Source organism: Zingiber officinale, chromosome 2B (genome assembly GCF_018446385.1).
Source record: "Zingiber officinale cultivar Zhangliang chromosome 2B, Zo_v1.1, whole genome shotgun sequence".
Taxonomy (NCBI): domain Eukaryota; kingdom Viridiplantae; phylum Streptophyta; class Magnoliopsida; order Zingiberales; family Zingiberaceae; genus Zingiber; species Zingiber officinale.
Window position 1 is genome coordinate 123,638,328 of NC_055989.1, and position 142,037 is coordinate 123,780,364.

The window sequence follows — 142,037 nt, forward strand, 5'->3', positions numbered from 1 at the left end:
CGCTCCGGCTTCTCGTCCCTCGGAATCGCCGCGTGTTTCCTTCTCGTCCACCAGCATACTCATCCGCAATCTTCGTCCTTCGGTCGCACCCCGTGCTGACCTTCTCGCTAGCTGCGTCTCTTGCTCCCCGAGCAATCTTCCGCTCCGGCTTTCGTCCCTCGGAACCACCGCACGTTTCCTTCTTGTCCACCGAGGTACTCTTCCGCAGCACCTCGTCCCTCGGACGCACCGCGTGCCGTCTTTCTCGCTAGCTGCGTCTTCCGCTCTAGTACCTGTGCTCCTAAGCTCCTGCACACTTAGACTCAAGGTTAGAAACACCAGGACCTAACTTAACTTGTTGATCACACCAAAACAATCTTGGGGTTTCAACAATATAAGTCTAGGGGGAGGTAGATAGATTTAATTTTTTTTCTTTTCTATCTTTTTGGTGTGATCAACCCAAGTTAAGCTAGGGTTAAAATAGACATTAAATAAAATTAAGTAAATTACTTAATTTACAATTTAAGTGCAAAAAGATAGAAAAGATAAAAAAAATTAAATCTATCTACCTCCCCCTAGACTTATACTTTCCCTTCTCCCCATTTGATCACAAAAAAAATGGAGTTTCAAGAAAAACAATCTAAGGGTTAAAGACTTAGAAAAAAAAATATTTCTAAGTCAAGGAAAATTTCTAGGTAAAAAAAATTTCCAAGTCATTAAGACCTTTTTTAGTAAATTTTGAGAACTTTGAAAATTTTGCAATAATTTTCACAACAGCAATCTCAAAATATCAGAGAAAATTTCTAAGTTAAGAATAACTTTTGGAAAATTTCTAAGTTTTCACCCTAAAAAATTTTTTCTAAGCCGAAAACTTTATGCAAGAAAATTTAAGAAAATTGATAATATTTAAAAAAAAAAATCTATGCATTTATTTATTTATTTATTTTATTCTAATACTTTTATCAGAAAATTTTAAATTTCCATTTCAATATATCATAACTTCTTAAATCACACTTTTTCAGATTTAAAGTAAATAATATTAAACATGCAGAAAATTCTTTTGACGAAATATTTGGTAAAAGATCTTTCAAACATGTTTCAAGTTTGCAGGATTCGTTCCACAAAGTATTTTGTAACTTGCAAGACTCTTTTGACAATACTTTTATTTGGCAACATTCTTTCAGCAAAATAATAGGTAAAAAATCTCTCGGCAATTTTTCTGTTTTACAAGATTTGTTTGACAAAAGATTTTTTAATCCAAAAAATTTTTCCGACGATATAAAAAATTCTTTCGGCAATGTGCAAGATTCGTTCGAAAAAATATTTTGTAGTTTGCAGGAATTTTTTAACAAAAATTCTAATTTGCAGGAGTTTATTAATAATAGATTTCTTAATCTAAAAAACTTTTTCGAAGATTCAATTTCTGATTCAAAAAAATCTTCAGGCAATTTTTCGATTGATTGAACCAATTGATCAGAAGTTCGAGTCCATACCTGACTTACCTTTTCGATAGTTGATTCTCCCCTGTCGAGTTGCTTTCTTCTGAAGTCTCTCCCCCTTCATCGTTGCTCATCCGGGATGGGCTTTCTGTGGCTTCGGGATGGAATTCGACCATTGAGTTTGTTGGGGCTGTCTCGATAATTTCTTCCGTCTCGGATTCTTCTTATGACGGCTCGATGTCTATTGAGGAGACGACTTCAACCGGTTCTTCGTAGAGCTTTAAGAACTTTTCCCAAAGTTCTTTCGCGCTTTTGTACTCTCCGACTCTGTTGAAATCTTTAGTTGGTATTACGCTTAGAATGTGAAACTCTGCCCGAGCATTTGTCATGGACTCGTCACGTTGCTTCTCGTTTCAAAGGCGTATGTTGATTTTTTTCTCGGTTCGTGTTCTTCGGTGCTTCATAACCTATTTTCATTATTAGAAAAATATCAATATCTGAGTTTAGGTATACCTCCATTCTTTGCCTCCAAGAATCAAACTCCCCCTCGAACGCTGGTGGGTAGACGCTAGCTTCGGCCGTCGTTGCTTCGTTCGGCGGTTAGTCCTCCTGAAGCGTCTCGGCTCTGATACCACTTGTAGGACCGTTGTAGTCGGCTGGAAGGGGGTTGTTGGATATCCTGTAAAATCAAAACAAACACAACCTTCCTCGAACTTTTTAAGCTAACACTTGCATAAATAGATTAAGCAATAAATTAAAAAGCATAAAATAAGAGGCACGAGTGTTTACTTGGTTACAACCGATGTGGTTGTTAATCCAAGGAAGATTAAGCCCAATATCAATCTCCTTCAGGTGGAGAAGCCTCTTACAACGTTGACGTACAAAAAGAAAGAAGCTCAACTAAAACTCTAAAGCGCACAAGCGTTGGATTTACAGTTCTGAGTTCGTTGAAAAGCTTCTGGACCAAGGCTATATTTATAGTCTTGGTCAGGGCACCCCGAAGGGGTTTCGGGCGCCCTGAGGGGTTAAACTTTATCCCCCAACGATCAGATCGAGTCAAATCTCGATCCTGGTCAAAAGTCTGGTCCGGGCATCCGGAAGTGTTCCGGGCGCCCCGGAGGGCTCAGGGCGCCCCAGACTGCTCCGGGCGCCCCAGAGCCCAAAGTCAACAGATGTTGACTTTTTCATCCCGGACCTCTTCTCTGGTTCAGTCCCGCCTCAGTCCGGTTCTTCTCCTCCGGATCCGCTCGCTTGGGTGATCTCTGCCATCCGGAAAAGGGCTCACCCAAACGCAAGTTCCGGTCTTCTCGAGCAGCCTTCCGCTCCGGCTTCTCGTCCTTCAGAATCGCCGCGTGTTTCCTTCTCGTCCACCAGCGTACTCATCCGCAGTCTTCGTCCCTCGGTCGCACCCCATGCCGACCTTCTCGCTAGCTGCGTCTCTTGTTCCCCGAGCAATCTTCCGCTCCGGCTTTCGTCCCTCGAAACCACCGCACGCTTCCTTCTCATCCACCAGGGTACTCTTCCGCAGCACCTCGTCCCTCGGACGCACTGCGTGCCGTCCTTCTCGCTAGCTGCCTCTTCCGCTCGAGTACCTGTGCTCCTAAGCTCCTGCACACTTAGACACAAGGTTAGAAACACCAGAACTTAACTTAACTTGTTGATCACACCAAAACAACCTTAGGGTTCCAACAGATTTGATATAACTCGAACATTTTGACAAACAATAATAAAAACTTGACCATGATTGAGAATTATATTTTGATAAATAAAGAAATATAATTGCTTGAAAACAACTCAATGAGGTAAACCTTATGAACCCAGCAAAATCTACTGTCATATCAGTTACATCAAGATCGTCTATGATCCATTATCCAAAAGCTTAATGAGGACAATGGATTATGGACATGGCCATCCATCTAGAATAGAAATTACTTCATACACAAATGACAATCCCTTACTACAGACTATAGGGAAAAAATGCCTCTAGATATTTCATATTTTGGAAAGAATTATGTACTTTTAAATATAGTTGAATGTGATGACTCACAAATATATGATACTTAGTTAGAGCAATGGATATTCTTTGTTAAAAGGGATTATCAAGCCCAACAATAACTTGTCATAGAACTAGCGAAGTCATGATACACATAGGAGAAAATTACTTAGGAGATGTAACTAGAGCTGCTTGGGAAGCTTATAAAATCAAAATCCAGGTGAAATAGTCTCTATAGCATCCCAAGGACATCCTTAATTTCTATTATACGATACATAGACTTCTGATAGCTAGAGATGCTAATACTGGACTATATTTAAGGCAAAGAGAAGTTATGAGAGACTTAGAGCAACTCTAATTTTTTAGTTGGAACTAGATTAAACCTTTCTAAAATGATTCTTAGAACTTACAGTTGTCTTAGAGAATTATTGTAACCTTGAATTAGGTGAAAGATTATTTAGTAAATTGCCAGAAGACTTAAGCAAAGAAATTCATAAGGCCTCGACAGACAAAGGTAGTACCTCAATATCATAATATAAGGGTTAGAATTCAACATATCATCTCAATAATTAAGGAAAAATAAACTTATATCTAAATACAAAAATAATTTTAAAATTAATAATACAATTTCTATAGCTAAATATATACTACTCAGTAATATGGATTAAACTAACATAGGTATAAACAATGAAGAAGGTTGACTGGACCGGCAATACAGCCTAAACCCAAAACTAGGCCCAAAAAGGGTTACTACTTAAGAAAAAGTAAAGAGAAGAAGCATTATTTAAACAAAAACAAACATGTTAGGAAATTTATATTAAAGAAAATATTTGTCAATACGATAACTTGTTTTGCGTATAATGAACTAGGACATTTATTTACCGCATGTTCCAATAGAAAAAACTTATACACCAGAGAAGTTAAATACTCTCTTGTACTAATTTGGACTTAATAGAAATACAAAATGATGTATCTGACACTTCTTTTATATACTCTATAATTTCTATAGAAGACACAGAAGAAATAATTGACTCCTCTAATTATAGACTAATCAATTCATTCCTAGATACCCCTTGCAAAAAAATACGACGCCACTAGTAACATGTTCCAACCAAACCTTGACGACTTAGCCGAACAATGGGATGACCTGAATGATATGAATCTTATATTCATACAATTTATACCACAAAATACGTCAATAAAATCTGACATACCATACCGTTCCCATGATTGGACATTAAATACAAGAACAGATAATGTTTCTTATTTTCTATGAGGTTTTTACTCATCCATAGATAAAAGAGGAACTTGCAAGCTCTATAGAAGATAGGTATGCAATGTATGCTTACAACAAACTTTTAACATTCTTATACCTACTACTCAACAAGTACAAGATTGTACAAGCAATGTGCTCCTCAAAACCCAAGTTTCTATTTTAGAAAATAGACTCAATTTACTAGAAGCTGAACTTGCTAACCTCAAGCAAGATTGTTCCCCATCTCAGATGATAGAGGCAAAATATTGGCTATAAATGAACCAAACTCAAACACTAACTTGGTTTTTATAAAAACCTCTAGTATCTATAATACTAGACAAACTACTAATATCAGAGTTCAATGTTTAGTCAACATATATAGTTATGAATTTACACTTTACGCTTTTCTTGACAGTGGAGCTAACAATTCCACAATTGATGAAACTTACTTACTATTTTATCAATAGTACTCTAGAACTCATCAAGATTGCTACCCAACCATTGGTTAGTACTCAGTTTGATGGTCAACAATTATCTTGTAACAAGTTGGTCACAAATACACATTTATGGTTTTATACAAACTTGATACGTTTGGTACTTCTCTCTGTCTACTTAAGCTCTGGAGTAAACCCCTTCCTCACTCAAAACTTAACTGAATCTTAGGACTTAGTTTCCTTATTTCTCAAGACCGAATATTATTACTTACCAAAGATTATGCTATCTTTTGCTTCACATCCGTCGTCTCCCTAATTATTTCCCACTACCCTTCTACCGTGAGTAAGCATTGTGATACCTATAAAACCACTCCTACCACATCTATAATTACTAATAAGGATTACCTTCTACATCTACTGATAATAATAAATACCAATGCATAGGTAAAACCCCATACAAAGGTTCTTGTCTAATAGATCATGAACTCTTCAGTTCATTAGCATGTCAGGAACTATAGGAAAACTAGAAATATTTGGTTGTACAAGTCTTTACCTAAGAGACTCTTTTCTAGAAGATGTAAATAGCCCAGACTTAGACATTCTAGAAGATTTACTGTCTCTCACATATCTACTTCACTTAATTAAACACACAACTAGACCTGAATTCTCTAATCTCCCAATTAGAAAATTTAGAAATCATAGGTGAAAATCCTACAAAATATTGGGAATAAGATAAGATTTACTGCAAATTATCAATAATAAATCTAGATTTTACAATAAATGGCCAAGACTTAAGATATACTAATTGGAAAATAGAAGAATACACAATGCATATCAAACAATTACTAGCCCTCAGAGTAATTCAAAGATCAACCTCTAGGCATAAAAGTCTAATCTTTATTGTAGCGCGGCGCATGCCGACGAGTCGTGTCTCTCTTCCTTCTAGCATCGACAGTTGCCTGCCGATAGCCTTCTCTCATCCTCCCGCAGCTGGCCATCTCCAGCATGGTGTTATCGTAGTAGACTCCTCCATCTAGCAGTCCTCACCATCGACCATCCGTTTGCCTATCGACCGCACAGTCTGGTGCCTATCCCTCCTCGGCGATATCCTCCTGTCCCTCACCGTCCCTCACGCGACAACATAGTGTTTTTCGTCGATGTCGCTCCATAGCCCTTGGCGAGCAGCCCCTGGCCATCAGCATCATTTCCCCAGCTCCCGATGTTGGATCCTACCTTTCTGTGCCCCCGCCTTTCGATCCGACCAGCCAGCATTCACCATCTCCTATCTGCACTGCCATATGCTTCCCATGTGAATCCGACTTTCGATCGATGTTGTTGTACAATCTCAGTGTCGATCCTACCTCCAGAGCACCGTGACCTTACACTCTTGATATATTTCAACATTGTAGTCTAGCCTTTGAGCCATCATTGTGTCCCGGCCTACGTGCCGCTATCATATCCTGGCCTACGTGCCATTGTCACAGCCCAACCTTTGTGCCGCTATCATCTCCCAGTTTACGTGCTGATATCATATCTCAGTCTACGTGTCGATGTCATATCTAGTCTACGTGTTGCTGCTAGGTCCCTGCCTGCGTGTCGTATTCAAGATCTAGGTTGCATTCGGCTCCATGTCGCCAGACCCAGCTCCACATTCGGCTTTTGTTCATCTACTATTCTGGGTCACGACAACTCGAGCAGCATCCCGACCAGCTCACCGATCCACCCGAGGGCACCCCTTGGGCCAGGGTACGTTCTCTACTCTCACTCTCCATTCATTCTAGTATTAGTCTATTACTTACATATTCGTTGGATCTGTCTCAAGCATCGGGGTACTAGGGACCGGGGTGACTCGATCACTGGCTGCAGGGAACGTTGACCAGAGGACTTCTGACGACTTGGTCAACATAGAAATCATCTCATCATACCCCCTTACGAGACATCATGATTCAATCAACATTCCATTCACCTCATCCGGTGGTCCGTCTGACTCAGCTTCCAGACAGGTTCAGTTGTCTTGCAAATCATGAAGCTAGTAAGAGCATATAGAGTGTATGATGAATTAGCTTAGACTAGAAAGAAGATTGAGAACAAATAAAATGATTGAGGCATGTGTACAGAGACGGATTTACGTTTGGGCAGCCTTGGGTTGTAGCATAACCCAAGTATATGATTAATTCAAATGGTGTAGTTCTCCTAGGAGTTCATGCATATGAAATGACCCATGATGCGTTTCTGTATGAGTAGCTGGTCGATTAAATAATGTCAAATCAAAACAAGTCAATCTCAGGGCAAATTATGCAAGAAACTCATAAAATGACTTTGTTTTTTCTCTTCACCGAATCAAATAAAAAAATATTTTAATCATTTTTCCTTTAAAATCATTCCTTAAAAAAATCTATCCACCATATAAACAATAAAATCATAATTTTATTACATTAATAAAAAAAATACAAATTGAATGTATGGATTTATTTCATAGATCAACACAATGAACTTCAGAATTAATTAACTATATCCACCATGCTCCACCTGTCCTCCTTAATATTGTCTCCTTCCTTTGCCTCGCTTACTCGTCCTCATGTCCTTTTTTTGTTATCATTCGCAACCATGTCCACTCCCTTCTTGTCCAAGCCCTCATCCCAGAGGTGCAGCCGTTGTCATGGCTACCCTTGACTGTCACGACTGGATAGAGGTATCGTCCATATCGACGTACTCTTACATCGACGCCAGAAGCGAGCAACTATGAATTGAGGTCTTGCACGAGACACTCAAGTAAGGCCTTGTGCCACGCTCATGGACCGACTACCTCTACCTCACAGTCCATGGCACACTCTCTAATGCCGGTGTCAATGGCCAGGCCTTCCACCATGGCTCCTAAATTTTTAATGTCTACGAATTAGATATCATTATCGGTAAAATAACTTAACAATTTCATAAATAATGAAAAAAAAGATTTAATTAAAATTAAAAATTCAGTAAACTATAGGAAAAGACAAGATGGTAATATGCTAGCGCGAAGTGAACTCGAACCTCCTCTATGACATTCTTGGCTAACTCAACCAACTCGGGATCAACCCAGCCCGCTTCTAGTTCCTAGATCCGTCCCTAGGCGTGCAAGTTCAAATTAATAAAGAAAGAGACCATTGAAAACAAGTGTTACATAGGATCATCAGAATTACTTGAAAAGGTTAGACGAGAAAAATATTTTTTAATCATATTAAATTATACTCCTAATATCAATCATAAAGAGCAAATGTCCATTGTCATATTTAGATGATTCAAAAAGTTCCACAAAAGTAAAAAAAAAAAAAATATTAGGTGAAATTTTTAGAAGTTGATGATACTTCAGGACTTGAGCTTTTATACATATTAAAAATGTATTAGTCTATCTTGAGCTTGATATTGATTGGTAGCAGGGAGTGAAATCGTCATCTCGGCGGCCTCTCCAGGGTGACCCCCTCCCCCCATCTAGAAGGGAGTTAAATCACGGGGGATTTCGCCTTGCAACAACACTTGAGCTAGATATTGATGATATTAAAAGTCAAGGATATGATAATGTCTCGAATATGAAAGAGAGACCAACGTGTACAAAAAGGGTCACTTGAAATGAATCTTAGAACTCTTTATACTCCTTATAATTGTCATGGTCTTAATTTAGCTTTGTGTGATATGATGAATTGTTGTCCTAAGACTATGTCATTATTTAGAGTGATACAATGAATCTATACATTATTCTCCTCTTCTAATAAGTGATGAAATATTTTCAATGATCATGTGAAGGGTTTGATTGTTAAGTCATTATCACAAATACACTGAGAAAGTCATGTTGAGAGTGTTAAACCTATAAAAGAGCAACTTGCATGAATAAGAGATGCTTGAAAAATGATAGTGAAGATCCCAAAACAAAGAGTAAGCCGAGTCCTTAGCGTTATATGAACCTGAGAACTTTGAATTTTGCTTGTTGTGATAATTTGGTATAAGTTGTTGCATGCTATCAACACTATGGGCAAATTTCTTCAGTAGGAAGATATGGATATTGATAATGTTATCAGACTTTTACAATTAATTATTTTTATTTCTAGAAAAATTTAGAGAAGTTGGTTACATAAAACCATGGTTGAAAGAAATAGCATGTGAGATGAGCATTGAAGTAGTATTACAAGAGAAATATGTTGTTCAAAGAAAGAAGTAATTTGATGAAAATAACAGTTTAGAAGTGACAAGTCAGCCGTAGAATTTATTAAAATCAACTATTTTCTCTTATAATCGATCAAGCTCATGCTTCTACAAAAACTCGATTTAAACGGTTTCAAAAATACAAAGAAACATCTAATTTTTTGTTCAATCGGGAGAAGTTACAATGTGTAGATGATGAAGTCTTGTTAAGGTTTTGCAAGAATCTTGAAAATTCTCAAGAAAAGCAAAATCGACAATTGATGTAGTGAATTACATGAAGAAAATGGATGGATGTTTCCAAATGCCCAAATTGCTTATAAAATCTTGATGACTATCCCAATTACAGTAGCAAGTGTATAACGAAGTTTCTCAAAGTTAAAGTTTATTAAAACTTTTCTTCGATCAACTATGACAACAGAAAGATTGAAACAGTACCTATATTATCAATTGAAAAAGGCATTCTTGAACAACTTAATTATATAGACTTGATTATTCTTTTAGTTATAAAATTATAAGACAAATTATTATTTGGCTATGATTTTGGACATGTTTATCTTATTATTTAATTCTAATAGAAATATTTTGATTATTGCATAGTGTTTAATTTTTTTTATATTGTCTTTAATGTATTAATTTAATTTTAAAAAATTGTTAACTAAAAGAATATGAATGTACATTATGATTTAGGACTCTATTTTTTAAGTTAGACTTAAGCCAAAAAAATATAATCAAGATAGGTTCTGTATGACATCGTAACCTCCTCGCCAATGGAAGCAAAGAAATCTCAAGTTATCCAACTCTATGGGAGGACTCCCCATATATAATAATAGACCCAATTTTATTTTCAGCACATCATTAATGATGTGAATTAACATGTTCTACCCAAAGAAACTCATATCTAATAATACAAACTCGCAATTAATATTAATTATATCCTTTAATAGATGTGTCTCTAATAACAAATCCATTTGTTACAAAATAACATACCCCCCTAGTCGATGGATAAACTTTCTCTGTCTGAATCTATAACTAACAGTCGATCATGTGTAAACACAGTCAATTGATGTTAGTAGTAAAATACACTAATCGATCTAGAAACTTTCTATACATAATCTAAGACACATTAGTCAATTGCTATTGTATAATAATTGATTGATTAAATCAGTCAAGTGCCTCAATCGACTAAAAAAAATTATACATAATTTTATACACAATAGTCAACTATTACTATATGGCAATTCGACTAATAATAAGAGCCAAGTGTCACAATTGAATCAAAATATTTATGTTTGTTATTTTAGGTACAACGATTGATTACTTCATTACAACGGTCAATCAATAAAGATGCATTTTAATTTTTCAATCAAACGTGATGATTATCCTATAAAACGACAAAAGATAAAAATCGTCATTGTTATGTTGTTTGTGTTCTTTGCCAAAAAACAAATACAAGAAACTCAAAAATAGTGCTTGATACTAGGTTTTCTTCTTCTATCTTCAATGATAAAAAGATTGTTTTACACCAATAGATCTAAATCTAGCATAAAATTAAAAAATATAAAAAAATCCTAATTTTATGCTATAGAGTCATGAAAATAACTTGTAACTTGGATTGTTCTCTAATTAGGAATTCTAATCCTTACATATATCCAATTAATTAGAGGGTGATAATTATTTTATTACAATGGGATAAGAGATTAATTTCCGATAGATAGACGCAAGCGGAAAAAAATACCTCCCATGCTTAATCATTTGGAAGTCGGCTATAATTTAATTCTCTTCATATAATCTAAAAATGAACGGTAGAGAGCACCGGTAAACATAATCAACTTTTCCTATCATCTAATTATAAATTCTAAAACATGTTTTAACAAAGCATATGAATTCGGTGCAGGACTTAGTTACATTAAAAATTGCACAGGACTTGAATGCATTGGATTTCACCATTGTTTCAAAAACCAAACAATTTTAATTAAATAAATAAATAAATTCTATTTGGGTGGAACCAAGCAGGTTATTCCAGGATTAATGAACGTAAGCTCGGTACCAACTATCAAAAATATAAAAAAAAAAAAAAAAAACTAATTCTATTTTTTTTTTGTAACATAAACTTTATCTCTTCTCTTCCGTTCCGTTTCCCTTCCCTCTCCGAAGCAAATTGTAACCCTTAACTCCATCAGCAAGAAAAATCGGGAGAGGCAGCGAGCGGCCGGAGAGGCAGTGACAGGCGGCCGCTCGCGAGGCAGCGAAGGGTTGCACGCTAAACAGTCGCTGACTCGCGAGAATGGTGAGTTCGGGGAACGAAGCGAGTCGGCGGAATCAGAGAAAATGAGCTCCGGCAATAGCTCTGTGAGCTTCCGCATGTGGAACATGAACCGACAAGCCTAAGCGGAGCAGATCGCCACAGGATGGCCTGCGTGGCTGAGCAATGTGGCCGGAGAAGCCATTCATGGATGGGTGTCCCTTAAAGCTGACTCTTTTTTGAAATTAGAGAAGGTAATATCGTGTACTTTCGATTTTCAATTCAATTGTGCTGTTCCTTTTTTTTTTTTCTCGAAAAGGTCAATCAAATTTATCTAAAATTCAGTAGAAAAAAATTGACGAGTAAATTATTGTAAATTCTCCTCTCTTTTTTCCCTTTTCATTTCTAATTCTTTTGTAGAACCAAATTTGTATTCAGGAAATATTATCATTTGTGATTGTATTCTTCGTATGAGATGCTAACACATTGGTTTTATCAAATGATAGCAAGAAAGGATTCGTGTAATGGATAATGTGGTCTCTACAATCATATAATTTTCTTATATCTACCTACATTATCTTCAGCTATGTCCTTTTCTGGTTCTCTTTCTTCATCTTTGTCGTCATATTATTTTCTTTGCTGCTGAAAGATGGCATCAATTGCTCTTTTATGCAAACACATCCTTTTCTTATTCCTTATTCAGCTATCATCTTATATTGCTAATTTTCCAATGTTTCTAAGATTGGACAAGGTACATATAACAGCGTTTTTAGAGCTGGTGAGGTTGATACAGGAATAATAGTTGCCCTAAAGGAGGCGCACTTCAACAATTTTGAGCCTGAGAGTGTTAGGTTTATGTCAAGGGAGATATAGATCCTTCCCAAGCTTGATCATCCAAATATCATCAAGCTGGAAGGCTTAATTACTTCCTGATTATCATGCAGTATGTACCTTGTTTTTGAATATATGGAGCATTATCTTGCAGGGTTATCATCTTGTCTAGACCTCAAACTCACTAATCCACAGGTCATGCACATTCTTTGAAACTATTTCAAATATAAAATAAACAAAAAATATATCGCAGAAGAAACTTGACCAAGGACATATTTTGTAGATCAAATGTTATATGCACCAGTTACTCTCTGAGCTCGAACATTGTCATTCACACAATATCATTCATGGTGATATCGAATGTGCAAACCTCTTAGTTAACAATGAAGGGATTCTAGAGGTCTCTGATTTCGGTTTAGCTAACACTTGGAATCCTGGTACAGACCAATCACTAACTACTTGAGTTATGACACTATGTATCGTGCACCTGAGCTACTCCTAGGATCAACAAACTAAGAGCCATTTGTAGATTTGTGGAGCGTTGGATGTGTACTTGCAGAACTTTTTCTTGGCAAGCATCTTTTACAAGGAAGAACTAAGGTAATTATCCTAGTATTATTTGTTAATATCTGCATGCTTATTCTCACTATAATGTTGTTATTGACCGTCAGACAAGAATCAAGCCTTATTTTAATATCAATTATTACTCAATGATAATTCTAAGAGACAATACTTTAATTCATTGTGTCAATTCAGGGACATGTAAATATCAGAATTTTCACATCCTTACTGGATTCAAAAAAAATAATAGATACAGACAATAACTTGCTATCCTGTTTCTGAAGCATGATTGATAACTATCTGAATATTTCATCATGCTTAGGTCCATATGCCACTATCATAACATTGAAGGGAGGTCATAAATGGTGTTAATCTTTTTTTCGGTTTTGTTAAAAGCTCACTTTTTTTTTTTGCTACGAATTCTTATAATACACGTATTATATTCAGGTTGAGCAACTACATAAAATATTTAAGCTTTGTGGTTCTCCACCTGATGAATTTTGGAGGAATTCTGACCTACCTCATGCAACAGTTTTCAAGCCTCAACGATTTTATGTAAATTGCATCAAAGAAACGTTTGAGTGTTTACCAGATGGTGCATTAAGGTTGTTGGAAACGTTTTTATCTCTTGTGCCCAATAACTGTGGCTCAGCTTCCTCTGCCCTTAGTTCTGAGGTAACACTACTGTAGGATTTAGTCTCTAGTGATTTGCATTATAATAGTATTTGTTATTATTCTACATATGAGATTTAAGATAGATACTCCACATTGCTACTATTTGCCATCCGGAAGCAACTGAAATAGATATATATATATATATATATATATATATATATATAGATATATATAGTACATCTCCTATATGACAGTGTCACATCCACTTCATACCATTTTCCTATACTTAAATCGGGAAGAGGATGCCCATCTTGTTTATAAATTCTGATAAAATATGTGAATGTACTTTTAGTTAACGAAAGGTTTGTGGGTTATGGGAGAAAAAGAAATTATATCGTACCATTTGAAGTTACATGAACCTAAAGGCATCTATGGGTGGTTCCATAGGGTAGAAAGATTTGTTAGAAAATTATCTAAACTCATCATGCAAAAAGATTTAATTGCAGACTCAATAATTATCTCCTTACCATGTGTTTCATACTGTCGCTATATTGAAGATTCTTTATTAATTTTTCTTTTAAAGAAATTATGTTCTTGTGGTTCTGATTTAGATGAGTTGAAAGAAGAAAAAAAAAATAGTGTATTGTTATTCTTTGGATTGAACTGTTGCCCTATATATAAGACAAACATAATACCGTAAAACTAAATAACGAAGGTGGTAATAAACCTATACTACACATAATTTTAACTCTACTATCCCTTAATAAGATGCATTCTGAAATGAGACATACAACCAAATTCCTAATCAATTCTATCAAGCATTGATCTTCCAACTTGCATCATATTGTTTCACTTGTCTTCTGGTGTTACATGCACTATGAATGTTCTCTATACAATGTCAGTATTCAGGCTAATTGTTTTCTCAAACTTGTTCAGTATTTCAGGACTCGGTCGTATGCATGTGAACCATCCAGCTTACCAAAATATCAGCCCAACAAAGAAATTGATTCAAAGGATGATGCTGCTGTAGGTGAAGGTGTCTCAGAGAGCCTGGCTCCATGTCAAGGACTACAAATACTAATCATGTTTGTTAATTTCAAAATTGAATTTTATGTTAGGGCATGTGAGTTTGAGATTCTCACTGACCTAGAGGGATCTTTTCATTTTACTCGTTGTGCTTCTGAAATAAGTAGGGATGCATTGTGTCACTCTTTCTGCTACTCATTTGTACTCCTTACATGACTGGTTTTGCTTAAGTTATAAAAGTTCTGTTTGGTATAGAGATGTCTATTTTCTCCTTTTCACTTCAACGATGAAGGATACTGAAATGTATTTTCCTTTCACTGGTTGGAATGAAAATCCTTATCTCAGTAAGGAACCACATTGAGATGTGGCCTCCTAATTTAGCAACAACAGATTTTGATTTAAAACTCTCTTGATAAAAAAAGATTAAGGTCTCTCTTGTCTCACCAGATAGCATTCACATGCATGATTCCCGCAACAAAATATGCAGTTAAATACATTTAAATTATCCGAATTCATCTAATTCTATCAGGTAATTTTGTTAATGAGCACATGTATAAGAATTATTTCATTATGGCCTATCCTTAAGAAGTTCTCTGTGCGCTATGCAATGTAACTCAACATATCAATAATTACCAATCAAAGTTATTTCATCATTCCATTGTGTTTCCATAGTTTTCCGCGAAGAGGCACTTACCTGCCACATACGCAAGGATCGTCCTCCCTAATGCTTTTGCATTATCCACATAAGGTCTCAAAGGAGCACTCGATGTTGAGGTAGATATTGTCCCAGTAACCTTTAGGTTTCAAAGGGGTACCTGATTATTACTCATTTTTACATGAGTTCCTCAACTCGAGTGTTTCTCCAGTAACCAAAATGCAGTGGGAGTCCCCAAGAAAACTAAGGTTAGTACAATGGAATGAATAATAACTTTTCTTGGATATTTCATTTATCATTTCAAAAGTTTACAAATGTATCAAAGTAATACAATTGCAACCTAATCTAGAGTAGCAAATAGAGAGCTATGATCTGAGAGTGCTCGCGAGTATGCTCCTGACATCGGCATGACTCGCATAGTGATGCACCAAGTGATAGTCGTCATGAACTCTCTGTAGCACCTGTTCAATGAAAATAAATTTTAGAAATATTGAAGCATTTAAAATGTAAATTAATCCCTGTTAATTAGTACGAGAGTAGGTTAGAAAATAATTTATTTCTTACCGATAAGACGGATGCTAAAGCATCATCATCGTCCACGCCCGTATGAAGTGGCGAATCTCCCGCCGCCATGTATTTATGGCAAGTGTAAGGAAAATAGACGTATCTGTACAAATTAAATTGTCAACAATTTCAATAATGAATAAAAAATATTATTCAAATAATTAAAGAAATATTACTTTATTTATTTATTTATACGTACCTCTGAATGAGAATGAGATTCCATTGATTATGCGGCCAAACTCTCACAGTATCATCCAAAATCAGCACGCTGGATTCAAAAGCAGTCACTTGATCTAAATTTTTAATCAATAGACCGTGATCATCTATGCTGGCATCCTCTCTGGAGATGATCCTGCCGAAGAATAAGGTGCCAGTGGGATCAAGTAACTCGGCCATCGCAGCCGCATATCGCTGAGTCCCCATAGTGACGACGTGCAGATCAAACAATTCTCTCGCCTGCAATTAAAAACAAAAGAAATAATTAATCCATAATATGTGTAACGTGTAATAGATGAATGCGAGCCACATTAAAAAAATCAGTAGTTCTCTATTTAAATTATAGAAAAGACAGAAGTAATTATAACTATAATATTATTAAAAATTAATTGGTTCAGTAATGTTAGTGAGTAAAACATCATCCATATATAGGGCATGAATAATGATCACAGGAGAGTAAACTGAATAAGTTGTTACTGGTTTGACAAAAAAAAATAGTATCAAATATTATTAGTTGTATTAACCAAGCTCATTTAAATTTCTGTCCGAATGGAATCGTGTGGCCTGATCGAACTCCCCACCCTCCCATGCATGGTAGATAGTAATTATATTAATATTCATCCCCTTAATGTGGATGAATTAATGTTGATTTTATTACCATCTTACTTTCCTTTAATCTTCATTTTTTTAAAAAAAAAACATCCTGTTATTATGGTTATTTTCAGAAGTTAAGTATCTTTATCAGCCAATAACAATATCCTTATATTAATATTTTTATAAAACAAACGGTAGAAGTTACCTTATGGAGGAATTCTCTGATTCCGGGTCTGAGTTTCGTCCAACATCGAAGACTATCGACGCAGAAAAGATCACAATCATCCTTCTCTTGCTGCATCGTCAGTTTTCTCCTCAGAAGTCGTTTATCGGCCGAAACCACTCGATCAAACTGAACCATCAAATGAATTTGTTAGCATTTAATATAATTATTTTGACGAAATCAATAAATTAACAAATAAATACAGTGCAATTAGTGTAGATAGATTACCTCGATCGAGTTTAAGAGAGTGAGATCTAAATCCAAAACCAAGGACAGTTTAGGCGTAGAGATCGGCAATTCTACTCTCTGCCTTTTGGCAGCGTCGTCGTCTCCGGCGGACTCATCGTCGATGCGCTTGCGTCTGTTTCCTCTGGTCTCATGCGACCCACCCAGGACTCCATGGTCGAGCCCATGAACAGAGGGTGGTTTTGCATCCGACGCAAGCATCATCACAATTAATCAGGTAACGAGGGGGGAGGAGAAATTGGAAGTGGAGGGAAAGTGGAAGAGGAGAACAAACAAGGGTTTGAAAATGAAGTGGCGCAAAACAACGGCGCCTGATTTAATTAATATAAGAACTAACAAGGGTTTGATTGCTTGCTGAAGGCGGTAGCAGAGTGATCTTGAAGGCCGGCTGGATGGACCAACTCAGCCCAGCCCAGCCCAGTCCAGCAGAGAACGGGGCAGTTGAATGGCTTTATATTTATTTGTTGTCTCTTTGACATACATATTATAATCTATGCTCTTAATTGATCTGCCTAGATTATTTGAGAGGGCTTAGTGTATCCCGCAACTTACCTTACACTTGTCACCAGAGTCTCCAATAATCGAACTATTGGGTCATCTAAAGGTAAAAGATTTCTTACGACTTAACTCTCAAAAAATGAAAATACTTGATATGTCTGTACAAGAAAAATGATTTAATTGTTTTGTTACATATCTCTTGTGAGTTTTATCCACTTCAGTATATAAGGAGGGAGGAAATTACTTCTCCTCTATTCTTTCATGACCAATGACTACTTATGGATGACTCTCGGATGTAATATCTCAGGCACTCAACCTTATCATATACAATCTCATTGGAAACATAATTGAATTGGACCTACAAACATCGTGGATTGTCAAATTTAGCAAATGCTTTTATACGTGGTTGGTTATAATGGCTTGAAATCTTCTTGTGACGACTAAACCACCACTCTTCCACAAATCGAGTATTCTACGTCAAGGTGGTACTTAGATTTTGATCTTTTTGTGGTCCTTTGCTCATTAATTTGCTTGCACCCACATTAATACAATGGTCAACATTCTTACATAATTAAAAGGAGTATGGCAAGGGACATTGAAAATTTCTATATAAGTGTTTTATCTTGTGACATATCACTAAATATAATTTATTTTTTAGGGACTTATAAATAGGGGCATGAAGGGGAGGCTAATTAGTGTAATGATAAAATTATTATCATGTGATTTAGATATTACGAATTTGAATTTCGAAAATAATCTTTTGTAAAGTAGGATACGATTATGTACAATAGATCTTTTTTCAGAATCCCTGCATTAACAAGACTTCGCGCACGAGCCATAGGAATATCTTATATGTCAAATTGAGAAGTTTCTAGGGATTATGGAGGGCACATAGACCTTTCCAAACCATTTTCCTAAAGGAATAATAACATGTCATGCTATGTTTTAGGAGTCTTAGATTTATAGTGTCAAAGGGAAACATTAGGTTGGTATGAGATATACTTTCTACTATAAATTTATTTATTGCACATCATGAATTTATGATTAATTTATTTTATCTTTGCTTCAATTATTTGGTGTTTTTAAAGTGCTTAATATATTTCAAAATGTTAAATGAATAGAATTTAAATTCTTTACCTACTCAGTTTGTATAGTTTAATCTCACGTATTATTATACTTCGCCATATGGACCCACATCTGACACATCGATAAAATTATTATTATGAAGATTAAATTTATCGCATCCATAAGATATCAATTTGTGTCTTCACACTTGTTGAAAATGTGTCCCATCAAAGAAGAGATTCTACGTGCACGCTCAAGGCGAGCATATTTTCCAAAATTTTCCTTGAAAAGATTTATCAGTAAAATATCTCCGACACAGTACCTTAATAGGGCGAGTATATTTTTGAAATAACAGTAGAAGTCTCCGTCGAACAATGTTCTGGTTGTTCATATTCGGTGCCGACGACACTAACTCCCAAAAGGATGTCGATCGATAACAGAGTATATTGCTAGGTCGAGCGGACTAACCTCTCGACCAAGAATCCGTTGTTCCTGTGTACCGTTCGCTCAGTCGAAATTCTACTATGCTTGTGTTACGTCCGTTCGGCCGGAACATTCCTATGCTTGCGTCGTGTCCGTTTGGGCCTCCGAGCTCCACTGTGCCAACGTCGGCTCAGCTTCTGCATATCTTTTCCTCTGGCGTCCAACTCTTGAAAACCATGCTATCAACACTATGAGCAAATTTCTTCATTATGAAGATATGGATATTGATAATGTTATCAGACTTTTACAATTAATTATTTTTATTTCTAGAAAAAATTAGAGAAGCTGTTTACATAAAACCATGGTTAAAAGAAATAGCATGTGAGATGAGCATTGAAGTAGTATTACAAGAGAAATATGTAGTTCAAAGAAATAAGTAATTTGATGAAAGTAACAATTCAGAAGTGACATAGTCAGCCGTAGAATTTATTCAAATCAATTATTTTATGTTTATAATTGATCACACTCATGCTTCTACAAAAACTCGATTTAAACAGTTTCAAAAATACAAAGAAATATCTAATTTTTTGTTTAATCGGGAGAAGTTATAATGTGTAGATGATGAAGTCTTGTTAAGGTTTTGCAAGAAACTTGAAAATTCTCAAGAAAAGCAAAATTGACAATTGATGTAGTGAATTACATGGAGAAAATGGATGGATGTTTTCCAAATTCCCAAGTTGCTTATAAAATCTTGTTGAATATCCCAATTATAGTAGCAAGTGCATAACGAAGTTTCTCAAAGTTAAAGCTTATTAAAACTTTTCTTCGATCAACTATAACACTTGAAAGATTGAAACGATTAGGTATATTATCAATTGAAAAAGGCATTCTTGAACAACTTAATTATATAGACTTGATTATTCTTTTTAGTTCTAAAATAATAAGACAAATTATTATTTAGTGATGATTTTAGACATGTTTATCTCATTATTTAATTATAATAGAAATATTTTGACTATTGCATATTGTTTACTTTTTTTATATTGTCTTTAATGTATTGATTTAATTTTAAAAAATTGTTAACTAAAAGAATATATATAAATGTCCATTATGATTTAGGAGTCTGGTTTTTAAGTTAGACTTGAGCCAAAAAATAATCGAGATAGGTTCTGTGATGGCATCATACTCTCCTCACTAATGGAAGCAAATAAATCTCAAGTTATCCAACTCTATGGGATGACTCCCCTTATATATTAATAGACCCGATTTTATTATCATCACAAAGAAACTCATATCTAATAATACAAACTCGCAATTAACATTAATTATATCCCTTAATAGATGTGTCTCTAATAACAAATCCATTTGTTACAAAATAACATACTCCCCTAGTCGATGGATAAATTATCTGTGTCTGAATCTATGACTAATAGTCGATTATTTATAAACACTTGTCAATTGATGTTAGTAGTCAAATACACCAATCGATCTAGAAACTTTTTATACACAATCTCGGACACATTAATTGATTGGTATTGTATAATAATTTATTGACTAAGTCAGTCAAGTGCCTCAATCGACTCAAAACAAAAATTATGTATAATTTTGTACACAATAGTCAACTATTACTATATGACAATCGAATAATAATAATAGTCAAGTGTTACAATTGAATCAAAATATTTATGTTTATTATTTTAGGCACAACAATCAATTACTTCATTACAACGGTCAATTGATAATGATGAATTTTAATTTTTTAATCAAATGTGGCGATTATCCTACAAAACGACAAAAGTTATAGAAAATCGTCATTGTTCTGTTCTTTGTGTTCTTTGCCAAAAAAAAAAAAAAAATACAAGAAACTCAAAAATACTGCTTGATACTAGGTTTTCTTCTTCTATCTTCAATGATAAAAAGATTATTTTACACCAATAGATCTAAACCAGCATAAAACTAAAAATTATTGAAAATCCTAATTTTATGCTATAGAGTCATGAAAATAACTTGTAACTTGGATTGTTCTCTAATTATGAATTCTAATTCTTACAAATGTCCAATTAATTAGAGTATGATAATTTTATTATAATAGAATAAGAGATTAATTTCTAATAAACGCATGTGGACAAAAATACCTCCCACGCTCTAGTCATTTGATAGTCTACTATATTCTAATTCCCTTCATATAACCTAAAAATGAACAATAAGGAACACCAGTAAGCATAATCAACTTTTCCTGCAATCTAATTATAAATTCTAAAACAAGTTTTAACAAAGCATATGAATTCGGAGCAGGACTTAGTTACATTAAAAATTACACAGGACTTGAATGCATTGGATTTCACCATTGTTTCAAAAACCAAACAATTTTAATAAATGCCATCAGGTTTAGATTAATTAATTAAATAAATAAATAAATTCTATTTGTGTGGAACTAAGCAAGTTATTCCAAGATTAATGAACGTAAGCCCGGTACCAACTATCAAAAATAAAAAAACTAATTCTATATTTTTTTTTGTAACATAAACTTTCTCTCTTCTCTTCCGTTTCATTCCCGGTTTAGTCCCAAATCATTTGGTTGTTTCCCGGTTCAGTCCCTAATCTTATTTGTGACCTGATTTAGTCCCATTTCTTTTTTATTTTTTATCCATTTGATCTTTCCGTCAACTAATAATTAAAATTAACGGAACAATCAAATCAATCCAAAGAAAAGCCCAGACTAAAAACCCTAACGCCTCTTTAGAGAAATTGATCCTCCTCCTCAAATCGTCGTCTTCAGCGCTGCCTCTCACCGTCCAAGATCTGCTCACGCATCCATTCAATTCGTCACCTCAATCCATCAATCCTCCTCCACACTCCTCCACAAGCTCAAGGTAAGACTTTTATTCTCTAATCGTTTGTTTTCAATTTGATTTTTCAATCTTTAGGATTTATATTCATGAGAAACTTGAAATTTTCACGAGAATGAGAATTGGAAAAATTGAAAGCAGCAAATGAGTGACTTTTATGTTTATGTTAGTTTTTTTGTTTATTTATTTATTTATTTATTTATGAATGACTTTTCAATATCTCATTCTTCAATATCTCAATCCAGCAAATGAGTTATTTATTTATTTTTATGCTAGAAATGATATAGAATCTATGAAAGGAAAAATGGTTGTCCGTGAGGATGACAGTGAAGCAGATATTTGTGCAGACAGTGATGGTTTAAACAGTCTTCATGATTCTGATGAGGATGAAGTTAAAAATTATCCATTGTTTGATCCAAAGAAGGATTTTGAAAACCTAGAGTTGAAGCTTGGTTTAGTTTTTAACTCAAAAAAAGAAGCAAAATTCACAATTGAAAGTCATTGCATTAGACAAGAAAGACCCGTGAAGTTTGTAAAGAATGATAATATCCGGCTTTGGGCTAAGTGCAATGATGATAATTGTTGCTGGATGATCCATGTTGCGAAGATGACTAATGATAACTGTTGGCAAGTAAAAAATTTTGACGGATGTCACAGTCATTGTGTTCGGGATTTTAAAAACAAGTGTGTCAACTCAACATGGTTGGGAAAAACTTTTGCTAAAAAATTCAGCACAAATCCTAAATTGGGACACTTGGAGTTTAGGGAAGAGATTTCTACCATCCTGCAATCAGATTTTTCGAGGAAGACTGCTGAAATTGGTGCAAGGTTCTGTCGAGGAGCAATTTCAGCAAATAACGAAGTATTGTGCTGAATTGAAAAGATCTGACGTTGGGGCTACTATAGTTTTGAAGTTGACGGAGGATGATGAAGTTCCAAGGTTTCAGAGATTATATGTTTGTTTTTCAGCGTGTAAGCAAGGATTTAAGAATGCTTGTCGGCGTATCATTGGTGTTGATGGATGCTTCTTAAAGGTAGAACATGGTGGGCAATTGTTATCGGCCGTGGGGCTAGATCCAAATAATAATATATTTCCAATATGTTACGCAATGGTTGAGCGTGAAACAAAAGATAGTTGGACATGGTTTCTTCGCCTCTTAGATGAAGACATTGGTATTGGCAATGATCCACATACCTGGGCATTTATGTCAGATAAGCAAAAAGGTTTGATTCCTGCACTTGAATCATTGTTTCCTGATGTTGAACATAGATTTTGTGTGAGACATTTAGAGAGCAATATGAAACGTGATGGATTCAAGAGTGTAGCGGTTAAGATCGCCTTTTGGGCTATGGCAAAGGCAACAAGAATTGAAGAGTTTCAAGTGCACATGGCTGAGTTAAAAGACATTGATGCAAAAGCATATGGATGGTTGGTGAACAAACTTGAAAGCCAGTGGTGTAAGGCATATTTCAGCACCACTTCTAAATCAGACATCTTGTTGAACAACATGTGCGAAAATTTAACAGCTTTATATTAGATGCTAGGGAGAAGCCAATAATTGAGATGTTTGAGATAATACGAAATCTTTTGATGGGCGGATTTCAAAAAAATAGAGAGAGGGCTGAGAAATGGAAAGGTCGAATTTGTTCAAAGATCAGAGATGTGCTAGAAAAGATCTATGTGGAGGCTATTAGGTATTCCCCCATGAAATCAGATGAAATGCACTACCAAATAACGAGGTCAGATGATAGACGTGATCAACATTCGGTTGATCTGTTGAGCAGGTCTTGTAGTTGTAGGAAATATGATTTGACAGGCATTCCTTGCAAGCACGCTGTATGCGCCATTTGGTGCAAAAAAGATGATCCAGAGGCATATGTCCATCCTTATTACTTGGTAGAGACATATAAAAGATGTTATGCAGCACGAATAATGCCTATCAATGGACCAGACTTGTGGCCTCAATGTGATTTGACGCCCCCACTACCTCCAGTATACAAAGAAAATGTTGGAAGACCTGCAAAATTGCGAAGAAGGGAACTAGATGAGCCACCCCCTTCTGAAAATAAGTTGAGAGGTGTAAAAAAATTTACAAAATGCAAATTATGTGGTGGATCAAGACACAACAAAAGGACTTGTAATCGAACTGAAAATGTCCAACACCAAGAAGCGGTACAACAAGAGCCCATGACACAAAAAAGTGCTATTTTACCAAATAATAATTTGGATCTAACTAGAAAAGAAAAACTACAGGTACCAAAAATGAAAACTTATTTTATTGTATTTTTATTTTGCCTTCTTTAATAAATCTTTGGTTTTATGTACTTATATGTAGGTGAAAAGAGCACGACAAGTTGGAGTTAATATTGAAGGGAATTCAGGTTCAATATCTTTGATAAATGTAAGTTTTTAAAAAAATTTAATTTAATATTATTCATACTAGTCCAATGTATTCTCAAATGATATGGTTGATGTAATATAATTGTTTTGTTTATATTGTTATAGGTTAACCAATCATTGAATATTCATACACCTATTTTTTTTTAAAGACGGTGTCAGCTTTACAACAGTCTCATGATTGCAAGCTTCTGCTAGTGTTTGAGGTAGAGTTGGACAGTCATCGTCTTTGCCAGCAAATCCCATGGTCAAGTCTAATTCTTCTCAGAAATCTTTTAAGAAGAAGTGATTTTGTTGGAAGTGATATTCCATCAAGAAGATGTGATTTTCTTTATGTATCCAGTTTCAATTTTCATATTGGTTTATGTTAGTTTTTTTGGAGGTTTCAGTGGCATTGTGCCTACTTGGAAAAACAAGTGTGAGAACTAAGCTTGATGTGTTTTGTGGGAGGATTGAAATGCGATACTTCATGTATTTTCTTCATCAGTATATTTATTTTCTTCATCAACAAAATTTGATGAATTTGTGTGAATGTTGATACTTCTACTGTACCTGTATGCATTCTACATTGCTTTCACCATATTTTCCCTTTCTTCGACATCCACATTTCACATTTGCATTCCACATACACTTGAATAATTCCGAAAGACAAATTAAAAAACATCAAGTTTCCGAAATATATAAAAAAAAAATCACATTTGCACACCAATACACTAAAAGCATACAAATCCAAGACAAAGATACACAATGATATCTAATCCTCTCCACCAATTTCTAGAGAGTTATTATTTGTTTAATACCTTCCATTATCCGTGCAACTTTCAATACATATTTGCGGTTCTCATTTTCTAAATCTAAAAGTAATCTTTCAATTCAACTATTTTTTCAACTTGAGTAATTCTATTTGAAGTTGTGTTAGAAGTTGCACACTTTCTTTATCAGATGTAAATGAAGCAGATGTAAGTAGTTTCTCTATAAATGCGCGAAAAGCTTTGATGCTTCATCCCTGCTCCAGAATGATTTATGAGAAGTCCTCGAAATCCTACTTTACTGTAACAAAAAAAAAAAATGTTAGTAATAATCAATCAATGTGACCAATATATGCCATTAGCCTAAAAAATTTGGATGTTCAAGATAAATTTTCACATCATTTTGACACCAAAATATGTTCTAATAGGAAGTAAATGTGCAGGCTCCTTTATTCTGATTTGAAGTATGCACAAATCAAGCACTCATGTAATTTAATTTGGTTCACAAAGGGCTATATCTTTTGCTCTCACAAATGAAACATTAATCTAATCACGGAATATGCTCTTGGAATTAAAGCAGTTTCACACTTTCACTCGTACACCTAGCTAACTCATTGACTTTTGCATCTTAATGACACTATAATTGGACTAAAAAAAGGATCTTTCACCATCAAATCAAATGCAACCAAACTTGTAATTGCAACCAAAATCGTATCCTAACTTTTTAGCCATCTCATGTCATAAAAGTTCTGATATTTTCGTTGCTCTGCCTATTCAATGGAAACACCCAAATAATTGTAACAAATGAGTCCATAACTCAAGAAGAAAGAAACATGTAACAATTGATGGAAACAACATTAATTTCCATTGCTCTACCTACAATAATTTCTTATTCAACAAAGTTTAATTTTTTTTTAGTTCGTAGCTCAAGAAAAAAGAAACATGTGACAAAAATGAGAAGAATAAGATTCCTGAAAAGAGTTAAGATTGAAAAATCGAATTGAAAACAAATTAGAACTGAATAAAAGTCTGACCTTGAGTTGTGGAGGAGTGTGGAGGAGGATTGCTGGATTGAGGTGACGAATTGAATGGTGGCGTGACCAGATTCTTGGACGGTGAGAGGCAGCTCCGAAGATGAAGATTTGAAGAGGAGAATCAATTTATCTGAAGAGGTATTAAGGCTTTTATTCTGGACTTTTATTTGGATTGATTCGATTGTTTCATTAATTTTAACTATTAGTTGACGGAAAGATCAAATGGGTAAAAAAATAAAAAAGAAATGGGACTAAATCAGGTCACAAATAAGATCAGGGACGGAACCGGGAAACAACCAAATGATTTGGGATTAAACCGGGAATTTTCCCCTTCGGTTCCGTTTACCTTCCCTCGCCGAAGCAAATTGTAACCCTTAACTCCATCAGCAACAAAAATCGGGAGAGGCAGCGAGCGGCCGGAGAGGCAGTGACAGGCGGCCGCTCGCGAGGCAGTGAAGGGTTGCACGCTAAACAGTCGCTGACTCGCGAGAATGGTGAGTTTGGGGAACGAAGCGAGTCGGCGGAATAAGAGAAAATGAGCTCCGGCAATAGCTCTGTGAGCTTCCGCATGTGGAACATGAACCGACAAGCCTAAGCGGAGCAGATCGCCACAGGATGGCCTGCGTGGCTGAGCAATGTGGCCGGAGAAGCCATTCATGGATGGGTGTCCCTCAAAGCTGACTCTTTTTTGAAATTAGAGAAGGTAATATCGTGTACTTTCGATTTTCAATTCAATTGTGCTGTTCCTTTTTTTTTTCTCGAAAAGGTCAATCAAATTTATCTAAAATTCAGCAGAAAAAAATTGCCGAGTAAATTATTGTAAATTCTCCTCTTTTTTTTCCCTTTTCATTTCTAATTCTTTTGTAGAACCAAATTTGTATTCAGGAAATATTATCATTTGTGATTGTATTCTTCGTATGAGATGCTAACACATTGGTTTTATCAAATGATAGCAAGAAAGGATTCGTGTAATGGATAATGTGGTCTCTACAATCATATAATTTTCTTATATCTACCTACATTATCTTCAGCTATGTCCTTTTCTGGTTCTCTTTCTTCATCTTTGTCATTATATTATTTTCTTTGCTGCTGAAAGATGGCATCAATTGCTCTTTTATGCAAACACATCCTTTTCTTATTCCTTATTCAGCTATCATCTTATATTGCTAATTTTCCAATGTTTCTAAGATTGGACAAGGTACATATAACAGCGTTTTTAGAGCTGGTGAGGTTGATACAGGAATAATAGTTGCCCTAAAGGAGGCGCACTTCAACAATTTTGAGCCTGAGAGTGTTAGGTTTATGTCAAGGGAGATATAGATCCTTCACAAGCTTGATCATCCAAATATCATCAAGCTGGAAGGCTTAATTACTTCCTGATTATCATGCAGTATGTACCTTGTTTTTGAATATATGGAGCATTATCTTGCAGGGTTATCATCTTGTCTAGACCTCAAACTCACTAATCCACAGGTCATGCACATTCTCTGAATATAAAATATAAAATATAAAATAAACAAAAAATATATCGCAGAAGAAACTTGACCAAGGACATATTTTGTAGATCAAATGTTATATGCACCGGTTACTCTCTGAGCTCGAACATTGTCATTCACACAGTATCATTCATGGTGATATCGAATGTGCAAACCTCTTAGTTAACAATGAAGGGATTCTGGAGGTCTCTGATTTCGGTTTAGCTAACACTTGGAATCCTGGTACAAACCAATCACTAACTACTTGAGTTATGACACTACGTATCGTGCACCTGAGCTACTCCTAGGATCAACAAACTAAGAGCCATTTGTAGATTTGTGGAGCGTTGGATGTGTACTTGCAGAACTTTTTCTTGGCAAGCATCTTTTACAAGGAAGAACTAAGGTAATTATCCTAGTATTATTTGTTAATATCTGCATGCTTATTCTCACTATAATGTTGTTATTGACCGTCAGACAAGAATCAAGCCTTATTTTAATATCAATTATTACACAATGATAATTCTAAGAGACAATACTTTAATTCATTGTGTCAATTCAGGGACATGTAAATATCAGAATTTTCACATCCTTACTGGATTCAAAAAAAATAATAGATACAGACAATAACTTGCTATCCTGTTTCTGAAGCATGATTGATAACTATCTGAATATTTCATCATGCTTAGGTCCATATGCCACTATCATAACATTGAAGGGAGGTCATAAATGGTGTTAATCTTTTTTTCGGTTTTGTTAAAAGCTCACTTTTTTTTTTTGCTACAAATTCTTATAATACACGTATTATATTCAGGTTGAGCAACTACATAAAATATTTAAGCTTTGTGGTTCTCCACCTGATGAATTTTGGAGGAATTCTGACCTACCTCATGCAACAGTTTTCAAGCCTCAACGATTTTATGTAAATTGCATCAAAGAAACGTTTGAGTGTTTACCAGATGGTGCATTAAGGTTGTTGGAAACGTTTTTATCTCTTGTGCCCAATAACTGTGGCTCAGCTTCCTCTGCCCTTAGTTCTGAGGTAACACTACTGTAGGATTTAGTCTCTAGTGATTTGCATTATTATAGTATTTGTTATTATTCTACATATGAGATTTAAGATAGATACTCCACATTGCTACTATTTGCCATCCGGAAGCAACTGAAATAGAGATATATATATAGTACATCTCCTATATGACAGTGTCACATCCACTTCATACCATTTTCCTATACTTAAATCTGGAAGAGGATGCCCATCTTGTTTATAAATTCTGATAAAATATGTGAATGTACTTTTAGTTAACGAAAGGTTTGTGGGTTATGGGAGAAAAAGAAATTATATCGTACCATTTGAAGTTACATGAACCTAGAGGCATCTATGGGTGGTTCCATAGGGTAGAAAGATTTGTTAGAAAATTATCTAAACTCATCATGCAAAAAGATTTAATTGCAGACTCAATAATTATCTCCTTACCATGTGTTTCATACTGTCGCTATATTGAAGATTCTTTATTAATTTTTCTTTTAAAGAAATTATGTTCTTGTGGTTCTGATTTAGATGAGTTGAAAGAAGAAAAAAAAAATACTGTATTGTTATTCTTTGGATTGAACTGTTGCCCTATATATAAGACAAACATAATACCGTAAAACTAAATAACGAAGGTGGTAATAAACCTATACTACACATAATTTTAACTCTACTATCCCTTAATAAGATGCATTCTGAAATGAGACATACAACCAAATTCCTAATCAATTCTATCAAGCATTGATCTTCCAACTTGCATCATATTGTTTCACTTGTCTTCTGGTGTTACATGCACTATGAATGTTCTCTATACAATGTCAGTATTCAGGCTAATTGTTTTCTCAAACTTGTTCAGTATTTCAGGACTCGGTCGTATGCATGTGAACCATCCAGCTTACCAAAATATCAGCCCAACAAAGAAATTGATTCAAAGGATGATGCTGCTGTAGGTGAAGGTGTCTCAGAGAGCCTGGCTCCATGTCAAGGACTACAAATAATAATCATGTTTGTTAATTTCAAAATTGAATTTTATGTTAGGACATGTGAGTTTGAGATTCTCACTGACCTAGAGGGATCTTTTCATGTTACTCGTTGTGCTTCTGAAATAAGTAGGGATGCATTGTGTCACTCTTTCTGCTACTCATTTGTACTCCTTACATGACTGGTTTTGCTTAAGTTATAAAAGTTCTGTTTGGTACAGAGATGTCTATTTTCTCCTTTTCACTTCAACGATGAAGGATACTGAAATGTATTTTCCTTTCACTGGTTGGAATGAAAATCCTTATCTCAGTAAGGAACCACATTGAGATGTGGCCTCCTAATTTAGCAACAGCAGATTTTGATTTAAAACTCTCTTGATAAAAAAAAGATTAAGGTCTCTCTTGTCTCACCAGATAGCATTCACATGCATGATTCCCGCAAAAAAATATGCAGTTAAATACATTTAAATTATCCGAATTCATCTAATTCTATCAGGTAATTTTGTTAATGAGCACATGTATAAGAATTATTTCATTATGGCCTATCCTTAAGAAGTTCTCTGTGCGCTATGAAATGTAACTCAACATATCAATAATTACCAATCAAAGTTATTTCATCATGCCATTGTGTTCCCATAGTTTTCCGCGAAGAGGCACTTACCTGCCACATACGCAAGGATCGTCCTCCCTAATGCTTTTGCATTATCCACATAAGGTCTCAAAGGAGCACTCGATGTTGAGGTAGATATTGTCCCAATAACCTTTAGGTCTCAAAGGGGTACCCGATTATTACTCATTTTTACATGAGTTCCTCAACTCGAGTGTTTCTCCAGTAACCAAAATGCAGTGGGAGTCCCCAAGAAAACTAAGGTTAGTACAATGGAATGAATAATAACTTTTCTTGGATATTTCATTTATCATTTCAAAAGTTTACAAATGTATCAAAGTAATACAATTGCAACCTAATCTAGAGTAGCAAATAGAGAGCTATGATCTGAGAGTGCTCGCGAGTATGCTCCTGACATCGGCATGACTCGCATAGTGATGCACCAAGTGATAGTCGTCATGAACTCTCTGTAGCACCTGTTCAATGAAAATAAATTTTAGAAATATTGAAGCATTTAAAATGTAAATTAATCCCTGTTAATTAGTACGAGAGTAGGTTAGAAAATAATTTATTTCTTACCGATAAGACGGATGCTAAAGCATCATCATCGTCCACGCCCGTATGAAGTGGCGAATCTCCCGCCGCCATGTATTTATGGCAAGTGTAAGGAAAATAGACGTATCTGTACAAATTAAATTGTCAACAATTTCAATAATGAATAAAAAATATTATTCAAATAATTAAAGAAATATTACTTTATTTATTTATTTATACGTACCTCTGAATGAGAATGAGATTCCATTGATTATGCGGCCAAACTCTCACAGTATCATCCAAAATCAGCACGCTGGATTCAAAAACAGTCACTTGATCTAAATTTTTAATCAATAGACCGTGATCATCTATGCTGGCATCCTCTCTGGAGATGATCCTGCCGAAGAATAAGGTGCCAGTGGGATCAAGTAACTCGGCCATCGCAGCCGCATATCGCTGAGTCCCCATAGTGACGACGTGCAGATCAAACAATTCTCTCGCCTGCAATTAAAAATAAAAGAAATGATTAATCCATAATATGTGTAACGTGTAATAGATGAATGCGAGCCACATTAAAAAAATCAGTAGTTCTCTATTTAAATTATAGAAAAGACAGAAGTAATTATAACTATAATATTATTAAAAATTAATTGGTTCAGTAATGTTAGTGAGTAAAACATCATCCATATATAGGGCATGAATAATGATCACAGGAGAGTAAACTGAATAAGTTGTTACTGGTTTGACAAAAAAAAATGGTATCAAATATTATTAGTTGTATTAACCAAGCTCATTTAAATTTCTGTCCGAATGGAATCGTGTGGCCTGATCGAACTCCCCACCCTCCCATGCATAATAGTAATTATATTAATATTCATCCTCTTAATGTGGATGAATTAATGTTGATTTTATTACCATCTTACTTTCCTTTAATCTTCATTTTTTTTAAAAAAAAACATCCTGTTATTATGGTTATTTTCAGAAGTTAAGTATCTTTACAAGCCAATAACAATATCCTTATATTAATATTTTTATAAAACAAACGGTAAAAGTTACCTTATGGAGGAATTCTCTGATTCCGGGTCTGAGTTTCGTCCAACATCGAAGACTATCGACGCAGAAAAGATCACAATCATCCTTCTCTTGCTGCATCGTCAGTTTTCTCCTCAGAAGTCGTTTATCGGCCGAAACCACTCGATCAAACTGAACCATCAAATGAATTTGTTAGCATTTAATATATTATTTTGACAAAATCAACAAATTAACAAATAATTACAGTGCAATTAGTGTAGATAGATTACCTCGATCGAGTTTAAAAGAGTGAGATCTAAATCCAAAACCAAGGACAGTTTAGGCGTAGAGATCGGCAATTCTACTCTCTGCCTTTTGGCAGCGTCGTCGTCTCCGGCGGACTCATCGTCGATGCGCTTGCGTCTGTTTCCTCTGGTCTCATGCGACCCACCCAGGACTCCATGGTCGAACCCATGAACAGAGGGTGGTTTTGCATCCGACGCAAGCATCATCACAATTAATCAGGTAACGAGGGGGGAGGAGAAATTGGAAGTGGAGGGAAAGTGGAAGAGGAGAACAAACAAGGGTTTGAAAATGAAGTGGCGCAAAACAACGGCGCCTGATTTAATTAATATAAGAACTAACAAGGGTTTGATTGCTTGCTGAAGGCGGTAGCATTGTGATCTTGAAGGCCGGCTGGATGGACCAACTCAGCCCAGCCCAGCCCAGCCCAGTCCAGCAGAGAACGGGGCAGTTTAATGGCTTTATATTTATTTGTTGTCTCTTTGACATACATATTATAATCTATGCTCTTAATTGATCTACCTAGATTATTTGAGAGGGCTTAGTGTATCCCGCAACTTACCTTACACTTGTCACCAGAGTCTCCAATAATCGAACTATTGGGCCATCAAAGGTAAAAGATTTCTTACGACTTAACTCTCAAAAAATAAAAATACTTGATATGTCTGTACAAGAAAAATGATTTAATTGTTTTGTTACATATCTCTTGTGAGTTTTATCCACTTCAGTATATAAGGAGGGAGGAAATTACTTCTCCTCTATTCTTTCATGACTAATGACTACTTATGGATGACTCTCGGATGCAATATCTCAGGCACTCAACCTTATCATATACAATCTCATTGGAAACATAATTGAATTGGACCTACAAACATCGTGGATTGTCAAATTTAGCAAATGCTTTTATACGTGGTTGGTTATAATGGCTTGAAATCTTCTTGTGACGACTAAACCACCACTCTTCCACAAATCGAGTATTCTACGTCAAGGTGGTACTTAGATTTTGATCTTTTTGTGATCCTTTGCTCATTAATTTACTGGCACCCACATTAATACAATGGTCAACATTCTTATATAAAAGGAGTATGGCAAGGGGCATTGAAAATTTCTATACGTGTTTTATCTTGTGATATATCATTAAATATAATTTATTTTTTAGGGACTTATAAATAAGGGCATGCATAAAGGGGAGGCTAATTAATGTAATGATAAAATTATTATTATCGTGTGATTTAAAGATTATGAGTTCGAATCTTGAAAATAATTTTTTAATTTGCAAAGTAAAATAAAATTGTCTACAATAGATTCAGGACCTGCATTAATAAGACTTCGCGCACTGAATCATGGAAATGTCTTATATGTCAAATTGAGAAGTTTCTAGGGATTATAGAGGGCACATAGACCTTTCCAAAACATTTTCCTAAAGGGATAATAACATGTCATGCTATGTTTAGGAGTCTTAAATTTACACTATCAAAGGGAAACATTAGGTTGATATGAGATATACTTTCTACTATAAATTTATTTGTTACACATCATGAATTTATGAATTTATGACTAATTTATTTTATCTTCGCTTCAATTATTTGGTGTTTTTAAAGTGCTTAATATATTTCAAAATGTTTCAAATGAATAGAATTTAAATTCTTTACCTACTCAGTTTGTATAGTTTCATCTCACATATTATTATACTTCGCCATATGGACCCACATCCAACACATCGATAAAATTATTATTATGAAGATTAAATTTATCGTATCCATAAGATATCAATTTGTGTCTTCACACTTGTTGAAAATGTGTCCCATCAAAGAAGTGATTCTACGTGCTCAAGGCAAGCATATTTTCCAAAATTTTCCTTGAAAAGATTTATCAGTAAAATATCTCTGACACAGTACCTTAATAGGCCGAGCATATTTTTGAAATAACAGTAGAAATCTCCGTCATACGATTTTCTGGTTGTTCATATTCGGTGCTGACGACACTAACTCCCAAAAGGATGTCGATCGATAACAGAGTATATTGCTAGGTCGAGCGGACTAATCTCTCGACCGGGAATCCGTTGTTCCTGTGTACCGTCCGCTCGGCCGAAATTCCACTATGCTTGTGTTACGTCCGTTCGGTCGGAACTTCCCTATGTCTACGTCGTGTTCGATCGGGCCTCCGAGCTCCACTGTGCCAACATCGGCTCGGCTTCTGCATATCTTTTCCTCTAGCGTCCAACTCTTGAAAACCATGCTACCAACACTATGAGCAAATTTCTTCAATATGAAGATATGGATATTGATAATGTTATCAAACTTTTACAATTAATTATTTTTATTTCTAGAAAAATTTAGAAAAGCTGGTTACATAAAACCATGGTTAAAAGAAATAGCATGTGAGATGAGCATTGAAGTAGTATTACAAGAGAAATATGTTGTTCGAAGAAAGAAGTAATTTGATGAAAGTAACAATTTAGAAGTGACATAGTCAGCCGTAGAATTTATTCAAATCAACTATTTTCTGTTTATAATCGATCACGCTCATGCTTCTAAAAAACTCGATTTAAATGGTTTCAAAAATACAAAGAAATATCTAATTTTTTGTTCAATCGGGAGAAGTCACAATGTGTAGATGATGAAGTCTTGTTAAGGTTTTGCAAGAAACTTGAAAATTCTCAAGAAAAGCAAATTTGACAATTGATGTAGTGAATTACATGAAGAAAATGGATGGATGTTTTCCAAATCCTCAAGTTGCTTATCAAATCTGGTTAAGTATCCCAATTATAGTAGCAAGTGCATAACAAAGTTTCTCAAAGTTAAAGCTTATTAAAACTTTTCTTCGATCCACTATGACACTTGAAAGATTGAAACGATTAACTATATTATCAATTGAAAAAGGCATTCTTGAACAACTTAATTATATAGACTTGATTATTCTTTTTAGTTCTAAAATTATAAGACAAATTATTATTTAGTGATGATTTTAGACATGCTTATCTCATTATTTAATTATAATAGAAATATTTTGACTATTGCATATTGTTTACTTTTTTTTTATATTGGCTTTAATGTATTGATTTAATTTTAAAAAATTGTTAACTAAAAGAATATAAATGTACATTATGATTTAGGAGTATGGTTTTTAAATTAGACTTAAGCCAAAAAATAATCAAGATAGGTTATGTGATGGCATCATACTCTCCTCACTAATGGAAGCAAAGAAATCTCAAGTTATCCAACTCTATGGGATGACTCCCCATATATAATAATAGACCCGATTTTATTATCATCCCATCATTAATAATGTGAATTAACACGTTCTACACAAAGAAACTCATATCTAATAATACAAACTCGCAATTAGCATTAATTATATCCCTTAATAGATGTGTCTATAATAACAAATCCATTTGTTACAAAATAACATACTCCCCTAGTCAATGGATAAACTTTCTGTGTCTGAATTTATGACTAATAATCGATTATTTATAAACACTAGTCAATTGATGTTAGTAGTCAAATACACCAATCAATCTAGAAACTTTTTATATACAATCTCGGACACATTATATTGCTATTTGATTCTGTCCGAGAGTCGAGTCGACGGGCGCTGAGGACATGGCGCTCTATGCTGTTTTCGAGTGGCCTTCCAGATGACGAGGACCTCTGGCGAACCTGCAACAAAGCCGAGCAGGGAAGGGATTCCTGACGACGATCCTCCGACGCTCAAGTCAGGCGATGGTGAGATGAAGTAGAGGCAGAGTAACGAGACTATAGCTATAGTGAAGAATCGTGTATACCTCCGTTGAAGTCAAGGGGTCCTTATATAGGATCCCGGGGGAGCGTGCACACGTCTCACGAGGCGTGCACGCTCCTCAAAGCATACCTCAAAGTGGGCGTGTCAGAAAAGTGTGTCTGACATCATACCGCAACCGTCCGAGCATATCTCAGACATGACAGTGGAAACTTCCACTGTACGATCTTCTGTCCGGTCCGATTTCCGACCATGCTGTCTGTCGGCACGCATGTCTCGAGAAGGATATCACCAGCTGTCCATTTTGTCCTCTTATATCTCTTGTCCGTTACCAGGCTGAGCGTGTAACGACCCGGCCCTTTGGCCTCTTGGGCGGCCCTTGTGGCGGCCCAACTGGCGACCCTTATATCGTCGGCCCATTTGGCGACCTCTCATGTCGTCGACCGACGACCCTTGCCGTGTCGTGACTCACTAGGACTTTCCACCCCTGGCAGTGGATTTTTGCCTCCCCCAAGATTCGAACTCTAGACCTCCAGGCTTAAGTACTAGAGTTTATTATTTAAGTTCTTAGTCTTTTCCTTGTAAATCCGTGAATTCTCATAGGCTTCCAGTCTAATCTCCTCAAGTTCTTGAAGTTGCGATTTCCTTTCCTTTCCAGAAGTGCTGGTATCAAAGTTGCATGCTTTAACTGCCCAATATGCCCTATGCTCAGTCTCCACTGGTAGATGACAAGCTTTTTCATACACAATTCTGAATGGAGACATTCCTATAGGGGTCTTGAAAGCAGTTCTATAAGCCCATAATGCATCATCAAGTCTCTTGCTCCAGTCCTTCCTATCTGGTCCCACAGTCCTTTCAAGAATTGATTTAACTTCCCTATTAGACACTTCAGCTTGCCCATTTGTCTGAGGGTGGTAGGGAGTAGAAATCTTGTGCACAACCCCATATTTGCTCAGCAAAGCTTTCATGTGTCTGTTACAAAAGTGACATCCTTGATCGCTAATGATCACCCTGGGTACTCCAAACCTGCAAAAGATGTGTGACCTGACAAAACTAACAACCACTGAAGAATCATCAGTCCTGGTGGGAATGACCTCCACCCATTTGAAAACATAATCAACTGCCAATAAAATGTATAGAAATCCATAAGAGACAGGAAATGGACCTATAAAATCAATTCCCCAAACATCAAAGATTTCACAAAACAACATAGTTTGTTGGGACATTTCATTCCTAGGGCCTATGTTTCCAGTTCGCTGACACCTATTACATGATTTATAAAAAACATATGCATCGCGAAACAGGGTGGGCCAATATAATCCACACTCTAACACTTTCCTAGCAGTTCTTTGGGATCCAAAATTGCCACCACATGCTAATGAATGACAAAAAGTAAGTACAGAATGAAACTCATAATCAGGAATGCACCTCCTAATGATCTGATCACTACAAAACTTCCACAAGTAAGGATCATCCCACGCATAGAATTTTGAATCATTTTTTAATTTATCTTTTTGAGCTTTTGAAAATTGTGTGGGATAAACTTGTGCTACTAGAAAATTAACCAGATCCGCATACCATGGAGTCTCACCGTGTAGCTGTAGGAGGTGCTCATCTGGAAACTCATCAGCAATATCCTTGTGGTCAATTTCTCCCTCGATCCTACTCAGGTTGATCTACCACTAGGTTCTCCCTTCCACTCCTATCGCGTATCTCCACGTCGAATTCTTGGAGCAGAAGCATCCATCTGATCAACCTAGGTTTCGCATCGGGCTTCTTGAGGAGGTATTTTAGAGCTGCATGATCAGAAAATACAATTACATGAGAACACAATAAATATGATCTGAATTTATCCAAAGCAAACACAATAGAAAGAAGCTCTTTTTTTGTTGTGGTATAGTTTGCTTGTGCAACATCCAAAGTCTTTGAAGCATAACAAATAACGTGTGGTGCTCCATCCACTCTCTGTGCAAGTACAGCTTTCACTGCATAATTTGAAGCATCGCACATCAACTCAAAAGGAAGGCTCCAATCTGGTGGGCTAATGATGGGTGCTGTAACAAGGGCTTCTTTCAGCTTCTCAAAAGCCTCTTTGCACTTCTGATCAAAATGAAAAGTCACATCCTTCTGCAGTAGCTGACTCAAGGGAAGAACAATTTTACTTAAATCACGTATGAATCTCCTATAGAAACCTGCATGACCAAGAAAAGCTCGAACCTCCCGCACGCATGCGGGGTGAGATAAAGAAGATATAACATTAATCTTAGCAGGATCTACTTTAATACCTTCCCTAGAAATGACATGTCCCAAAACAATGTCGTGCTCAACCATGAAATGACATTTTTCAAAATTTAAAACCAGATCTGTCTCAATGCAACGATTCAAAACTCGAGATAAATGTTCCAAACATGCATCGAAAGATGAACCGTAAACCGAAAAGTCATCCATAAAAAACTCCATGCAATGCTCTAATAACTCACCAAAAATACTCACCATACATCATTGGAATGTCCCTAGTGCATTGCAAAGCCCGAACGGCATATGTTTGTACGCGAATGTACCAAAGGGGCAAGTGAAAGTGGTCTTCTCTTGATCCTCAGGAGCGATGCAAATCTGAAAATATCCTATATATCCATCAAGGAAACAATAGTGAGACTTCCCTGCCAATCTCTCCAACATCTGATCAATAAAAGGCAATGGGTAGTGGTCCTTTCTGCTAGTCTGATTCAGTTTCCTATAGTCCACACAAACTCTCCATGAATTCTGAATTCTGGTAGGTACCAACTCATTAGCCTCATTAGCTACCACTGTAATGCCTAACTTCTTGGGAACCACATGAATTGGACTTATCCATTTGTAGTCAGAAATCGGGTAAATAATACTAGCCTGTAAAAGTCGAGTCACCTCTTTCTTTACAACGTCGAGTATTAATGGGTTAAGTCTTCTCTGTGGTTGTCTCACTGGTTTCACATCCTCCTCTAAATAAATCCGATGCATACAAATCGAAGGACTGACACTAGGAATATCAGCAAGTGTCCACCCAATAGCTTTCCTATGCTGTCTCAGAATTCCCAATAATCTCTGTTCTTGCTCTGGCTCTAAATTCTGATCTATAATAACAGGTAGCTGCTGTCCTTCTCCCAAAAATGCATACTTAAGGTGTTCAGGAAGGGGCTTCAACTCTGGCTGCTGTGCATCAATAACAGACTGTAGTGATTCTTAGGGTATTGCTCCCTCTGTGCAATCCCTTACACTTACATATTCACCTTTTCCTGATTCAGGTGACACTTCAATCAAAATATGTGATTCTTGGGGTATTGCTTCCTCTGTGCAATCCCCTACACTTAAATATTTGTCTTCCAATGAACTTGAACTACCAACGAGCTCCATATCAACTGCTCCCACATTACCATCACTTTCAGTAGAAACCTTAGAATCATATAGGCACTCCTCACCCTCAGAAATATCCAGCTGAGACTCAAGGCCAAAAGTCAAATCCATGCTAATCAACTCATCTGCTATGTCAATGCTAAGAATAGAGTGGTCCTCTGACGGGTGCTTCATAGCATCAGATAAACTAAACTGAACCACTATATCTGCAAACTCCATGGATAGTGTTCCAGCGTGCACATCAATCTTCGTTCTTGCAGTCTTCAGAAATGGCCTACCAAGAATGAGTGGAGATCTATTCGCAAGTAAATCTCCCTTCATATCCAGAATGTAGAAATCTGCAGGAAAAATAAGCTCTCTCACCTTCACCAACACATCTTCAATTACTCCGGCTGGATGAGCTTGGCTATGGTCAATTAACTGAATAACAACTCCAGTCTGCTGTAGAGGACCAATTCCAAGTGTCTGAAAGACTGATTTTGGCATCACATTGATTGATGCTCCTAGATCCAACATGGCATCTTCGAAAACACAACTTCCAATCTCACAAGGCACAGTGAACACTCCAGGATTTTCACATTTTTTAGGAACTGGCTGAATAAGGGCTGAAACATTCTTCCCCATGCTAATCAATTCTTCCCCATTTAACTTCTTTTTGTGAACACATAAATCATTTAGAAATTTAGCATATTTCGGAATTTGCTTAATCATTGTTAACAAAGGCACATTCACTTCCACTTTGATGAATAAATTCACAAGGTCTTGAAATTCTCTAGCTTTCTCTTCCTCTACATTCTTTCTTTGCTGGACTTTTCTTTGAGGAAAAGGCAAAGGGATGTGAATATCGGCACCTTGCTGTTGAAAATTTCTTTCTGAATTCTGAACTTCTGTTGGAGCTTTTCCTGAGCCATCAAATTGAGTAGAATCTGATAATATTAGCTGTGCAGAATCCGGTTGAACAACACCAACATTTCCAGGTAATGCAGAATCTGTTTGGGCTGAAGATGCTGAAAAATTCCGAAGCTAATTTGCAGTAGAATCTAACTTATTTTGAACAAAATCTGGAGGTTGCACAACATTTGTTGAAGCTGGAATTGAACCTGATGAAACCAGATTTGATCCACCTGGAACATTCCGCACTAATTCTGAAGTTGTCTTACCACTTCGAAGAGTCAATGCACTAACATTTCTCCTAGGATTTGGAGTTGTTTGTGAAGGCAATTGATTTGATCCTTGGACTTGCCTCTGATTGATGTTGCTTGCCAACTGGCCAATTTGTCTCTCAATGTTTTGCAAAGCAGAATCGGTCCTCTGTTGATGTTGTTGCTGCTGTAAAACTAATTGCTGCTGTTGCAAAATCTGCTGCATCATATCCTCCATCTTTTGTTGCTGCTGTGTACTTGCTGCATTTGAACTGTTGTTACTACTTTGATTTGAATAGGACCTCGGTTGAGAAGAAAAAGAAGAATTTGGTTGCTGCCAATTCTGTGTAGATTGCTGGAAATTCTGTGTAGGTTGTAAATTTTGTGTAGGTTGTTGGAAATTCTGTATTTGCTGCTGAAAATTTGGTTGCTGATTTTGTGGATGGAAAGAGGCATATGATTGCTGTTGGAACTGATTAGGATGCTGAAATTGTTGATTTTGATGCTAGAATTGGTTTGGAACAGCAAGTGACTGAAATTGCTGATATTAAAACTGATTTGGAGCGTTGGATTGTTGAAATTGCTGAAAATTATGCACATTCTGATTTTGAGGTGGTTGTTGGTAGAAGGAATTCCCGTACTTTAAATTTGGATGATCCTTCCAACCCGGATTGTAGGTGGAAAATTTTGGATCATATCTTTGCTGAAATTGTGGTCTTGATATAGCCGCCATTGATTCATCTTGATGGAGATTTGGACATAATTCCGAAGTGTGCTCTTGACTCGAACAAATGCCACAAACTCTCATCGTTTGAACTGGAAAAGATGAAACTTGGCTAGCACTATTCAACGCCATTTGTTTTACTAAAGATGTCAACTCCAACAATGAACTCTTGTTCTCCTTTTACTCATTTGATACCGTTTGAACTTCACCAACTCCTCTAGTAGTAAGTGCCCTACTCCCAAATTGTTGAGAATTTTCTGCCATATTTGCAATGAGTTCCCTTGCTTGTTCTGGAGTCTTGTTAACCAAAACACCTCCAGCTGCAGCATCAATCATGCTCCTATCCATAGGTAACAAACCTTCATAAAAATATTGAACAAGTAACTGGTCACTAATTTGATGTTGAGGACAGCTTGAACACAATTTCTTGAACCTCTCCCAGTAATCATAAAGAGTCTCTCCCACAACTTGTGGAATACCACAGATGTTCTTCCTTATAGTTGTGGTTCTAGAAGCCGGGAAGTATTTCTCTAAAAATGCCCTCTTCATGTCAATCCAACTCGTAATGAATCCGGCTGGAAGATAGTACAACCATTCCTTTGCTGATCCTGATAATGAAAATGGGAAGGCTCTCAACTTGATATCCTCCTCTGAAATGCCTTGTGGTTTCATAGTAGAGCAAACCACATGGAACTCATGCAAATATCTGTTAGGATCTTCCCCTAATAAGCCTTGAAACTTAGGAAGCAAATGAATTAAACCCGATCTGAGCTCGAAATCCACTGACAAGTCTAGATAAGTAATGCAAGAATACTTGTAAGCCGTATCAGGAGCAGCAAGTTCCTTCATAGTTCTGTTGTTCTTTGCCATTGAAATATCCAAAACTTGAAAATTACTTTCAGAAATTTCTGGTGTTCTCTCTTGAATCCTCAAAGCTCTAAAAGTCCTCTCTATCTCTGGATCAAGCTCAAACAATTTATCGCATGAAGACCTGGTCATAAACCACAATCAACAAGTAGCAACAAGTCGATAGGCAATAAATCAAGACAATGAAAATGAAGAAGAGATAACACTCTGCACAATCTAAAATCAAACAAACAATACTAGTTTTTGTTTCCTCGGCAACGACGCCAAAATTTGATAAGCCTAAAATTTTACGTGTCACAAATGGACTTATCAAATTAACGTAATGTTTTAGAACCCTAAATTTGCACAAGAATTATGTAGTATAGGGCCCAAGTCGATTTCCTCAAGGAAACTAGTTGGTGAGTATTTGATTCATATCCAAATCTCTTCTTGGGTTCTTTTTGGGTTTTCTTCTTAAAAGTGGGGTTGTGGGGTTTTGAACTAAATCCTAAATTAAAATCAAAATACAAACCAGTAAAATAGACGATAATTATCTAAATCTAATCTACAGCAGAATTTAAATTCAACAAGAAAGCTAAATTTTTTAACAAGCTAAAGATACTTATCCTAAAGTAATTAGAAGAGCAACTAAACTTAAAGACCAACACAACTCAACTTAAATTTGTAGAAAATTATAGAATCACACAGCAGAATTGAAAGGCAGATCAAACACTTAGAATCACAATTTTCACAAACAAAATTTGCTAAATTAAGTAGGGAATAAAATGCAAAATTAAAATGTGTAGAAACTGAATTGCAGCTAAATTGTAGAATTTAGTCTAATGTGCAGGACATAAATTGCAGTAACAAGTTTGCAGGAAAAAGATGATTAAAGAACTAAATTGCACTAACAAAAATTAAAGAGTTCAAGTGCAGTAGTAAGAATTTGGAAACAGGAATTGAAGAAACAAAATTGCAGGAACAAAATACTTAATCTAAATTGCAGAAATGAAACTAGCCAAACTTAATCTCAATCAATTCTCAACACCAAACTCCTTGCCGTCACACAAGGACCAGAATTGAAATCTTCGACTCCGGAAATCAGAGATGAAGCGAAGACAGCTGCTAAACTTGGTTCCACACTGCAGTTGAAGTCTCAATTGAAGAAACCCTCACCAACGTTGACTCCAAAAGCAGATCTGAAATTGTAAATGCAGGAAAATTATGGAAATCATAGATCTGAAACTGTACAGAGCAATGGGGGGTTGTTGGTGGGCGAATGATCGACGAGAACCACCGGAGAACCCCTCCGATGATCGTTGATGAAGGATGGAGGGTGAATTTGCTCCCTCCATAGTTTCCAGCACTTACAGCAGCAAGGGAGCTTCAGACGCAGAGAACTCGCAATAGAAACCCTCTTAGCGAGATTCCAGCTACCTGAGGTCTGCCCAGAAGTCGTCTTAGTCTTCTACACCAACATTGACGCTTGAGAAGTTGATCAGAAGAAGATTTGGGGGCTACGATGGAGAGAAAAAATGCGGATGCAGGAATTTGGCACGATGAACAGTAGGCGCAGCCACTGTTCATCCGCGAGTTTTCTGGACTTTATACCTTGGTCCAATTAAACCGGAATTAGGGTAAATCCTGATCTGGTTTAGGGAGAATTTAGGGATTTGGTGTGAGGGTTGAACTTAGGTCAAGAGCAATGGGTTGGCTTAATGAATTTGGTTGGAGTCAAATAAAATGTGAATCTTCTCCACTTGGTTGAACTCCTCTTGAGTTGATTAGGCTTCACTTGAATCATGTATCAATTCCTATATCCTACAAGACCCAATTCAAATGGTGAGGAATATATCATGATTTAAGAAATGAAATGAAACTTAGCTCCACACAATTCTCAATTTACAAACAATCTAAATTGTGTCAAGTAGCAAATAAAATTAGCTAAAAAGTCCCCATATCAACCAAGAAAATGAGCCCAAATAAATGAGTTATCACTGCCTCAGACATGGTTGAGCCGAACTCGAAGAATCCGAATAATCTCTCGATTAGCAACTTCGGCTTGTCCGTTGCTTTGCAGGTAAGCCACGGAGGAGAAGTGTTGCTGAATGTCGTACTCCTCACACCATTCTCGGAGATGCTGGCTGGCAAACTGCCGCCCATTGTCGGACACGAGCCGGCGTGGGATGCCAAACCGACATATTATGTGATGTCAGATGAACTTCTTGACCATCTGCTCGGTTATTTTTGTCAGTGGCTCAACCTCGACCCATTTGCAGAAATAGTCCATCGCCACCAGTAAAAACGTTCGCTGCCCGGTCGCCATGGGGAATGGTCTCATAATGTCCATGCCCCACTGGTCGAACGGTAGGGATGGCAACGGGGCGGGGCGGGGGCGGGTTTGTCATTCTCATCCCCGCCCCGTTTTCATTTTTTCGGGTTCAGGGATTCCCCGAACCCGAACTCACGGGTTCGGGGATTCCCCATCCCCGCCCCATTTCTAAATTAATTTATATTATTATTATTATTATTTAATAATAATTATTAATGATAATATTAATATCAATATCAATAATATTATTATTATTAATATTTTCAAAAATTTTAATATTAATATTAACACTATTATTAATATTTTTTTAAAAAATCATATTATTATTTATTAATATTAATAATAATAATATTCGGGGCGGGTTCGGGGATGGGGATAGTATTCCCATACCCGCCCCATCCCCGAAAAATCGGGGATCCCCATCCCCATTTCGAGTTTTCCCCGCGGGGCCCCAAACCAGCGGGGAAAATTGTCATCCCTATCGAACGGGCAGGATACTGTGGACGCCTTCATTTCCTCCGTTGGCCGATGGGAAAAATTGTGATATTTTTGACAGGAAAGGCAGGTGGCAACGGTTCGAGCGGCATCTTCCTGGAGGGTCGACCAAAAGTATCCAGTTAGCAAAATTTTCCTTGCCAACGAGCGATCGCCCGGATGCCCTCCGCAGGATCCTTGATGTACTTCCTATAAAATGTACTCCACATCTTCCTAGCTGACACATTTTAGAAGCAGTCTGGAAAAAGCCTTTTTGTAAAGCTGATCCCCGATGAGGGTGAACCAACCAGCTCTCTTCCTCAGCAACTGAGCTTCTTCCCGATCTGACGGCGTAGCTCCCAATGATTGTGCTTTAATGGCCAACTAGGGTTGGTACTGTATGCCGAACTCACTGAGCTCTGTTGTCCATTTGATCAATCGTCCGGACGCCTCGGGATTAAGAAGTACTCTTTCTAGAGGGTTGTTCGTCATGATAACAATTGTGTGTGCGAGAAAGTAGGGCCGGAGTCTCCGGGCGGCAAGGACCAATGCGAAGGCAAGTTTCTCGAGGCTAGTGTAGCGGGATTCAACATCCTTTCAAATGTGACTCAGAAAATACACTGACTGTTCTTCGTCGTCCGACCGCACTAACGCCGAGCCAACAGCATGTTTGGTCGAGGATAAGTAGATGCGGAGCGGCTCGCCGATAGTCGGCTTAGCTAATACAGGTAAAGAGTTTAGATAAACCTTCAATTCTTCGAACGCCCGGTCACATTCTTCATCCCAATAGAACTTGGTGGCTCGGCGCAGAATTTTGAAGAAAGGCAAGCTCCGATCGATCGTTTTGGAGATGAACCGCAACAAGGCCGTTATCCGACCGGTAAGGCGTTGCACTTCCCTTAAGTTTCTAGGAGGCGGCATGTCCTGCAGCGCTTTCACTTTGCTGGGATTCGCTTCTATGCCCCGCTCGGTAACGATGTACCCCAGAAAGCGACCGCTCTTTGCTCCGAACATACACTTCTGGGGATTTAGCTTGACTCCGTATGTCCTCAGCGTCTGGAAGGTTTCTCTATATCTGCACAAAGGTTGGCCGCTCGGCTCGATTTAATAAGTATGTCATCAATATATACCTCCAGATTTCGCCCGATCTGCTTCCAAAACACATTATTCATGAGCCGCTGGTATGTGGCACCAGCGTTCTTCAGTCCGAACGGCATCACATTGTAGCAGTAGGTGTCGTATGCCGTAATGAAGCTCACTTTCTCCTGGTCTTCCAGGGTGAGAGGCACTTGGTGGTAACCCTGATAGGCATCTTGCATGCATATCAGCTTGCATCCAACTGTTGAGTCTACCATCTAGTTAATTCGAGGCGGAGGGTAAAAGTCTTTTGGGCACACCTTATTCAGATCCCGGAAGTCGATGCAGACCCTCCACTTATTGCCCGATTTGGAGACCAACACCACATTCGCGAGCCAGCTTGGGAACTGCACCTCACGTACATGGTCGGCCTATAGTAATTTCTCGATTTCCGCTCGGATGATGACGTTCTGCTCCGCACTGAAGTCCCGCTTCCTCTGCTTGACGGGTCGAGCGTCCGGCCGAACATGGAGCTCGTGCTGCGTGACATTCGGCGAGATGCCTGGTAGCTCGTGCGTTGACCATGCGAAGACGTCGTGGTTGCGCTGTAGGCACCTGATCAGCTCTTCCTTCAGGCCCGCTTCCAAGTCTGATGCAATGAATGTGGTGGCCTCCAGTCGGCCATCCTGGATCTGCACCTCCTCCTTCTCTTCATAAACTAAGGTGGGAAGCTTTTCGGATATGGTGTTTACCTCAAGGCGCGGCGCTTTCCGAGCGGACTTCGATTCAGCTCGAATCATTTCCACATAACATCGCCGGGCGGCCAGCTGATCTCCGCAGACTTCTCACACCTTGTCTCCACGGGGAATTTGATTTTCTAACAGAAAGTCGAGACGACCGCCAGGAACTCGTTGAGAGCTTGTCGTCCCAGTATCACGTTGTAGGTGGAGGGGGCATCGACCACGATGAAGTTAGTGGTCCGCGTCCTTCGAAGCGGCTCCTCTCCTAGCGAGATGGCCAAACTGGTTTGCCCAACCGGCAGAACCTCATTGCCAGTAAAGCCATATAGTGGGGTTGTCATGGGCAGCAGTTCGGCCCGGTCGATTTGCAGTTGATCGAACATCTTCTTGAAAATAATGTTGACCGAGCTACCTGTATCAATGAATATGCGGTGAATAATATAATTTACTATTACCGGTTGGATGATGAGTATGTCATCGTGCGACACTTCAACTCCTTCCAGGTCTTTGGGCCCGAAGCCGATCTCGGGGCCCTGTGCCCGCTCTCGACTGCAGCCTACTACATGGATCCTTAGCTGTTGAGCGTGCGACTTTCTAGCCCGGTTTGAGTCACCGCCTATTGGTCCACCAGCAATAATGTTGATCTCGTTCCGAGCAGTGTTGTTCCTGTTTTCTTCCTCTCGAGCAGTGTTGCTCCGAGCAGTTCCTGTGAGTTTTATCCACTTGAGCAAATAAGGAGGGAGGAAATTGTTTCTCCTCTATTCTTTCAGGATCCAATGACTACTTGTGGATGACTTTCGGATGCAATATCTCAGCCACTCAACCTTATCATATACAACTTCATTGGAAACATAATTGAATTGGACTTACAAACATCATGGATTGTCAAATTTAACAAATGCTTTTATACATAGTTGGTTATAATGGCTTTAAATCTTCTTGTAACTAAACCAGCGCTCTCGGACAAATCAAGTATTCTACATCAAGGTGGGTGGTACTTAGATTTCGATCTTTTTGTGATCCTTTGCTCATTAATTTACGGGCACCCACATTAATACAATGGTCAACATTCTTATATAAAAGGAGTATGGCAAGAGGCATTGAAAATTTCTATAGGTGTTTTATCTTGTGATATATCATTAAATATAATTTATTTTTTAGGGACTTATAAATAAGGGCATGCATAAAGGGGAGGCTAATTAGTGTAATGATAAAATTATTATTATCGTGTGATTTAAAGATTATGAGTTCGAATCTCGAAAATAATTTTTTAATTTGAAAAGTAAAATAAAATTGTCTACAATAGATTCAGGACCTGCATTAATAAGACTTCGCGCACTGAATCATGGAAATGTCTTATATGTCAAATTGAGAAGTTTCTAGGGATTATAGAGGACACATAGACCTTTCCAAAACATTTTCCTAAAGGGATAATAACATGTCATGCTATGTGTTAGGAGTCTTAAATTTACACTATCAAAGGGAAACATTAGGTTGGTATGAGATATACTTTCTACTATAAATTTATTTATTACACATCATGAATTTATGAATTTGTGATTAATTTATTTTATCTTCGCTTCAATTATTTGGTGTTTTTAAAGTGCTTAATATATTTCAAAATGTTTCAAATGCATAGAATTTAAATTCTTTACCTACTCAGTTTTTATAGTTTCATCTCACGTATTATTATACTTCGCCATATGGACCCACATCCGACACATCGATAAAATTATTATTATGAAGATTAAATTTATCGCATCCATAAGATATCAATTTGTGTCTTCACACTTGTTGGAAATGTGTCCCATCAAAGAAGAGATTCTACGTGCACGCTCAAGGCGAGCATATTTTCCAAAATTTTCTTTGAAAAGATTTATCAGTAAAATATCTCCGACACAGTACCTTAATAGGACGAGTATATTTTTGAAATGACAGTAGAAGTCTCCGTCGTACAATGTTCTGGTTGTTCATATTCGGTGCCGACGATGGAGTATACTGCTAGGTCGAGCGGACTAACCTCTTGACCGGGAATCCGTTGGTCCAGTGTATCATTCGCTCGGCCGAAATTCCACTATGCTTGTGTTACGTCCGTTCGGCCGGAACATCCCTATGCCTGCATCGTGTCCGATCGGGCGGAGCTCCTCTGTGCCAACGTTGACTCGGCTTCTGCATATCTTTTCCTCTGGCGTCCAACTCTTTTGAGCTTCGATCATTTGTCACCTCTCTGTGTCAAAGGCGGGGTCAGACCGGAACCTTCTTCTCTCGGTCGGGACATGCTCGTTCGACCAGTTGATGTTATTTGAGCGTTGCTTTGATCGCCCGACCGACCGATGATATTTAAGCGTTGACCGTCTTGACTTTAACCTCTACCATGACAACTATTCTTCGTGTGGTGGGCTCCTTTTTTATCACCGTATCAATGAATTTAACTTATTTATTTAATATTTATATGTTATAATATTTATAGTTTTGTAGTTGTTAGACCATCTCCAACCCACATCACCAAATTTGGTGTAATTTTTACATTAAAATGATGTAATTTCAACACCAAACACTATTTCAACTCCAACCCATCCACACCATATCACACAAAAAAGGAATATTCTTTAGAATATTCTATTATTCTTATTAATTTTTTTATATGATAATTATTATATTTAAAATTAATACTTCTTAACCTATGATATTTTAAAAGTTTGTATTAATAATATTTTAATTTAATGTCATTACTATGTTTATTTTGTATGTCTAATGGATAATATATTTTATATTTATGCATATAATTTTTTTTTAATATTTTATTGTATTATGTTTATGAAATTAGTGATAATTTATAAATGTAATTATAATTAAAATATATTAAATAAAATTAAAATAATAATTTTAATAAATTAAATATTTGCAAATATACATAATAAAATTTAAATATGCTATTAAATACACTTAATTTAAATTTATAATAAATAATAATTGGGTTGGAGTAATTTGATGTTAACTTCATATTAAATTTGATGTTTTAATGATGGATTGGAGATGTCCTAAATATGTACAGCAGTTATAAATTTATAGCTATTATAATTAAATTACAGTCAACATTATAGTGGAAAGGTAAATCAACCTCTCCATAAAATTTATTACAATCGCACATAGTCGGGATTCAAAATTAACCGGTGTTGATGTCTAACCATGTAGGACTGACCATTTGGAAATGACGATTAGAATAAAATTGAAAAAAATATAAAATTAAAAATTATTATTAATATCTTCCTTTTAAAAAAATGGGCTAGAGTCCAGGATGACTTACAATAGATATAGATAAATAGTTATTACAACTTGAATACTATTATCAACACTAATAATATTATATTATAACCGTTCCAGTTATAATTACTACACTATGAATATTTTATTTCTCGTCAATAATGATCATATTATATTATTATAATATAGGCATTTGGACAATAAAAACTAAAAAGGTGCCTTTTCTTTTTAATAATTTAATGGCTCCTCATTTTATTCTACTTTTTTAATCAACAGACCCCCTTTGTCACTATTTAATCGTATGGCATTTACCCATCGACCTGCAATATTATTTCTATTATTATCTCATGGCTAAATCTCTCATTAAATCTTAAATCTGTCGGTAGTATTATAGTATTATAATTACTGTAGTTTTATAACGACTACTGTATTATAGTAGTTATAATTCTACATCTACTACAAATATATATTTGCATTATAGTAGTTAAAAAACTACAACGCGGATTGAATCCTATTTATCTATTATTGATATTATAATAATTATAATTTTATAATTTTTATAATACGGATTCAATTTATTTATTTAACATTTATATATTATATTAGTTACAGTTTCATGATTATTATAATATGTATAGTAATTATTGGTTCGTAACTACTGCAACGTTAACTATAAATAATAAATAAAAAAGACATGTTTTTTTTTTATAATTCTAATAAAAAAGGCGCTTTTTATTTATTTTTTGCTGTATTTAGAATATAGTAAATTCAAATGGAAACTCAAGGTAGGCGGGGTAGCGCATGAAGTGTCCCATGCTTACTCGTCTCGTCCCGCATTCATTTTTTTCTTTTTTCTGCCCGTTCGGCGGAGTGGGACGACGGTAATCCCGCGCGCGGATGTCGCCTCCCTCTCCTCCCTCCCCCTCTTCTCCTTTGACTTTCATCCATCGTCATCATCATCATCCTCGCATTCCTCCACGTTTCCTTCCCTCAAGCCATCTCCAGCCCTCCTTCTGCTACTGGTCGACCATCCCATGGAGGAGAGGAAGGAGGAGGACGCCACCGGCGACCGGGTGGCCCGTCCCTCTCCTAGAAAAGGTATCTCCTTCAGCCAGCCCCTCAGCCGCGACGTCATCCTCGCCAGCACCGCTCGCCGCAATGCCATCCGCAAGCAGAGCCTCGACAGTGGCGATCCAACCACCCGCCGCCCCTCCTTCCCCGCCGATGACCACGCGCCTTCTTCCTCCTGCCACGTCAACCCCCACCGCCACTCCTCCTCCCTCGAGGAAGCTCGGTTTTCCCCCCTTTCAACCTCCTCCCAATGCCTACCCACCACCCTTGGTGGATCCTTCGGTAACCCCTTCTCCCTCGACCACCAACGCGCTGGCTCCGAAGGCGACGAAACCCTAACCCTAGATCGCGCCATGGTCGAGTTCGGAGGCGCCGCCCCCGGCGCGGTGCCCGAGTTGATGGGCAGCGGCGGCGGCGTCGGCATATTCCGCGTGCCGATCCGCGCCGCCGTGCACCCCGGACGCCCTCCGGCACTCGAGGTGCGCCCCCACCCTCTGCGCGAAACCCAGGCCGGGTCCTTCCTCCGCACCATTGCCTGCGCCGGGTCGCAGCTCTGGGCCGGCCAGGAGTCCGGCCTACGGGTGTGGAACCTCAAGGAGGTTTTCGAGAACTGGGAGCCCGGCGTCATGGTAAGGAAAGGCGATGAGAAGAGCGCGCCATTTAACGAGTCGTGCCGCGCGTCGCCGACGCTGTGCTTGGCGGTCGATGCTGCTAATGGCTTGATCTGGAGCGGTCACAAGGATGGAAAGATCAGGTCTTGGAATATGGAATTACCCATCACTGCCGATGCCGCTTCGGGTGATCGTGGCTCTTCTTCGTCCTCTGCGGGCAGTAGTAGTGGTTATGGTGGTTGCCCTCCATTCAGAGAACGTCTTTCATGGCAGGCACACCATCGATCTCCAGTTCTATCCATGGTTATCACATCTTATGGTACTTTCCTTCCATCCCACGTTAATTTGTCCTGCTTTCATTTGGTTAAAAAGGATCAAATGCGTCCGTGCTCAATACAGAAAAAGATATGTAAATGTAAAGTTGTAGAAAGGTTATTTTTCGTTTCTCCTAAAATTTAAATCAATTATAATCATAAACATAACTAAATTTAATTCAATATAATTTATAAAATTATAAGCGTGTATCTTTTTTTAGTCAATAACTCTAATTTTGCTCATGCTGCCTACATAGAGCGATTTTTCAAAGCTTGCTTCCAAGAGATATAACTTTCTGAGCTAATAGCCATGTATTAATTGGTGTTATTCACTCTTGGAGTCATTAGAATTACATTGATGATTCCCCACTATTCTAAATGCTTCATCCTCCAAAATGGTTCGTGTTGGAATACTACTTCTCTTCATTGATTTTACTGAAATTGATACCTGAATGTTTTTGGGAGCTCGCATTAAGTAACATATTATATGTTTTTTTTTCAACTCTAGGTGAAATATGGTCAGGTTCTGAGGGTGGAGTTATAAAGGTATGGCCATGGGATGTCATTGAGAAGGCCCTTTCTCTTATTGTAGCAGAACGGCATATGGCTACTTTACTAATTGAGAGGTCTTACATTGATCTAAGGAGCAAGTTTACTGTGAATGGTGTTTGCACCTTACCTGCTGTTGATGTAAAATATATGGAATCAGACAATTGTAGGTCTAAAGTGTGGAGTGCTGGTAGTCAAACCTTTGTATTGTGGTAAGCTAACTAACTCCTATCAATTGCTTCATGATTAATTTACCAGCTTCCCTTGTTAATTCCAATGGTAATTGTTTACCTTGCAGGGATTCCCGTTCAAGGGATCTATTGAAAGTGTTTGGTATCGATGGACAGGTAGAGACTAGGCTTGATCTACCATCTCTGCAAGATCAGAATGTGGAAGATGGAATAAAGACAAAATCTGTTTCATCAAAGAAGGAGAAGTCACAGGGCTCAGTTAGCTTTTTCCAACGTTCTCGTAATGCCTTGATAGGTGCAGCTGATGCTGTTCGCAGAGTTGCTGTTAAAGGAACACTTATTATGGAAGATCAGCCAAGAACAGAAGCCATAGCTGTATCAATGGATGGAATGATTTGGACTGGATGCACAAATGGTTCGGTAGTCCAGTGGGATGGAAATGGCAACAGGTTGCAAGAATATCAGCGTCACTCTTCTTCTGTTAAGTCAATTTGTACATATGGACCAAGGGTGTGGGTGGGTTATGTCAGCGGCAAAGTTCAAGTTCTAGATCTTGATGGGAATCTGCTTGGAGAATGGATTGCACATAGCAGTGCAGTCATAAAAATGGTGATAGGAGGTTCACATATGTATTCATTAGCACATCAAGGTGGCATCCGTGGGTGGAATATCAGATGTCCTGGACCTCTTGATGATTTATTGCGAACAGAGTTGGCAAATAAGGAGCAGTCTTACATGAAATTGGAAAATATTAAGATCTTGGTTGGAACTTGGAATGTTGGTCAAGGAAGAGCATCTCCTAATTCCCTTATTTCCTGGATTGGTAGTGCAGCATCAGAGGTTGGATTAGTTGTTGTTGGATTGCAAGAGGTGGAAATGGGGGCTGGATTTCTTGCAATGGCTGCTGCTAAAGAGACTGTAAGATATTTATCCCTGTATTTTCTATTTTTTCTCACAGAATCCACAGAATCCACGTTTTTTTGAGTCTGATCTATTCCTTCCTTACAATATTAAATGCAAAGGGAAGGTAGAATATTTTTCCATCAGTTTTGACTATGCAAGATTTTTACCTTTTTCTACCTTGCATAATTATTGTGTTTGAATGTAATGGCGAAATCAATCTCTTTCCTATTTGCTTAATCTTTTGAATAGTTGGTCATCCAATCAAATTTAAACAAATTGTCCGCTGTTAATTCTGCTAGTGACAGTTATAAACTGAAGGGTTAGTTCATGGTTTGAGCCAGATCACTCAGTTTGCTCATCCACAAAAGATGGGGAGTGCTGAGAATATAAAGCAAATATTGAATATTTTCTAACATCTTAAAGGTAGATCCGCTACCTTAGTGACCCCTTAGTGCCGGCCCCACGAATATGGAGGGAGGTACATACAGGTACACATGCCATAGGCGTATGGTGAGGTAAACCCCAGGTCGTCAGTTCTTGAGAATCGACCCCTGGCCATTACGCCAGAGATGTCATGCACCCACCGTCTACGCTACACCCTGGGGGCTATTTTCTAACATCTTAAAGCTTTTGGGACAGGTTGTCAACCAATCTAACCTATCATATCCATCCTAGAATAACATTTGAGCAAATTTCTATCGTTAGAGATGCTTTCTACTGTAAACAACAAAATAGTAATCACCACTTGCAATTCATCACTTAATAGTATTTATTTAATTGTGTAGTAATCACCATAGCCGATCCCACCTAGTGGGATAAGGCTTGGTTGTTGTTGTGTAGCAATCACCACTATTAAACTGTATTCAATGCTTCTGTTAAGTGCAAAAAAAGTGGTTTGCTTCACTGTCATTGTGTAATATTATTTGTTAGAACTATTCTCTTTTCTAATAACTTGAGCATTTGGGTCAAGTAAGATCAGAGTAGGAGATTGTGTTGAATCTTGCTATCTATAGACATATATTTATATTTAAGTCAACATACTTGTTGGGCTCGAGTCAATTGTCCAGTCTTTCCTTACAATGAATATCAGCAAAACAGATAACAACTCAGATCTTTCAAGTTAAATGATTCACCCAATATCTTTATTCATATATGCGTGAATTTAGAATATATATTATTGAACTAATTAAGGATATATATAAGAGGTGTTAGCGTAACATATATTGAACTAATTAAGGATATATATGAGGATGTAATGACCAAAGTAAAGACCTCAGGCAGAGTAACTGAAGTATTTCTAATAAAGATAAGGTTACATCAAATATCAGCTTAAGTCCCTATTTTTTTACACTAATTATGGATGAACTCACTACATACATTCAAGATACAATATCGTGGTGTATGCTGTTTGCAGATGATATTGTTTTGGTAGATGAAACAAGTGAAGGAGTAAATGCTAAGTTAGAATCTTAGCGGGAAACACTAGAAGGGAAAGTTTTAGGCTTAGTAGAATAAAGACAGAATATATGAAATTTAAGTTTAGCAATATTAGACATAATAAGACAATTGTTAAGATAGGAGACGATGAGTTGCCCGGAACCGAGAGTTTTAAATATTTGGGATCATTTTTGCAAAACAATGGAGGGATTAAGAGAGATGTCTTACATAAAATACAAGTAGGATGGTTGAAATGGAGAAGAGTGTCAGGTGTTTTATATGATTGTAAATTACCTCTAAAACTTAAAGGAAAGTTCTACAAAACCGTAGTAAGACCTACTATGTTCAAGTTGAATGTTAGGCTATGATTCAAGCACATGACTAGAAGATGATAGTTGCAGAGATGAAGATGTTAAGGTGGATGTATGGACATATGAGGATGAACATAATAAGAAATGAGAGTATTAGAGAGAAAGTCGGAGTTGCATCTATTGAGGGAAAACTCCGAGAGACAAGTTTAAGATGGTACGGGCATGTACTTAGACGACCAATAAATGCTCTACACATATCAAACGAGGAAGAGGAAGACCAAAAGGATTTGGTTAGCAACAATAAAACAAGATAAAATTTAAATATAGATGATGATATAGTAGAAGATAGAGCTCATGGCGTAAAAGGATTTATATAGTCGACCCCATCTAGTGGGATAATGTTTGGTTGTTGTTGTATATATGCGTAAATTTGCACAACAGGCACACGTTATGACTCCAATATGGTGACTATCAAGCAAATTGCTAGACCTTAACCAGATTCTTGGATCAATTGGGGAAGCACTTGTTAGCATTTTGTGTTGTTTTTTAGTTCCATTAGTCCTTTGTTAGATTACATGTGCTAATATACATGTATAAAAGAATAGTAGACTTAAGCTTATGCAATAAAACATGAATTTGTACAGGTTGTAGATTCTTAGACATGGATGCTATTTTGGAAAGTATCTTATTGTAAAACATTTTCCTTGTTTTAAGCTGTAGAAGAACTATGTAACTCAGCAGTCAGCATACTCTTGCCCATATCAACTCGTTTATAAGTTGGAAGAAATTTTGGAGAATCATTCCTGGCAATATATTTCTATAAAGTTCGGTCCCTTTTATTTAATGACCTTGTGTACAGAGAAAGCAATCATATTTCTATTTTGTTTCTGAGTCTATCTGGTGTGAAATAATTATGATCTTCTGTAACAATATTAGCTGTTTTGATATGTGTTAGTTATTTATGCTGCAGAGATGCTTTCACTCGTCATGTCACTTGGTAATGATTTGTAGTAGTGATAGCTGTAAATATAAGGCAAACACTACTGTAAAATCCTACGAATGAAGGACCTTCCGTTAAGTTTATAAGTTCAACTTGGGTGCCGAGAGTTATTTCTGCTAACTTTTCTGAATGTGTGTCTAATTTCCAAGGACATATTTTCAATCTTGTGAATATAACTTCTAGACTGATGATACTGTCTCTAAATTCGTGACTGCTCTAATGATCTTAGGTAGGACTTGAGGGGAGTGCTAATGGGCAATGGTGGTTGAATGCAATTGGCAAGACCTTAGATGAAGGATCATCTTTTCAACGTGTTGGCTCTAGGCAATTAGCAGGGTTACTCATTGCTGCATGGTATGTACTCCATCAATAATTTTATGCTACTTAGGAATTCTTTAATTTGATATGTTCAAATTCAATTATGTAAAATGAGACATTTTGTTTGTACTAGTGAATCCATTGATCTCTTTTTATAATATTCTAGGGCTAGGAAGTGCCTTAAGCAATATATTGGTGATGTTGATGCCGCGGCTGTACCTTGTGGATTTGGGCGTGCTATTGGTAACAAGGTTATGCACTGAACGCTTCTTTTACAATGTAATTTCTTTTTAGTAAACTCAATGTAGATAAAAAGCATTATATATAGGCAGATTGTGTATGTTGGGAGATGAATACATTAGGTGTCTAATGTATGAACTAGTTTTCGTAATTATAACCCCTAGTGACTTATTTAAAATAAGATAAGAGAACATGACAAAGACACGAGCTAACTATGTCTGCCATTTCTTTTTACTCAGTACACTCTAAAGTCATGCAACTCATTATGACCTTTGTACAGAACTTTACCTGAGAAAGGATCCATATTGAGTGTTGGTTAGTTGTTCCAGGGGATATGTTGAACTTCTAAAAATTGTTTGTTTTCTCTAAAACTAGATAAATTAAGTTACAGATGAAAATTAGAACAGTGTGTTGAATAGATTTTCAGAAATTAGATTCCTTTCTTAAAAGGAACCTGCACAGTTCAAGATGGTGCTGGAATTCACAAAGTACTTAATATAACTATGGTCTTCAGGGAAATTGATTTTGAAGGGAGATCAACAGAATTGCCAAATTTTCTTCAGATACATGGAAAGGCCTTTGCTTGAATGCAAAAGCTTCTGTTAAGTAGTTTTTGATTGGACAATAACTGTTTTTCTAAAGTTATTCCAGGATGAACATTATATTAGTTGTCATTTCAGCATTTCTGATTTTATTGCTTTAAGAAGGATGACATAACTAATGTGGTTATGAATTTGTATTTGCATTTATTATTCATTAGGTGGTAAATGTAAATAATCATGTGTTGTTTGTGCTGATTTAGTTCAGTAAATGAATTTTATTGATATACTTATAAGTATTCTTGTATTAGACTGCTTATGCACCCTTACACCATATGTTTTTATTTTGCATCCAAACATTGTGTATGTGCACCATAGGATGACCCACAGTGTATGACCTGCATAATCTTTTCTAAACCTTGAAGTTATACATTCCACTGTAAGATTTAGAAAGTTGAGCTATTCCGTTATCTACTCACAAATCTTAAAATACAAAAGAAATATAGGAATAGTTTCCATTTATGCATTGAAACTTTGTAATAAATCATCTTCTTCATACCACCTTTTTTTATTTCTTAAAGAAGCTACCTTTTCATATTGGTTTCATTGAACTTTTACAATAAATTTCAGATGATCAAATTGGAACCTAATATATAAGATTGGTGTATTTACTTGATCAATACTTGTTTTAATTTGAAAGACATGCATATCAAATCCATTCTCCATTCTATGTTTTGACAATGAATTCATGATCTTTACCAACTTGGTAGCTGACACCATAAATTCAATCCAAATAGTTTAAACAAGCTTGAACCTAAAAGGATGATAAGAGTAATTTCATTTAGAAAGTTGTATTATTTGTATTCATTTTGTCATGTTGTTAATCAAATATATTGTGCAACTATGTTGGAAAAGGTTGTAGAGATAGATATAATGAGATATCTCATAGTTTACTATATCCTGATTCAGTGCTTTTATGAATCTCATTTGATCTTTCATCATCATTGGATACATCTGGTTTCTGATTAGTGTTTTATGCTTTAGCCAAATGAAAGAAAAGTGGGTCATGGTCTAAAAATTACATACAGGGTGCTGTAGGTTTGAGGATGAGGGTCTATGATCGGTCCATATGTTTTGTGAATTGCCATTTTGCTGCTCATCTGGAAGCTGTGAGCAGGAGAAATGCTGACTTTAATCATGTTTATCGAACCTTGTCTTTCAGTCGGCCAACCACAGGGGCTCATGGAGCTTCAGGTTTTGGTACTCTTACCTCTACGGACATAGTGGAGATAACCTGTTAGCATGGATATTAAATGTACAATCTTTTTATCTCCAATGTAATAATTTTTTATTTCGTTTGTTTTGCAGCTGGCCCTACATCTGTCCAACTGCGTGGAGTGAATGTATGTAGTAATTTGACTATTTCAAGAGCAGTTGTCTTGAACAACCTTTTCTTTAGAGTTCGATCTAGTTGCTTTTTGATAGAACCTCTTGTTATGACTGGTAGGCTGTGGGATCTCAATCTGATGATGGCAAACCTGAATTGTCTGAAGCTGATATGGTGGTTTTTCTTGGTGACTTCAATTACCGGCTTCATAGCATCACTTATGATGAAGCTAGAGACATGGTTTCTCAAAGGTGCTTTGATTGGCTTAGAGACAAGGATCAGCTACGAGCAGAAATGAAGGCAGGCAGAGTTTTCCAAGGAATGCGTGAAGGGCAAATAAAATTTCCCCCAACATACAAGTTTGAAAGGAACCAAGCAGGTTTATCAGGTATACATTTGTCAAAGCTAATTTTGCAAACTTTTTGCTAAGATTTTGAAGCTTATGATTAGTTTGTCTTTGTTATACTTCATAGTTTCTTAGCCATGTACTATTATTTATTCGTTACTACTGATTGAAAATGATACTGCTGTTCAAATGTCTCTACAACGTTTTTACAATGTTACTGAAGCTACCGTGTCACAACATTTTTTAGGATATGATTCCGGTGAGAAGAAGCGTATTCCTGCTTGGTGTGACAGGATATTGTACCGTGATAGCCGTTCACTTTCAGTAGCTGAATGCTCTTCAGAGTGTCCGGTAGTTTCATCAATAGCCATGTAAGAAATTTTTTTTAAGTAATTTTTCTGGAATGAAAGCAATATGTTTCAACTGATGTATTTGTTTGTTTATGTACTAGGTACGAAGCATGTATGGATGTCACTGAAAGTGATCACAAGCCTGTGATGTGCATATTCTGTGTGGAAATTTCACATTCTGATGAGTTGATAAGGAGGCAAGAGCATGGTCAGATAATTGCATCAAATGACAAAATAAGATCCTTTATCGAAGAATCTTGTGCTGTTCCAGAAATTACTGTTAGCACAGATAACATTGTCATACAAAACCAAGAAACTTCCTTTTTTGGTATCTCAAACAAGTGTAACAAATACAAAGCTGTTTTCAAAATCATTTGTGAAGGGCAATCCAAGGCAGGAGCTGAAAATTCATCAGAACTCTGTGCAAGGTGTTCCTTTGGCTTTCCTTTCTGGCTCGAGGTATATTTTCCGACATTATGGTTCAATAGTCCTTGGTGGAGTTTCTAGTTAAGAAAGATACATTCTCATATCATGCTGTCTATGTTTATGTATATTCTCACAAGGTAGTCTCAATCACTACTAGATATATAGCAGCAATTGCTTGATTCCTAATGTTTTGATTCCTAGATATATAGCAGCAATCTATATTATGCATTTCATTTGTTTATATTGCATAACCTAAATGTCTTGATTGCTGGAAACTAGGGCCTGAGTAATTTCCTTATGTATGCAAGTCTAGCACAATGTAAATTTTACAATGCTGTCATATCGTGTTTTATTTGTGGCATTTCAGAATCAATTTAAATGTTGCATGAAGCATTAGCTGCATTATCATTATTTCTCATTTCTCATTTATATTTAGGTTCAACCAGCAGTCGGCATAATCAAACCCGGACAGACAATCGAAGTTTCAGTTCGTCATGGTGAATTCTTCCATAAGGAAGAGTTTCTTGATGGAGTACCTCAGTCTTTCTGGCGTGAAGATACCAGGGATGAAGAGGTGGTATTGCTAGTTATCATCACGGGCACTGGTTCAACCGAGAGCACAAGCCAATGGATCTCTGTACGGCATCATTTCTCCTCTGTCGAAGTCGATCAAAATGTTCCCTCCAGAAGATTTCAATCAATCCGTCAGCAAGGATCTGATGAAGAAGATCCTACGAGTTCCTCAGATGTAGCTCCCGAATTTAGCAACACAAGAAGCCCATGAGGTTGCACATCGAAACCATAAATGCATGCTACATGAAACAGAAACTCTAATCAGATCTTTGCAGATGTATTTGTAAATGTAATTTGTTAGAAGTTTTTTTTGTATTCTTTCCCTTTTGTTTTTTGGAATTTACAGATAGCATTATGACATTTAGCTCTATGAATTAGGTTAAGCCTTAGCTTATTCTTCCCCATTCATGCTAATCATGCTCTCATCCGGATATTTGCTATTCCAATATGTTATGTTTGATGCTTGCCGAATATTATTCTTAATAATCTGTATAAAAAAAATAAAAAATAATAATAATTCATTTTAGCTCCACCGCTGTTCTGAACCAGAAGCAGCAGCCTCCCGGCCCGTACACGTGTGCTTCCCCCGCTGGACGGGTGATCCAACTACCGTCCAAATCAGCGGCTCGAGCCCACAGGAAGCCAGGCGTGGTTCGGTCACGAGGACGATAAGGCCGGGCGGTCCGCGAGTCCGGTTCAGGTCGGGTCCCGACAAAATCCAGGCCACGTGATGGCGCGCGCCCATGCCCACCTTGAGACGCGGCACACCGCTCGACTCTCTCCCACTCCACGTGTCCAATCTCCACCGTCCCCTTCTCTCTTTATAAACACTCCCTTCCCTATTCCATCGCCACGAACCCTGTCCTTCCTCTCGCCGTTAATTTCATGACGATGCCTCTCGTACTCCTCTTCCTCCTCCTCCAATCCCTTCTCCTCTCGGCCTTTCGCGTCTCCGCCGGCGGCGGAAGCCGTATGGTCGGCGGCCGCACCGACGTCGGCGACGTGGAGACCAACAAGGAGGTGCAGGAGCTCGGCCTCTTCTCCGTCCACGAGTACAACCTCCGCGTCGTCCTCAGAAACCACGGAGACGGCCGCCGCCCCCTCGTGTTCTCCCGCGTGGTGGCGGCGCAGCGACAGGTGGTGTCCGGCATCAAGTACTTCCTCCGCGTGGAGGCCGGCGAGGAGGGGCGACGACAAAGAGGGTTGCGGACGTTCGACGCCGTGGTGGTCGTCAAGCCATGGCTCGGCTCCCGCACGCTCCTCTCCTTCAGCACCGGCGACGACACCGGCGTAGGGGTATCGACGCGTAATTTAACGAATAATTAAGGTGTTTAATTCCTGTATTAGGCGATAAGCTAAGAGGGTTTATATAGAATAAGTAAGGATGGATGGCTTTTTGCGAGCTAGCTATTATCTTATAAATCGGCGCGTCAGTTTTTGCCCTCCAGAACATGGTTTAAGCTAAATATTTAAATTTATTCATATTAATTTTAAAAATTATTTAAATTTATTTATTTAATTAAAATGATATATATTGAATAAACAAAAATAATTTTTTTGAATATCAAATTTCCTCATGAATATTTAATTTATTTACCATCTTATTAATAAAAAAAGTGAAAGTCTAAATCTTGAGATATAAAATCATGATTTAAATATAAATTTTAATCCATGTTCCGCACCATGTCATCACATATCATGATCCAAATGAAATTTAGGAGTAACTCCGACTTCTAACTGTGTATCTATTTTCTCGCTGATCCTGTCCGAATTGTTGAACTAGCGGACGCTGGGTACGTGGTACTCTCCTGGTTGATGACGTGGCTCCCCCGCTGACCGTGTGGAGCTCCGGTGAACCTGCAAAGAAGTCGGGCCGGGAAGGGGTTCCCGGCGATGACCCTCCGACGCTCAAGTCCGACAAGCAAGCAGCAAAAAAGTGGTTTCGAATATGAGAGTCACTCTACCTCTGGCGAAGTCTGTGAGCTCTTATATAGAGCTGGAGGAAGCTCATGCACACCAATCGAGGTGTACACGTGTACTGTGGTCATACCCAGGTATGGCTTGTCAGGTGACCTTGCTTGACGCCATACTGCTACAGTTCGACCACCTTTCTGATGGGACATGAGGACATTCTGTCCTAGGCCTTCGTACATAACATGTCCTTCGACCATACTTCCTGTCAGAGGATGTTCCCTTGCTTCATGTTTATGGTGAACGTCTTGCCGATCGGCAATCTCATTCTGCCCAGCCAGACTTAAATGCTAGTCTGCTCGGGAGAAGCCAGACTTAAATGCTAGTCTGCTCGGGAGAATCTTGGTCGTGCGCTCGGCTACGCCTATTCAATCTGATTGATTTATGCCTTGGTCGAGCGGACCTCCATGTCGGCTCGGCGTCCTTGTTTATCATGAGCGTCGGAAACCCGACCCCTCGTCGGGTCTATGCTTCTGCTTATGCCCTTGGGCCGTTCCGCCCCTACTGCTCGGTCGGTCGCCCTTCCCCAATCAGCCTCTGGCCTTGGTCTTCATATGGTGTTGACTTCTCTACAAAAAAAAAGGGGGGGCCCCACCTTATCACCGGATCACTCGCTATTCAACTATTTAAATTAGTAGTCACATGTAATTTATCTCTTTCATATTAAATCACTATTCAACTGTTTAAATTTCAACTGTTTAAATTAGTAGTCACATGTGATTTATTTCTTTCATATTATTTGGAGATGAATTGACAAAAATATTAGGTGAGCGAATTGTTTTTTATCATTATAATTTAAAAGAAATTTATTTTCATGGATATTCAGTTGATTAGATGGGGATAGACTTATTAAATGGGTAAGAGATCAATTTCTGCAGATTGAGGAAAAATCCCTCCTATCTCTTAACTAACTTAGTAGTTGGCTATAAGTTGATCGGATTTATTTTTTATATAATTTGAGAACAGATTATGAGGTGTATTTGACATGAATATAATCATATTTTTGCTACAATGATTCAAAAGAAATTTATCTCTTGACATGATACAATTGATATTTATATGGATGGATATTTCAATAGATCAATTTTTAATTAATATAAAATATCTTACTGAATGTCATTATCCTAAGTTGAATATATCTTTTATAATTGACTTTTTTCAATGAGTATGGCACGGAAAGAAAATGAGGATTTCACTTTTTACTCTAACAATCTAACTGATAATTTTACTTTTTACTCTAACCATCTAACTCTACCCGGGGATCGCTAAAAGGACAACTTCATTTGTTTTTTTTACTCCAGCGATCCAATGGGAATCTCAAACACAATCAACTCCCAAATGAACAAATTTATATCACCATTATATTGCAAATTCATGTGATAATAGAAACAAAAGAAACCTATTTCTAATAATCCACATGGAATGGGCTCCGCCAACCAAAACAAACAGCCAAACGCCAATAATTCACCAAGGACCCCACCTTTCACCTCTATTTCATTTTATAAAACAATTTTTAATTCCTCCTCAAAATTTAGCTCCTATTTTAAATCTCCCTAAAATTTTAACATTATTAAAACACCCCTCATATTTTTTTATTTCATTTTAAAATGTCTTTTCTCCTTAGTAGCGTTTACCAACAAGTCTCTTGAAGCACATCAAGCTTTCAACCTTCTTTCCGATGGTTTGGACACGGTGAAACAAAATTAAAATTATGTATATGAGAGGCATTTTGATAATATTAAATTTGTAGGCGTTATCTTTAAAAAAATAGCTACGCTTTAGGGGGCATATGAAATTTTCCTATAGGGTTAAAATAGTAGTCTACTCGAATATCACAATCGAACTATTCTAAGAAAGGATGATATTGAAATTAACAAGCAAGAGAAAGAAACCTCCATTGCCTGTCTCTCTCCTACGCACACTCTCGCAGAGCGTCAGTGCGCAAGCCGCCTCCTTCTGATGTCGAATACTTTGCTGCTTATCTTAAAAATGCGATTTTGATCGCCTCCAACCAAGTCGTACAACCCCCGTCTCCCCTTCTCGTGCTCTATCAGAACTACTGCTACTCTCTGTAGCTTTTATTCAACCTTGTTCGTCTGATGTTGGCAGGTTTAGGAGCTTTTCCGTGCTGTTGATCGTCAAAGTTCGCATCTTGAAGATGGGCGCGTGTTCTTCGGTCGATAGAGATGCCGATCCCTGCATCAGATACCGCCTAGCCGTGAGCTACAAGGGGAGAAGGATCTCCGTTTCATGGCCGGCAAAGGAGAAGCCTTTGGACGGGGAAAAGCCAGTCGGCGGATATGGTCCGGAGGTCCCGGCTCATGGTATGCTCTTTTAGGGCATTTCAATGTTTTTTTGTTATGCTCCTGTGTTTAACTGCAACTGCGAAAGATTTGGTTTTCTTCATAGTTCACTGAGGGAATAATCCAATTTTAGACTGGATTATGGATGAGGAACTAGGGTTTCAGTAAGCAAAGATTAAGAGTATTGTAGATTTATATGTAGAAATTGAATATGTTTCTACCGTATTTGAATGATTTTGTCTATCATCTACTTCTTGAGACCATCGAACCTAAGGGCATAGTTAAGGTCAAGATTGGCCATAGGAAGAGCTTGAGATATTGTCTGTAGAACATTTTTGATAAGGATCTATACATTAGTTACTGCAATTTTGTTTTTTGTTACTTGGCTGGCTGTGCGAACTGCATTACAAACATTTATTTGCATATTTTTCAAGTAGAACTTCATGTTCATGTTCATGTCCTCCAGCTGATTTGAACAGGTATTGTGAATTTGGAGCTTCTCGAGTAGAACTTTAATTCATAAACTGGATGCGTTTCTGTTTCTAACTTTTCTTCCCGCGAAAGAGAACTTTCAGCATACTTGCATACATTTATCGACCACCCATTTGATGTTAAACACAATTGCTATCAGATAAACTCTGTTATCAATTTGTTCTTAACTATTTATCCAGTTTGTTTAGGGAGTATTATGATCATTTATGCAATTCTATAGGCTCAACTTGTTTTTCCGTGCTTTCGGTGTTGTGAGTGCAGTTGTCAAAGATGAAGTCTTCTTTGACTCATGCGCATGGCTCGATTCAGATTGTGAAGATTTCTTTAGCGTAAATGGAGGTATGACCTATTCTCGAACCTATAGAATGCTGTAAATTTTCGTTTACTAATTCATTTTCTTGGATGTAGAATTCACCCCTCAAGGTAGTACTCCAATTCATCAATTAAGTGTACCAATGACTCCTAGGGAGTTTTCAGACTCAAAGTCTGAACCATCCCCAACTGGGAGAAAGAAACTTGGTGAACTTTTCCGAGAAACCTCACAAGTAGAGTCGGAAGACGGTGTGCCAAATGCCCATAACGCAGTGGTTAAGAAATTGGATTGCGACACAGCCGACACAAGGCAACTTCAGGGATCATCAACTGGAGCTCTGTACCTATCCGAGAACACTTTGTTCAATAGTAAGGAGGCAATGCCGAATAAAGACTCTAAAATTAGGAAAGACAAAATATGGAAGACGCAGCAGTGTTGTTTGCCAAGCTTGCATACTTTTGGCATTGATGACCGAAGATCGAAGATAAACTCTGGACCCTGCATTGCCTGAAAATGTTGTTTAGAAAATTCTGAGTGATCCAAATGATAAGCTTATGTAACTAGAGGAAACTTCTTGAATCCTTAAGCTTGTACTTTATGTAAAACATAATCTTAGGTCAAATGAATTCCTCCGGGAAGTAAGTTATGCGATGAATATGATAAACTAGTAATTATCTTCCTGCTTAGTGTTGAAGAGTAATTTGCAATCAAGTGCCATTTTCATCAATGTGCATAAAGTAAGAGAATTCAATAGCAATGTGCATGAAGCTACGAGTTTAAGCTCCTTAGTCAATTGATCTGGGTCATGCCATCCAAACGTTTGGATGACAATGTCTCCTTTCTTTACACTTCTTTTGAAGTAAAATACTGGATCTTTGACATTGTGATCTACTAAACCTTATGTTCTTAACAAAGAAATACAACAATGTTATTTTCGCTATAGAATTAGTCACACAGAGTTGTGATATAAACTTCTTTAATTACTTGTCTTAAATGGATGCTTCATAGCACACAACAAATTTAGCTTTAGCTTCCATTGTGGAAGATGAAACAAGCATTTGTTTCACACATTTCCATGAAATACACCTCCAACTAAAAGAGAAATGTATCCAAAAGTTAATTTTATATCATCAATACATTCACTAACTCATAGTTTTCTTCAAATATCTCAAAACCTTCTTAGCAACATTTCAATAGTCATGACAAGAATTTGATCGATAATGTCCTAACACAATTACAAGAAAGAAATATAAGATCTTGTATCAACTTGGATGCGCCAACAACACTAGAGTAGAAGCATTCTTCATGGTTTTTTTTTTCAATTTCATTTTAACACATGCATTAGAATGACAGTCTTGCAATCTTGCATATAAAATCTTTGAACAACTCGATTGATATGGTCATTTTTGTGATAGTCACAACTAAATGATTAAGTCCACATGAGTGGTTTTAATCCGATTAAGTCCACATAAGTGGGCTTAATATTCATAAGGTTGGCTTATACTTGATTAACATACACAATTAATTGCTATTAAGGAACTAAACTCCGATTAAATGATCTAATACTTTTAGCATTAAGGGTGGGGGTTTAGATTATTGAATGTGGATTCAATGTGTAAATCTATTAAGCCGGTTCATTAACATTAATGTATTGTTAATAATTATGAGCTTTTATATGGATGGTCTCTATAGGATGAACTTGGTATATAAGCGAAGAAACTCCAAATTAGGGGATAATCTTTGCAGCAAAAGGCGAAACCCTCGCCCCCAGGGCCCCCACCGACCGGACCCACGGTCATTGTGAGGGAGGTAAATCGCAGCACCCGAGTTAACATGGGACGGACCGGGTGGGATATAGGGATAGGGGATTTATTCCCCCGTTGCCACTGAGTTTCGACCTGGCGGCCTCATTGCAGCAACCTCCGCCCCATGCCATCTCGGATGACCCACGGGATAATCTTAAACCTTGGCATTCAAGAGAGAGAGAGAGAGAGAGAGCTTCTTCTTCCCTCTCTCTTCTCCATTGAGAATGATTATGGATTGCCGCCCATTCATGTAGAAGATCATTCCGCGCTTACAGGAACTCCAATAACAAGTAAGATCATGACTAATGCGATGGATTCAGGTTAGACCATTCATTTATCGTTACTTTCGATTTCTATCCAATGTAGCCTTATTGATGGTGATAACTAGATCCAATTGATGCATCCTTTAGTTTGTTTGATGTATCTACATTGCTTACAATTGATATCAGAGCTTAGGATTAGTTTATCATCATTTTTTAAGATGTAAGGATTATTTTCAATGATATGGAAAATATACATTGATTATACATTTGATTCCATATGGATGAGCAAATCAATGTGTATCCGTTGATTATAGCATTGGATGGGCTAGGTTTTTATCTACATTTCGAGCTTTTAGCCTTATTTCGTGAAGAACACGAAGAATGGCGAGGAAAGAGGATTTTTCCACCTCCATTTACGAACTATACGAACAGCAGCAACCTAAAATCGAGACTCTTAGTTGACTGATAAGCATTACTAGTCGACTGATAGCAAGAAATTCAAGCACAGAATGTTATTAGTTCAATTGTAGCATTCGATTGACTCCATTAGTCGACTGCTTTCAAGTCCAAGTTGACTGATGTGTCCGAAATCATGAACAGAATGGTATCTGACTTGATTAGAGCATTTAATTGATTACTATCAGTCGACTACTATAAAGGCCAGTCGATTGATGCTCATACAGTTGTTCACAAAAGTGAATCAGATTCAATTAGAGCATTCGACTGATTTCATCAGTTGTTTTCTGTAGGATCCTAGTCAATTGATGCTCATAAGGTTACGAACAGAAGCGAGTAAAACTTGACTGGCATTTGATTGATTCCATCAATCGATTGCCATAAATCCCATTCGAGTGATGTTTGAGAGGTCCTGAACAGAAGCTTATCTGATCTCGATTGGGGCATTCGACTGATTACCATTAGTCGATTGCCATAAGGTACCAGTTGACCGATGCCCGATGAATCGAGCAGAGAAGCTTATCTAATTCGACTGCAAGACTCAACTGCTATAGTCAGTCGACTGCTATTGCTAATCGACTGGTGTGACCAGAACTGAGCACATACAGTGTGATAGTCGATCGATGAACGCAGGGACTCGACCGTTGATAGTATTAGTTGACTGATATCTGATATAGTTGACTGATGACTTTTTAGCTCGGTATTCAATAGTTTTTTTTGTATTCAATAGTTTTTTTCTATATTCTTTCTCGCTCTTGCTACTTAGTCGAACCTATATTGTCGCCAAAATGAGAACTATTGGGAAGATTACGAGTATTAATGTAGAGGGATGTATATCCATGCTAAGGGTGATTGTCTCAAATGAAAATCATTCTTATGCCGGATATATGTTTAAGAAAATTTACAAATTAAATTAAACTTTTTGATTATACACATAATATGTCAGTCCAAAGGAAGAGAAACTATGTAGTTAGTTAAGGGTATTGTGACTGATGCTAGAAAACATAAGTTAATTAAAGAAGCTCAAACATAAAGTTAACCATGCGTATGACGTGCTGACCCAAAAGAAGGCACGTTATATGGCAGATGATGGTAGTTATGAGTTTTTTGAAGAGTACTACTAGCAAGTTATAATTTAGCCCCAAAACTTAATATAATGTTGCACTAGATATCTCAATTAATGCCCATAAAGTTGCATTGTTTGTTTGTTACATTTTGTTATTGCGCAACTATAAAGATATATGTCTTGTTTAGTTAAATTGAGTTATGTACTTTGCTTTTGTTTATGTAGTGCTCTTAATGTCTATGAATTTGAACATCCCTGTGCTTACTGGTACAAATTTTGAACAATAGAAAGAACATATAATAGTACTGTTAGGATGCATAAATATAGACTTTGCATACCTTTGACTAGTGATTCTAATGTGGATTAAAAGGTGATCTTTGATAAGTCAGAGTGATCAAATCGCATGAGTCTAATGATCATGGAGATGTATATGTTAGAATCACTTGAGTTTCAATTACTGAGAATGAATATGCTAAGACCTTCATTAGGGAGTGAGCAGATCGATTCGTCTCAAACGAAAAGGTCGAGATTTCTATACTTCTTACGAAGTTAGTCCATGCAATATAACGAGAAGGGTAGCATCAGGGAGTATATCACAGAGATGTCAAACTTGGTCACAAGGCTTAAGACACTAAAGTTAGACATATCTGAAAGCATCTTTGTGAACCTAATCCTAATCTCTCTGCTTACGTAGTTCACTACCTTTAAGATAAGTTATAACACTCAAAAGGAGAAGTGGACACTAAATAAGCTTATAACTTAGTGTGCACATGAAGAAGAGAGATTGAGGCATGACACTCATAGTACTCACTTTACATCCTCATCTCAGTATTCGAACAAGAAGAAGAGAAAGGTTAAAAGTAAGTGTAAGAGTAAACAACTTGTAGTAACTGGGGCGTTAGGGTATAAGATGCAAAAACAATAAGATTTGGACCTAACTTGTTTCTTTTGTAAAAAGAAAGGTCATCTAAAGAACGATTACTCCAGATACATCAACTGGCATGTCAAGAAAAGTATATTTCTCAATTTTGCCCGTTCAAAAGTTAACCTAGTTATTATACCTAATAATACTTGGTGGATAGATATTGATGCAACTACTCATATAAGTGTAACTATGCAGGGTTGTCTCACGAGTTGCATGTCAATTGACACTGAAAGATTCATTTATATAGGAACTAGCAAAAGTAGAGGCAGTTGGTGATTTAGAGTTTGTTTAGGGAATAATATACTTTTAAATTTGGAAAATATATTTGTAGTGTCATATTTTAAATAGAACTTAATTTCTATTTCATGTTTCAATAAATCTAGAGACACTTGTTATTTGGAAATGAAAAATTCAGTATTTTTTTTAAAATTTTATTTTGTATGGTACTAGTTCTTTGATTGACAAACTATATAGATTAGACACTGTAACATATACGGATAATATTGTGATGCATAATATAGGTGTGAAGCGTGGTTTAGCGAGTGAGAATTCATCCAAGTTGTGACATAAGCGTTTAGAGCACATCTCTAAACAACACCTAGAAAGGTTAATATTACTAGAAATTCTCGATTCCCTTGATATGTTAGATTTTAGAATCTGCATTAAGTATATCAAGGGGAAACAACTAACAAGAGTAATAAGGGTTCAAGACAAAGTAATGAAGTCTTAGAACTTATACATACGAATATATATGGACTGTTCCCTAAGGCTTCTTGGAACAGTCATGCATACTTTATAAGCTTTATAAATAACTATTCCTGATACAGATACTTATTCCTTATTTATGATAAGTCACAATTCCTTGACATGTTTAAAACCTTCAAAACTAAAGTTAAAAATTAACTTGGTAAGAAGATTAAAGTCGTAAGATTAGATTAAGATGATGAATACTATGGTAGATCTGATGGATCAAGTGAATAACGTCCTAGGTCATTTGCAGATTACCTTGCAAAGTGCGGTATCATGGCGCAATACACCATGCCTGGGACCCCTCAACAGAATGGTGTAGCAGAGTGATGAAATGGGACCCTAAAAGATATGGTGAGAATTAAGATTGCATTTTTTGTTGGATAAAAAAAAACGCTAGAGGGGGGGGGGGGGGAATAACGATCGTTAAAAAATAGTTATCGAGTCAAAGTACACAGTGGAAAATAATAACGAAAATAATGCTAACACACCAAGTTTTACTTGGTTCGGAGCCTTCGTCGACTCCTACTCCAAGGTTTGCATGTGAGAGTGCTTTCGTTGGGCAATCCACTAATAGTTCGCAAAAGAGTTACACAATAAGTACAAGAACTATAAAATAAAGTTACCGATAACAAGGAAAATAAAAACCGAGACGCAGGTTATCGGAGAAGCTTCGCAGCATTGCAGGAGCGTCTTTGAAGCAGCGCGCAAGAAAGCAGTTGCAGAGAGAAGTTGTGTGTTGTGTTCCTGGTGGAAGACTAATTATATATGTAGTTCTGGGCTCCTAGATCCCTTCCGGGTGTCTGGACCGTGACGTCAACCATCCAATCAACGCGCTCCAAGTTGGCGACAAGATTGATTTTGGGCATTTTGGGAGCTCGGATCCCTTCCGGGCGCCCGGACCAACTTTTCCAGCGGCCTTTATTTCTTGCAAAATGAAGTTAGTCTGAGACAATAAAACTTATATTACCCTGCAAAACAAGTGTTATCACAATTATAGTCAAGAGTAGTAATTAGATTATGTCTCTTTGAGACCAGAATCTAGTCAGGATCTCAACTTAGATTTCCTAAATGGATCTAAGTTGGATCGACGCCTGCTGTTTCCTCAAATGGGGAATGCGTCCTCACCAAGTCACTCACCTCTAGTGACTTATCTTAATTTATCACTTTGTCAGACATCCGATCAGCCTATCAACCTGTTTAGACTTCATGCCAGCTATTCGGTCGGCCCGTTGACCAAGATGGACTTCGTACCAGCTATCTAGTTAGCCTGTTGACCAAGCTGGATTTCTTGCCAGATATCTGGTCAGCCCGTCAACGTATCTGGACTTCTCCTGCACACTTACTTAAATCATTAGATCACATTAAACCTAACTTAACTTACTTTGTCATTCATCAAAACCTGAGTTATACCATTAGTGCAACTTGCACCAACAATCTCCCCCTTTTTGATGCAATGACAACCTGGGTTAAGTTAGGAAAAACAAAATGCAAAAATAAATGACATGGTTTTTAAGTTAGTCTTGTTTTGATGTTATGCTTGGTATTTTGTTAACTTAATCCACCTAGTCCTCCCCCTTTAACATTCATCAAAAAATATGAATAGACAATATATGGAAAAATTTGCTAAGTAAAATAACCAAAAAAACTTTGATAATAGAAAATTTTCAAGATTACTCGGGGGAGTTAAAAGTAGCTTAGAAAATAAGTTAATTAACTTGAAGAGAATCTTTAAGACATCTTGTAAGTAATTTTTAAAAGTAAAAACTTTATGTCAGGATTTTAAAAAATAAGGTGATTTTGAAATTGTTTTTCAAATCTACACAGTTTTCAAAATATAAGATTTCCAAAAGATACAAAATTTTGATAATTCTAAGTTTTTGTAAAAATAACTTTAAAGATTAGACAATTTGAAATTATTTTCAAAATCTACTAATTTTTCATAAGGGTTTCAAAAGAAAAGTTTTTGCAAAAATAACTTTAAGGTTAGAAAATTCAAAATTATTTTTCAAAATAAAAACAAGAAATATTTTGAAAATAGCTAGTTTTTTTTAAGATAACTTTTGAAAACTTTTGAATTTTTTTTTTTCAGAAATGCCTTTTAAAATAATATTTTAAAAACTTAAATAGTAGTCAAACTGATTTACAAAGCTATCATTTAAAAACACTAAGAGTGATAAAGTTGAAGTGTTTACAAACTTTACAGTTTTGAAAATGCTAGTAGTAAAAAAAATGAAACAATTTTTAAGTTATAAATCCTCCTCCTGAACCTGACTGATGCGGTAATGATGAAGGGCCTCACCCCGCTGCCACGGTGGAGGTCAAAGAAGGTCAAAGTTAAGACGGTCAACGCGTAGATGACATCGGCCGGTCGGGCGAAGTATGCCCCAGTCGGGGAAAAGGATCTGACCCACCGTCGCCTCCAATGTGGGGAGCAACCAAACAACCGACGCTCAAGGGAGACAATGTGCAAAGGCCGAGCCGAGCGGCTACTCCGCTCGGCCAGACAACAAAGATTTGTAAAGTTCAACTTTAGCCGAGCGGATATTCTGCTCGGCCTGGCAACAGGCTTCGACCGAGTGGCTACCCCGCTCAGGCCGGCAACAGGCTTCGGCGATAACACAGTGGACCTTCAGTCGAGCAGACACACACGAAGGAATAACGAGGTTTTGGCCGGCCAGAAGGAGCACCAGGGCGGTGGAATTTCGACCGAGCAACCAACCTGCTCGGCTTAGTAGTACACTTCTGATGATATCCAGTGATATCCTTTCGGGAGTCGGTGCCGCCGACACTGGTCATGGGCCGCTAGAAGATCGTACGACGGAAGCTTCCACTGCCACTTTAGAGATATGCTAGGCCTGTTTAGGTACTGTGTCAGGGACACTTTCCTGACAAGTCTTTTTAGGGAAACCTTTGAGAAGCGTGCTCGCCTTGGGAAGTATGCACACACGCTATCGGAACTCTATATAAATGGGGGTCCAAGCGTCGGTGGAGGTATGCGATATTCACTATTTGTGCTACAGTAGTCTTCTTGTTGCTCCGCTTTCCACTTCATCACTAGTGACTGACTTGAGCGTCGGAGGACCAATGCCGGGGACCCCTTCCCTGGCTCAGCACTGACGTAGTTTGTGTTACAGGTCCGCGCAGAGTCCATAGGAGGTCAGCGTGAGCCATCCCCAGCTTTCTGTCTCCTCGACTTTCGGACAGGATCACTGGCATTATTTCAAAATAGACAACTAAAAAATATCCTTAACTGTCTAACCATTAGTTACTTACTAACTATCAGAAGATAACAGTTTTCACTTGGTTAGTCAGGTTAAGTTAATTTATCCAGTTAGTATTTGACTAAGCTGGAAAACTTAACCTGATTATTGTTAGTTTGGTATTTAATGCCCATACTAGTATTGATGCACTGATATAAGCATATTAAGTCCATGCAATCTGCCTATGTATCTCACCCCTTTCTAAGTTTAGCAATATACAAACAAGGTAGTCTTAGTGTGTTGGTGAGATGCTCAAGTCCTAGATCTATATGAGCATGCTTTCTAAGGGTTTGATCTAGACTAAGGCTAAAAGTAATTTTGAAAATTCTAAAAATAAGGAAAGTTTTGAGAAAAATAAATAAAGAATTTTACCTTAAAATTTTAAAAAATAATTTTTGAAAGTAATTTTGAAATTAAGAATCCTAGTCTATTAAGCACATTCCTAATTGTCGACGCAAGTTACTAAATTCACTTTCAGGGAGAGGTTTAGTGAATATGTTGTTAGGACCTTTCGTACGGCTAGAGAGGGGGGTGTGAATAGCCGACCCCAAATCTTTGCTCGTTTCTTTCTACAAATTAGGTTAGCAGCGGAAATAACAACGTAGAAAGAAAACAGGAGAAGAAATCAAACCTCAACGCAAGGATGTAACGAGGTTCGGAGATTAGGGCTCCTACTCCTCGGCGTGTCCGTAAGGTGGACGAGACCAGTCAATCCGTCGGTGGATGAGTCCCCGGAGAACCGGCTAATACAATATACTCCTTGTGGGTGGAGAAACCTCGCCACAAACGTTTGCAACAGCAAACAAAGAGTACAAGTACAAAGAATAAGCAAGAAATACAATAAGAATACACAAGCACTCTACCAATCTTGCTTTCTCGTCGACTGGAGTCCGGATGAAGCAGCAGCTTCAAAAACTCTAACAGCAGCAGCTGTTCCAGTCGGGGAAGCTCACGCGAAGCTTTCGGAAGGAACTCAACAGAGCTCTTATCGCAGCCCACAAATCTTCAGCAGAAGAGAAGGAAAGAAGAAGCATGAAGCTTCTGTTTGTCACCTGATCGGTCCCCAGACCGATCAGGTGTCGCGATCGAAGCCCTGATCGGTCTGTGGACCGATCAGGCAACATCCTGATCGGTCTGCAGACCAATCAGGGAAGAAGCCTATGCTTCTGTTCCGTCCCTGATCGGTCCATGGACCGATCAGGAAACCTCCTGATCGGTCCACAGACCGATCAGGGAACCTCCTGATCGGTCTACGGACCGATCAGGCTTCTTTCTCCGCTGCCACTGTTCTCCTTCTGATCGGTCTCCAGACCGATCAGATAACCATCAGTAGCATACTGATCGGTCACTGATCGGTCACCAGACCGATCAGATGAGCCATGTATCATTGGATCGGTCCGCAGCCCGATCCAAACTTTTCAGCCCTAAACCTAAGGCTTCCACACCAACATCCGGTCAACCTTGACCTGTTGGTACATCATGCCTAGCATCCGGTCACTCCCTTGACCTGCTAGCACTCCCCGCTAAGTGTCCGGTCAATCCCTTTGACCCACTTAGACTTTTCAACACCAGAAGTCCGATCATCCCTGATCCATCTGGATTTTCCCTTGCCTGGTTTCACTCACCAGGACTTTCCAACTGCCTAACATCCCAGTTAGGACTTTCCCACTGCCTAACATCCCAGTTAGGACTTTCCCACTGCCTGGTTTCACTCACCAGGACTTTCCACACTGCCTAACATCCCAGTTAGGACTTTCTCACTGCCTGGCTTCACTCACTAGGACTTTCCAACTGCCTAACATCCCAGTTAGGACTTTCCCTCGTGCCAAGCTCCCTGCTTGGACTTTTCCAGTGCCAAGTCTCCATACTTGGACTTTTCGCGTGCCAAGCTCCCTGCTTGGACTTTTCCCGAATCAGGTCAACCAGGTCAATCTTGACCTATGGTTGCACCCACAATTTCCCAAACATCTATTCTTGTCAAACATCAAGAATAGAACTCTCTTCTCGACAAACATCAACATACAACTCAACTAGATCAATCTTGACCTAAGGTTACATCAACAATCTTCCCAAGTCAAACATCAAAATACAACTCGAGTCAAGTCAACTCGAGTCGGGTCAACCAGGTCAACCTTGACCTAAGGTTGCACCAACAATCTCCCCCTTTTTGATGTTTGACAAAACCATAATCAAGTTAGGTTAACCCGATAACCTAACTTAGGTTTTCCAATGTTCTCCCTAGAACATTCTCCCATTTTCCAATGTCCAATGTTCTTTCCTTGAACATTCTCCGGACATTCTCCCCTTAGGTTAACCTGATAACCTAACTTGGGTTCTCCAATAATTCTCCCCCTTTTTGACACACATCAAAAAGAAAAAGGAGGGTATCAAGGTCAAGAGTTTCTTCCTAATGAAAGTCCCATACCTTTAATTGAAACTCTTAATTTCCCCCTTGATACTAAACTCAACAATCAACTTAGTGATAATTCCATATCACTAATCCTTAAAAGTCTTTTTGAGTAAAAACTCCCCCTAAAAGTCAACTCCCCCTTGACAATTAGGTAAAACTCCCCCTAAAGGTCAACTCCCCCTTGACCATTGCACCAACAATGTCTTGGAGAGTTTCAAACCTTTAGAAATCCACAAAACCTAACTTCCAGCTGAAATTTCAGACCAACAGCTGAAAATCAGAAACTGGCACGCACTGATCGGTCCCCAGACCGATCAGAATCCCCCTGGATCGGTCCCCAGACCGATCCACGCTTCGCATTGGATCGTTACTGATCGGTCACCAGACCGATCAGAACTTCCCTGGATCGGTCCAGTGACCGATCCACACTCTGAAATCAGATAATTCTGATTTCCTTTCCGGAAATTCAGAAACTCCTAATAAATTCCAGAAAATTCCAAAAATCGTAAAATTTTGAGGATACACTCCTCATACCATAGACTATCACGGAAAAATAATTTTCTATGAAAATAGTTTCCATTTTTCAATCTTGATACAAAGTTCAAAAACTTTGAAATAGTTCAAGTTTAACTCAACTTTGTATCACAATGTTCAATGATGAATGCTATCACTAGGAAAGCTTCATCAAGGTTTTTCAAATCAATTTTAAAATGCTTTTAAAACCATTTGAATTTAGGACCATAATCTTAGGGCTAAATGTACATGACTTGTACACAAGCTTTCCCTATGATCCTCCATTTCTTGAATTAGGCTCATCTAGGTACAAGAACTATGCACCTTGATCCTAACTCATGATCCTAATATCTCACACACATCTAAGGTGTATCAAACCACATCCATGTCAATTTTGATGTGAGATATGGGTTTAGGTATCTTAAACTAAGGTCTCATGCATTTTCTAAACACAACTTTGATCTCAATATCAAAATGTGTTTTTCATCCTTAAATCAATTCAATTGATTATTAATGCAAGAGATGATGACATGGCATAAAATGGTATCATAAATGAAAACATGTGCCAATGTCATGATGTCATGGCATAAAGTTTGAAACTTAAATAAACATGACATAAAAACTAGCCTAAGCATTATCATGACATTTCAAATGATAATAAAACTAAACATGATGTCATGACATGTGAGGGCAACCAGTCATGGCAAGTTAGCTCAAATAAAATACTTAAATTCCCTATCTAAGTATCCTTAGCCTTAGCTAACTTAAAATCTAACCCTAAATTGCCCATATATCCCTAAGAGAAACCAAAATCCCAATTATGGTATTTCTCTAGGTTTTCTTAAATTGTGCCAAATAAGATTAAAATCGATATTTTTCAAATATGACACAATTTACTCTTCAAGGAGTAAATAATAATTCTTTTTCATTTTCAAAAGTTATCAAAACCTTGAAAATGCTCCTTGAGTGTCAATTTCCTCAAAGTTGGGTTAACTACCCTTCTAATTGGAGTTGACACTCTCTAACCCATCTATGGGGTAGAGAAGATGCTCCTAGGAACCCAATACCTATTAGAGCTCATTGGGTTTACTAAATATTCACTAGGGATAACTTCCCTAGCAACCCTCCTAATGACCCTCTTAGGCTTTGAAGCCTTGGTCATTTGGGTCTCATCAAGGTCAACTATAGGGGTGACTCCCCTTGTAACCTTGGTAATGGTCTTCCTAGCCCTAGGTTTTGTTCCATAATCAAATGGAACATTGTGGTAAGTGGGCTTGACCATTTGAGACTTAGGTTTGTGACCCAAACCTTTCTTGTCCTTGGACTTGAGTTTTTGACTCTTAAACCCTAGAGATGACTTCTCCATGTTTTTAAGAGCCTTTTCTAAATTATCAAGTCTTGACCTCAAGACTTGATTTTCCCTCTCCAATACCTCAAGTTTTAATTTGTCATTTTCTCTTGAGATATTCCTAGGCATGTGTCTAGTCTTCTTGGGATTTCTACCTAGGTTTTCCTTAACTTTAGAAGCGTTAATCCTAGGGTTGGTATTTCTAGTGTTATCCTTACCTAGGCTAACATGTTTAGCTCCTAAGCACATGAATTGATTCCTAAAGTTAACATGCTTATCATTATTAACAATTGCAACAAAACTACTAGCATGAGTTTTATTAGAATTGCAATAATGAACCTTAGAGGTTACCTTAGGGTTTGCCTTAGCTCCCCCTATCGATGTGCCCGGTCTCTTGCCCTTGTGAGGTTGCCTCCCCCTCGGACATTGGCTCCTATAGTGTCCCCTTTGCTTGCATTGGAAGCACACCACGTGCTCCTTGCCTTTGCGTATCGGGACTCCGGCTTCCTTGACCTTTGGCGCCGGTGGAGTCTTTCTTACCCTCTTTGGACACTTACTCTTGTAATGTCCATGTTCCCTACACTCAAAGCACATAATGCGTAATTTAATTGAACTTAAATTGCTCGAGTTACCTAGGGTTGAGGGTGGATGCGAGCTCTCTTCTTCATCCCTTTCGGAGGTAGAAGCTTCTTCTTCTTGCTCCGAACTTGAAGAAGAACTTTCCTCCTCTTCGTCCTTAGATGTTGAGTAACCCTCAACTTCTAATTTGCTCCCTCCATGATGTGAGCTACTTGGCTCACTAGGCTCCTCTTCATGGCTTGAAGTGGAGCTCTCCTCATGGTACTTGGCCAAGTTATCCCATAATTCCTTGGCATTGTTGTAACCTATCTTACACAAGATGTTAGTAGGCAATGAAAATTCAATTATTCTCGTTACCTCTTCGTTGATTTCGGATTTGTGAATTTGTTCTCTTGTCCACTCCTTCTTCTCAAGTGGTTTTCCTTCCTTATCCACCGGAGGAGTAAAACCTTCTTGTACACAAAACCAATTCATTATGTTAGTCATAAGAAAGTACTTCATCCTTACCTTCCAATACGCGAAGTCGCCGCATTCGTAGAAGGGTGGAATGGTGACATCTTCTCCATAGAGATCTATTCTCTAGCTTTGCTCCCACGGGTGTTGATCCGATGAAGAGCGGCCTCGCTCTGATACCACTTGTTGGGATCTCTTCGTACGGCTAGAGAGGGGGGTGTGAATAGCCGACCCCAAATCTTTGCTCGTTTCTTTCTACAAATTAGGTTAGCAGCGGAAATAACAAAAGGAAACGAAAACAAAACAAACCAAACCTCAACTCGTCGATGTAACGAGGTTCGGAGATGAAACTCCTACTCCTCGGCGTGTCCGTAAGGTGGACGAAGCCTATCAATCCGTCGGTGGATGAGTCCCCGGAAAACCGGCTAATACAATATACTCCTTGTGGGTGGAGAAACCTCGCCACAAACGTTTGCAACAGCAAACAAAGAGTACAAGTACAAAGAATAAGCAAGAAATACAATAAGAATACACAAGCACTCTACCAATCTTGCTTTCTCGTCGACTGGAGTCCGGATGAAGCAGCAGCTTTCGATCCTACAGGGGAAGCTCACGCGAAGCTTTCGCAAGGAACTCAACAGAGCTCTTATCGCAGCCCACAAATCTTCAGCAGAAGAGAAGAAGGAAGGCTGAAGAATCCCTGTAGAAGCTCTCAGCCCCTTTATACCTGCGAAGAAGAAACAGCGAAGAAACTAGCCGTTGCGTCGCAACGGCTAGAACCCTGATCGGTCTGTGGACCGATCAGGCAACATCCTGATCGGTCTGCAGACCGATCAGGGAAGAAGCCTTCGCTTCTGTTCCGTCCCTGATCGGTCCATGGACCGATCAGGAAACCTCCTGATCGGTACGTAGACCGATCAGGCTTCTCTTCTCTGCTAGTTTGCCACTGATCTCCTTCTGATCGGTCTCCAGACCGATCAGATAACCATCAGTAGCATACTGATCGGTCACTGATCGGTCACCAGACCGATCAGATGAGCCATGTATCATTGGATCGGTCTGCAGCCCGATCCAAACTTTTCAGCCCTAAACCTAAGGCTTCCACACCAACATCCGGTCAACCTTGACCTGTTGGTACATCATGCCTAGCATCCGGTCACTCCCTTGACCTGCTAGCACTCCCCGCTAAGTGTCCGGTCAATCCCTTTGACCCACTTAGACTTTTCAACACCAGAAGTCCGATCATCCCTGATCCATCTGGATTTTCCCTTGCCTGGTTTCACTCACCAGGACTTTCCAACTGCCTAACATCCCAGTTAGGACTTTCCCACTGCCTAACATCCCAGTTAGGACTTTCCCACTGCCTGGTTTCACTCACCAGGACTTTCCACACTGCCTAACATCCCAGTTAGGACTTTCTCACTGCCTGGCTTCACTCACCAGGACTTTCCAACTGCCTAACATCCCAGTTAGGACTTTCCCTCGTGCCAAGCTCCCTGCTTGGACTTTTCCAGTGCCAAGTCTCCATACTTGGACTTTTCGCGTGCCAAGCTCCCTGCTTGGACTTTTCCCGAATCAGGTCAACCAGGTCAATCTTGACCTATGGTTGCACCCACAATTTCCCAAACATCTATTCTTGTCAAACATCAAGAATAGAACTCTCTTCTCGACAAACATCAACATACAACTCAACTAGATCAATCTTGACCTAAGGTTACATCAACAATCTTCCCAAGTCAAACATCAAAATACAACTCGAGTCAAGTCAACTCGAGTCGGGTCAACCAGGTCAACCTTGACCTAAGGTTGCACCAACATATGTTAGCTAGGTTTGACTTGGACTCAATGTATTTAAATTCAATGTCACCTTTAGTGACATGATCCCTGATAAAATGATGTCTAATTTCAATGTATTTAGTTCTTAAATGATGCACAAGATTTTTGGTTAAATTAATTGATCAGACATTATCAATTAGTACTTTTGTATTAGTAAAGTTTAAATTGAAGTTTTTAAAAATATGCATCATCCATAATAATTAGGCAACACATTCTCCTATAGCTATGTATTCTGCCTCAGTAGTAGATAAGGCAACACAGTATTGCTTCCTACTAAACCAACTGACAAGTGATAGACTAAGTAGCTGGCACCGACTACTTGTACTTTTACGGTCTAGTTTACAACCAATATATTCTGAGTCAGAGTAGCCTATGAGTTCAAAATTGGGTGTTCTAGTATGCTAGGTTCATATATTTGATGTTCCTTTGAGATATCTAAAAATTCTTTTGACGTTAGTCAAATGTGATTCTTTAGCACATGTTTGGTATCTAGCACACATACTAACTACAAATAAAATATCAGGTTGACTTATAGTTAAGTATAGAAGGCTACCTATGATACTCCTATAGTATTTTAGGTCAACTGGTTTTCCATTTGGGTCATCATCTAAGGTTGTGTTAGTTGCCATATGTGTCTTTATTTCTTTAGTATTTTCTATTCTAAAATTTTTAAGTAATTTCTTAATATATTTTTGTTGATAAATGTAATTGTCTTCATTTGTTTGTTTATTTTGTAACCCTAAAAAGTTAGTTTACCTACTAAGCTCATTTCAAATTCTTGTTCCATTAGGGTTATAATTTCTTGTAAAAATTCTGAATTAGTTGACCTAAAGATTATATCATCTACATATACTTGAGCTATGAAAATATCTTGGTTGATTGATTTGACAAATAGAGTTGAATAAATTTATCCTTGGTTGAACCCTTTGGAAATTAGGTAAGAGGTTAACCTTTCATACCATGCCCTAGGTGCTTGTTTAAAACCATATAAGACTTTCTTAAGTTTAAATACATAGTCAGGATGATCTAAACTCTCAAACCTAGGTGGATGACCTATATAAGCTTTCTCTTTTATTAGGTAGATTTTACATTCATTTTATAAAGTTTAAATCCTTTATGGGTTGCATAGCTAAGTAGCATTCTAATTGACTTTAGTCTGGCTACTGGGGCATATGTTTCATCATAGTCAAGTCCTTCTACTTGACTAAACCCTTTAGCAACTAGTTTAGCCTTATTTCTAATAATCTCTCCATTTTCACTTAATTTATTTTTGAATACTCATTTTATTTCTATTATCTTTTTATTTTTAGGTGGTGGTACTAAGTCCCAGATTTCATTTCTCTCAAATTGGGCTAACTCTTCTTACATAACTATGATCCAGTCTGGGTTAAGTAAAGATTCAGCTATTGTTTTGGGTTCAATTTTGAGATTAGGGATATCTGACTTAAGTTTCTGAAGGATGACCTAGTCTGAAATCTTAGGTCTGGGTCACCAATTATTTGGTCAATTAGATGATTTGGGTTGACTCTTATGGTTCTAGTATGTTCCTTCATTTGAAGTTGATCTTCTTCTTCTTGACTTATATTTTTACTGGCTTCCCCTTGACTAGTGTTACTTTGAACAAAATCAATTGGTTGAATCTGAACAAAATCAATTGGTTGAATCTGGGTTTGTTCTAAGTTTTGGTTAAACTCTTTAAATTTTACATTTGAGGTTTCTTCAATTCTTAGTGTAATTTTAATATATATTCTATAGCCTCTACTGTTTAATGAGTATCCTACAAAGATCCCATTTTCTATTTTTGATGTAAATTTTTCTAAGTGTTCTCTTGTATTTAGTGTTGGTTGGTCCTAGGAAGATCGTACTGGTTCCACTGTACAAAAATTTTATACAAGTGTCAAACCTTTCTTAACAACCTATTGTGTTCTTTAGAAATTAAATTCGGAACCGCAAACGGAACTTAACATTATTGATTCCAAATTTAACTTATCTATTCTTAGTGGTTTAGACTTGGATCACAAACGATACTTAACATTATAGATCCAAATCCACTAAGGTTACAAATTTAATTAAATATTTATTTCAGAAATCGACTCCCAGGTCAAACATGGCGAGACACTTGACCTTCTTGGGTATGGGAACATCCACCACTGCCTCGACAAAGCCTCTTAACAAAATTTAATATTTAATTTCCTTATATAACCTTAGGTTTAACCAAAAAGAACAATCGAATCACAAGATCGACAAATAAAACAAAAGAAACACAACTTCGAATTACAAATCCAAAAATCTAGAATCTCTAGCCTCTTGTGTTTGGAATTCATACAAAGAAAAACTAGTATGATGTGGAAAATAATTACTAGTTATACCGTTCTTTGTAAGCAATAATCTCTTGATCTTCTACCGTATTCCTCTTCTTATCTCGGACGTTGTGTAGGCAACGATCTACCGAGATGAGAACCGCCAACACCTTCCTTCTTGCAAGATTCGACCACCAACCTTCAAGCTCCAGGGGATGCAAAAACAACGCCTCCTTTCTCTCCTTCTTCTCCTAGCTAGAAGCGGCCACCAAGAACTCCTCTAGTGTTGATGCCGCCGGCCACCAAGGAGGAAGAGAAAAGGAGAAGAGCAAGGAACTAGGGCCGACCACCACCAAGGAAGAGAGGAGAGGAAAATAGAAATAGAGTTGTCTAAGGTGAGACACCTCTACCCCCTCTTTTATATTCCTTGGTCTTGGCAAATAAGGAAATTTAATTATAATTAAAATTCCCTTATTCTCCTAGCCATTGGTTAATAAGGAAAATTTAATTAAACTTTCCTTTTAACCCTCATCATGGCCGGCCACATCACAAGCTCCAAATAAGGCAAGTTTTAAACACAAAATTAAAACTTCCTTATTTGTTTCCAGAACTTTTTAAAATAAAAATTTCTCTAATAATTTTTCCTTTCATGGTTGGTTATAAAAGGAAATTTTATAAATTAAAATCTCTCTATTAAAACATGTGGATGATTTCCAAAAAGGAAAGTTTTCTCTAAAATTAAAATCTTCCTTTCAATCTACAAATAAGGAAAGATATCAATTTTTTTTGTAGAAACTTATAAAAAAAATATTAAATTTTAAAACTCTCTTTTTAAATCATGAACATGGTTACAAAAAAAGAAAGTTTTATCAAAAATTAAAATCTTCCTTTTAACTACAAATAAGGAAAGATATCAAATCTTTCACTTAATCTTTTGTAGAAAACTATAAAAGGAAAGATTTAAATTTTAAACTCTCTCTTTTAAAACCATGATATCCACATCAGAAAAGATTTTAAAATAAAATCCTTTTTAATTTTATTAGGGCCAGCCACAACAAGCTTGGGCTCCAAGCTATGGCCGGCCCCCCTTCACTTGGCTCATCCCTTGGCTTGGCCGGCCCAAGCTTGGACTCCAAGCTTGCTTGGCCAGCCACCTAAGGGTGGGTAGGAAGTGGGTATGCGGTGGGTATAATTCTCTATATACAAGAGGATACGATAGGGACCGAGAGGAGGAATTTGTTTTGGTCTCCCGATGAAATTAAGCTTCCCGTGTTCGCCCCGAACACCCAACTTAATTTCATCAATAATAATTCATACCACTAAAGAATTATTATTGAACTACCGTACCAATCTCAAATTACATTTTGGGCTCCTTCTTATTATGAGTGTGTTAGTCTCCCTGTGTTTAAGATGTTGAATGCCCACTAATTAAATGAGTTACTGACAACTCTCTTTAATTAATATATTAGTCCAAGAGTAGTACCACTCAACCTTATTGTCATGTCAGACTAAGTCCACCTGCATGGTTTAACATGACAATCTTTATGAGCTCCTCTTGGGGACATTATCAACCTAGATTACTAGGACACAGTTTCCTTCTATAATCAACAACACACACTATAAGTAATATCATTTTCCGACTTATCGGGCCTTTTGATTTATCAAGCTAAATCTCACCCTTTGATAAGTTAAAGAAATGAATACTAAGTATATGTGCTTGTTATTATATTAGGATTAAGAGCACACACTTCCATAATAACTAAGGTTTTGTTCTTTTATTAAGTCAGCACAAAAAGAACTTACCTTAAATGGTCCTGCTCAATACACTCAGAGTGTACTAGTGTAATTTTATAGTTAAGATAAACTAATGCCACATTACACTACAACTATTCCAATGGTTTGTTCCTATCCATCTTAGTCGTGAGCTACTGTTTATAATTTATAAAGAACCGATAACATGATCTTCTGTGTGTGACACCATACACCATGTTATCTACAATATAAATTAATTGAACAACTACACTTAGCATATAAATGTAGACATTTTTTACCAATGTGATTCTTTATTTCAGAATAAATGTTTATAAAAGCTAGGCTTTTAGTATACACACTAACATTTAGTATGTAGGCTGAGCATCCAAATACTTTAAAGTATTTAATATTAGGTTGTTTGTTATAATATATTTCAAATAAAGTTTTATTATGAGTTTTATTTATTGTGGTTTAGTTTTGTACATAGCAGGTTGTGCTAACAGTTTCTGCCCAAAAGTATTTTGGTAGGTTATACTCATTTAGCATTGTCCTAGAGGCTTCGAGTAGGGTTCTATTCTTTCTTTCTACTATTCCATTTTGTTGAGGTATTTTAGGACATGAATATTCGTGATGGTAACCGTTTTCAAGGAAAAATTGGTTAAAGTTATGATTTTTAAATTCACCTCCGTTGTCACTTCTAATTCTTTTAATTTTTAGGTCTTTTTTTATTTTTAACTTGTTTACAAAAATTAGTAAAGATTTTAAATGTTTCATCTTTATTTTTTAAGAATTTTATCCAAGTGAATCTAGAGTAGTAATCTATTATTACTAGGTAATATAGACTTCCATTTATTGATTTGACCCCATATGAATCAAATAGGTCTAAGTGCAATAATTCTAGTATTGAATCTGTTTGAAGTTGATTAATTGATTGTGAGTAGATTTTATTTGTTTTCCTTGTTGACAAGCATTACAGATTGTTGAGTCTAAGTTAAGTAATTTTGGTAGGCCTCTAACTAATCCATTTAATTTACTTAGATTTCTAAAGTTTGTGTGTGACATTCTTCTATGTCATAACCAAGTTTCTTATTTTTGTGTTAAGTAACACTTAAGCGAGGAAGAGGTTAGGTTAATTGCATAGATATTGTCCTTTCTAAATCCTTTTAGGTTTATAGTAGGGTTATCTAAGTGCTTAATTAAACATTTAGAGCAAAGAAACCTAACCTTATATCTAGAATCACACAATTAACTTATACTAAGAAGGTTGTATTTAAGTTTTTCAACAAGTAATACTTTCTTAACAATGAAATTAATTTTGAGTTCAATATTACCTATCCCAATTACCTTGATTTTGTCATTGTTTCCAAAGGCAACTGTTCCTAAGCTTTTTAGGTTAATTAAGTGAATTTAGTGTGATCCCCAGTCATGTGTTTGGAGCAACCACTATCTAATATCCACTCGATTTTCTACAACAAGTAGGAGTTAAGATTGATTTTAAGTTAATTTTAATTTTAAATTTAAGTTAATTTAAAGTTAATTTAATTTAAGTTAATTTAAAGTTAATTTAATTTAAAGTTAATTTAATTTAAGTTAATTTTAAGTTTAAGTCCATTTAAGTTAATTTAATTTAGGTTTGATTTAATTTGAATTTTAAACTAATTTTAAGTTAATTTTAATTTTAATTTAATTTTTTATTTTAAGTTTAATTTAATTTTTTATTTGAAGTTTAATTTAATTTTTTATTTAAAGTTTAATTTAATTTTTAATTTTAATTTAATTTTAAGTTTAAGTTTTATTTAATTTTAACTTTAAATTTTAATTTAATTTTAAGTTTTAAGTTTAATTTTAATTTTAAGTTCTTAGTTATCTCACCCGATCTATGTTTTCAATCAAGGAATCCTATAATTTTGTGTGATGAGTTAAGTTTAATTTTAGGGTATGGTTTAACCTTTTATTAGATTCAGGTTTAGCTTTGGGTTCAACAAACATACATTATTTGGATAAACTTCTGGGTTATGGTGAGTCATCTGGACATCATTAGAGTAACCATGCCTTTGAGGTTTTCCAAATAGTCTCATCCACTGAATTTAGTACAAAACCTTAGTCTAACTAGTTAGGATTCGTAAGGGGTATCTTCAGTTAGTTCCACTAAGCTAAATGTACCAGGTCGAAGCCATATCTTCCTAGTCATGAATAAACAGAACTTTCCTAACCTACTATCATCCAAAACTTCACCAGTACCATAGGTCAAGTTAAACTTTTGTCCCTTTTTACTCTAATCCTAATTATCCTGTCGGGTAGGTTATTTTGGAGGTGCCAACTAGTTTGGAGCCTCCCCTGAATTATTGATCTATATTTCTTAAGTTTTGGTTTTGGATTTATGTCGGTTACTTTTGTAATTATAATAGACTTGATGATAGTTTGGGTTTGAGTTGGTTATGTAGTTCTTTCTATTATTTGTCTTTGGTTTAGTTGATTTAGTTTTGTATTTTGGACTTTGATTTGGGTTATTTGATTTTACATAATATATTTTTTTTTGGTATATAGTATTGGTTAATTCCTACTTGCGTGGTTATACACGCTTTTAGAACCCAAGCTTTAGTTTGTGTTTTATTTTGAGTTACAAGTGATATGAATGATTTATTTGTTGAACTGGACTTGTATCCAAGCCCAGATTTGTTGTATATAGCTTTTTGATTTTTAAGGATTAGATCCAAGTTTTTAGATCTAGTTGTAAAATTTTCTAACAACCCTTTAATTTTGTTAATTTCAATTTTTAATGTTCAGTTTTCCTCCTCAAGTTTTACAACTTGATTTGGATTAGAATTTTCGATTTGTTCCTTGAGGTGTTGATTTTCCTCAAGGAGCATTTTATTTTGATTTTTATTTTCAGTTAATTTTTTATTTACGCATGCAATGATTTTAATTTATTTTTTGCTTAAATTAAGGTATACCTCATCGGAACCTTCAGAAATGAGTACGGACTCGTGGCTCGATTCGGGTTCGAACCTGTCTTCCAAATCGCCTTCCGATTCTGATTTGCAGGCTATCAGCACGAGGTAACTTTGATGCTTTTGTTCTTTGGCATTCGATTCATCCGAAGATGATTCATCCCACGTCGCCTTGAGTGCTTTCTTCTTGGTTTTGTCATTCTTCAACTTTAGGCACTCGTTCTTATAGTGCCCCTTCTTGTTGCATCCGAAGTAGGTCACATTTTTGTTGTTAGAATCGGTGGTGGAGTTGATCTTCTGTAGGTTATTTCCGCTGAAGTTCTTCTTTCTCCTGGTGAACATTTTTCTTACCAAGTTCACTAGGTATTCTTCGTCATCTGGGTCTTGGTCAGAATCACCTTTAGGTTCAGGTTTGGTTCCCAGATTATGGCGCTGAACGCAACCAAGAAGGATGAACCCGAGTCAGACTCAGAAGAAGACCAAGAAGCATATATGGTAAGGAATTTTAAAAAATTATTTCGATCTAATAAATTTAAAGAAATACAGAATAAGAAAAATCCAAGAAATAGAAGAAGGGTTCGTTGCTACTAGTGTCAAAAGGAAGGACACTTAAAAGAAATTTGCCCAGAATTAAAGAAGGACAAAGTCAAGATACCCAAGAAGCACAAGAACCTAAAAGTCACTTGGGATGACACTTCATCATCTGAATCCGAATTACAAGAATATGCCGGACTAGCACTGATGGTGAGCTATGAAGGGCAAAGTACATCGGAACCCAGCATCAATGAAGGGGGAGCGACTTCAGACGAATGCAACGAAACAGGGGGAGAGTCAGGCTTCAAGTCTGATATGGTAAGTGAGGTATGCCTCTTATCTCCTGATCAACTTTATTTTGGTATTAAGGCTATGGCAAAATCCATGTACAAATTAGAAAATAAAAATACCAAATTAAAAAATAAAATTTTAGAAATAAAAAGAATTTTGGCAAAATCTTGTCTAATAGAAGACTTTGATAACATAAAATTTGAAAATGATAAATTAAAAGAAGAAATAGAAAATTTGAAAAAGCCTACCTATTCAAATATGTCTACTTTTAAAAATTATAGAGGATTAAACTGGTACTATAGGTTTCACCAAAATAAAATCACAAAAATATCAAAAACCTATGTGTCTAGAAAATACTTGATTAACCCTATAGGAAGGAACCTCTATTGGATTCCAAAAACTTGTTTAATTTAAAAATTAAATTAGACGTAGCATTTTCAGCAAGAAAATTAAACATTTAATTTCTTTATGCGGCTTTGTCTAAGAAAGTGGTTGTTGCTCCAATAACCAAAAAGACCTAGTGTCTCGCCACTGTCTGGAAGCCAAGTATCGAAATAAGAGTTTAATTAAGTAACTGAAAAAACATTAAATTAATTTTTTTTAAATTAAAAAAAAAAACAAAAACAAAAAAATGCTTTAAAGGGTTACTCAATCTGTTTTGAAAAATATTTAATTTTTTTATTGTTAATTTAAAAGTATTTCTTTTAATTTTTAAAAAACTCTTCCAAATGGTTAACAATTTTATTTTAAAAAAATGGTTTCCCTTAGAAATTTTGCCTTAGAAATTTTTTCTTACTTAGATTTTTTTTAAAAGTTATTACTTATTCCGTTGCACATAATTTATTTTTAACTTTGAAAATTAAATTTTATTTTAACTTAGATTTTTTTAAAAAATTTTTAAAGTTGACCTTAGACTTGTTAAGAAACCCCAATTTTTTATGTGTTCAAAGGGGGATAAGAATGTTAAGTCTAGAGGGAGGTATAATTTCATTGAAAAATCATATTTGCACTTATTTGCAAACTTAATTGTTTTTACTTTATGTTTGTTTTACCCTAGCTTAACTTGGGTTGCTCACATCAAAAAGGAAGAGATTGTTGGAACCCCAAGGTGTTTTGATGTGATCAAACAAGTTAAGTTATGTCCTGTTTGTTTTAACCCTTGTGTGCAGGAGCTTAGGAGCATAGGAAGTCAAACGGAAGACGCGACTAGTGAGAAGGACGGTACGGGGAGAGAGCCAACGGGCTCGGTGCGTCCGAGGGATGCGGTGCCGCAGAAGAGTACACCGGTGGACGAGAAGAACGTGTGCGACGTTCGAGGGACGGGAAATTGGGGAGGAAGGCTGGTCGAGGAGAAGGTCGGAACTTGGGTTCGGGTGAGCCCTATTCCGGATGGCCGAGATCACCCAAGCTAGCGGAGCCGGAGCGAAAGACCCAAACTGAGACGAGTTGAATCGGAGCAGAGGTCCCGGACCGAGAAAAGTCAACCCTATTGACTTTCCTGGTCAGGGTGCTCGGAATCGACTTTTTGACCATATCGAGTTTTGACTCGATCTGAACGTTAGGGAATAAAGTTTATCCCCTCAGGGCGCCTGGACCCTTCGGGGTACCCCGAACAGTGCTATAATAGAGCACTGATTTCCACAGTTTATAACAACAACTTGTAATCCAATTCTTTCATTTATGCTTTTTCTTTTATGCTATCAACGCTGTAAGAGGCTACTCCGCCCAAAGGAGATCATCAGATAGTGCGCCATATTTTCCTTGGATTAGCAATCCTCTGATTGCAAACCAAGTAAATCCTCTGTGTCTGATTTCATTTAATTAGTCTCTTTTTGTTTTGATTACAAGTCTTATTATTAGTTGAAAATCCGAGAAAGGTTGGTTTATTTTTTCAGGGCAATTCACCCCTCCCCTCTTGCCGGCCTCCAAAGGGACTAACAATAAGAATGAATCATGATTTACCACTGCAATTTAGCATAATGTTTGGTAAATATGATTTGGACTCGGTTTGGATCATAAGGAGGACTTATTAAGAATGGACACTTAGAGATCACATTTCGTGTCATTCTTATATTATATATCCATATTTGATCTATCTTGTTAATGATATTAATACTGTGATTATTATTGAGTCTTGTTACAGTTATAGTAACTCTAACTTCTTTAGTTCTGTATTAATTGATTTAATGAATTAGATTATTTAAAGGGATATTTAACCTATAAAATTTTGACATGTTGAGCTCAACTAAGGCGTTATGTGGTGTACAAGAGATCAAACATAACTCAACTGGGAGATTGAAGGATTAAGTCCACATGGGTGGTTTTAATCAAATTAAGTCCACATGTGTGGACTTAAACTCTATAAGGTGGACTTACACTTGATTAATACACACAACTAATTGTCATTAAGGAACTAAACCTAAATTAAGTGATCTAATACTTTTAGCATGAAGGAGGTTTAGATTATTGGATGTGGATTCAATGTATAGATTCGTTAACCCGATTCATTAACATTAATGATTTGTTAAGGATGTATAATTAAGTTTTTATGTTGATGGTTCATATAGGATGAACTTTATATAAGGGAAGAAACTACTAATTAGGACACAAATTGAAACATTGACATTCAAGAGAGAGCTTATTTTTCCTCCTCTCTTCCCTATTGAGAAGGACTATGGATTACCGTTCATTCATGTAGAAAATCATTCCGCGCTTATAAGAACTCCAACGATAAGTAAGATCAATGGTTAATACGATGGATTTAAATTAGACCATTTGTTATATATCGTTATATTCGGTTTTCTATCCAATCTAACCTTATGGATGATGACAACTAGATTGCATCATATAGTTTGATTTGATGTATATAACCAACAACAACAAACCAAGATGATTATTTATATGAAATTCAATCAAATAGAAAAGGTTCGCTCACAGATGTCTTTCATGTTCAAATTCACTTAAATGAAATTATTTGTATATGCGGACATTTAAATCTCTAAATTTAATTTCACTAACCAGATAAACATATTGATATCATAATTTCATCAAATTTTAAATATCATAGTTTGGATGCTTAATATGTATTTCTTATGGACAAGTTCTTGAAAACTTTTAATTATATCATATTAGATATATAGTTCCAAGTTAAAATGAACTATTAGGGTCTTAATGATCTTAAATGAGTTCTTAAAAGACACAGAAATTGTACTATAATAATCCACTTCCTCTCTCTAAATAAAATTTGGTTAAATCTTATAATTTTAGTTTTGAAATTCCTTTTGATCTTATAAACTCATTTGTTGTCATGGGCAGAGAGCTCTAGCCCAGTTATTTTTTTTTTTATTACATATGTAAATTTTTTTACTTACATCAATTACCCAAAACTCAACACATCTCATTAAGTTCAAGCTAGGCCAGACCCGGGCCGGACCCGAATCGGTCCTGGCCCATAACCGTTCAGGCCCAAATTAAAAGATTTGATTATTTTATGTTGACACTGGATTTGGATTCGAATACAAATCTGCTGGATTAGAATTAAATATCTTAACCAATTAGACTATCATTGTTATTATTTTTATAAATCACTTAATTATATAATAATTAATTAATTAATTAATACTTCCTTTTGGTATACCATCATTAATAATTGAAGAAAAATAGGAGAGAGGCTTATTCAACAACGGCTCCATTTTTATATCCTCCTCCATCCGTCCTTAATTATAGGTTTGTAATTTTTGAAAGGTTCCATCAATTCTCAAGCACTATATCCTCCTCCATATTTATTTATTTATTTATTTTTAGAATAATGATTTGTAGTGAAAAAAATCTAAAGAAAAAATTTATAGTATCTGATTTTATATATCCATCCGGAACTTTTTCCAAATTTTTTTAAAACATATTATTTCTATTTTTTATTTTTAAGTATTTATTGCCTTTTTTTTTTCCTCCTAACATGTAGCACAGGTTGGACCAAACTTAATCCATTCCTAAATTATATATATATAAAAGAAAGTGAATTAAGATGAACTTGTCCCCACATTAACTTATTGCACACCTAGACAAGGGGAGGGGAGGGAAAATATAATTGGAAGAGGTAAATATTTATTATTTAATGAGACATGAAAAAACAAGCAATTGAAAGAAGGAAAATGAGGTGTCACATTCTATTTGGTTGTTGCGAGGCTGACATTCGAACATCACGTGAAGGCCAAGAAATTGCCACGCCTATAAATACTGTTCATTAGCACCGGCCAGAGAAATCACAAGGGAGGAAAAAGGGGAAAGAGAAAACAGCCGGATGACGGAGAAGTCGACCGAAGAGGTCATCGAGGCGGCCTCCGGCGCTCACTTCCGCAGCTTCCGCCTGGACTCCCTCTGCCTGTCTTCCTCCACCCCGTCATCGCCTTCTTCCGCTGAGGCATCGCTCCTCCGATCTCCCGAATGCCCCGCCGCCGACGCGGTTTCCCTGAAGCAGCCCTTTTTCATCGGTGACCTTTTAAAATGATAACCCAAGGCGCCTCTTGTCTAGATCGGTTAAATAGTTCTTGTATGATTAGCGTTAAGTTTGCTTCTTCGTTTAGGGGTCTGCGGGGGTACGGCTTCGGGGAAGACCACGGTCTGCGACAGGATCATACAGCAGCTACACGATCAACGCGTCGTTCTAGTGAATCAGGTAAAGAAAATGTATTTTATTTTATTTTTGTCATCAACACGTGTTTCATCACTTTGTTGTTTCGGTGAAATCCAAATAATGCTCTTTCTTTTGTGTTTGTGTGTGAGAGAGAGTCTGCTGGACGTGCATTATATGAAACACGTGGGCACAGATAGTTGCGGAAGCCGCATTTGGGGAACCGTAATGACGACGTGATTCGACTATAAATTAGGGCTTGCATTTTTTGAGACGTTAATATATTTGCTTCAGTCTTTTATTGGATTTCATCTATGTGAGGGTGAGAGGATGCATACATTCTGGAGCATTTATTCTTGCTTCAGTGCTCATAAATCTTTGTTCCCTTGACTGTGTATTCTCCCTACTTACAGCAAACTTGAGGTATGATGAAGTTATCCTATCCTAATCGCGATGTGTTCAAGCGTTGCCATCTTCTGTGATGAGAAATAGTTAATGATTTTGAGAATCATCACATTGTCTGATTGGTTGAGATTACAATAAGTGCCTTCTTGTTCTCTTGATTTAGGTGGATATTTTATTTTGTCTCAGTCTCTATCAGTAGGCAAGATGGATATATTTATGTTTACAATCAGACTATATATATATATATATATATATATATCTTAAGTAGAAGGGCTGGAATTTTTATAATTAGTACAGAATTGACTTTTGACTGCATAAAGATTAATAGCCTCTTAGAGATGGTACAGAATTGCCATACAAAGATTGAACGGTAACTTACAGTGTTGCTAGCACTTGCTCTGTCCATTTCCTGAAAAGATTTACTCCAAAAAGAACAAAAAAATTTATCCAAATGTGAATTTTCATTCTTCACCATAGCCTCCTAGAGATGGTTTCCCACAATCAAATTGTACAGAGCTTCCTCTAGGCATCACGATGCTAATAAAGCTGAACCAGCATTCATGGCCTACACATTGTCCTTTTTTCTAGAGGGAATTAACTATCAATAATGTGAAGAGGAGCCTTGGTGCAATTGTAAAGTTGCAACTGTGTGACCTTGTGGTCACGGGTTCAAGTTACGAAAACTATCTCTTGTAATGCAGGATAAGGCTGCGTACAATAGACTCACTGGTCCAACCCTTCCCCGGGACCCTGTATTGGCGGAAAGTTTGTGCACCAGTTTCCCTTTTAATTAACTATGGATAATGTGCAAGGTTGTATTGCAGTTGAATATTAACGCATCTTTCCTACTTTCTTCTTTGAGTTTGTATGAACTTTGTTATGTTGAAAGCCAAATTTGCTTCTTGTGCATGACGGATCCTCATTGTCTATTAGAAGATACATGATCTAGCAAGGCACATCTGAACTTGGTCATTTTAATCGTTGCCTTCCTTGTTAGCTAAATCTATGATTCTTATTACTTAGGATTCATTTTATTGTGGGCTAACTGCTGAAGAATCTAAGCATGTCCAGGACTACAATTTTGATCATCCTGGTAATTATTTTATTATCTTGTGTTACTCATCACTTACTAATTGTATTGAACTTTATAGATAGCACTAAGCATAGGCAAATGTTTCTACCTATAGGAATTTATGATTTCTTCATAGTAACTTCTAATACCTTCTCATTAAATTTTGGTAGATGCCTTTGATACTGAACAACTTTTAGAGTGCATGAAAAAGCTAAAAAGTGGCTATTCTGTCAATGTTCCCATTTACGATTTTAAGAAGCACCAGCGTTGCCCTGAAAACTTCAGAAAGGTATCTATAGATTAGACTAGAATGCTTGTTATTGCTATTCAAATATTATGTTTGTTCCAAAATAAAGTATTTTGAAGTTTGCTGTTGCTTAATTATCTTAATATTCTTAATGGAAATCTTAAATGCAGCCTGATACTGGATATGTGTTATATAGTAGTCGACTCTTACCACTGCCATGCATTTTGTACAAACCTTTTCAAGCCCCAGATCCATATATCTTGGGTTCTTGAACCCCTGATATGTTATTTGGTTTAACTAGATTTAAATGATTACTCATAAATTCCTTTTTGTACATCCTTTTTTCCTTCTGTTTCTGTAAATATGTATCATGATTACATAAATTCCAACTTAAATTCCTAGGATATTATCATTTAAATGAGTCAGTTTAAGCATTCATTGTTTCTTTAATATTCATTGGCTTGGAATATCTAGATATTCAGACTCAATCATTGTTTCTCAGGTAAATGCATCAGATGTCATTATTTTGGAGGGTATCCTTGTTTTTCATGATTCTCGAGTTCGTGACTTGATGAACATGAAGATATTTGTTGACACAGGTAGATAATTTGTTTTCTTCATTTTCATTTATGCTTGAAAGTTGAAATTGCTTCTAAACACAAGAACCTGATCCAAAGTTCTGGTTTTCAGCTATTTGTTATATGTTTATTTTCTCGTTTCATGGAGCCACAATTCATGTGGCATGACAAATGGCCTTAATCAATTTAGATTTATTGAACACAGTTCTATTTGAAGTTTTTTATATGGGTTTTCATCACAATTAACATATTTTAGAGGAATTAGAACTCTCAGAGTTCATTTTCTTATAAAACGATTAAAAGCTTTATGGGTTCTTTAGAGATCCATGGATCTTTCTAGTACAATTTACCCATTTTTTGTTATGGTTGAAGATATTATTTTGTCATTTTCTTTTTGCTGCATTTAGTAGAATATGCATGTACAATGAAAATATGCTTTCCCATTGGAAATATGTTTATTAAAAGTTGAAGTGTCTCAATCAAGTCACTTGTTCATCATGGATAAGTGTATTGTTTTTATAGTATGAGAGACTTGCAGGGTAGAGAAGCAATAGGGAAAAAGAGTAGAAGCAAGCAGAAATATAAGGAGAGCAAAAACAATTCCTAGACATTCTAATAAAACAGCCTTTTTCACTTATGGCATTATGTTAGCCTTTTTCACTTATGGCATTATGTTAGCCTTTTTCACTTATGACATTATGTTACTATTCCTAGAGTTTTTAAATAACCAGACATCATTAGTTTGACTTTGGACTTTCATTTTTTTTAATATAATCAGCTACTGAAGGAATTTAAATACTGTTGGTAGCCTATGGGCCAGAATCTCAACCTTCTTGTATCAACGACTTCAGCATCTTCTCGTTCATGAATGGTATACTGCAATATCCAAGCATGCGAGCTTCCTTCTGTTGTACAGAATGCTTAATGAGAGTCCTAGAAACTTTGAAAGAACATCCAGACAAGTCCACACTTAATTCCTATTGGCTAGCCTAACTAGTCAGTATACAGGATTGGGCTATGCAGTCTTAATCCACAGGTGCAAAGATCTATTCCTTTCCAGTTGTGTCTAGAAGAAATCTTTGGAAGTTTTTGTATACCTTGAACTAAGGTTTCAGCTTCAATTATGGATTGGAGATCCCTTATTAGTTATACCTGGAATTGTTGAAAGGAACTAAGAAGTTATATTGAAAATGGCCCTTAGTTGTCTAGAGTTTAGCATTACTATAATATCTCCTACTTATAGTTCAATGAATATCAATGTCCAACAAACTAGGCGAATTTTGATGTGGATCTGTACACTTACCTGTCATTATTTTATTTTGATACCCAAGTTTTACTTCTCTTATCTTCAATGGATTGTTTAGATCCTGATATAAGGCTTGCTAGAAGAATAAAGCGTGATACTATTGAGAGAGGCAGAGATGTTAACTCAGTTCTTGAACAGGTGCTTCCTTTTATTTGGGATTTAACTTTTTTACTTGGAAATTTACATTTTATCTTCTTTGCTTCTTCTCATGACACCCATAGTCTACTTCTTTGCTTCCAACGTGCATTCTGGGCTAATTCCTGAAGCATCATTTATTTAATGGTACAGGATAAATTATTTGAAACATTGCAATGGACTGAAATATTTATGTTGATTTTTTACTAGCATATGATTATCAAACACAATGATGCAGGGGTTGCCTATCCTTTTTGAAAATCAGATATTCAAATTATTATTTGCTAGATGTTCTCTTTTGTTTTAGCTAAATAGAATGATTCCGTTGACATCTTTCTCATTGTTTTAAAAGGCAGTGGCCTAGAGGTTTCGGCAAGGCACCACTTCACCTAACTACTAGGTGGTCCCTCTTTGGCGATCCTTTTAAGTGGCCCAAGTGGACCAGAAGAAAAAAAACCGCCTAAAGAATTTTTTTTGTAAATTGCTAACTCATTTGATATTAGAAAGCAACTTTAATTCTTCTTATTAACCCATTTTACACCACTTTGTTTGTATGGGCCTCCCACTTTGTACTTTCACCTTTCCTTTTTAACTCGTTGTTGGTGATTTGTATTGAATTTTGACCCTCTTTTCTTTTATCTCTCCTTAGGTGTGCTCTCCCTCTTCTCTTATCTTCTTTTCTCATGTATTACTAATTTTTTATCATTTAATCTTAGCATGTGTAGTATATTTTTAGATTTTGTGATTGATTTTTTTTAGTTGCCACGAGAAATATGAAATAGTTTGTTGTTATTATGAGATTACTGATTATTTATCAATTACAACTTGATTATTTGTAATTGTAAATTTATTTTGATTGATACAATTATATATATATTAATGTTAATTAATTTAATATATTAATTTTAATTTTAATATTATTTTAAGGTCAACCTCTTAGGTGCTCACCTATCACTTGAAAATTGCCTTTTAATACTTTTCTACTTCATATCGTTTCATATCTTGCATGTTGAGATTAGACCATCCTACTAAACTAGTAGTTAAATCTTGACAATAGTTCCTGTTAATTACACATGGAATTCAAAATATCACTTTAGACAGTATGGGGTATATGCAGTGGAAAACAAGTTTCTATTCTTATCTCACCCTTGTGTGAGGTCTTTCCTTTCCAAATAATAATTTTGTTCAGAAGAACTTCTCCAGATGTTTACATGCATGAGCTTAGTTTAGTATAGTTTTCATTATTGGAAAAGATTTTGAAGAGATTTTCTTTCTTGACTTTTCTATATCAAGGGTTAATTAAAGTTATTATCTGCATTATTTGATGACTTCTAGTTAAAAATTTGATATATTTTCATATGAATAGATATGATCATTTTCTTGATTGGGTCATTCTATTAAACTCGTTTTGTTACTTAAAATGCAATACCACTGTTTTAAAAAAAAGTTATACTATGAGTGAAAATTCATAAACGTATGATATAAACTTAAATGTATGTGCAAAGATACTAAAAACCAATCATATACCACTGAAATTAACACATATTAAATTTTGTTTATGTGAATTTTATTTTTTCTTTGAATTAATTCAAAATTTTATATTAGATCTTTGTGTATGTGCTGCTCTCTCTCTCTATATATACATATACTAGAATTGCTCGAGTCCAAAATATTCTTCAAGCACTATTAGTTGGTTAAAAAATATATTGTTATTATTGCTAAAGATATATTCTAATAATTTATCTTTCAATAAGTTGGAATACTTTTTTCTCATAAAAGATGTATATTCTGAAATATTCTAGAAAATCAATTTTATAAATATTTATATCAATACTTTTATTTCAAGATGATGATAATTTTGTTATTTAGTACTATAATGTAGTTCTTGACTACTAAATTAACTCATTCCTTGTTAAATTAATAATTACATGGATGAGTGGCATCGAAATATTTTCCATTTTCATTTACTTATTTAGCGACCTATGCTTAAAATACAAGCTTGAATTGGAGTTTGGTAATTGGATTGTCTTTTTTCAGTCTATCAAATATATGTGCTTATTCCATTATAATGTTTTTTCAGAAGCTTTATTACTAGAATTAGAACCTGAAAATTAAAGAATTAAATTTATTTATGACTATTTGTTCATGGATTTAACACTACTGTGAGCCTTTTCTACTCTGGTAAAATGTTGTGGACTTTGCTTTAATAATCCATTTATGATCTAAATAGGCAAATGTTCATTGATTTGCAGTACGGGAAGTTTGTCAAGCCTTCTTTTGATGATTTTATTCTTCCATCGAAGAAGTATGCTGATGTCATCATACCACGTGGAGGTGATAACATTGTTGCAATAGATCTCATTGTACAACATATCCGAACGAAGCTTGGTCAACATGACTTGTGCAAAATCTATTCTAATGTATTTGTTATTCAGTCAACATTCCAGGTAACACTTCTAAAGATTGCACAATTGTTATATTCAGCCAGATGCGCTTATCCATTTCAAATCCTGTTATGTTAAGAAAATGAGCTCCTAGTCTAATACTAATCTTAACAGATACGAGGAATGCATACACTTATTCGTGATAGGGACATAGCAACACCGGATTTTGTCTTCTATTCAGATAGGCTCATAAGACTGGTATTCTGAACTTGTTTTCTATTTTCCTTAAAGCTATGGATTGTCACAGTTGAAATGCCAATTTTTCCTATTATAGAAGTAATATCTTCTCTTTGTTGTAACGCAAAGTATTATTCCAGGTTGTGGAGCATGGCCTCGGTCATTTACCATTTACTGAGAAGCAGGTGCTCACACCAACAGGTGGCTTATTGCTTTACAAGTTATCTGTGTTGAAAATTATAGTATGTTATTTGCCACTGACAATTTAGTTCATTCCTAATGGGATAAAACCATTTAATTAAATAAACCCTACACGCTATGCAATGCAATAAGAAGTTTTAAAAAGAGGATTTATAGAAGTAGGGGATACCATTTTTATAAGTGTAATGGCACACGGGAACTTATAAGATTTTATTCAAGGAAAGAGAGGTGTATGCTTATTTTAAGCTTATCAGGCTTGCATTTTATCCACTTTCCTACTATTCTTCCATATATTGTTCATGTTTGTTTCCGTGTCGCGACTGCATTTCATGTCATGTTTCCTTATGATCCTAATTTTATTTGACTATTTTGGATTTGATACTGATGATTGCTACTAGAAAGTTTTGGATTAAGAGATTTAGCTGGACATCTTATTCCATGCTTGATTTATGGCACTATTAAAGAGCCTTATTTTCATAGGTCCATAGTGCATCCTTAGCCAGAGAGGATTCTTTGGCTTGGTTTGCAGCTGCAAGTTGTTTACGGGGGCAGATAAATAGAGAATGTTCAGATGCCAAACAGGGTCCTTGCAAAAGAATTATAGTTTCGTGACTTTGGTCAGTACATGTACAGTAGTAATGTTGTCTGGGAGATCAACATCTTGATTGGATGAGTAATCTAAATGCATTGTGATGATAATGCAATACCCAGTTGGAATGCTTCACTCTGGGTGGAGATTAAGTTAAAAAAATTCACACGGGATGCTTTTTTGGGTTGGAGAATAAGACAAAAATTCAAGTTTTGTTGAGATACACAAATCACTAAATGCATTATGATGATAATGCAATACCTAGTTGAGATGCTTTACTCTGGGTGGAGATTAAGATAAAATACGACACTGAAACCAGGAGTTAATTGAAGATACACAAGCTGACCTACTTTTAAATGGCTATTTTGTTATTGATTATAAGTTTGTGTGAACTCATGATTTTGGGCCCTTTTTTGGTATAGGATCTACATACATAGGTGTCAACTTCTGCAAGAAACTTTGTGGGGTGTCTATTGTTCGAAGGTGAGATCTGATTCAGGTATTGCTTATTTTTTAAGAATGCAGATTCTTAAATCTATGCAAAAATAAGTAGAATCTTTATATGTTACTTCAGCAAAGATTCCATTTCTTAATTTCATTATCAGAAGGCCAATCTGATAACCTATAATTTCTACTTTGTTTGAGTTTCCATGTTCCCTTGTCATTTTTCCATCCATTGTCATTATGGCTGATTTACTATCTTTGATTCATGTCTTAACCTACATCCTTGTTTTGGTTCAGTTTATAATCACACTTATAAAAAGGCTGAAATTTAAGAAAAATACAGGGGTGTAGTTTCAACAAAAATGATATCCAGAATGAATACCTTCTGTGTATTGAGCTTCAACTTTCTTTGTTTGTTGCAGTGGTGAAAGCATGGAGAACGCACTGCGGGCATGTTGTAAAGGAATAAAGATTGGTAAAATTCTCATCCATCGTGACGGAGACAACGGAAAGCAGGTAGGAATTCAAAGATTTGATTCTGAGTCATGGTTGGTCACCAATATATTGATATATTTTTCTTCCTTCAGCTCATATATGAGAAACTTCCAAAGGACATTCATGAGCGTCATGTGCTACTTTTAGATCCTGTTCTTGCTACAGGTCAGTATAATGTGTTCATGTACACTTCACCTTCTCTCTAGAAAAAACTTTGCAAAATTTCACAATATCTAGTTGACTTTTCCCATGAAAGATCAATAATTTATATTTCTCTTAATTTTTTCGTATACAGTGAAACCAAAAATGACTAATTTTGAAGGATGTGTTGGTTTGAGGAATGTAACTTTCCTTGCAAAACCACATTAGTATGCATGCGATTGCCATTTACTAGAATGTAGGAAATATAAGCAGACACATTTGCTGTTCTACTTTTAGAGTTTGTACTGTTCCATTTTTCATAGTATTTACTTTTCCATGATGTAAGTTAAATCCTCAGGTAATTCCGCAAACGAAGCCATAGAACTCCTCTTACAGAAAGGAGTTCCCGAGAAGCGAATAATTTTTCTTAACCTGATATCGGTGAGATCTTAAACTTTGTGTTCTTTTAGGCTTGGATTCTAACTTACTGGATTCTGTCCACGCAGGCACCTGAGGGAATTCGCTGCGTATGCAAACGATTCCCGTCGTTGAAGATTGTCACCTCTGAGATCGATGCTTCGCTTAATGAAGACTATCGAGTTATCCCAGGGTTGGGCGAGTTTGGCGATCGCTATTTTGGCACTGATAGATGAGCACATTAATTTATGATTCTTGCTTCATTTTGATCTGAGTGCATAGAATGCTTTTTTGATGAGCTAGCTATTCGTTATTCAAAGTAAAAAAAAATAATATGACATGAATTCATACAATATTTTTTTGGAATTCAATTGCTTTTTTGAGCATTTCTTTTGATTCTTATTTGAGTTGCTATCCATCGAATCTCTCGAATGGGTAGTGTCTGTATGGTGTAGATCTTCTGTAGAACGAGGTATTCACACAGAAAGTTTGATATTCTTTTATTTATTTTGATTAAATTTACACAATTTGATCAGTTAACTTCATTTCAATCAAGTTATTGTTCTTTGATATCAATCCCACAAAATTATTGTTCTTTGATCTTAATCATTGAAATGCATTCTAACTTCATTTCACGCTCTTTCAAATGTTAAACAGGTTAGGCAAGTGGAAGGGAGTGAACTTGTTAAGCATGCAGATAAGATTGGTCGAGTAGGATGACTGACTTGAGTTGGATAGGTCGAACAGGTTATGGATTTGTGAGATGAATGCATTGAATAGGCTAACCAAGACTAACCAAGACGGCTAAGCCAAAATGAGCCGGACAAAACCAAGTAATATAGAAAAGGAGGATTGTAAATGAACCAAGCATTCGTGAACAAACTTAGTGTTCGGCTTGATAAGAACTTGTTTACGTTCGTTCAATATACATAAGATTAATTAAACAAACAAGCTTGAACAACTCGTTAAGCTAAATAAACAAATTTGAACATGTGTTTAGCTCGTTAACGTTCGTGAACAATGTTCGTGAACAATATTCATGAATAATGTTCATGAACAATGTTTGTGAACAACGTTCATGAACAATGTTCACGAACCATATTCATGAATAAAATTTTTTCCAATATACTAAATAAACAATAAAATAAAATAAATAAATAAATAAATTTAAATTATCAAGTTCAATAATCAATCAAATAACTAAAAGTTACAAATAAACTTAAATTGAGAGTTTGATAACATCTAAACGAATCAAATTCGAACCAAGCTCAAACTAAACTTGAATTGAGAACTTGATAACATCTAAACGAACTAAGTTCAAGCCAAGTTTCAAACAAGCTCAAGCTCATAAAAAATAAACTAAGCCAAGCTTAAATACTCATTTCAAAAGCTTGGTTCATTTTAAGCTCGGCTCGACTTGATTACCTTATCAAATAAGTTTGAACACCTCAAAGTTCGACTCTGCTTGTTTACAATCCTATAGAAAAGTTGAGTGAGGTGGGTGAGTTAGGTGAGCCGAGTGAAACAAAGTAAGTAGATTAACTATTTAATAAATTAAATAGGATAAACAAGTTGAAAGAGTTGGGTGAGTGAATGCAGCTAATGGGTCGAGCTAACTTGACAAACCACGCAAACTAGAAAATCTAATAGGACCGTGCAAGAGAGGCTTGGTAAAACGGATAGGATGAGCAAATTAGATATTGAACTAAGTGGATCAAACGAGCTAACTGAACCAATTACGATGAGTAAGATAGACCAAGTGAATCAGAAAGCATAGATGGGCTAAGCGAGCTAGACAAATTGCCAAAAGAGACTGCAATGCATAAATTGAACAAGGATTGTTAATTAAATAGGTGCTAGACGTTCTTCATTGTTACTTTAAATTTCTTATTTATTAGAGCTGAGTTGTTGCGCATATTAACGATCCAAGTGTTTAGCAATTCGGCAATTTCGCAAATGACAAAAAAAAGCAAAAAAAAGTTGATGATTCAAACTAGTGATCTAGCTGGTTGATCTCAATCGACTTTGATGTACCCGGGGGAATATGCTCGGGTGAATCAACCCGTCTAGGTCAATCAACTTGCAGATAGGAACATTCTCTTTGGGTCCCGTCTGACCGTCCAGACGAACACGCTTAACCCAGCGTTTGCACAAAGGAGTCCACCTGGGCGAAAGTGTCCTTGCTGAGCTATTTTCTTGGACCTCAACCTTCGACATAATCTCAGACACTGTACCTTGCGATCCATAACCGCTCCTGACGGAGTGGTATGCATCGGATGTGATGCCTAGCAAACGACTATACCATGACAAGTGTACGATTCTATTATTGTCCTCCCGACCGACCCTTTTTCGTCGACTCAGCCAGCTATCGGTTTGCGCGGTAGCCCACGTAGGCCCTCTCCTACTCCAGTTATATAACGGTAGGTGAAGATGAGGGTATGATTTTCTCACACGCAAAGATCTTTCTTCTCTCTCTCGAGCTCTCTTATTCTTTTCCTTGCTTACTTGCAAGCTCTATTCTCAGCCAAGGGCGGAGGAAAGTGCTTGTTTACCTGGCCTTTAGCACGGGGCCCATTTTAATTTCTTTAATGTAATGTTCATCCGATCAATTCTAAATCATCAAACCAAATTCCGCAATTAGCTTGAGGGCCCCTTTTTCTTTTTTCTTTTTTTTTTTTTGTCCCCAGGGCATATCATAGATGGGGAGTGCATGATTCTGTGACTGAAAGGTCCAGGGGTCGATCCCCGGGATGTCACTGTCTGGGGTTAACGTCTCCGCTATGCACTTTCCACCTGTGTACCTGCATTTACCTCCCTCTATATCGGTGGGACCGGCTCTAGGGGGGCCGCTGATGTGACGATTCCATATTTTTTTTTTTTTTTTGAGGGCCCCTTTTTTATATATGAAACTATCATCAATAGATCAACCCTAAAACTCAAAATCAAAATCCGTGATCAGTCCGGGTAGATTACAATTCCAGCCTCCGCGGCTATTCTTCCCCCAACAATGACTTGACCATCAAAGGGGTCACATCAATCGCACCAACGCCCGATGAGTGTTGATGCACAGGATCACATGTTCGATCAGGATACATAGGGAGAAGTAGAAAAAGAGGGAAGAGAGAGGCCTGAATGCGGAGGACGCCATCACACTTCAAAACTAATGTCATAGACATTATTTACAATTTTATATGTATAAAACAATTCCCATAAATATATTAAATTAATTATAAAACAATTTTTTTAAAAAAAAATATGTAGATTTTTTTTTTCACATATCATCGAATCTATTCCAAATCATCTAATACATGTATCCAGTAAATATGAGCAAAATAAATATAAATAATATGTACAATTTAATATACTGTTTTACAAATATTTAATTGCAAAAGAAAACAAAATAAACTCATAATTTTTCTTTTGCCTTTCTTTTTGCAAGATTTTTTTTTTTAATTCTTAGTTTTTCGAACCTACATTAAATTTGATGCCAGAAAATAAAAACACACTTGCCAAGGTCCAGTTAAAAGATTAAAATATATTTGAAATTACAAAATTTTGATCTTATGGATTAGCTACAATTTTCCTTATAAAATAAATGTGTTCTGAGTTCTTTGAGCCATTGGAGTCAGTTAAGAAATTAAGTTGAAACTAAATATTCATATTCTCCTGAATGTATTTCAAATCCAAGACTATTATTATATTTTTTTTATACTAGGTATTCAGATCTTAATCTTAAAATAGACATCTTATATTTCATCCACCAAGTAAATTTAAAAAAATTAGATTTTGATTGACATGGCATCCAAGCACACCAAAAATTCAATCTGCACTTGTGCCTGTGAAAACTACCTAGTACACTCTTGAGTGAACTCAATATTTCAATTAATTGAGAATGATCGTCAACCTCGACTTAACTCAAGATCAAACTAAAACATTGATTACAATCCGAAACCCATCGCGTGTTGATCCTACAACTCTATGCTTGTTTCATATCATTCTTTGCCTTCTTTGAGCGTTTACCTCATTCTAAGCCTCAAAGCCGTTGAACTAACAACTTACTTGATCATGCAAGCACCACTCGATCTCATTGAGTTACAAACTTTCTTAACCACAAGCAACTTAAGAAGTTCCTAATCAACCTTAACCTCTTTGTCTTCCAACTCAACCTTGTCGAGTTATGAGCAACCCACCAAGTTCTTAGTTGTCCTCGACCTTCTGAGCAATCTGTCAAACTTTTTGATCGATCTTAACTTCTTGGACTTCTAATCTTCCAACTTATCCTCGTTGAGTCATGAGCTTTGCAACTTGCCAAGTCCTTGATTGGACTCGACCAAGAATCTCACTTTTATGAACTTTTCATCTCCATGTTCAATCTCTCAAGCATTGCACACTCAAGGCACATCATAACACAAAATTAACCTAATTTAAATATTTTGTCAACCATATAATCAACAATTTGAGATATGATTATACTAATAATTATTTCATTATAATTCCTACTCAATACCTCCCAAGTAAAAAAACTAAATTGAATTCAAATTGATGAGTTAGTCGGAGCTTATCCACGCAATTATGCACTCTTCAAATAAGAATTTTTTTTCTAAAGATCCTTGCTTTCATAATTTTGTGAATCATTCAAGAACCTTTCGATCCTATGCCGTGTTAAAGAAATACCCATTATCATCAGAACAATTATATAAGATCCATGGTAACAATCGAAGCAAATAAAATATATATAAAAAGATCTTTTTCTATTATATTTAATAGTCATAAAATCCTTTCTACTGCAAGGAACTAACAACTATTTGTACTAATCCTACATTTCATCTTTGTGAACAGAGAAAAAAGGAGCTTTAGAGAGAGAAGAGAATTGAACCATAAGGGAAACAGAGAGGTCAACCTCTTCTCTCTCTCTCTTTTTATTTTTTTTAATTGACACCAGTATCCAATTTACACCGACTATACATCCATTGAATGACCGTGCAATCTATGTGTTTTCTATATACTTTTCATTTTCAAGCATCTATTACCCCACATGAAAGCAAGACCACACCCTACATGAAGACGACATCAAACTTCATAAAAAGAAATGCAATATTCAGAAAATAGTTCAGGCTTAGTTTTCACAATCATGAAAAAACAAAGCTTACCATCACATCAACTGGATTGTGATCAGACTGCAATTTCTTGCTTGCATGCAACAAACTTTTCGAATTTCAATTACTTTCCAAAGATCACAATGATTGAATAATGGCTCTCCTTGAAGTAAAAGAGTGCATGAACTTGATAGGGCTATTCCATGTAATCGAACAATAGGATGCCCCACCCTTTCCCTTGAGTTAGAAAAAAACAAATGTAAGAGATTTGCCAACAACCACGGCTTCAGGGTGAAGCTTCCAATTGCAGCATTTGCAAAAGGTGGAATGTGGAAATCATCAGTGAGAAAATACCTTCTGTCAGAGAGAATAAAGAGCGTGAATAACTTACATATACTCAATTGAAAATAGGTTGGACCCGTCTTCTTCTTTAAGCTTCAAGCTTTCCCCAAGCTCATCAAAGCAACTACCAGTTATGCTGCTTGTCTTCAAAGCAAAACCAATAAGCAAATCCAATTTCACCATCCATCCACATCCTTGCCACTGTTCTCTTTTTCTTCCATCCAGAGTTCTCATTTCTGCCTCAGATATTCATAACGCTTGATTAGAGAAGGCTGCTCTGTCCTTCACACTTGAGGTACTCGTCTTCACAAGATCTTTCTCTGATACGCTGAACATTTGCAAGATGGGATCTTTTGGAACTCTTCCTAGTTTTTCAAGTTCAGCAATTCCTGAATCATCTTGTGGATATTTACTCCAAGAGCTGAAGGTATGTGCTTTCTGTTAGATTCATCATTCTTGCATCTGATTCCTACTAAAGTGTCTCTGGGCTTCCCATAAAACTACAGCTGATTTGGGATGAAGTGGGACAAGATCAACTAGAAAGAGAGAGAATTCTACTAGAACTGGAACAGGAATGCATAGATATCTATAGGAGAAAAGTTGACAGTGCTAATATCTTGAGAGTTCGGCTGCATCAGGCATTGGCTGAATCAGAAGCTGAGTTTACTAATCTTCTACTTTCCTTGGGAGAGAGGTCATTCCCTGGACGGGTGAGATATAAATGGCATTTCATAATTTACATTTAGTAAGAAAATAATTGAATGTGAACTGAACTAAAATAGAATATATTGGGGCAGCCTGAAAAATTGACAGGTACATTAAAGGAACAGCTTGATGCAATCACTCCAGCACTTCACGAAATGCAACTGAGGAGAGAAGAGAGGGTGAAGCAGTTTCAGGAGGTTCTAATGCAAATTCAAAGAATTTCTTCTGAAATAGCAGATAAACAAGAGGATAGCAATGTAGTGGTGAATGAAGGGGACCTCTCCATAAAGAAACTTGAGGAGTACCAAAATGAACTCCATAGGCTTCATAAGGAAAAGGTACAGTTTATACCTTTGGAAGGCAGGTTGGTATCATCAATGAACCTATTGCCTTCTCACCAATTTTACACTATGAAAGAATGATAGGCTCCGGAAGGTAGAAGAATACATGGTGGTGGTGAAGAACCTTGCGGAAACAATGGGAATGGATTCAACAGAAATCATCTGTGACATTCACCCAAGCTTGCTAGGTTGTTTAACTGGACAGCAATCAAAGACCATAAGTGACACTGTTTTAGAGAGATTGAACAACAAAGTGGAACAACTCAAAGATGAAAAGCAAAAGAGGATGGCAAAGGTATGTTCCAAATTTCCAACATCCAGTTATTGCAGGCAGTGAAACTAGGTACTAAAATAATACTAGTTGTGCACATAGTGTTCTAATGGTATGCATTACAGACTACTCTATATGATTAAATTATGCACTTCATAAAGCATGCCATACTAGAGAAGAGAATTCAATTCTATTTGAAAAGAGAGTCAATCATAATCGAGAAATACATAACATGAAATTATTGTTGATTGCAATAAGAATCTCCATTATTTGAAACTAACATACTTTTTCTACATGACATTTCTTAATTTCACAACACAGAGCCTTGAAAACAGGATAATGCAGTTGGTCATTTTGCTGTTCATAGAACTTAACATTTTAACCTGTGTGACTTTCAAAACTTGAAGTTCCAATCCATTATAGTTTATAATCAACCAATCTTTATTTGATGACAAATATCCTCATCAAGTTCTTGCAGTTAAATAATAGGTGTAAAAGCAATCTAAATCTCTTAGCTGCAGTAAGTTTTTGTCCATCAATTTTAATTGTTCTTTTAACTTTTTTCTTTATAAATATGTGGTATTAGTTCTAACTGAGTCCGCAGCTTCACAAGCTTGGGAAAGCATTGACAAACTTGTGGAATCTCATGGACACATCGTTTGACCGACAGAAGTTCTCTTATATGGATATATTTACATTGTCAACCTCAGTAGATCATGAGCTAGGACCAGGAAGCCTTTCAGTTGACGTAATCCGCCAGGTACAAGCATCATTCCAGAAATTTAAGCTTAAAATAATTTATCAATTGTCATTTAATGTAAAGCTAAGCAAGTCAACATAGGTTGATCATCTAACATAATGAACTGCAAGTGTAAACCAGATCGAGTCTGAAGTAGAGAGACTAGATCAGTTAAAGTCAACCAAAATGAAAGAACTCTTTCTCAAGAAGCAAAGTGAACTTCAAGAAATATGCAACAAATCGCATTTGGAGGTACCTTCAGAATCAGAGATGCACAAAATTATGAACCTTATCATTTCTGGTATGTCTCTTGAGTTATATTCATCATTTAAAAGTTCCTATGATATTTCTAGTAACTGATAAAGGTTAAACCTTGAATTAAAAAGGAGAGATGGACCATGATGAACTTCTAGTGATAATGGAGGAGCATATATCCAAGGCAAAAGAAGAAGCATGCAGCCGGAAGGAAATAATGGAGAAGGTTGAAAAATGGATGGTTTCATGTGAAGAAGAACAGTGGTTGGAAGAATACAGCAGGGTCATCTATAAATTCAACTCATATGCCTATAGAATCATATTTCACTAGATTATACAGACAAAAAATTTAGTTCTAACATGAGTGCTTACAGGATGAAAAACGTTATTCAGTTAGAAGAGGGGCTCACAAGAACTTGAAACGTGCAGAACGTGCTAGAGCAATTGTGAACAAAATTCCAGGTAAGAGTTGGCTATATGGCTAATGATTATAATTGAAACTAAACTATAAATTCAAAAATACAGTATTGGTGAACTTATTGATAGCAAAGACAAAGACATGGGAACAGGAGAGAAAGAAGACTTTCTTGGTTGATGAGGTTAGACAAGACAATTTACCTCTTTTCTTGTTTATCTTTATTCTACTAGGAAATCTACCAAGTCATTTATCAAGAAGACAAACAGATACAAAAGGAAGTTACAAAAGTATCAAAAGAAATGCAGTAAATTATCCTTTTCTTCCTTTCTCACAAATGATGGTGCGTGAGTACATTTATTTTGATTAATGCACAAGAAACATTAAGAAATTAGCATGCCCATGATTCATACATCAAACAGAGCAACCTAAAGAATGTACCATTTAAATAAGTGCTTTTCTTGATCAAAGATTAGGATCAATAGGTAAATGGAATTTCAGGATCAAGATAAACATGCACAATCTCCTATTTGATCTTCATATTATGTTAATTGAAGATAGTTCAGTCAAAACAAATTTGAAATTTGAATTGTTGAGACAAACTTAGAAATTTCAGATCTATTACTCAACCAGACAGATTGAGGAAAATAAATTCTCAGCCATAGAATACTGATTGGGATGGTTAAATAGAAAAGTGTTTCTGGACATTTATGCATTCACCATATGCTCACTGAAATTACCAAATAAATAAATATAAGATAACAGAATGACTAGTCATGCTCTATGGCCCAAAATGTTAGGCAGATAATAAAGAACAAAAAAAATGTAATAAAGATGGAGCATTTAGAGATGCTGTAAGGTTGCTATTAGAAATAAAACAAAGCATGTTATTCTTCGCAAATAAATAAGTGTAACGTAATCCCAACAGATAATAGAATGTCAGAAATACACATAAAGGTAGCACAAATATGTTCAAGGATGACCAAAAGATTTTAGTTAGATGAGTACAATCAAATAGAATTAAATGTGTGAAAGGTAGATAGAGGATATAGGAAATTAACATAATAAATAGAGGAAAAATGACCAAGAAATTACTAATGATATAATCTTATTTGGAGCCAACTGACAAACTAAAATCCATGTAGATGACCACAAATAGTTGGGAGATAGGCCTTGATTGTTATTTGAAGTGCTATGAACCACTATAGGCTAATGAAAGAAAGAAGAATGTATTCAATGGTGTGTCAATTTAAGTACCAAGTGTCATCAAGGAAAGATAAATTAATGATGACAAATATTTGTTTTAGAATTTTTTTTAGAGGACTGAGAGTGAGAAACATTGAGTAAGGTACATAAAGTAATAGACAGTAAAATGGAACTCATGGCAGGAGTTATTACTATCCTTCAAATAGCACATCACTCATATCTCATAATATAGCAAAAATTAAGGCATATGCAATATTTCATCCACTATCATTCATCATTGAAATCATGCAGGTCCCTCTATTGGCAATGCTTGAAGAGTACATTCTATTGAGGCAGGAAAACGAGGAGGAAAAACAAAGGCAAAGGGTAAGTTATAGTGGGATATGATAAATACAAGAACATATAATGTCACTCTTACACAAAGAATTTACTGAAAAGAAAAAAAAACAATATCATCTCTGCAGGATAGGAAATTGCAAATTCAGCTTGCAGCAAGACAGGAAAATTCACTTTTCGCAAGACCAAACACAAGCTCTGGTCGATCTACAAACAATAGCTTAAATAACAGTTTTGTCAGTGCTTCCCCTTCAATTAGGAGGCAAGCAACCATCAAGGAAAGTGAAGGTTTGACAAAGAATTCAGTAAAGCAGGGAGCAACGGTATACAAAGGGCGTAGTATGTTGCAAAAACAGAAGACGCTGATCAACTATAGGCACAACCCTAGTGCTAAAGAAGACGTGCCATCTGAGATCACCATAACATTTTCTGGCTAAATTCACAAACCTTTCTTTGATACTAACGAAGATTGTGCATCCAATATTATTTGATGTGTGAAAGGAATGGCAAAAGTTTTCAGTTAAATGGTCAAGGTTACAAAGTATAATAACTGTTGAGATAACTTTGATGCTACATCCTGCCAATTAAAAAGGACTCACTAGTTCTTAAAGATAGACTAGCAATTACACATGAGTTGGATTATGGGTTATCAGAATCCAAATGGCTTCTAACCCTAATAGACGGAATGAGATCCACTTTCTACCAGAATAATTCCATCGATATCACCTATAGCCGTTGTTGGTCCATGTGACAAGGGCATTATAAAATGCATGCACATGACCCCGCTTGTAGCTACTCACCAACATAAAGCCTATAACGAAGCAGATAAACTAACATATTTTATTGATAGATATTTATTTATTTACACACTGAAATATTAAAAGGTATCATATAGCAGTGCATTAAAAGAACATAAGATCCAAAGAAGAAAAACAAGCAAGGACGTCTCCAACAATCCACAGTATAAATCTCTGTGAAACTCAATAGCTAAGTGCACCTCCACACAATCACTTAGTTTTCAAATCCAATACTGCCATTATTCGCCTCAAGTATATCTAGAGGCAAAAAATAAATGGAACCTTAACTACAGAAGATAGCTACTAGGAATACAATAGCATGTATGGAGCAAAAGGGTTAGCAATGAGATAGCATATTAGGAGTATACATAATAATTATGCCATAAATGAGATGTTCTTATGATGTGTCATACTATATGATTTTAGTTAGTTTTATGTTTTAAGCAAGCTTAATCATAGCGTACCTATGAGTTATTTCCCATCACTCCAAAGCCACATAGAAGTACACCATGCATGCTCAGCAAGCAGAGACGAATCTATTCAAGGGCTATACTGGGCTATAGCCCAGCCCTACCAGCCCAAAAAAAAAATAGGTATAATATGACATCTGATTTCGACTTGCTCAGTCGTTCCCATCTCCAACACGCGCGCGGCGTGCCCCGTCTGAACCGACGACACCGTGAAGGCGCACCGCGTCACCGTCTAACATCGGAACGACTCCACTGCATCGTACCGCCGCACCGGCCCTCGCACGCAGCATATTCACATCCAGACTCTGGACACAGGACAGGTAACCCTAAATGACAAAATCCCTAATATTTTCTACTTCTCCTTTCTACTATATGTCCGTAATCGCCTCCCGACTTCGTTGTCGTGGCCACCATTGAGCAGCGAGAGCATGTCGTGGCTTGCTGCCGGCTTCGCTGCCAAAGCATCGCACATTCTAATGGCATTGGTCGCGTTGCCGACTTGCCGTATTGGTTTTGGCATTTTGCCAAAGCCGGCTTCAATCTTCACAAATCACAGTATTGGTTGTCGTGTTGCTGTATAATTTGTTTTTTTTTGGATTGTCATTACTCATTATTTAAAAAAAAAACATCTCGGACTGCAAGGGCATCAAAGCTTGAAAATCTTTCATCAATATGGACTTCTATAGTTCTATTATGATTTATCATATGGTGTTGAGATTTAAACGTCTTTTGAACTTAGAATTGATTTTATCAATATTTTTTAATTGGCTTTAGCTTTCAGTATTTTATTTTAGAATAAGATAATAATTTATATTTTATCTCAAGGTATAAATATTTCCCAACCTAATTCATTGTACTTTAAGCCATTAGTAACCTATAACTTGTTTATTTAGGGATTTAATTTTAACTATTTTAAGATGGAACATCAATCTGCTACAAAGAAAGGAAAGACATTAATATCATCTTTCTTTAAAAAGAGAGATCGTGAAACTAGTGAAAGCACTTCAATTCCTACTACAATGGAAAATCAATCTAGTGAAGGTCTTCCCATTCCTAGTGTCCAAATTCCTTAAATTTCTTCTCCTAGCAAAGACCACCGATCATCGTCTGCTTGTATTGAATGAGATCTGGGAAAAAGAAAACAAATATGTGAATATCATGTTAATATACGAGATGAGATAAGACGTTCATATCTAAGGATGGGGCCTTATCAACCAGATATGTTGGAGTATCCGGCTACAAAATTGGAAATCAAAATCGTTGGCTTCAGAAAAAATGGTTTCAGAAATTTCATTGGTTAGAGTATTCGCCTTCAACAAATAAGGCATATTGTTTTTATTGTTTTCTTTTTCTGAATGATGTTAATTCATCTAATATCTCGACACTAGTCAATGGAGGATTTGACAATTGGAAAAGGGTAAGCCAAGGAAAAACATGTGCATTTCTTGCCCATATTGGTTCTGCAGCTTCTTCACCTCATACTATGTCTGAGAGAAGGACTGAAAATTTGATGAGACCCTCTCAACATATTGATAATGTGATGCATGTTCAAGCTAAAGAAGAAAAGGAGAAAAATCGTTTGCGTTTGAAGACCTCAATTGTCACTGTTCGATGGCTAGCACTTTAAGGTTGTGCCTTTAGAGGTAACGATGAATCTCTATCTTCATCTAATCGTGGGAATTTTCTTGAATTGGTGAAGGCTTTTGCAAAAATGAGTACGGAAATTGATGAAGTTGTACTTGAGAATGCTCCAAAAAATGCTCAATATATTGCTCCAGAAATTCAGAAAGATATTTTACATATTATGGCCAATAGAGTACGACAGATGGTTCGTGAAGAAGTTGGAGATAAATTCTTCTGTATTCTTGTTGATGAAACACGAGATATATCTAAACGGGAGCAAATGGTCATTATCTTAAGGTTTGTGAACAATCATGGGATTTTGACAGAAAGATTTTTTGCCATCAAAAGTGTTAGTGACACTACCTCATTGAATTTGAAAAAAGAAATATCAAATGTTCTTGTTCATCATGATCTACAAGTTAAGAAAATCAGAGACCAAGGATACGATGGTGCTAGCAATATGTGTGGCGCGTGGAATGGACTCCAGGCATTATTTCTCAGAGATTGTCCTTATGCATACTATGTCCACTGTTTTGCTCATCGACTACAATTAACATTGGTTTCTGCCACTAAGGATGTCAGTGTTATTTAGGAATTCTTTTCTCATTTGGACAATATTGTCAATATTGTTACTTCTTCTACTAAGCGCATTGTTGAGCTACATACTGCACAAAGAAATGAAATTGAACATATGTTGGCAATTGGAGAATGTGATTCTGGAAGTGGGGCCAATCAGATTGGTAATTTGCAGCGAGCAGGAGCTACTTGTTGGAGTTCTCACTATGACTCAGTAAAAAGCTTGATAAGTATGTACGCTGCAACTTGCAAAGTTTTTGAAGTTCTTAGTGACTATTCTCCAAATGGAAGAGCTAAGGCTGAAGTTCGGGGAATTTACAAAAACATGGCAAGCTTTGAATTTGTGTTTATTTTGCACTTAATGCATAAAATTATGAGAACAACAGATACTCCTTGTCAAATTCTTCAAAGAAAATCTCAAGACATTTTGACTGCTATTACATTTGTCTCTACTACCAAAACCATCCTTCAAGAACTTAGAGAATGTGGGTGGGAAGAATTTCTTCATGAAGTGAAAGTTTTTTGTTCGAGAAATGATATTGATGTGCCTGACCTTGATTGGCTATATAAGATTGGTCGTTCTCGTCAGCAAACTACAATTGAGCATCATTATCACTTTGATGTTTTTAATGTAGCAATAGATTTCATCTTGATGGAGTTAAATACTCGGTTCAATGAGTCATCAGTGGAACTTCTTTCTCTTAGTACAGCTTTAGATCCGAAAAATACATTTGATTCAATTAATAGTGATGATATTTGCAAACTTGCAAAGAAATTTTATCTTGAAGATTTCACAAATCAAGACATCGTTGCTTTGGAATATGAATTGGTACATTATAAACTTGATGTGATGCAAAATTTGAAGGTTTCTACACTTGTTGAGTTGTGTCAGCAATTGACTGAGAGTGGGCGGTCAAAGGTTTACATTATGTTAACTAGATTGATTCATCTCGTTTTGATATTACCTGTTTCTACTATCACTACTGAGCGAGCCTTTTCAACAATGAAGCATGTGAAGACGGCACTTCGCAATAAAATGGAGGATGATTTTCTTGAAGATTGTTTGACACTCTATATTGAACGAGATTTAGCTAAAGATATAGATATAAATTCTATTATAGATGAATATTATGTTTCAAAATCTCGTAGGGCACAACTTTGTTGAACAATATAATGTAATAACTTTTTTTGTTATATATCTATATAATTTATTATATATTTTTAATAATAATATATAATTTATTACATTAAGTTCAAGCCCCCCCAACTCTAATTCCCGGATCCGGCCCTGTCAACAAGTATAACTGTCAATTCTTACCAACCCTTGCACTCACTGGCAAGGAATCAATATGCTCACCAATAATATGATGCTCGTAATTATAATTCTTTGAGCTAGCTTATGCCCTAATTAAGTATTCATTTTATTTACTCCACTTAGCATATTACACATGTTGTATCATGGCATGTAATTATTTTATTTATTCCATTTATCATATTAAACATCTTACGTGTCATAGCATGAAATCAATAGCAAAGAAAACAATACACTAAGCAAGCAGTAATATTAGCCATGTGTCATGAAAGCTAAGCAATTAATAAGCATAGGAAAATGTATATATCATGCGGCATATAGTTTAAACGAGTCAAAAAGAATGATGCTTATGTTCAAAGGAAGCATCATATACGCTAAGGGAGATATATATATATATATATATATATATATATATATATATATATATATATAAAGACAGTCTATACAGGAAGCTCCCGTCAATGCGGGGTCCCAAGGAAGGGTCTATTATACACCAATGCGCCAAGGGATATAATGACAAAAAAAATAGCAGTTAAGAGTGGAAAAAAGGTCAGTTGGATTCTTCATCAGATAGAACTTGTAACCAAGGTTCTCTAGTTTACCACAATCTACAAAGGTAGCAAAGCAAAAATTATTATTTAAGAGTTGACCCTTGGTAGCAAAGCAAGAATCTAGTGTAGGCAGGTAATCTACAAAGACCTATTAAAGACCACAATAGCCTCTAAGATCAAAGAATAAACCCCTACACCCTTTTTAGACAGCGGCTGTATCATCAAGAGATGGCCGCTAAAGTCATAAGCACAGGTCTCTTTTTACTTTTCTCTTCACGGAGCCCCACTTATTATCAATTCTGACAACATAAATCACGTTTGCAAGGGAAACATAGGCAATTTGTCAAATCCAGGCTATTCTTTCAGCACAACAGCTAAAAGAGTCGATTAAACCACAATACCTCTAATCGTAGTCCCCAAATGTTATACAAACACCCAGTGACCACCCCCTTTTGTAAGGCTTTAGAAGACAACAACATTTCACAATTTTAGGTTGCAACAACTAGGAAACACATAAAGCGCAGACATTTAAAACCAACCACTTCTAGGTCATCAAGTCAACACCTCAATTTGAAGGAGTGAGGCCCACAGAACAGACAAGGATCCTACCTCTTAACCACGTTTGAGTCTTTGGAAATTCCCTCCCCTTTTGAAGCTATTGATTGCTGCTCAAAGCAAAAACCGCACTACTATTCCATGCAGGATTCGCTGCACAACCACGATTCGATGCCCAATCCGCGAAGAATCAAGGGTTCAGGGAACCATCAGTTAGCAAGCAAGAAAAAGGAGTAATTGCAAGTAGCGCAAGGTCGACGCACGACGGAAGAGCGACAGTCGGAGGTCGACGGCGGCTCGCGGGAGTGAGGGAGGGAAGAAAAAGATCGCCAGGGGGAAGGGCACGAGTTTAAGATTTAAGGACCATAACGGTTCGGGTTTAATTAGCGGGACGGGTTAACGCACGCCCATAAAATACAAACTGAAAACGGGAAGGAAATGATTATGTTTACGCCTCTCACAATAAGAACAATTAATAATCAATAAGAACGATGATTATTATAAGATAAATTGTGTAAGATAGAGAATTGGCACAATGATAAATATTTATTTATCATATATATTTAAATAATTTTAATATAATAATGTTCAAATGCAACCTATCTCATTTGGCCATGTGTTTGTACCGAATGTTTAGCTCACTTTCTTTAGCAATGTGGAGGGGGAAGAGTGGTAAGTGATGAAATCTGAAAATAGTGAGCCAAATATCTTGTAATTTTTCTTTGCTAATGATTTATTAGCCTTAGCGGATCAAATAGAGATGCTTCTGAACACTTTGAATAAGTTGGAAGGGGGCATCAGAACAATGAGCTAGAAAGGCAAAGTCCCTCCTCCTTCACATGGCATATGTAGTGCATACTCAACAAACCTAAAACTAATCAAATAACATGTGATGGCTTGGGACTCAAGCAAATCACATTCCAATTCCTCAACAAGCAAGGGTTCTAATGTGGAAGCCATCATATATATATATATATGATTTCGCTCGCATGCGGTTTTCTCCCTGCGGTTTGGTGCGGCTATGATGAGCTGGACGCGCCACGTAAGCAAAAAAAAATATATAAAAGGAAAAAAATCACTACCGCAGCCGCGATCTCTCCGCTTCTCCCCGCGATTGCAGCTGATCTTCACGAGACGCTGGCGGATCACCCTCGGCCGGATCACAACCGGATTCCGGCCGAATTGCGACCGGATTCCGGCCAGATGGCGGCCGGAATCCGACCGTTTCGTGGCCAAAATCTGCCGAAAACGCTAGCACTGCCGATTCTTTTCTGATCGGTCTACAAACCGATCAGGAGGTTCCCTGATCGGTCCAGAGACCAATCAGGAGGTTCCCTGATCGGACTGGTGACCGATCAGGTCCGCAGCGTCCGGTCGCGACCGGATTCCAGCCGGATCGCGACTGGATTCCGGCTCCGGCCGGATCGCGACTGGATTCCGGCCGGATCGCCACCAGAATCGGCAGCGCTGTGTCTGCTAGCGTTGCGACAGATTTTGGCCACGAAACGGCCGGATTCCGGCCGCCATCTGGCCGGAATCCGGCCGCGATCCGCCCGACGGTGGCCGGGCGTGCAGTGGAAGGTTGGCAGTCGATGGTTTGGCGAGGTCGACGAAGAAGACGAGAAGAGAGATGATGCCGCGTTTTTTTTGACTTTGACGTGGAATGCCAAATCATCTCTACCGCACCAAACCACAAGAATAACTCCGCAGGAGAGCATCTCTCTCTCTATATATATATATCTATCTATATATATATATATATTTCAAAAGTCCGCTTAAAGAACGTGATTTATGAAGTATTTAGTGAGTGACTATATAATGGGTGATAAATTTAATGATTTTAAAAGTAGAATTTGTGAAGGAAGAACAATAGATTTAGATTTAGTAAACAACTCAATTCCTTCCCCTTAGCTTTCGTAATCTGTCATGGCATATCTTAGTCCTTAAGCATGTCCATGCTTCCTTTCTTCTTCCTTGTGCCACCACCTTCTTATAAGCTCATGCTACTCTATTCCACCCGAAAGCTCGCCGACGCTGAATCCAAACTATGTCTACCGACTGGGGACCCGTCATCGTCGCCTCCATCCTCTTCATCCTCCTCTCCCCAGGCCTTCTATTCCAGCTGCCGGCGCGCACACGGGTGGTGGAGTTCGGCAACATGGGCACCAGCGGCATCTCCATCCTCGTCCACAGCATCCTCTTCTTCTGCATCTTCACCATCTTGATCATCGCCATCGGAATCCATATCCATGCCGCTTGATCCAAGATAGACACAGCTTTTCGCAAACACTTTAAAGGCATTTCGCCTTAATACGCACAGAACCAAAAACAAAAAAAATTGTTTCTTCTCACAAATTTCCAGTTTGTTGTAGCTGATAACAATTGATCATAACAAATCAACAGCAATTTTTTTTTTCCTTTTCTCCATTTTGTAATTCCTTTGTAATTCCCTGTGCACAAGGTAATATTTGGATATTCGTCGCAAGCAAAAGCAAAAGGGGGGGGAGAACAAGAAAAATCTAGGGTTCGGTCTTCACCCACAGAAATCTGATCGCAAATTCACGGAAACAAACATTCGATTGCTACCCAGAAAACTTATAACAAAAAAACAGTTTTTGGTTTTCGATTACATAAGTAGGCGTTGCAGATGAGTTGAAAGAGGACCTGGAAAACCCTAGGAGCAGATGGTTGGTTGGACGGGATTAGCCGGTGTAGATATGGAGACGGAGGGCGACGATGATGATGGAGTAGATGGCGAAGAAGATGAGGGTGTGGAGGGCGACGGCCTTTCCGTTCGTCCGCATGTTTCCGAACTCCACCGGGCGGTGAGTGCCCGGGGCCTCCAAAATGAGCCCAGGCGAGAGCAAAACGAACAGAATCACCCCCACCACCACCGGCGCCCAGTCTGCCATGAGGTTTCACTTCCGGTGATCACTGGCGACGCCGACAATTGCGGAGCAGAAGAAGCACAGACAAAATGGTCGGCGACGATGGGAAAGATACAGGAAGAAGCGGAATCAGTGAAGTGAACCAGTATAACGGTGGGGCATATGAGTGTGTTCAACGTCTTACTTTAAAAATCAATAAAGTGATACTAATTTTTAAAATGCAATATTATCACTGTTGAAATCCAACACCCATACCGTTCTTTAAATACAGGATGGTGGTGATATTTTTTTTGAATGAAGCACCGTAATAATTAGTAAAATAGGAAATAAATGTGTCTTTGAAGACAATATGAAATTGAAGTACGTTTTTTTTTAAAATTATACAGATTTAAATGTCCCTTTTGGTCAATTATCAAATATTATTTATAATTATTCTAAATAATAATAATAATAATTAGATATTTTAAAAAATATGGGTAAAATCAAAACAACATTCCACAATTAACAAAACTAACACCCTTCTTATAAAAATTATCAAATGGATGTCTCATTATATATTTTTTTTATCTCAAAATATTCTTATTTGTATTATTGTAGTAATAATAATTAGCTGATACATATTACAGCTACTATAATATGATAAAATACAATGTTTCACTTTGATCAAAATTATTACACATAAAATATTATTATATTAAAATATTTTTTTATCAATTTAATTAAAATTATTTTAACTTAATTAAAATCATTTTAAAAAATTTATAACAACTACTGAGTAGTAGTTACACCATTATAACAACAAATACGACATTATTATAACATTATAGTAGCTACTTAATAGCTAATATAACTATATATAATTCACCTATATAATTGTTATAATTATTGTAACAACTAATATTGATAGAATTAGTACTATCAAGTAGTTGTTATAAAAAATTTAAAATGATTTCGACTAAGTTAAAATAATTTTGATACTGTTTAAGTAATTTTTGACCGATAAAAATTATTTTGCTATAATAATATTTTATGTATAATAATTTTGATTAGAGTAAACGTTATATTTTATCATATTAGAAAAGTTGCTATACGGACGATGTGATAACTATGGGGTAGAAGATGGATCCTCTGGTCCGTAAAGATTAGATCAATTCATAGTCCAGCCTTTACATTGGTGGGGGACAATGACCCCCATCTGTTAACAGGTGGGGGCTATTGCCTCCCACTAATCCCCTTGTCCTGGTCTAGAAGTGAGCGGACCAGGACAAGAGGACCAGAAGATCCGATCCCATGGGGGTAGCCATTATACATTGTAATAGCCTAGCTATAATAATATTGAAAGTAGGTTTGACTTCTGATCGTCATGTGGACTTGACTTCTGATCGCCTCGTGGGCTTAACTTCTGACTGTCACATTGACTTGACTTCCGACGACTCCTCTATCATACACCGTATCACATACGATGTGATAGTTATGGGGATAACCATTACACATTGTAATAACCTAGCTATAATAATATAGAAAGTAAGAGTATTCTCATGATAAAAGTAATAGCTATGGTTTTGTTAAATGCCAGATGATCTTTTTATGTTTGCCTCAAAAATAATAACTTAGAGTATCTATTATATATTCTACTTCAATATTTACATCAAATAGTGATACTCTTCTTCCAATTAAACCCTGGGGCCTATATCATCTGATCATTACTTTCTTCAGCTTGTGATGACGGCACTTGCCACCTGCTTAACCTTGCTTTTGCAATCTCCACCTGCTCAGGGAAATGGCGAGCATTAATTACTGCACTAATTTTATTAGAACCCCAAAACACAAAAGATTATTCAGATTGCCAAACCATTCTACCTGTTGCTCCCAATCAGTTTTGATAGTCATTCTGATAAGTATGAGTATTTGCACTGCTGACCCGCACAGAGTTCCAATCCAAATGCCCTGTGAATCACAGAGCATGCAGAGAACCAAAGTTATCATTTCATGTAAAGAATTCTGATTTGTCGATTTGATGTATGCCGCACTACCTTGACATGCAAGTCGGTCTTGCATCCGAGAATGATCCCCAAAGGGAAGCCGATGATGTAGAAGCACACTAAGTTCACATAAGCCACGGCACTTTGATAGCCAGCACCGATCGCTGCACCTGCAGGCGATCGTGTCCGGAAGAGATTGATTAATTGCTGGCCAGTGGCCATGGAAGATCTAGTTTGGCGGGCGTTTGGGGGGAAGAAATTAAATGCATGGCCGGCGCACTACTGACCTGAAAGTATTGGCTGAAAAATGCAGGGCAGAACAGAGAGCACCAGCAGAAGGTGCATGCTGGACACGTACTTTGCCACCTCCTCGCTGTCGGTGAAGAGGTAAGAGACTCTCTTGCCGATGATGAGAAACAGAACGAGGAAGAAGCAGCCGACGATCAACGAGTTCAGCGTCGCTACCTTGATGGCGAACTTGGCAGATTTAGCACTCCCCTTGCCGAGCTCGTTCGATACGCGAACGCTTGACACCGACACGAACAGAGCAAGCAGAGATGCATGAGATGTTGGAAATAGAAGAAGAAGAAGGACATGGATAGAAGTATATATATGTGCACCCTGTGGCGGTCAACAAGCCCAGCATCATCATCAGCGCCCATGTGGAGATATTAATGCTGGGATTTGAGGAAGGACAGGCAGTGAGTTAATAATTAGGGCTTTTGATTTGACAGAACTATCGAATGGGAGAATCGAGGAGACGATGTCTACCAAATAGACAAAGCGGCGAGGGAAGTCTTGGCGTTTTTCATGTACCCTGCCAAGAACACGACGGCGGCGTTGTTCCATACTTGCAAACTGCGCGCAGAGAAAAGGCAGGCCATTCATGATTTGTGTCAGTTCACCGTGCGAGGGGAGAGGGAGTTGGCTTACCAGATCATTATGCCAGAAGACACGGAGAGCTTGAGCACCGGCAGCAGCTCGCGGAAGGCTTCCCTGCTGAAGCCCGTCCAGGTCAGCGAGCACCAGCCGCCGCCCACGTAGATGAACTCGCCGAGGACCATTATCCAGCCGTAGGCGTTCAGCGAGGCTGCAGCTCCGGCGACTCCCCAATTGAGCTTGACAACGGCGATCCAGGAGAGCAACATGTGGAGGAGGAAGGAGGGCAGGGCCAGCAGTGCGATGACGAAGTTCTTGAGCTGGGATTGCAGGAACATCTGCATGGAAATGAAGAAGACGCTGGCGTAGTGGTAGGGGATGAACATGAGGGCGATGGGGCGGGCGGCATCGGAGAGCTCGTGGGTCTGTCCCAGCGCTTTGAAGAACGGAGAGGCGCAGACGAAGAGGGGGAGGAGCAGGGTGGCCACGGCGCCGAAGACTAACCACGACCGCTGGAGGTAGACGCCCATTGCTTGGTATTTCTTAGCTCCAAACGCTTGACCGCACAGTGTCTCTGTAGCACTGCTCATTCCCACCTGCGCTCTCAGTATTGTAAATGAATCACCAAACTATCATTCAATTAGTTGAACATAATTTAGATAAATTTTGTGATTTGATTTAGGATTAGAGTTGGGCTGAGTTATGAGTAGTGAAGGTGATAGAGCTTAAAAAACAAAAAGTTGTGACAAATATTACGTACGTACCATAATTCCATGGCAAAGTCGGACGACGAGCGATAAAACAAGAGCATAGGAGGCGAGCTCGGTCTCGCCGCAATAGCCTATATATGATTGAGTCACAATAAAGCTACCAAAGGTTGAGAGCCTAATGATCACGGCCGGTCCTCCGATCCTCCACAACTTCTTTGATTCTTCCAACACCTGACTAACTAAACTTTCTCCTCCTGCAACCTCCTCTACCGGTGCACTCTCCATCACTTTAATCTTAATTGTTCTACGAGAACACTATGTAACTTAGCTAGGCCATTCATTTATACACGCCAACACTTTTTCTCAGATTTTTTGGTTGTTGTTACTTTTTATTATTATTATTTTTTAATCTAGACATCCAGTTTTTTTCGAAGATAAGTGATCGATACCATCAAAATAAATAGGAAAGTGTTAATTAATAGAGACCAATTTAAATATCCAATATTTTTAGATCTACCGTAAAGTAGAGAAAAATCTCCAATCATAACTTGAATTTTGCATACAATCCCCACTTATAAAAAACTTTGTTTCCACTCCCTCCATGCAAAGTTTTATTTGCTTCAACTCCCTCATGCAAATATTGTGACCTAATTGCCCCTCAAATTTTTTAGGTACAAAAGGTCCAAAAATGAGTATAATTCCTCTTAAATTCAGCACTTTACATTAGAATCGAGTATATTTTCTATTAAATTGAGCATATTTTTTTTCCTGTTTCCTAAACCCTAAAAATGAGTATAATTCCTATTAAATTCAACATTTTAAACTAGAATCGAGTATATTTTCTATTAAATTGAGTACGACGTTTTTCCTATTTAATATAATTCCTCCTAAATTCAGTACCATTTGAAAAAAAAATCTAGTATATTTTTCATCCAATTGAGTATCATTTAAAGAAAATCTAGTATATGTTCCATCCAATTGAGTACCATTTAAAGAAAATCTAATATATTTTCCATCCAATTGAGGTGGAAAAAGAATCGTATTCAATTTGATAGAAAATATACTAGATTCTAGTTTAATATACTGAATTTAAGAGGATTTATACTCATTTTTAGACTTTTTATACTTAAAATATTAGGGGCAATTAGGTAAGTATATTAGACTAGGGAGTGAAAACAAAAATTTTTTCCAATGGGGAGTGCATGCAAAATTATGTTTGCCAATAGAGACTGTATATAAATTTACCCTTAGATCTATTCTTCAATGGAAAAAAAAAAATATCATACAGTACGCTGTAGCTAAAATTCAAATCTTAAATCTCTTAATTATTCATTGAAGAACTTAACCATTATATAATTATCCGGGGACAACACTCTATCTCTTTTCGATACCCATCATCGGTTATTGGAAGTGATAACCCCCATTTAATTTTTAGAATGATGAAAGATATGCAATATATATTAGAAGCTTTTCTAGCAGTGGAATGCCATTGTGGTTGGCACAATCAGCATCTATGTGTTCTTATGTCGTATTTTGTGTCCAAATTATTTTTCTAATCAATACCTTTTTCATAATTTACAACATGATCGAGCTAGAGTCGATAACTTTATCATAGTTGATGGCAATCTTCTCACTCATTGAATTGCAATGACATTAGAAGTTGTGTCGGGATTTTTCCTTTAGTGAGAAATATAAACATACGAATACTGAGTGTCCGGTGTATTTCCATTAGTGTTTTTTAATTTATTTTGATAGTTGATGAAAATTTTTTATAGAATCAGATTAATCATCTTCAAAATTAATAATTCAAATAACAGAATACCTGAATTACTATAAAAATAAATAATGAATGCCATAGAATAGGCATATGAAGTTGATTGCCCTTTTTCTAAAAGCTTTCTTCTCTCAAATCCGCCTTTATTTTTTTTTAGAAAGAATACTCATCACACACTATAATAAAAGTATAATGCGTGGAAGCTTTGTTTGCCATCATACTTTGTAAAAATTCCATCTTTAGTGTCAAGGTAGATGATCCGTTTAAAAGACGTCTCGTAATTGGTCGCTCTAATGAAAGCTTCTTTCGATAATACGAATATGTACAAGTCAAAAGAGGCCGTATTTATCTCGTAAGTTACACAAACTCTGAGGAGGCCTTATCCCGTGATTGCTCAAAGTCTCTGAGTGACGATTCACCGTACGGGACTCATACCCCATTATGATCCATATGGTTGTTCGAGTCATACTCTGCAAGGGCAGGGCTAGACACAATCTATCCCGGTCAATACTGTAAATCTGCTATATCTTGAGAACTAACCTATCCCTATCAAGGCCACACCTTAGAACGCCTATGGTCTTTGAGGAATTGAGCTCATTATAAGAGATTTGAGAAAGCCTAAGATATTCAGAGGGACGAATTGCGTATGGAGATTGCCAGATTGGAGGAGTTCCCTGTGCACAAAGCTAGGGGTGTAAATGAGCCAAGCCGTTCGTGAGCTATTCGAAGCTCGATTCGATAAAAATTCGTTTGAACTCGTTTAATGAGGCTCGTTAAGATAAACAAACCAAGCTTAAACTTCACAATATTCAGCTCGTTAGCTCGTAAACATGTTCGTTAAGCTCATAAATCAACTTTTAAATAAAAAAATAATAATTTTAATATTGAATTTATAGATTTTACATTCTATTTATAAAAAACATAGACAAATATATTAAATTTATTTATTAGATTAAAATTATAAATTTTAATAAGAATATTATAATTTTTTTAAATATATAATTTAATTTTTAATAAATATTTAAATTTATAATTTATATTTATTAAGCTCGTTTAGGCTCGATAAAAGCTCGAATAAGCTCGTGAGCCATGAATATATTCGTTAAATAAAACTCGAGCTCGGCTCGATTATAAACGAGTCAAACTCAAACATCCAAGAATTCGGCTCGATTCGACTCGATTACACCCCTATACAAAGCTCAGTAGTCATGGCCCTGAGCAAAATCTTATGAGCTTGGGATGCCAAGGATTCAAATCAAGGTCTAGGCCAAGTTGGGAGTTGGATTGATGTCATGTGTATCCGATTTACCGACTTAAATTAGGTAGGATAGGCCCGATGTATAAAAAGGGATCATTATCCTATAGTATCACTAGATATATAGTCACTATCCATTATATATTTTTTAATTAACTTATTATACGTTGCCTTTTATGCTTCTTATGTATATTTTTTTCTAACATCCGGAAGTAGTACGTGGCTTTTAGATTTGTTGATGTCTAATAATGATCACAGTGTTCTAATATATTTTGTGCTATTATATGATGATGAAATAGTAGTTTATATATTTTTATTTTTAAAATAAATTAATGATAATAGAAATATTTAAATGGTGTTGATTATCTGGTGGTAAAAAAAAAAACGAACTCGTCACCTTAATAATTTTTTCAGAGCAGTTTTATATATTTTGGAAGTGAATTTAAATTACTGAGACTTATTGAACCTTAGTCGAGCCCTTCCTAAATAAGCACACGAGATGAGTACAACATTATATATTCATGAAATATATCTATCATGTCTAATGATATCGAATGGTGGATGCCTAATGACTAGCTTGTTGTGGTTGCTCTTAATAGAGACTAGATTTCTTGGTATATTGCAAGTGGACAAGGAGATAAATCATTTATAATTGCAGTTAGATCATGGTCACGATCCGATTGTAATTAGTTGCGATTCCTCTTTGAGTTTACCGTCCTTATCAGGTTATAGTTTGGGTCGAAGCGGGTGGTCGAAGGTCACTGGAAGTGGGTAAGTGTCTAGGTTGGGAGGGGGGCGGCTTTTTAACGACCTCCAATCGCTCGCTCTAACCCAAACTATAATCTGGTGAGGACGATGAATCCAGAGAGGGATCGTAACTAATTACGGTCATATTGTGATCACGATTCAATCATGATTACGAGTGATCCATCTCCTGAGTATTTTTTTTTTTAACAAGAAAATCTGCTCCCCTCCTAATGGATCCTTCAAGCTTTTGGATTTTTTGTTCTCTAAAATTGTGAAAATGGATCAATACGATTCAACTATTGGCAAGAAAGAAAGGATAATATGTTTGCATTCGAACGAGAGAAAATAAATTACATTGTTTTGGAGGAAGAATTTCACTTCATCTCTGCTGAAAATAAATTAGTATTTTTACGAATTCGATGCCCGATGAGATCAATCAATCCGGCCGCCTTAGTTTAGCTTTTTTAACCTAAATTTTATTATTTTGAATATTCAAAGAGCATCATGAATCAAAATAAGTTATCATGATATTTTAAGTATCATTACATAGAAAAGGTAAAGCACTAACACCTTATGATATGCCACCATTAGTTAATGGAAGCCTTGCTCTAATTGTCCACGAAATCAAATTAAAGTGATGTTGGATTTGATGGTGGTGCAATCTGAGTGTGAATAGAATAACAGTATAATATCATTTTTGGCAAAGTCACAACTAGAGTTAGATATTATTTCTTTAAAACGAATTTACCTCAGACGTGATGCTTATGAAATAGGACAATCATCTCTCAAGATACAATAATTTTATCTTGCGATAGCAACACTGTAAATCATAAGTATTTTATATTGGAATATTATTGGTGTAATCGCCCTCGGGTCAAGGTTGATCAATTTGACTATGCTTGAGTTGATTCCAGATTGAGTTTTGATATTTGGATAATATGTGAAGAAGATGTCAAGTAGTTTAAGGTTGACCAGATACTTGACAATATGGAAGAGAGAAGTCAAGTAGGTCATGGAGGACCGGATACTTGACTGGGAAAGTCTTAAATGGAGGTTAGGGAAGATAAATACCTAACTCGAGGGTTAAGCAAGGGTAAAGTCCTAAGTGGAGGTTATGTAAGACAAAGTCTTAACTCGATATTTATGCAAAGGAAAGTCCAAGGGGATCAAGGAGGACCACACATTGGCAAAGAGAAGTCCTAATTGCAGTAAGACAAAGGAAAGTCCAAGTGGGTCAAAGAGGATCACATGTTGGCAAAGGAAAGTCTTAACTGTGGTTAGGCAAAATAAAAAATCTAAGTGGCCAAAGGAGGACTACACGTTGGCAAGGGAAAGTCCTAACTGAGATTAGATAAGAAAAAAATACAAGTGAGTCAAGGAGGACCGCGCTTGGTGATCAAAAGTCCAACGAGAAGTTGACACTAGATGGAAAGCCCAATTGATTTAAAGGTTAATTGAATATTTGGTGAAGAAGTCCCAATAGGTTACGGTTGACCAGATGTTGGGCAAAGGAACTTTAGACTTAACTTAAGTAAGTTAGGGTTGAGCAATCGATTGTCCCTAAGCTAATAGATTAGGTAATTGATTAGGGCTTAACTTACGAGAGCACAGAAGGTGCCAAAATCAATTGGGCAATCGATTTCGACATCTCTAATCAATTAGGCAGTGCTGAATCTATTGGGAAGAAAGCTCAATCGATTGGGAGCTTTGCAAAGGAAATTCACAAAAACAAAGGCTGAATCAATTGCCCCTATCGATTCAGCTATTACCAATTGATTGGGTTAATCAATTGGGCAGTAGTTTGTCACAAAAAGGTGGAATCAATTAGGGCAATCAATTTTGGAATCCCTAATCAATTAGGCTAATAGATTAAGGATTAGTTCACGAAAACACAGAGTTTTTGAATCGATTAGGTAATTAATTAAGACTCTATTAATCTATTAGACTAATCGATTAAAGTTTTTCATGAGAGAATATAAGGTTAGTGAATCAATTGAGTAATCAATTAAAGTCTTTGATCCGGTGGTAAGGTGGGGCACGTCCGGCAGGAGGTCAAGGTGGTCAACGTCCTTGGCAGGCGTCCGATCGGGCGAACTACCTTCCCGATCAGCAGGAAGAGTAGCCGGTTCGAAACTTCGACAGCTCGGTCAGACACCAAGCTTCCGACACTCATAAAGCTCAAAGTAGGGAGGGACGAAGGTTGGGCGGCCATCCCGCTTGGCTAAGCAGTGGGCGCAGCCTCGACCCGACAGACATGGCTCCCTCGCCTGACAGGGTGGAGTCAGACAGCATATCATTGGCCGAGCGGACGCTCGGCCTGGCCATTGTATCACCCGGACGGCAGACTGGTCGAGCGACTCTCCCGCTCGGCCCAATAAAAGACAAAAGGTAGTTGGCGATATCTTCCTAGGGACCAGTGTTATCGACAGGCGGCATGGTCGGCGACATGGTCAGATAGAGAATCGTACGGTGGAAGCTTCCACTGTCATGTCATGGATATGCTTGGGCTGTTAATGTATGGCGTCAGGCACGCTTTCCTGACACATCCTTTCCAGGTATATATGCTTTGAGAGGTGTGCGCGCCTTGGGAAGCATGCACGCGCCTCTTGGGAGCCCTATATAAGGCCCCCCCAGGCTTCGACGGAGGTATGTTCACTACTGTAGCTACAGTTACGCTGCTCCTTTCTTCTCTACTTCATTTGCTTGCCGCCGGTAACTGACTTGAGTGTCAGAGGGTCATCGCCCGGGAACCCCTCCCTGGCTCAGCACTAACGACTTGTAGTTGCGGGCTTAACTCGTTGGAGGCCCACGTCATCTTCAGTTGACATCCAATCAGCGTGAGCGCCACCTCCCCAACGTCCGTCGACTCACCCTCGGACATGATCAAATTTGGCGCCGTCTGTGGGAACACACCTGAATTCGAGCTGAGGAGATGGAGGAAGCTGGACGTCTCCACACCGTGACACTCATCCAGAAGAGCTCGATGCGCTCATTCAAGTACAAGCGACAAAGATAGCCGAGCAGCAGTAGCAAAAGGCACTAGCCGATCGGTTAGTGCAACAAGCGACGTCAGCCTCGGGAGGCCGGCCGGCGCACGAAGACCGGCCAGAGCAAATCTCCATATGGGGACAAAACAAGATGCCGACCGGCACTCCAGGAGAGGTTCCACCAACGCCCATTCCGTTTCACCGGGCGCTATTTCAGACGCCTTTGGAGATTGCTCAGGCCAACCAGGACAGGAGCTCTTCTTCAGATGAGGCTCTCATTCAGGATGCAAGAAAGGGCAAAGCGCCTCGAGCTGATTCGTCACCCGAGTGGATCAACCGATAATTCTGCTAGGCCATTTTGCAAGATCCGCTGCCAAGGCATTACGCTCCCTTGGCGATCGAAGAATATAATGGGTCGACCGACCCGGACGACCATCTCGGTAAGTTCGATAACGCCGTTACCCTTCATCAGTACACAGATGGAGTCAAGTGCCAAGTTTTCCTCACCACTCTCTCTGGCTCGGCGCAACAGTGGTTTCGGAGGTTGCCTGATGGGTCGATCAGAAGCTTTAAAGACTTCTGAACAACTTTCCTTCACCACTTCGTGAGTAGCAGACGCTATCAGAAAACAAGTGTCAGCTTGTTCTCCATGAAGCAGGACCAGAGGGAGACTCTCCGAGCCTACATCCAGCGCTTCAACCAGGTGACGATGGATATCCCCTCGGTCTCGTCCGAGACCATGATGAATGCGTTCACACAAGGGCTCGTGGACGGGGACCTCTTCCGGTTGCTCGTTCGGAAGCCTCCCCGCGATTACGACCACATGCTGAAGAAGGCTAACGAGTATATCAATGTAGAGGAAGCTCAGGCAGCAAGAAGGAAGGAGGCGCCGTCCAAGCCACCCTCGGCGATCGAACGAAGGCCTTCGATAAGCCATCAACCTCCGAGAGGGCCCCGAGCCGAAGGAGTATGCCCACACCAAGAAGCAAGGCCACACGCCATCCAGCATGTTGCCGCCGAGCGGCCGAGACCCAAGGGGAAGGTATGGACCCCTTTGTTCTGCTCGTTCCATGAGTCTGCAACTCACAATACCCGCGACTGTCGCGGATTCAACCCAGTTGCCCAACCGGCGCCTAAGAGTTATCGCCGCTGGTCCCCTTCTCCTGACCGGCGACGTGAGCATCATCGCTCCGATCAGCGAGAGGACGCAAGAAGATCCCCGCAGCCACCTCGTCGGAGAAGCGCTGATCTGACCAGAGCCACACGCGACCGAAGCAAGTCGTTCACTCAGGAAGAAGAAAATATAAGTAACACCGCACAGGGCGAAATCAACATCATCGTTGTGGGCTGACCAGCGGAGATTCCAACCGGGCCCAAAAGTCCTTTGCTCGGCGGTTGGAGATCTATGCTGTAGGTTGCAACAGGGAAAGGGCGAGCGGATTAGAGATCAGCTTTGGTCCCAAGGATCTTGAAGGAGTTGAAGTGTCGCACGACGACACCCTCATTATCCGAGCGATAATCACCAATTATACCATTCACCGTATATTCGTTGACATTGGCAGCTCGATCAACATCATTTTCAAAAAGGCGTTCGATCAACTCTAAATTGATCGCAGTGAACTGCTACCAATGACAACCCCACTATACGGGTTCACCGGCAATGAGGTCCAACCGATCGGCCAAATCAAGATGGTCATATCACTTGGGAAGGAGCCCCTCAGAAGGACGAGGACCACGAACTTCATCGTGATAAACTCCCCCTCGCTTATAATGTCATTCTGGGTCGACCGCCCCTTAATGAATTCTGAGCGGTCGTCTCGACCTTCTGCCAGAAAATCAAGTTCCCGGTGGAGGATCAGGTCGGAGAAGTAAAAGGAGATCAGTTGGTCGCTTGACGCTGTTACGTCGAAATGGTCAAGACGGAAGCAAAGTCCGCTCGGAAAACGCCCCGGCTGGAGGTAAGTGCCATAACCGAGAAGCCTCCTACTGTAATTTATGAAGAAAAAGAAGAAGTACAGATACATCTGGGTCGAGCAGAGGCGACGACCTTCATAGCGTCCGACCTAGAGGCCGAGCAGAAGGCCAAGCTGATCAGATGCCTTCGGCAGAATCATGATGTCTTTGCATGGTCAACACATGAATTGCTCGACATTTCCCCGAGCGTCTTGCAGCATGAGCTCCACGTCCGACCGAACGCTCAGCCAGTGAAGCAGAGGAAGAGAGACTTTAGTGCTGAGTAGAATCTGATTATCCGGGCGGAGATTGAGAAGCTACTGGAGGCCGACCACATACACGAAGTTTAGTTCCCGAGCTGGCTCGCCAATGTGGTGCTGGTATCCAAGTCGGGTAACAGATGGAGGGTCTGCATTGACTTTCGGGATCTTAACAAGGCATGCTCGAAGAACTTTTATCCTTTGCCAGGATAGATCAGATGGTGAACTCCATGGCAGGGTGCGAGCTGATATGCATGCTGGACGCATATCAAGGGTATCATCAAGTGCCGCTCGCCTGTGAAGACCAAGAGAAAGTCAGCTTCATCACTGTCGATAGTACGTACTGCTACAACGTAATGTCGTCCGGCGACAGATCGGCTGCAACATGGAAGTATACGTCGACGATATATTAATTAAATCCCTCCGAGCCGTTGATCTCTGTGCAGATATCAAGGAGACCTACTAGACCCTCCGTGCGTACAGAATCAAGTTAAATTCTCAGAAGTGTCTGTTCGGCGCGAAAAGCGGGCGCTTCCTTGGATATATCATCACCGAGCGGGGCATTGAGGCAAACCCCAGCAAGGTGAAGGTACTCCAAGATATGCCACCACCGAGGAACTTGAAAGAAGCTTAGCGTCTCACTGGTCGGATAACAGCATTGTCACGGTTCATCTCCAAGTCGTCCGACCGGAGCCTTCCTTTCTTTAAGATTCTGCGCCGAGCCACCAAGTTTCAGTGGGGCGAGGAGTGTGACCAGGCCTTCAAGGAACTTAAAACATATCTGAACTCGCTACCTGTACTAGCTAAGCCTACTATCGGTGAACCGCTCCGGATCTATTTATCTTCGATCGAGCACACTGTCGGCTCGACGCTGGTTCGGCAGAACGGCGAAGAACAACTAGTGTACTTCTTGAGTCATATATTAAAGGATGTTGAATCTCGCTATACCAATCTTGAGAAGCTCGCATTTGCGCTAATACTCGCCGCACGAAGGCTCCACCCTTATTTCCTCGCTCACACTATCATTGTGATGACCAACAGCCCTCTGGGAAGAGTTCTACTTAACCCATAGGCGTCCGGTCGGTTGATCAAATGGACAACAGAGCTCAGTGAGTTCAATATCCAATATCAGCCCGGAACGACAATCAAGGCACAGTCCTTGGCTGATTTTGTCACGGAGGTACAAAACCCTGAACCCGAATCGATATGGAAAGTATATGTGGATGGGTCGTCCACCCGACAGGGTAGTGGGATCGCCATACTGCTTATCTCCCCATAAGAAGAGTGGGTGCAGTTGTCCGTTCGACTAGAGTACCGGGTAATTAACAATGAAGCTGAGTACGAGGCGCTTATAGCCGGCCTACAAGCCGCTCGACATGTCGGCGCCAACAAGGTTATTATCCACTCCGATTCTTAATTAGTCGCTCAGCAGCTGATTGGGGCATTTGAGATCAGTAATACCCGGCTCAGGTTGTACGTCGAAGCCTTCGAAAGGTTGAAGGCAAACTTTCAGGAGGTAATCATCCAGAAGATCCCCCGAGCAAAGAACCAAGCGATGGACGAGCTGGCCAAATTGGCGAGCTCACTCTCGCCGATCACCATTACTCAGCCGATTGAGCAAGTACCTTTGGTGGCGTACGTCAATCGGATGGAGGGGCTCACTTTCCCTAGCGATTGGAGGATAACCATAGTAGAGTTTCAACGATCAGGAGCTACGCCGTCTGTTCGGGAGGAAGCTCGCTTATTGAGAAGGAGAGTCGGTCGTTTCACCCTAGTCGGGGACCAACTCTACAAGAAGGTCTTCTCCAGGCCATTGCTTAAATGTGTCGGATCGGAGGACACCGATTATATACTATAAGAAGTACACCAAGGCTCCTGTGGAGGGCATCCGGGCGGTCGGTCGCTAGCGAGGAAGATTCTGTTGGCCGGGTACTTCTGGCCGACTCTACAGGAAGATGCCGCTCGGATAGTAGCTAACTGCCTATCCTGCCAGAAGTACCACCACCTCTCCCACCGGCCAACTGAAGAGATGAAGGCTTCCACTGTGTTGTGCCTGTTCGACCAATAAGGCATGGATATTGTGGGACCCTTCCCCATGGCGACTGGGCAGCGAAAGTTTTTGCTCGTTGTGGTAGACTACTTCTCTAAGTGGGTTGAAGCCGAGCCGCTGGTGAAAATAACCGAGCAGATGGTCAAAAAGTTCATCTGGCAGCATATCATCTGTCGGTTCGACATTCCGCGTCGACTCATCTCAGACAATGGTAGGCAGTTCGTCGGACGGAAACTCAAAGAGTGGTGCGAGGAGTATGACATCCAGCAGGCCTTCACCTTCGTATCATACCCTTAGAGCAACGGACAGGCTGAAGTCGCCAATCGGGAGATCTTCCGAATTTTGCGAGTTCGGCTCGACCACATAGGAGGAAGCTGGGTGGACGAGCTCCCCGACATATTATGGGCAATCCGCACGACCCCTAAGGAAGGCACGGGGGTAACCCCGTTCCACCTGGTGTACGGTGGTGAAGCGGTCGTCCCGGTCGAGGTCGGAGTTGAATCCAATCGAATGCAGCACTACAGCGAAGACAACGCCGAGCGGAGGCTTCTGGAGCTAGACTTTGTGGATGAGACGTGCGACAAAGCAACCATTCGGCTGATGGCTTATAAGTAGAGGATGAGACAGAACTATAATCGACGAGTGATCCCTAGGTCGTTCCAGGTCGATGACCTCTTGTGGAAGAACGTGAAGCCGGTCGACGACGTCACTAAACTAGAAGCTCCGTGGGCCGGGCCATTCAAAGTCATGGAGAAGCTCCGCTCAGGTTCCTACTACCTAGAGGATGAAGACGGGCGGCAACTAGAACGTCCTTGGTGCGCGAATCATCTCCAGCCGTACCGAGCTGGATGAAAGGTGCGTCAATGTAATTGAGGTGTACTCTCCATTTTTCCTGTTTGAGTGCAGGATTGAAATGAAAAACGAAAGGTTACCAACATTCTCGTCGAGCGGCGACGTTAAACCCAGGTCTCCATCGACGGTCGAGCGGCGACCTTAAACCCCGGTCTTCACCAAATTGTCGAGTGGCGACGTTAAACCCAGGTCTCCATCGACGGTCGAACGGCGACCTTAAACCCCGGTCTTCACCAAATCGTCGAGCGACGATGTTAAACTCATGTCTCCATCGACGGTCGAGTGGTGACCTTAAACCTCGGTCTTCACCAAATCGTCGAGCGGCGATGTTAAACCTAGGTCTCCATCGACAGTCGAGCGGCAACCTTAAACCCCGGTCTTCACCAAATCATCAAGCAGCAACGTTAAACCCAACTCTCCATCGACGGTCGAGCGGCGACCTTAAACACCGGTCTTTACTAAATCGTCGAACGACAACGTTAAACCCATATCTCCACCGATGGTCGAGCGGTGACCTTAAACCCCGGTCTTCACCAAATCGTCGAGCGACGACGTTAAACCCAGGTCTCCATCGATGGTTGAGCGGCGATCTTAAACCTCGGTCTTCACCAAATCATCGAGCGGTGACCTTAAACCCCGGTCTTCACCAAATCGTCGAGCGACAACGTTAAACCCATGTTTCCACTGACGGTCGAGAGGCGACCTTAAACCCCGATCTTCACCAAATCATCAAGCGGCGATGTTAAACCCAGATCTCCATTGATGGTCGAGCGGCGACCTTAAACCCCGGTCTTTGTTAGAGTATATACTAAAAGCCTAGCTTTTGGTATAAACATTTATTTAGAAATACGAATCACATTGGTCAAATGTCTACATTTATATATACTGAGTATAGTTGTTCAATTAATTTATATTGTAGATAACATGGTGTGTGGTAGCACACACAGGAGATCGTGTTATCGATTCTTTATAAATTATAAACAGTAGCTCACGACTAAGATGGAAAGGAACAAACCATTGGAATAGTCGTAGTGTAATTAGGTATTAGTTTATCTTGACTAATAAATTATACTAGTACACTCTAAGTGTTTTGAGTAGGACCATTTTAGGTAAGTTCTTTTTATATTGACTTGATAAAAGAACTAGACCTTAGTTATTATGGAAGTGTGTGCTTTTAATCCTAATATAATAACAAACACATATATTTAGTATTTATTTCTTTGACTTATCAATAGGTGAGATTTAACTCGATAAATCAATAAGCCCAATAAGTTGGAAAATGATATTACTTATAGTGTGTGTTATTGATTATAGAAGGAAACTATGTCATAGTAATCTAGGTTGAGAATGTCCCCAAGAGGAGCTCATAAGGATTGCCATGTTAAACCCTGCAGGTGGACTTAGTCTGACATGACGATGAGGTTGAGTGATACTACTCTTGGACTAAGATATTAATTAAGTGAGTTGTCAGTAACTCATTTAATTAGTGGACATTCGATATCTTAAACACAGGGAGACTAACACACGCATAATAAGAAGGAGCCCAAAATGTAATTTGGGATTGGTGCGGTAGTTCAATAATAATTCTTTAGTGGTATGAATTATTATTGATGAAGTTAAGTTGTGTGTTCAGGGCGAACACGGGAAGCTTAATTTCATCGGGAGACCAAAACCAATTCCTCCTCTCGGTTCCTATCATAGCCTCTTGTATAGAGAGATTTATACCCACCACATACCCACTTCTTACCCACCTTTATACCCATCCTATTGGGGCCAGCCAAGCAAGCTTGGAACCCAAGCTTGGGCCGACCAAGTAAATATGATGAGTTGAGTTGGTGTGGCCGGCCCTAGCTTGAACCCAAGCTTGGTGTGGCCGGCCACATCATATTAAAAGGGATTTTATTTTTAATCTTTTCTTAATATGGATATCATGGTTTTAAAAGAGAGTTTAAAATTTAAATCTTTCCTTTTATAGCTTTCTATAAAAGATTAAGAAAAGATTTGAAATCTTTCCTTATTTGTAGATTGAAAGGTAGATTTTAATTTTAAGAAAACTTTCCTTTTTTAACCATGTTCATGATTTAAAAGAGAGTTTAAAAATTAAATATTTCTTTTATAAGTTTCTACAAAAGATTAAGAAAAGATTTGATATCTTTCCTTATTTGTAGATTGAAAGGAGATTTTAATTTTTAGAGATAACTTTCCTGTTTGGAAATCATCCATGTGTAAAAGAAAGATTTTAATTTATAAAATTTCCTTTTACAAACCAACATGAAGGGAAAAATTATTGGAGAAATTTTTTATAAATTTCCGGAAACAAATTAGGAAGTTTTAATTCTTGTGTTGATTAAAACTCTCCTTGTTTGGGATTAGAAAGTGGTCGGCCATGATGTTTAAGAAAATAAAATTGATTTTTTAAATTAATTAATTTTTCTTTTCATGGCAAAAGAATTAAGGAAGTTTTTATTTAAATTTCCTTATTTGCCAAGTCCAAGGATTATAAAAGAGGGGGGGAGAGGTGACTTCATGGAAGCGAACTCTATTCTATTTTTCTCTCCCTCTTTTTCTTGGTGTGGCCGGCCCTTCAAGTTCTTCCCTCTCCTTTTTCTTTCTTCTCCTTGGTGGCCGAATCTCTTTAACCTTTGAAGCTTGGAAGGTGGTCGGATCTTGCTTGGAGAAGAAGGAGGAAAAGGAGACTTTATTTCTAGCATCCCTTGGAGCTTGGTGGTGGTGGTCGGACCTCTACTTCTCATGGAAAATTCTTGGTGGCCGAATCTAGCTTGGAGAAGAAGGAGCTTGGTGGTTCTCGTCTCGGAAGATCGTTGCCCACACAACGTCCGAGATTAAAAGAGGAATACGGTAGAAGATCAAGAGATTATTTGCTTACAAAGAAAGGTATAACTAGTAATTATTTTCCGCATCATACTAGTTTTCTTTGTATAGTTATTTTTGGAAATACCAAACACAAGAAGCATATGATTATAGAGTTTTCGGATTTATTTCGAATTTATGTTTCTTTATTTTATTTTTCGAATTTGTGATTCGATTGTTCTTTTTGGTTAAACCTAGAGTTATATAAGGAAATTAAATATTATCTTTCCTTAAAAGGCTTTGTCTAGGCGGTGGTGGATGCTCCCATACCCAAGAAGGCCATGTGGCTCGCCATGTAGTCCTGGAAGCCAATTTTGGAAATTAATATTTAATTAAATTTATAACATAGGTGGATTTGGATCAATAGTGTTAAGTTCCGCTTGCGATCCAAGTCTAAACCATTAAGAACAGATAAGTTAAATTTGGAATCAATAATGTTAAGTTTCGTTTGCGATTCCTAATTTAACTTCTAAAGAACACAATAGGTTGTTTAGGAAAGGTTCGACACTTGTACAAAATTTTTGTACAGTGGAACCAGTACGATCTTCCTAGGACCAACCAACAGTCTTCACCAAATCGTCGAGCGACGATGTTAAACCCAGGTCTCCATCGACGGTCGAGCGGCGACCTTAAACCCCGGTCTTCACCAAATCGTCGACCAGCAACGTTAAACCCATGTCTCCACCGATGGTCGAGCGGCGACCTTAAACCCCGGTCTTCACCAAATCGTCGAGCGACAACATTAAATCCAGGTCTCCATCGACGGTCGAGTGGCGACCTTAAATCCCGGTCTTCACCAAATCGTCGAGCGACGACGTTAAACCCAGGTCTCCATCGACGGTCGAGTGGCGACCTTAAACCCTAGTCTTCACCAAATCGTCGAGCGACGACGTTAAACCCCAGAGTCAAGCGGCGACTATAAACCCCCAGGTTGAGCGACGACCTTAAACCCAGGAGGTATAATCCTAGCAAATCTACCAATGATGAAAGTACGGTCGTAGCAGCCGATCGGGACTATACAGCCAGACACTAGCCAAAAAGACAGTATATAAAGAAAAATCATAAAAAGATTTTATTGATAATAAGTCAAACACTGCCGAGCGGCAGGAATACATTCAGAGCTTACAAAAATATTCTCTATAGACCCCTCGCTCACTCGATATAGTTGAAGGCTTCGTCGGGAATGGAGTCGAGGAGCTGGACGCGGTTAACATCATGGTCAGATAAGGCTTCGGAGATGTGGTCGTTTGCCTTCAGCTTGCTGAGCGTCGCGTCGATGGCCAACTCAAACGATCTAACAATCTGATTGGTCGCCTTTTCTAGGAATTGGTCCGAGCGGAGGTATTGTTGCCTCAAGACCGTGAAGCGGCCCGGTTCAACCTCCTAGTAGGCTGTCAGTGCAGCACGAGAGGCCTTCAGATCCTCTTCAGGGCGTCTCACTTGATCTTGGAGCTCAACCTCTTTAGCTGAACGACTCTCCCGCTCGACGACCAGAAAGTTCTCCGCATTCTTTAGCTTCTCGCCCAACTGACGAGCCTCCTAGTTCTTCAGCTCCAGGTCGGCGATGGTTTATTGTTTCCTTTTGGAGGCTAGCTCGAGTTTTCGGTTATAAGTATTAATTAGTTGCGCCTCGATTTGACCTAACCTGCTAGCCTGGTCAGTCGACTTCTGCTGCTCCGCCGCGAGAAGTTGCTGGGCCTTTTCCAGGTCGGCCCGTAGCTGAGTGATCGGTGGCCCCTGGGAGGAAGAGGAAGCACCTCCAGAGATTTTGAGCTTCTTCAACTCGTCCTCCACTTGAGCCAACTGCTGGCACATGACAATGTTCTCCACCTAGAACTACAAGCAAGCATTAGGGCCGATCGGAGGCAATTCATGAATTGATAGTTGAGAATACTAACCCCGGTGGACATTTTCAAATGGCTATCGACGAGTGCGCCAGGGGGTTTCACCGCTGCTCGTGCCCTTGCTTCCTCCCAGATACGAGCGAGTCGAACGAATATAGACCTGATGCTGGGGAGAGTTGGGTTGGTCGCCCGGCGCAAGAAGGTCCTCCGTCGACAGGCGAAGCATAGCGGTGATGGATCGTCACCCGCTCGGCGCCAATTGAGAAGAGGCTGTCGGGCCGGAAGCTTGGACAGGAGGGACTGGAAGAATAGTGGGCCGCGTTATCCTCCGCCTAGCCGGAGGCAAGGAAGTAATTGGCTGAACAGCGAGTGGCTCTGGTAGCTCAACTAGAGATGGAGTCCGATCAGAGGAAGCAGCCTCCACTGTTTCAGAGGCGGCTGGAGACGAGGTGCCTCCTCCCACAGAAGCTTGTATGGCCGAAGTGGCGGACCGGAAGGGTGCGTCCGTTCGACGTCTCTTTTGAGTAAGCGGTACCTTATCGTCCGAGGATCTCGAACCCTCAGCATGGACGACAAGTGGCACTTCTAGGACCGGCGTGGGTCAGCCGCCCCTCCTACGCTGGGCATCCGTTCGACAGTCCCTTCGCCCATAGTTAGGGTCTCCCCAACTGTACCCTCTTAAGAGCTGACGGGGGTCAGGCCGAGCCGGTCCATCTCCTTGGCTGCAGCTGCGTCAATCTCAGCTTGCTTGGCCTTCATTATGCCGACTGCCCGAGCGCGCATCATGATGTCGGCTGCAAAAGAAGAAAAGAATCAGTTAGACTCAAGGGAAGAAGGATGAGAAATTTCATACCTAGGCTGCTCGGGAGCTTTGTTCGGAACGGACTCAGCCCGAACACATAAAGCACACCCTCTGACAACAACTTATGGATGTCGAACTTCAGGCCGGCCAGCATGCTTGCAGCATGGAGGTAGTCCGGCCGGGTCTTGTACTTCTTCAAATTGAGTTGAGGAGGAAGCCCGACCTTCCATTTGGTTTGGAAGCTTGGCTGCTCAGGGAGTCTCAAAAAGAAAAAGTTCTCCTTTCAATGTTTATTGGAAGTGGGCATTTTGTCAAAAAAGACCAGACCGATGTGAGATTGGAAAAGGTAAGTGCCCAGCACATACTGTTTGGGATAATAGAAGTAGTGGAAGACCTGAGGGGTCAGTGGAATGTTGTGTACTCGGAACAACACTACCACGCCA

The 142,037-nt window shown here is 37.7% G+C and overlaps 13 protein-coding genes and 1 long non-coding RNA gene across 22 annotated transcripts; 8 read left to right on the forward strand and 6 right to left on the reverse strand.

Annotated features, from left to right (window-relative positions):
• Positions 1–11,386: 11,386 nt before the first annotated feature.
• LOC122046993 (protein IMPAIRED IN BABA-INDUCED STERILITY 1-like) lies at positions 11,387–14,803 on the forward strand. 6 transcript variants are annotated; one of them, XM_042607990.1, is made up of 6 exons: positions 11,387–11,772; positions 12,504–12,544; positions 12,633–12,786; positions 12,879–12,949; positions 13,358–13,585; positions 14,462–14,803. In XM_042607990.1, exons 3-6 carry the CDS (start codon positions 12,645–12,647, stop codon positions 14,765–14,767), a joined length of 747 nt encoding a protein of 248 aa, XP_042463924.1. In that variant the 5' UTR covers positions 11,387–11,772; positions 12,504–12,544; positions 12,633–12,644; the 3' UTR covers positions 14,768–14,803. The 6 variants fall into 6 exon arrangements, 4 of the variants coding, with proteins under 4 accessions (XP_042463924.1, XP_042463923.1, XP_042463925.1 ...); XM_042607989.1 differs by having other exon boundaries at positions 12,504–12,786; XM_042607991.1 differs by lacking the exon at positions 11,387–11,772 and having other exon boundaries at positions 11,779–12,544; positions 14,470–14,803.
• Positions 14,804–15,571: 768 nt separating this feature from the next.
• On the reverse strand, positions 15,572–17,250 carry LOC122048643 (RNA polymerase II C-terminal domain phosphatase-like 3). Its single transcript, XM_042610184.1, has 5 exons — positions 17,032–17,250; positions 16,786–16,932; positions 15,970–16,226; positions 15,771–15,873; positions 15,572–15,667 (listed from the first exon to the last, which is right to left on the reverse strand). Exons 1-5 carry the CDS (start codon positions 17,248–17,250, stop codon positions 15,572–15,574), a joined length of 822 nt encoding a protein of 273 aa, XP_042466118.1.
• Positions 17,251–26,034: 8,784 nt separating this feature from the next.
• On the forward strand, positions 26,035–29,768 carry LOC122046994 (protein IMPAIRED IN BABA-INDUCED STERILITY 1-like). 3 transcript variants are annotated; one of them, XM_042607992.1, is made up of 6 exons: positions 26,035–26,768; positions 27,498–27,538; positions 27,630–27,783; positions 27,876–27,946; positions 28,355–28,582; positions 29,427–29,768. In XM_042607992.1, exons 3-6 carry the CDS (start codon positions 27,642–27,644, stop codon positions 29,730–29,732), a joined length of 747 nt encoding a protein of 248 aa, XP_042463926.1. In that variant the 5' UTR covers positions 26,035–26,768; positions 27,498–27,538; positions 27,630–27,641; the 3' UTR covers positions 29,733–29,768. The 3 variants fall into 3 exon arrangements, 1 of the variants encoding a protein (XP_042463926.1); XR_006130453.1 differs by lacking the exons at positions 27,498–27,538; positions 27,630–27,783; positions 27,876–27,946 and having other exon boundaries at positions 28,440–28,582; XR_006130452.1 differs by lacking the exons at positions 27,498–27,538; positions 27,630–27,783; positions 27,876–27,946 and having other exon boundaries at positions 26,036–26,768.
• A 769-nt stretch (positions 29,769–30,537) lies between these two features.
• LOC122048645 (RNA polymerase II C-terminal domain phosphatase-like 3) lies at positions 30,538–32,211 on the reverse strand. The gene is made up of 5 exons (XM_042610185.1): positions 31,993–32,211; positions 31,748–31,894; positions 30,936–31,192; positions 30,737–30,839; positions 30,538–30,633 (listed from the first exon to the last, which is right to left on the reverse strand). The coding sequence occupies exons 1-5, from the start codon at positions 32,209–32,211 to the stop codon at positions 30,538–30,540; spliced, it is 822 nt and encodes a 273-aa protein (XP_042466119.1).
• A 4,733-nt stretch (positions 32,212–36,944) lies between these two features.
• On the reverse strand, positions 36,945–43,836 carry LOC122046995. Its single transcript, XM_042607993.1, has 2 exons — positions 43,217–43,836; positions 36,945–43,044 (listed from the first exon to the last, which is right to left on the reverse strand). The coding sequence occupies exon 2, from the start codon at positions 39,842–39,844 to the stop codon at positions 38,963–38,965; it is 882 nt and encodes a 293-aa protein (XP_042463927.1). The 5' UTR covers positions 39,845–43,044; positions 43,217–43,836; the 3' UTR covers positions 36,945–38,962.
• LOC122048646 (serum response factor homolog A-like) lies at positions 40,157–41,008 on the reverse strand. The gene is made up of 2 exons (XM_042610186.1): positions 40,874–41,008; positions 40,157–40,780 (listed from the first exon to the last, which is right to left on the reverse strand). The coding sequence occupies exons 1-2, from the start codon at positions 41,006–41,008 to the stop codon at positions 40,157–40,159; spliced, it is 759 nt and encodes a 252-aa protein (XP_042466120.1).
• A 6,686-nt stretch (positions 43,837–50,522) lies between the features above and the next one.
• LOC122046997 (type I inositol polyphosphate 5-phosphatase 13-like) lies at positions 50,523–60,680 on the forward strand. The gene is made up of 11 exons (XM_042607994.1): positions 50,523–51,733; positions 52,237–52,489; positions 52,576–53,386; positions 56,349–56,473; positions 56,604–56,688; positions 58,305–58,470; positions 58,585–58,619; positions 58,724–58,991; positions 59,197–59,320; positions 59,401–59,758; positions 60,162–60,680. The coding sequence occupies exons 1-11, from the start codon at positions 50,767–50,769 to the stop codon at positions 60,507–60,509; spliced, it is 3,540 nt and encodes a 1,179-aa protein (XP_042463928.1). The 5' UTR covers positions 50,523–50,766; the 3' UTR covers positions 60,510–60,680.
• Positions 60,681–61,186: 506 nt separating this feature from the next.
• On the forward strand, positions 61,187–61,735 carry LOC122046998 (cysteine proteinase inhibitor 4-like). The gene has a single exon (XM_042607995.1). It carries the CDS (start codon positions 61,190–61,192, stop codon positions 61,622–61,624), a length of 435 nt encoding a protein of 144 aa, XP_042463929.1. The 5' UTR covers positions 61,187–61,189; the 3' UTR covers positions 61,625–61,735.
• Positions 61,736–64,122: 2,387 nt separating this feature from the next.
• Positions 64,123–66,032, forward strand: LOC122046999 (uncharacterized protein At3g27210-like). 2 transcript variants are annotated; one of them, XM_042607996.1, is made up of 4 exons: positions 64,123–64,284; positions 64,379–64,593; positions 65,326–65,403; positions 65,473–66,032. In XM_042607996.1, exons 2-4 carry the CDS (start codon positions 64,428–64,430, stop codon positions 65,886–65,888), a joined length of 660 nt encoding a protein of 219 aa, XP_042463930.1. In that variant the 5' UTR covers positions 64,123–64,284; positions 64,379–64,427; the 3' UTR covers positions 65,889–66,032. The 2 variants fall into 2 exon arrangements, with proteins under 2 accessions (XP_042463930.1, XP_042463931.1); XM_042607997.1 differs by having other exon boundaries at positions 64,127–64,287.
• A 27,080-nt stretch (positions 66,033–93,112) lies between these two features.
• On the forward strand, positions 93,113–102,701 carry LOC122047001 (uridine kinase-like protein 1, chloroplastic). The gene is made up of 14 exons (XM_042607999.1): positions 93,113–93,359; positions 93,453–93,544; positions 94,928–94,997; positions 95,147–95,265; positions 95,726–95,822; positions 97,166–97,245; positions 99,495–99,689; positions 99,801–99,884; positions 100,004–100,064; positions 101,076–101,136; positions 101,520–101,613; positions 101,685–101,757; positions 102,092–102,174; positions 102,240–102,701. The coding sequence occupies exons 1-14, from the start codon at positions 93,170–93,172 to the stop codon at positions 102,384–102,386; spliced, it is 1,446 nt and encodes a 481-aa protein (XP_042463933.1). The 5' UTR covers positions 93,113–93,169; the 3' UTR covers positions 102,387–102,701.
• Positions 102,702–106,034: 3,333 nt separating this feature from the next.
• LOC122047002 lies at positions 106,035–118,104 on the reverse strand. Its single transcript, XR_006130455.1, has 3 exons — positions 117,795–118,104; positions 107,301–108,290; positions 106,035–107,204 (listed from the first exon to the last, which is right to left on the reverse strand). It is a non-coding gene; the product is annotated as an uncharacterized LOC122047002 (long non-coding RNA).
• Positions 107,879–113,629, forward strand: LOC122047000 (65-kDa microtubule-associated protein 8-like). Its single transcript, XM_042607998.1, has 11 exons — positions 107,879–108,015; positions 108,095–108,298; positions 108,386–108,631; positions 108,711–108,929; positions 109,510–109,665; positions 109,786–109,945; positions 110,031–110,182; positions 110,274–110,361; positions 110,425–110,498; positions 111,812–111,886; positions 111,985–113,629. The coding sequence occupies exons 1-11, from the start codon at positions 107,932–107,934 to the stop codon at positions 112,291–112,293; spliced, it is 1,767 nt and encodes a 588-aa protein (XP_042463932.1). The 5' UTR covers positions 107,879–107,931; the 3' UTR covers positions 112,294–113,629.
• A 1,482-nt stretch (positions 118,105–119,586) lies between the features above and the next one.
• LOC122047004 lies at positions 119,587–120,161 on the forward strand. Its single transcript, XM_042608000.1, has one exon. It carries the CDS (start codon positions 119,788–119,790, stop codon positions 119,998–120,000), a length of 213 nt encoding a protein of 70 aa, XP_042463934.1. The 5' UTR covers positions 119,587–119,787; the 3' UTR covers positions 120,001–120,161.
• Positions 120,162–121,994: 1,833 nt separating this feature from the next.
• LOC122047005 (protein DETOXIFICATION 20-like) lies at positions 121,995–124,507 on the reverse strand. The gene is made up of 8 exons (XM_042608001.1): positions 124,254–124,507; positions 123,544–124,085; positions 123,382–123,468; positions 123,231–123,287; positions 122,898–123,136; positions 122,662–122,780; positions 122,489–122,575; positions 121,995–122,396 (listed from the first exon to the last, which is right to left on the reverse strand). The coding sequence occupies exons 1-8, from the start codon at positions 124,482–124,484 to the stop codon at positions 122,316–122,318; spliced, it is 1,443 nt and encodes a 480-aa protein (XP_042463935.1). The 5' UTR covers positions 124,485–124,507; the 3' UTR covers positions 121,995–122,315.
• Positions 124,508–142,037: the final 17,530 nt, after the last annotated feature.

What these genes read in the sequence shown, in the direction of transcription:
- LOC122046993 (XM_042607988.1), top strand. Translation starts at nt 12,464, where the DNA reads ATGTACCTTGTTTTTGAATATATGGAGCATTATCTTGCAGGGTTATCA. An exon ending in AGCTAACACTTGGAATCCTG is followed by an intron (nt 12,787 to 12,878) that starts GTACAGACCAAT and finishes AGCCATTTGTAG; the next exon opens with ATTTGTGGAGCGTTGGATGT. An exon ending in TTTTACAAGGAAGAACTAAG is followed by an intron (nt 12,950 to 13,357) that starts GTAATTATCCTA and finishes TATTATATTCAG; the next exon opens with GTTGAGCAACTACATAAAAT.
- LOC122048643 (XM_042610184.1), bottom strand. Translation starts at nt 17,250, where the DNA reads ATGCTTGCGTCGGATGCAAAACCACCCTCTGTTCATGGGCTCGACCAT. An exon ending in TCAGAGAATTCCTCCATAAG is followed by an intron (nt 16,227 to 16,785) that starts GTAACTTCTACC and finishes TTTTAATTGCAG; the next exon opens with GCGAGAGAATTGTTTGATCT. An exon ending in AATCTCATTCTCATTCAGAG is followed by an intron (nt 15,874 to 15,969) that starts GTACGTATAAAT and finishes TAATTTGTACAG; the next exon opens with ATACGTCTATTTTCCTTACA.
- LOC122046994 (XM_042607992.1), top strand. Translation starts at nt 27,642, where the DNA reads ATGCACCGGTTACTCTCTGAGCTCGAACATTGTCATTCACACAGTATC. An exon ending in AGCTAACACTTGGAATCCTG is followed by an intron (nt 27,784 to 27,875) that starts GTACAAACCAAT and finishes AGCCATTTGTAG; the next exon opens with ATTTGTGGAGCGTTGGATGT. An exon ending in TTTTACAAGGAAGAACTAAG is followed by an intron (nt 27,947 to 28,354) that starts GTAATTATCCTA and finishes TATTATATTCAG; the next exon opens with GTTGAGCAACTACATAAAAT.
- LOC122048645 (XM_042610185.1), bottom strand. Translation starts at nt 32,211, where the DNA reads ATGCTTGCGTCGGATGCAAAACCACCCTCTGTTCATGGGTTCGACCAT. An exon ending in CTCTTTTAAACTCGATCGAG is followed by an intron (nt 31,895 to 31,992) that starts GTAATCTATCTA and finishes TTGATGGTTCAG; the next exon opens with TTTGATCGAGTGGTTTCGGC. An exon ending in TCAGAGAATTCCTCCATAAG is followed by an intron (nt 31,193 to 31,747) that starts GTAACTTTTACC and finishes TTTTAATTGCAG; the next exon opens with GCGAGAGAATTGTTTGATCT.
- LOC122046995 (XM_042607993.1), bottom strand. Translation starts at nt 39,844, where the DNA reads ATGATTAAGCAAATTCCGAAATATGCTAAATTTCTAAATGATTTATGT.
- LOC122048646 (XM_042610186.1), bottom strand. Translation starts at nt 41,008, where the DNA reads ATGGCGGCTATATCAAGACCACAATTTCAGCAAAGATATGATCCAAAA. An exon ending in AACCACCTCAAAATCAGAAT is followed by an intron (nt 40,781 to 40,873) that starts GTGCATAATTTT and finishes AACCAATTCTAG; the next exon opens with CATCAAAATCAACAATTTCA.
- LOC122046997 (XM_042607994.1), top strand. Translation starts at nt 50,767, where the DNA reads ATGGAGGAGAGGAAGGAGGAGGACGCCACCGGCGACCGGGTGGCCCGT. An exon ending in TGGCTGCTGCTAAAGAGACT is followed by an intron (nt 53,387 to 56,348) that starts GTAAGATATTTA and finishes TAATGATCTTAG; the next exon opens with GTAGGACTTGAGGGGAGTGC. An exon ending in GTAGTTTCATCAATAGCCAT is followed by an intron (nt 59,321 to 59,400) that starts GTAAGAAATTTT and finishes TTTATGTACTAG; the next exon opens with GTACGAAGCATGTATGGATG.
- LOC122046998 (XM_042607995.1), top strand. Translation starts at nt 61,190, where the DNA reads ATGCCTCTCGTACTCCTCTTCCTCCTCCTCCAATCCCTTCTCCTCTCG.
- LOC122046999 (XM_042607996.1), top strand. Translation starts at nt 64,428, where the DNA reads ATGGGCGCGTGTTCTTCGGTCGATAGAGATGCCGATCCCTGCATCAGA. An exon ending in TCCGGAGGTCCCGGCTCATG is followed by an intron (nt 64,594 to 65,325) that starts GTATGCTCTTTT and finishes TTGTGAGTGCAG; the next exon opens with TTGTCAAAGATGAAGTCTTC. An exon ending in TTTCTTTAGCGTAAATGGAG is followed by an intron (nt 65,404 to 65,472) that starts GTATGACCTATT and finishes TCTTGGATGTAG; the next exon opens with AATTCACCCCTCAAGGTAGT.
- LOC122047001 (XM_042607999.1), top strand. Translation starts at nt 93,170, where the DNA reads ATGACGGAGAAGTCGACCGAAGAGGTCATCGAGGCGGCCTCCGGCGCT. An exon ending in GAAGCAGCCCTTTTTCATCG is followed by an intron (nt 93,360 to 93,452) that starts GTGACCTTTTAA and finishes TTCTTCGTTTAG; the next exon opens with GGGTCTGCGGGGGTACGGCT. An exon ending in TTATTCAGTCAACATTCCAG is followed by an intron (nt 99,690 to 99,800) that starts GTAACACTTCTA and finishes TAATCTTAACAG; the next exon opens with ATACGAGGAATGCATACACT.
- LOC122047000 (XM_042607998.1), top strand. Translation starts at nt 107,932, where the DNA reads ATGGGATCTTTTGGAACTCTTCCTAGTTTTTCAAGTTCAGCAATTCCT. An exon ending in AATTGTGAACAAAATTCCAG is followed by an intron (nt 110,362 to 110,424) that starts GTAAGAGTTGGC and finishes TCAAAAATACAG; the next exon opens with TATTGGTGAACTTATTGATA. An exon ending in AGGAAAAACAAAGGCAAAGG is followed by an intron (nt 111,887 to 111,984) that starts GTAAGTTATAGT and finishes TCATCTCTGCAG; the next exon opens with GATAGGAAATTGCAAATTCA.
- LOC122047004 (XM_042608000.1), top strand. Translation starts at nt 119,788, where the DNA reads ATGTCTACCGACTGGGGACCCGTCATCGTCGCCTCCATCCTCTTCATC.
- LOC122047005 (XM_042608001.1), bottom strand. Translation starts at nt 124,484, where the DNA reads ATGGAGAGTGCACCGGTAGAGGAGGTTGCAGGAGGAGAAAGTTTAGTT. An exon ending in GACTTTGCCATGGAATTATG is followed by an intron (nt 124,086 to 124,253) that starts GTACGTACGTAA and finishes CTGAGAGCGCAG; the next exon opens with GTGGGAATGAGCAGTGCTAC. An exon ending in AGACCGACTTGCATGTCAAG is followed by an intron (nt 122,576 to 122,661) that starts GTAGTGCGGCAT and finishes TGTGATTCACAG; the next exon opens with GGCATTTGGATTGGAACTCT.